Source organism: Antechinus flavipes, chromosome 1 (genome assembly GCF_016432865.1).
Source record: "Antechinus flavipes isolate AdamAnt ecotype Samford, QLD, Australia chromosome 1, AdamAnt_v2, whole genome shotgun sequence".
NCBI lineage: Eukaryota > Metazoa > Chordata > Mammalia > Dasyuromorphia > Dasyuridae > Antechinus > Antechinus flavipes.
The window spans coordinates 631,459,418-631,603,596 of NC_067398.1; the positions used below are offsets into that span (position 1 = coordinate 631,459,418).

At 34.8% G+C, this 144,179-nt stretch overlaps 1 long non-coding RNA gene across 3 annotated transcripts; it reads right to left on the reverse strand.

Annotated features, from left to right (window-relative positions):
• Positions 1-4,619: 4,619 nt before the first annotated feature.
• LOC127544476 (uncharacterized) lies at positions 4,620-97,510 on the reverse strand. 3 transcript variants are annotated; one of them, XR_007949453.1, is made up of 5 exons: positions 96,843-97,510; positions 73,277-73,390; positions 51,213-51,287; positions 48,871-48,953; positions 4,620-5,135 (listed from the first exon to the last, which is right to left on the reverse strand). It is a non-coding gene; the product is annotated as an uncharacterized LOC127544476 (long non-coding RNA). The 3 variants fall into 3 exon arrangements; XR_007949451.1 differs by lacking the exon at positions 48,871-48,953 and having other exon boundaries at positions 96,843-97,507; XR_007949452.1 differs by lacking the exons at positions 48,871-48,953; positions 51,213-51,287 and having other exon boundaries at positions 96,843-97,355.
• Between the last annotated feature and the right edge of the window lie 46,669 nt (positions 97,511-144,179).

Genomic DNA, 144,179 nt, shown 5'->3' on the forward strand with positions numbered 1-144,179 from the left:
AGCCATTGCCATCCCAGGGACTAATGCCAGGACACGAATGAGAAGCTAAGAAGTCCAGAAGGGATGGGAAGAACTGAGGCTAATGCCCACAGTGAGGCATTCTCCTTCCCACAATAGTTCTCCTCAGGGCTTTTGATGAAATGTTCATTCCTAAATTGGATTCTTTCCAGTATTAGATCTGATAATATTTTATAGATGAGCACTGGAAGGTGATCAAATTTCTTCAGCCAATCTGATCACACCTTCTGTGCAACTCCAGTTGGGCAAGATTTTTTTCTACATTTGCTCTAAATAGTCAGATTGTTTGATTAAGACATGTTCTTACCTTGTTAAGGTATCATTTACTTTTTAAAAAGTGGAGATGATTTGGAATTCTTACATGAGGAACTTTCCTTTTTAAAAAAGGTAATTAAATATAGTAAATTTAACCAGTTTGAATTATGTTACTATCCCTATGAGTTGTGAAAAAAGATGTATTTCTGGAAAAGCTATGACCATGCAAAAGAATAGAGACACTAGGGATGTATAACCTGAGTATTACATTCATATCTAAAAATCACAGAATTTCAGAATTAACTTCAGAAGCCATATGTTTCAATCTGTATCTGAACTACTATCCCTTCTAAAGTATCTGTGACAACTGGATATTCAGTCTTTACCTGAAAATCTCCAATAATGGGAAACCTATTGCTTCCTGAGGCATTCTATTCCACTTCTAGATAACTCTTAATTATTAGGAAATTTTTTCTAATGCTGATCAAAAGTCTGTTTTAAATCTGTTATAACCACGCACTGCTGCTAGTTTTCCTGCATGGAACAGAAGAAATTCCAAAAGGCCAAAGAAAGGACTCCAATGTGCTGAGTAGATCCTTGAGGGAACTTTTTTTTTTTTGCAAAGACAGGAAGAATCACATAGACTGAGAGGATATAAGGGATTGTGTCCTGCCTGAAGGCAGGCAATTCTTACATACCAGAACCCATGAAATTGTTAAAAGTATGAATACAAATATTTTCAGAAATAATTATATATATATATATAAAACCAATCCCTCTCCCCATGTTGAAAAGTTCAGATCATTTACTTTTGGAACTCTAACCTACAAAATTACAAAGCTAAAACTTAGAGGTTAGCTAGTCCTACCCCTCATCTATAAAGTGATGAGGTTGGGCTAGATGATCTCTAATATTCTGCAAAGTTAATTGGCTTACTGAGTCACACAGGTAATAAGGATTAATCAGGTTTTGAACTCAGGCTCAAAGTCTCTTTTTCACCATTCCCACAATGGTGGAATTCATTATTTTGGTTTGAATTTTTTTGCTTTGCAAATTGCATTGCTTTGCTTTGCACATATTTTGGCAAGTCTGTTCTCACCAAATACAAAAAACAAAACAAAACAAAACCAACTAATAAGAAAATTACTGCTACAAGCTCTTTGTGATAGCCCTCCAATTCCTCTCTTTTCCAAAGGAGACCGCCCCTATTTCCCTTAAAGGATAATGATCATTTATTGGTTTCATATGTGCTTTCACACACCCATTTTTGGAAATCACTTAAGAAACAATTATAATATCAACACATCATATTTTATAGCAGGATATAGAAATGCCTCTTGACCTAATGAATTTCATTCCATAGAAAAAAATCCTGAAGATAAGAAAAATAAGTAAACTTATGCATTAGAAGATGTTACCTTGTCCATCTCCATATTAATTCTGGCTCTGGAAGACTGTAAGTTCCTTGAGGATAGGGTCTAGGAATACTTTTTTTTAATAACTGGAACCTTAGTAGACAGAAGATATTTATAAATGCTTGTTGATTATATGAATAAAAACAAAGTTTCTGAAAATAAAATGTCATTGGAATACATCTTTAACATCAAAAGAGAATGAATGTATTACAAAATTACCCACATTCCTATAACAAACATCTTAAGGTTTATAAAGCACCTTTCTCACAACCCTCCTGGGGCATGGTCGCTCCAAATATTCATAATAGCTGAGGAGAATGAGACTCCTAAACACAAAATATCTGAGCGAGGTCTAATTTCACACAGCTAATATCAACACTAAGATTCAAACCTAGGTTTTCTGATTCTAAACCTCATTTTCTTTCTACTATCTACTATGCTGTTCCTTGAATGTCAATAAATCCACCAAATCTTTGATGTAGGGGGAAAAGTACTGAATTGGGAGCCAGGAGCCTTTCTTTCAACTCCTAACTCTAAAACTAACAATCTGTGTGGCCTTAGGCTTTTTCTATCATTTCAAGGAACCTCAGATTCCCCATTGGCACAACAGGGAAGATAATTTTGTAATACCTCCCTCACAAGGAAAAGGCTTTGTATATGCTAAAGGCCAATACAAATGTGAACTATTTTCTATAATTTTATTATTACTGTCACTACTACTTTTGCTCACATCACTATTCAAAATGATGATAGCTTTCCCTTTTAGGTTTATAGTTACATTTTTCTTCTTTTTTTTTAAACAAATTATAACTGGCTTTCCTTTTTCTACTAGCTCTCAAATCATTCCATTTAACCTCTGAAGGGTAATCCATGGCTCCAAGTCTGCTGGCTGCAATTTCAGCTTAAATGTTTCCATAACTTCCTAGTGAGTTGTCATTTTCAAGCCTTTCTTTATTAATTATTTAAACAATTTCCATTAGCTTATGGCTCTGCCTTAGTTCAGCCATTTTTCTTTCCCTGTTTAACAAGTGAAAAACCGCCACCATAAGCTATAAATATGAGGCACTAGGAGGAGCAAATTGAAGCAGACAAATAGAAGCATGACTCATATTTCACCCATCTCTGGAGCAAATCCAGTGACTACCACGTTCTGGGAAGTGGTCTTAAATTGGCTCTACTTCCATATGTGAATTCAGAAACTTGAGGCGAGATTCAGAGAATCTTTTTTCTTCTTTTGTTGCTTTTTATCATTCAGCTCATTTGTGTAGGCCTTCATTGAGTGCAAATTAAGAGCTACAAATGATGCACACAAGTTTAAGACAACTTCTGCCCTCAAGGAGCTTATGATCCTATTAGAAAAGCAAGATAAATATCACTTCTTTCTCAGTATGTCTGGGACTGCCAATAGCACTACAGAGAATGGACTCTGCATTGGAGCAAACCACAGAGGCCCTCTAGGTCAACTACCACCTGAAGTATGAATCCCTTCTACAGCTTTCCACAAATGATTGCCCAGTTTCTGCTTGAATATATCCAATCATGGAGATTTCATTGGCTCAACCTATTTTGGGAAAGCTTTATGATAGAAAAGCTTTTCTTCATTTTGAATAGAAATAACCTCCCTGGGATTTCTATTAATAATTCTGTTCTCTGGCCACGTAGAATAAATTTGTTTCCTTTTAAAAATATTTAAAAGAACGAAATGTCCATTTCTCTCCTTTCACAACTTCTCTTCTCCAAGATAATTTATTTACATTTTCTCCAAGAGAGAATCACTGAAGAATTTGGGGATTTATTTTCCTAAGTCATCCTTGCACCCACCATTATCTCTCACATTTAAGCAACTGCTAAGATCTATTGTTACTATCTTTGTACTAATTCTTGGATTATTTTTTTTTCTCCCCCACTGTTACCACATTAGTCCAGGTCCTCATCAGTTACACTTGAGATTATATGCCATAGTCTTCTACTTTATTTTCCTAATTAGTCTCTCCAAATTTGAATCCACTCTGCAAACTACCACTAGATTGTTTCCCAAGTACCATTCTCTAATCAAGCTATTTCTTTGCTCAATAAATTTTGTGTAGCTCTTGTTATCTATCAAAACAAAACCAAAATCCTTGGCTGGGCTTCCAGAGACCTGGCCTACAATAATAGATGCTTAAAAAATTCTTGTTATTTGGTTGACTACCTATCCAATCTTGTCTCTTATCATGAGAGCTAGTTTACTTAAGCTTAGATATGCTTAAGCATCCAGAAAGTTGTTTACCACATGATAGTCTTTTAGCCAAAGTAACTTATGAAACTAAGGCAACCAGAATCATACCTATTTTGAAGTAATGCCTGGGATATTTAGAAAGGCTTATTGTGAAGATTGAATGAAACAATGTATGGGAAGACTGTTTTGAAAGCTGTATAACAGATTTGCATTCATAATCACAAATTTAAACACATTTTTATTATTCCCTCCTTCTTTAAGGTCTTATTCTTACTCTCCAATTAGCTAAATTTCATCAGTTCTTGACCAAAAAGAATGGAATGCAAAACCCACTTTTAGGAAGCCTTTCATGATTATTTCAGTTCATACTTAGCTCTCTGTCCCTGACTGCCTATTGCACTTAGACTCAAGATCATATAAGTGAATCTTTTGGTAGGTGCAAATGTATACTATTAACTATAGTTAACTGCTTCACCTGCATTAATATTATCTCTAATTAAACTATGCCCCTTAAAGGAGAAAAGCAATTCTATACTCTTGAATTCCCAACAGAACCTAAATCAGGTCCAGATACACATAAAGTGTTTATCATTTATTATGCCTCTATTTATATCTTTCCTAATGATTGTAAAAGTAAGTGTCCAAAATATTATTAACTGTATCAGACAACATAGTATAGGGGAAGGAGAAATCAATCAATTAATCAACAAACATTTATTAAGCACTTACTATTTATTGACTGGGAATATAAATAAAAAAGAGAAAAAAAGCCTCTAGTTCACATTTTAATGGAGGAAGACAAAATACATATAAATCAGTACACACAAGATACTTACAAATTAGAAGCAAGGAAACCTTAGAAGGGAAGAGAATAGCTACTGAGGAGAAAGAGGAAAAAGGCTTATTGCAGAAGGTGGAATCTGAATTAAGTCTTGAGGTAATTTAGGGAAATAAGGAGGTAGAGATGAGGAAGAAAAATATGAAGAGTAGATCCAAAGGCACAAATAGGTGAAATATTGTATGAAGAATAGCCAGTAGCCAACTATCACTGGACATCTGCCCTGCTCTTCCACTTTACAATTCTTTCCCTGGGCCATCATTTTAGGAAAGACATTTGCCATGCTTCTCACTCATTCCTGGATTCTTCTTCCTTCTCCATGACATTCTGGAGAAATGTTTGTCCTTGGGTCCTGCTATTCTTTCAATTCTCCCTTCCCATAGAGGTAGCCCTGCAACAGAAAGGAAGGAGAGGAGTCTGCTAGAGAAAGGGTTCACAAAATCATTTCTTTGGGCATTACTTAGGAAAGGAAAGCCTCTTTCCATGAAGGCACACGGTAGTTTTCCCCTGTGGCTCCTTAGCAGTCAAAAGTCCCAGTTGCAAGAAATAACAGTCAACTTTATTCCTATGTTGATAAATCCTGGAAAAACAAGGAAAATTCCCAACTACCATGACTCATATGGTATAAACAAACATCCCAATACTACATCTAAATAAATATCACCTTTATTTTAATCTGAGTTGAGCTTCAATGTGGGCTGGGAACAAAGGTGCCATGAAATCAGCTGATCTCTCTCTGCACTTAGCTTGCAATCAGGAGACAAAATTTATTTTAAATTTTTTCTTCCCAAATATTTAATACTATGTTCTATAATATTCCTGTATTTTGATAATTGATTCCAATGAAAACTCTAGAATATTTTCAATAATTCCAACTTTTATAACACAATAAAGATGTTTTTTGATGTAATAATCTTAAAAGGCATGTAATATGTATGCTACTGGGAAAAATACTCACACACTATAAAATAGATAAGTTAAGCAAACTAGTGCTTCATTTCCATTTTAATACAAGGAAATATGGACTAGTATGAAATTATATCCCAGCTATAGAGGCTTTTCATATGGATAGTTATAAAAATTAGATAATGACTTTCATCTGTACCTCCTTTTTAAAGAAAGTCTTTCATCACCTCTTCATCTACTGGGACTCCCTTCTTTCTTCCCCCATCTCTTTGAGAAACATTCAATCCTTCTTTAGCATTAGGCCCCAGTTTTAACTAACCCAAGTAAAAGGAGAATATAAAAAAATTAATAATCTTTTGTACAGAGCTGGCAATTCAAATGTTAGGATTCAGCCTGGTTCATGTGATTGAATGTCTGTGATTGTACAAAGCCCCTTTACAGTCTCTTCATATAAATCAGCATAGTAAAGAGTCAAGAAACCAATGATTGAGCTCAATCACCTGATTTGAATATAGAAAATGAAAAAGTTAGATTAGATCCAGAAAAATTCTATAGACCTGTCCCCTCGTGCTTCCCTACTTCACAAAAACAGAATCCTGCTATTTTGCACTACTTGTACTCCAACTTTCACATCCATTTCTTGTATACATAATCTATTGCATTTTTAAAATGTCCCAGCCCTTACCTTCTTTTTCCCTTTTACTGTGACTTATAGGAGCTCTGTGGGTCATCCCCTGTATTTTATCCTAAAACTACTTCTTTTATTTAATCAATTCAAATTTGTGTCCTTCCTTACCTCCAAAAAAAAAAAAAAAAAAAAAAAAAAAAAGAGAAAAAGAGAAAAGTAAAATATTTTTTACAAAAATGTAGCTAAGTAAAACAAGTTTTTATACTGGCTATATAAAAAAAGTCTTAATTTCCCATCTAGTTTTTCCACCTCTTTATGAGAAGAGATGGACAGCATGTTTCATCATGAGCCCTAAGGAATCATATTTGATTATTGTGTTGATCAGAGTTCCTAAGTCTTTGAAAGTTATCTTTACAATGTTGTTGTCACTGTACAAATTGTTCCCCTTGTTCTGCTTAAATCACTCTGCATTAGTTCATATAAATCTTCCCAGATTTTTCTGAAACCATCCCTTTTTTCATTTCTTACAGCACAATAGTATTCCATAGCATGGACATACAATAACTAGTTCAGTCATTCCTCAATTGATGAGTACCTTCTCAGTTTCTAGGTCTTTGCCATCATAAAAAGAACTGTTATATTTTTGTATACCATTAGAGCTCATTTTTGCTTCAGACAAATTCCTCCTGTAATTTACCATCTCTTTTATTCCTCTATTCCTTCTCCCCTTTTTCAACTTATCTTCTGAATGAAATCCATTTTTAAATTCAGTTGTGGGTATTCTTCTTGTGACCAATTCAAATGTGAATGAGATTCAATGTCACCTATTTCTTCTTATTATCCCTTTTCTCTTTATTAATACAGACTTTTACTTACACAAACCAATTAATTATGTGAGAGAATTTTCTAAATCCTTAGTCTCTCCTTTTCCATTCTAATATATTCCTTTCCAACTTCCTTTTCATTCTGCTAAAATTAACAAAATACAACAGAGCCACTCCAAGATCCTCTATTTAAATTCCCTCTATGATCACTAATGATAGGGTCAATGGGAACACATGTTTCATTTCCTTTTATTAGAATATAAACAGTTCATCCTTCAGTCCTTCATGTTTCTCTTGATTGTTGTGTTCCCATGACAAAATTTCTATGTGGCTTTGATCTTTTTATCAGGAAGACATGGAGTCCTCTATTTCATTAAAGGTTTAATTTTCCTCTTCAAGGACTATATTCAGCTTTTAAAGAGTAAGTTATTCTTAGTTGTAAACTTTTATCTTTTGCCTTCTGGAATATCATATTTTAAGCTCTCCACTACTTTATGGTGGTGGCTGCTAAATCATGTGTGAACCCAACTGTGGCTCCATGGTAATTTAATTTTTTCTTTTTGCAGGTTTAGCCCTAGAAACTTTAGATTTTGATTATGATGTTGCTGGGAGTTTTCATTTTGGGACATCTTTTAGGAGGTAAACAGTGGCTTCTTTCTACTTTGATTTTTCAGCACTTTGATGGGATTCTTTTTTTCTTTCTTTCCTTTGCTCATTCTTTCAGCCTACTTCCTGACTTTATATTTGGACTTTACTTTAGGAATAAGCTCTGCATCTTCTGGGAAGAATGTCCAAGCTGTCTTTGTGTCTTCTAGTTCCTGCTATTTTTTCTTGGGACATGAAATATTGCATTATTCTAGGTTCTCAAGAACAGCTTGGGCTAGGAACCTATAAAGTTTCAAAGCGGTCTGATGCAAGGAAAAGGTGATTTCTATCTTCCTGGTCTGAACTCGACAAATTCCTAGTGTGAATTTGCATCTGAACAACATATCTCTAGGCTTGTCCTTGCTTAGAGTGCTAATTTAGTGCTGATGAACTGTTATTATCAATCAGTTGGAAAGCTCTGCTGTTTCACAGTGACAGAACTTCAGGCTCCCCTTTGGTCTGAGATTCCTGTCATATTCTTCACACTGGACAGGAAGCTGGAACTGAGATCCTCCCATTCTGCTTTGCAGTCACAGCCACAAGGCTTTAGAACTTCAGGACTTGGAACTGTTCCTCAGCCAGGAACAAGTCCCTTTCTCAGTCAGCCCTTGATGTGTAACCTGGAACTTTGTAGGAGCAATAAAACTGCCAATCAGCATCTATGACCAGTCCCATCTGCACAGGTTTAGGCCCCTCTGTGCTGCATTTGGGAATTCTGTATGCCTGTGCATAGCCTTTCCCAGAACTAAGTACCTGCACAACTGGTTCTGTATAGAAATTGTAGCCACTTTATAAACCTGTCTCTATCTGTGCTCACCTGGGCTAGAAAAAGGACATGCTATTTTCTTGTGCTTTATATTGATAAACTTCTCAAGGAAGTGGTTTTTATATTTTCAACATCCACTTTTTAATTAATTGTGACTTAGATATGACTTTTTGTTGTCTTTCTTTTCTTGAAGAGGACCAGGACATTAGGGAGGTGATGTCATGACCTACAAGTGACTGGAATTTCGGTGAGGAGGGCTAGGCAAGGTCCCCCACCTCACCCTCCCCTGCAGAGCCACCTGGGTCCAGTGGCCAGATGTAGATCAGGATGATGGAGATGCAGGGGGAGATCTTGGATTGTAAGCTAAGGTCACCAACAGGTCTTAGTTTGACTGAGGCCAAACCTATTCAGTAATTAAGATGAGGTAGCAACTGAGGCAAGGAATTGCTTTCTTCTTCTAGTCTTTCTTCTAGTAAAAAAAAAATAATCTAAATTATTAAATAAATAAATCCGGAATACGAAACTAGGATAGACTCATTGATTGGCTAACAATAGGCCCCAGGCCAAGCCCCAAAGAGAGACAGATAACACATTAAATGATAAGAGTCAGAATTAAGTAACATATTGATAGACTAGGACAGCAGGATGAATCTAATGAAAGGGATGGCTTCAAAAATCATCTTCACAACAGACAAAATTAATGCACTGAGGGTAAGCGAAGTGGTTGAATGGGAAAACAAATCTTTGTATCAAATGTCCTTGATAAGAGAGTGTAGTCCAAGATTCATAAACTATCTACTTATACATATATGTATGTGTGTGACTAAATAACTATTCCCAGTAAATATTTGTTCAAAGGATATGAATAAACAGTTCTCAAAATTATTGTATTCACAAACACATAAAAGAATGCACCAAATCAATAATAATAAGTTTCAACTCACACCTTGTTAATCGAAAAAGATTACAAAATAGCAATGGTTAACTTTGGAAGGGTTGTGGAATGAAAGATAGGCATCCTAATATCTTGCTTGAAAAATTGTAAATGGGTTAATAGCCTAAGAAAGTTATCTATATGAAGAAAGACCTGTATACATCAAGATGTTTATATTGGCACTTTTTGTGATAACAAAGAACTAGAAACAAAGTAGATGCCAGTCAATTGGGCAATGGTTAAACAAACCATGGCATATGAATATAATGGAATATTATTGTGTTGTAAGAAATAGTGTAATGAATAAAGAGAAGTATAGAAAGATCTGCATGAATTGAATCATGGTTTCATCTTCATGAATTTAAGTCAGTAGAGCTAAGAAAACAGTAATTACAACAATTTAAATGGAAAGAATAACCAAACGCTTAAAAAAAAAAAAAAAAAAAAAAAAGGAAAGACAACAAAATTATAAAGATAAAGCCTGACTCAAAAAAAAAAAAAAAACCAAAACAAAAAGACATGAGAAAATACTTTCAACCCTCCTTTTCATGGAAGTAGTAAGTCCACAGGCATTACACATTGCACATATTTTTGGAATTTTTCAATATATTTGATCAATTGTGTTGAATTTTTTCCCCTCTTTAATAAAATATTATTTGTTATGTGGGATGGTTCTCTGGGATAGGGAAAGGGAAGGATACTGGGGATAAGATGTCAATAAAAACTTATTGTAAAAAATCATCTTCATAAGCACAAGATGGGGGACATATAGAAAGAAATTTTTCTAGAAAATGATGTGGGGATTGACATTGCTGTCAAGAAAGTCAATACAGTTTTAGTCTGCATAGGGAGGCATCATATTCAGGACTATGGATGTGATATATTTGTTGTCTTCTGCTCTAGTCAGACTGTAACTAGATTATTATGTTTAGTTTTAGATACCACATTTTAAAAGGAACACTGATAATGTAGAGGCTTCCTGAAGAGTTTCAAATTTATTTCCTCTTTGCAAGAGTGGGGATGCACAATATGTATAATAATTTATAATAACTTTCTTTAGTATCTGAGACACTGACTTATAGAAAAGAGAATATACTTGTTCTTTTCGGTTTGGAAGGAAAAAATGGAAACAGTAGAAGTTGGAGAAAAAAGTAAATTTAGTAGTGAGACAAAGAAAAACTTCTTAATAATTAGAACTATCTAAAAGTAAAATAGATTTCTAGGAGAAAGTGAGAAATAGTTATTTTTAAAAAACCACAACAACTAGGAACAAAGAAGTACCTGCTTGCGTTCCCCACAAGAAATATTGCACATTCCATTAATTAAAAACAAAGCTAACAGTATAGAATCACAGAATTTTAGAACTAGAAATATTTTTAGGGATCACAAAATTACACATTAACTAGTCAGAACTAGTTATGCCATTAACTAGGTGAAGAAATGTGAAAGGAAATAAAATATCTTATCCAATATCATGAAACTCATCAATTATAAAAGCAGAATTAGGACTCACAACTTCTTGCAGTCCAGAGTTCCTTCTGTTTTATTTTGCTGCCTGATCTATTATTGGAGGAAGGATAGGGAGGAATGTTACGTTTCTGAAGAAGCCAAACTCTTTATACATGTTTGTTAGAAAAATGGAATTAGAATCCTTTTCGTCTTTATATATAGAGAGAGTCATTTCATTGTCTTTATTTCTATCTATTTTTCGAAGATCAACTGTGGGGTATTTTGCCTTTTCACAAGTTTTTTTTTGTTTGTTTTTTTTTTTTTCCCCATTTAATCACCTAAAAAGGAAGATCCATTTCAACATTAAGTCACTGCCATAAGAGTTTTCCCAACTTACTTAGTTTTAATTAGGGAGCTATATTAATATAGTATTATAGTATATTAATACTAGTAGTATAGTATATTATATGTAGTATATAGTATAGTAGTATAGTATATTAATATAGTATATTATAAACTACTGTCCATTCTATCTTGCCTGAATCAATCATTCAATATATATTCATTAAACAATTGCTATAGGCCAGGAATGGTGATGCTTACAAGGAACACAGCCAAAAGTGAAACAATCCCTGACCTTGAGAAGTTTAAAATTTAACAAAGGGATTTGACACTTACTTACAATTTTCCCCCTGAGGCAGTTGGGGTTAAGTGACTTGTCCAGGGTCACACAGCCAGGAAATATTAAGTGTCTGAGGTCAGATTTGAACACAGGTCTTCCTGACTTCAGGTCTGGTGCTCTATCCACTGATTTTTTTTTTAATAAGATAATTTTGGGAAGAAGATATGAGGGCAAAAGTAGGGGGGAAATTGCTTTATATAAAAGGTTGTACTTAAGTTGAACTTTGAAGAAAACTAGTAGAAATATGGTAGCTTAGGATTTAGAGGTTTCATCATTCACATCTCATCAGTTCTCTCTGTTGCCTCTGTATCTCTGATTAAAGGGCTAGAGAAAGGAGCAAAGAACTCCACCCAAAGCCTCCCTTTAAAGAATGTTAGTCAATTTTTCAATGCCTATCAAGTTCACTGCTTGGTTTTGACTCTACCATCAAGTCCCCTTGGTAAGTACCTTTGCTTCCTCCCCACTCTACTTCCCAGCTCCCTTTTGTGTGCTGTTTTCTCTTATTGGATCACAAGCTTCTTGAGGAAAAGGGCAAAATTTTCCCCAAAATTTGGATCTAGTGCTTAGGACAGTACTTGACTTATAATAGGCATTTAATAAAAATGTTTATTGTATAGTTTTTATAGAATTGGGAGATCTGGGTAGTGAAGAAATATTTATACTGTAGATGTTGAGAAGTTGAAGTTAAAGGAAAGGAAAGGGATGATTGTGGGGACAGTTTGCTAAAGAAAATGAGAAGGATTGAGATTAAGAGTGCATGTAAAGGGATTAGTGTGGAGATAATTTCATGGCTTTCAAAACTTCTATAGGAGTCCAGAAGGTAACACCTTCTGGACCAATGGTCTGTGATCAAATGAAGATAACCATAGTAGGTTCTGTTGCTATAGTTCAGTCACTTCCATCATGTCCAAGTCTTTGTGATAATGTAAGGTTTTCTTGGGAAATATACTAAAGTGGTACTGAAAAGATATTGAAGACCTTTCCTTCTCCAGTTCATTTTCCAGATGAAGAAACAGACAAACAAGATTAAGTGAGTTGTGAAGGGAATATTTCCCTGACACAGCTAGTGTTTGAGGTTGCATTTGAACTTGGGTCTTCTTGGGTCTATTTCTAGCACTCTATCCTGTTGGAATCCTAGTGTTAACTCAACTTGAAACAAGATGATAACTCAAGGGAGATGTTAGAATCCTGTAATGGGCTGAGGCTTGAGTTGATGCACTGAGGTCCCAAGCACGTGAGGCTAAATAGTAATTGGACCATACTCTATATAAGCTTGGAGAAAGAATGGCCCCTGCCTACTCTTTGTGCAAGTCCTGATGTGTTGTATAGGAAATAACGTTTTTGGTGGGTGGAGGCAAGGGAGTGGAGAGGGAAGCAGAAGGAGAGGCTGCTGGCTGGCATCTTGACACAGCTGCTCATATTGCTATCACAACCACCCTTCACCTCCAATCCCCTCTGCTAGCTGGCTTCCTGTCTGCCCATATTGCTATCGCAATCCCCCCTCACCTCTACTGAGATTAAAGATTGAAGATTTTTCCCTTAACCTGAATTCCTGACTCCGGCTGATTTTAAATACATGGTCATCACATTTGGTGCCCAAGAGTGGGAACCAAGGACCCTACTTTCACTGAAGAAGTCTCCAGTGACCAGGAACTTAGGTGAGTATAAGACAAACAGGGAACTTATTTTCTTAAAGACTAAACCAGTAACCTTTTTTGACTGAAATGGGATTCTAGCTAAAGATTCTCCATCCTCCACCCCAACCCCCCCATCCCCAGCCCCACCCAGGAGTGGTGCTATAGAAAGCCTGCTTAAGCTGATAGAAGATCAAGGGCTACTTATAACTTGGGAACAGACAGCTAGACATTTGGGTACATTAAAACGCACCTCCTCTTGGTTCTTAGAGGAAGAGCAAATCTCTCCAGATAATTGGACATTAATTGGGGAACAGCTCTCCGCATATTACAACGAAAACGGTCCTCATTCAATTTCCATCGAGGCATTCTATTTATACAATATAATACAGTTGGCCTTAAGATACTGTATAAGTTCTAGAAGAAAAGGAAAAAACTCTAGGAATAGCCAAATGGGGAAGCCTGAGATAAAGGAGGAAGACAAAGAACAGATTAATGGCCATATCCCCACAGGGCATGGAGACTTAAGTGAGGATCAAGGGCGGGTGAATCTGAGGCAGCTTCAGCCCCACCTGAGGAGCAGGTAATTGACTCTCCTCCATCAACTCCACCCTCCAGGATGGAGGGAGGAGGGGTTGGGGGGGGGGGGAGGCATTTTTCCGGTAATTCAACAGTTTAATTCTTCAGGTCAAGAAAGTAAAAGATACTCTCCTTTTGATATAGAAATCCTCAAAGACCTGAAAAAAGCTTGCACTCTTTATGGGGCTACATCAGCTTATGTTAAGATGCTATTACAGAATTTGGCTTTTGAAATCTTGACCCCAATGACCGAAAATCTATAGCAAGGATATGCCTAGAACCTGGACAAAACTACTTGTGGCTTTCTAAATATAGTGAGCTCTGTAGGATACAAGCGCAACAAAATAGTCAAAGTGGAGTTCATGTTGCAATCACCTGTGACCTACTAACAGGTGTAGGTTCCTATGCAGACGTCGCAGTACAAATTAATTATTCCATAGCAGCATATGAGCAAATTTCTGCTAATGCTATCAAAGCGTGGGCTTCTCTCCACAATAAAGACGACAAGGATGGGCCTTCACAGAAATAACATAAAGGCCAAATGAACCCTTTGCTGACTTTGTGGGACATTTGCACACCGCTATCACAAGAACAAATGGAGAAAATCCAATAACAGACATTTTGATAAGGCAACTTGCTAAGGAAAATGCTAATGAGGTTTGCAGAAGAATTATACTAGGACTGCGCAAGGATGCTCCTTTAGAGGAGCTCATAAGACGCTGTGCCACAGTGGGCACAGATGCCTTTTATACCCAGTCTATGATGCAGACTTCCCAAAATCCAAACATGGGAAGACAGAGTTCCTCCTGGGAAGCAACTTCCAGAGAAACTCGTAGATGCTTTCAGTGTGGAAAAGTAGGGCATCTGAAAGCTCAATGTTGGTATAGAGATAGAATGGGAAAACAAGGTGGGAGAACAAGACCCAACACCCCATGTCCAAAATGCAACAGAGGCTTCCATTGGGCCTCAGAATGCAGACAGATTCAGGGAAACAGGATGAGGGGCCCAGCCCCAGGGCCCAAGGCAAAAAACACTTGGGGCATGATGGCAGCCAATGGTGCACCCAGAGAGTGCCTAGAAGTCCAGTACCCAGACATGACCAATCAGCCAGAAAGCCATATGATGGGAGAAGGGGATTACACAATCAACCAGCCAGGAAGCAACCTGGTGGGAGAAAGGAATTACAATTGGGGAGAATAGAGCTTTATGCAGCTGGAACAACTGAGATACCCCCTGGAGAGGTGAAATCTGTTCCTCTCCAGCCTATGGATCCCTTGCCTCCAGGCACAGTAAGCTTGACCATTTCACCTCCTTTTTGTACGTACAAAACAGTGTCCATCCACAAAACTGATGTGGGAAACTGGGGAATGTGTAGATAATATCCCAGTCACTAATACAGATAGACAATGTGTGACTTATCACCCAGGAAACGTAGTAGCATCAGGTTTACTCATACAGAATCCTAATAAGCAACCTGGTGATAGTCACCCAGGTTCTGACTCCAGACCACAAAAGCCAGGAATATACTGGACAGCAGCTGTAACAGTTGACCCACCTATGCTCACGATCTATATAAATGGCCTACCATTGGAAGGATTGGTAGGCACAGGTGCAGATCGTACAGTCATTAGAGATGCCAATTGGCCCAGTCACTGGCCAAAGATTGAAGCAGACACCTACATGTCTGGAATAGGAGGATGAATAGCGGCTGAAGTTAGTGCTGTCCCTATGAGATGAACTTTTGAAGGCAAAACAGAAGTTTTTACTCCTTTTATAGCTGAAAAAATACCCATCAATCTGTGGGGAAGAGATGTTTTACAGCAATTAGGGTTAAAAATGAGTACTTAGGTTTTTTAAGCAGGGCTGCTATTGAAGGCCTGCCAACACTCTCACCTGTTCCTATTCAATGGAAAACTGATACATCAGTATGGATAGAACAGTGACCCTTAGGTAGCAATAAAATTCAGGCCTTATTAGATATAGTACAGGAGCAGCTTGAACAAGGAAGGGCACTTACAACCTTCTCTAAGTCCTTGGAATTCCCCAGTATTCATTGTAAAAAAGAAATCTGGAAAACGGAGGATGCTCACTGATTTAAGAAAAGTGAATGAACAGATGGAAACTATGGGAACTCTTCAGCCTGGACTTCCATCTCCTACTTAGTTGCCTAGAGAATGGTCTCTTTGGGTCATAGATATTAAGGATTGTTTCTATTCTATCCCTCTGGATAAGGAGGATATGAAAAGATTTGCCTTTTTAGTGCCTAGCATTAACTTAGCTGAGCCTTATAAAAGATATGAATGTACAGTTTTGCCACAGAGAATGAAAAACAGCTCCACTATGTGTCAAATGTATGTTGCTGCTGCTCTTGCTCCAGTAAGAAAAACATTTCCAAAAGTTATGCTATTACATTATATGGATGGTATATTAGGATGTGCACTTGAGGAACAAATGCTAGAAGCATGTCTACAAAAGACCATAGAAACACTAAGATACTACAAATTGTACATAGCTGAAGAAAAAATTCAAAGACATGCTCCTTTTCAATATTTAGGATATGTATACCCTAAGGTGCTTACAGTACAAAAACTGTCCTTAAGAACAGAGAAGCTAAACACTTTAAATGATTTTCAGAAATTGATAGGAGATATCCAATGGATGCGACCAGTGTTAGGCTTGACTACCTATCAGTTACAAACATTATATGACATTTTAAGGGGAGACAGATTTTAAGGCATTCACCATGCCAGCTTACAAAAGACGCTCAAGAGGCTTTGAGAAAAGTTGAACTGGCTTTATCCAATGTGGTTGAAAGAGTCACTCAAAAACCCTTGGAAATATCAATTTTTGCCACACAAGAAGCACCCACAGCAGGCCTTCATCAAGGAGACAGTGTGATAGAGTGGGTGAACCTCCCGGCACAACCAGAACAAAGCCTTATTCCTTACCCAGTGCTTGTGGCTAGAATTTTATTAAAGGCCATTAAGCGAGCAGTACAATTATCTGGGACAAGACCTGACAAGATATACACCTTTTACACCAATACACAAATTAATGTGTGTTGTGAGACCATCCCAGAGTGGCAAATTTTATTAGCCATGGCTCCAAATTTTACACATGGGTCTCCATTAAAGATAACCAGACTTTTACATAATTGGCAATGGATTCTTGAAGAAAAAGTTTCCAAAGTTCCTCTTAAAGGACCAACTATCTTTATAGATACATCCAAACACAATATTTCTGCTGTATATTCTCATGACTTAATGATAGAGTAGTCAGAACTCCTTTTCAGTCCACTCAGCAGAACGAATTATATGCGATCATGCTAGCTCTCACTTATTACGCAGGAGACATAAATGTAATATCTGATTCAGCCTATTCAGTAGGTGTGGTACAAAGAATTGCCATAGCCCAAATAAAATTTGCAGCTTCTAATATATATCAGCTCTTTAAGGAACTTCAGGAGCAAGTGAGAAAGCATTAGGAAAGATTTATATCTTGCATGTTCACTCACATAGTGGACTTCCAGGTCCTATTTTTGATGGAAATTCAAAGGCAGATAGCCTTTTAACTATGTCAGCCAGTACACCTTTATTTCAGGAGGCCCAGGAATCCCATTCTAAATACCATCAGGCTGCTCGAGCTTTGCGTTTACAATTTGGGATAACAAAAGAGGAAGCTAGGAGCATAGTGAAAAGCTATACAGCTTGCCTTCCTTTCCACCCTCCTACGCTCCCTCCAGGGAAGAACCCTCATGGTTTGAGACCCAATGAAATCTGGCAAATGGATGTGACCTATTATAAATCTTTTGGTTGTCTGTCTTTTATCCACATTGTGGGTAAACACCTTTTCAGGATTCACTTTTGCAATATCAGCAGCAAAAGAGACAGCCCGAGTGGTCACTGAATTCCTCATTCAAGCATTCACAATTATGGGTGTGCCACAAGAAATAAAAACAGATAATGGTCCTGCATATACCTCCAAACATTTTGAACACTTTTGTGCACAGTATAAGATTTTACACACCACTGGCATACCCTTTAATCCTCAAGATTAGGCAATCATAGAAAGGAGAAACAGGGACATTAAGATACTGCTCCAAAAACCAAAGAAAGGGGGAGCCACAGGTAACCCTAGAGAATACTAAATCTAGCACTTTATACTATTAATTTCTTGATTTTTGACAAAGATGCACTGGCTCTGGCAGACAGGTTTTATAACCCACCGGAAGGGCAGTGTCCAGTGCGAGCAGCTACACTATCTTTAGATAATCGCCAGGTGATGTGGAGAGACCCAGAAAGTGGTGAATGGAAGGGACCAGATAGGCTAACTGCTTGGGGGAGAGGGTTTGCTTGTATCTCTACAGGTGGAGAAGGAATCAGATGGGTGCCAATGAACGGTATTCTCCTTGTCCATCATAGAGAGATGGAGCAGACCCTTGAAACGAAGGAGAAGACCCAAGAAATATTGGGTGGTTCTGTTGCTGATTGTGCTCACCATTGAAAGAGTGGGGCAGTTATGGCGTTTGACTTATGAACATAGAAAATTGTAGGACTTGAAAGCCCTCAGGAATCACTGGATTTTCTGAGAAATGATAAAACTCTTACAGGACTTCAAAATGTGCTGGAATCATTGGATTCCCTAACACATAAAAAGACTTTTGCAGGACTTCAAAAACTTGGGGGCGGGGGGTGGAATCATTGGATTCCCTGAACAATAGACTGGTTTTGGACTATCTCTTGGCTGCTGAAGAAGGCATATGTGTGATTGTTGTTTACATACTCTCCTTCTAGGACTTCTGGCAATCTTTTACAATACCATATTGATTTATATTGTTTGTTATACCGTTACTTGGGTGTACAATTCATGTTTGTTACACCACATCAAGCCTGCACTGACTGTGGGGAGAGTCATCACTAATAGCCTCTGGGTTATTGCTGTGTGCTTGTGTAATATCTCCCATGCTGATGGGTTTGTGCATAATAAGACCCTTCAGCCCAGAAACCCGCTAGCAACCCCCACTTCCCTTTGGTGCTTTTCATCTCCCTTCCTGAGATGTCAGGGAGGGTGTGATTATCTCCTTTTTAGTGCTTTCACCTCCCTTCCTGAGAAGTCAGGGGGGTCATGATCACCTCCTTTCCAGTGCTTTCACCTCCTTTCCTGAGAAGTCAGGGAGGGTGTGATCACCTCCCCTTGGGGACTCTGGCCTCCCTGAGGAGTCAGGGATGGCATGACCACCTGTGTTCTAAAACAAAAGAAAGCGGGAGATGTAATGGGCTGAGGCTTGAGTTGATGCACTGAGGTCCCAAGCACATGAGACTAAATAGTAATTGGACCATACTCTATTAATATATATACTTGGAGAAAGAATGGTCCCCTCCCACTCTTTGTGCAAGTACTGATGTGTTGTACAGGAAATGACGATTTTGATGGGTAGAGGCAGGAGAGTGGAGAGGAAGCGGAAAGAGAGACTGCTGGCTGGTGTCTTGACACACCTGCTCACATTGCTATCACGACTGCCCTTCACCTCCAATCCCCCTCTGCTAGCTGGCTTCCTGTCTGCCCATATTGCTATTGCAATCCTTCTTCACCTCTTCACTTCAATAAAGATTGAAGATTTTTCCCTTAACCTGAATTCCTGATTCTGGCTGATTTTAAATATGCGGTCATCACAGAATCCTAGTGTTAACTCAACTTGAAACAAGGTGATAACTCAAGGGAGATGTTAGAATCCTAGTGTGTGTTCAACTAGGATTCCAACACTATCCATTGTTCTACTCAACTATTGTAGGTTTATGGTTAAGTTATTAACATAATGGCCTGAGTCTACACAATCATCACTCCATAGTATATGGGTAAAGATGATAAGAAACTTAGGAGTAAAGGAAGTGACCATTTAAACCTAGAATTTGGAAAAAAAAAAGGGGGGGGGAAGGAATCATTTGGGTATAATGCAATAGGCAAAGTAAATTCTAATTAAGTCAATTGTTTTTATATGAATTTGCTAAGATATGCATTCAATCTGTCTTGCATATAACAGAACTATTTCCAGCTGGTCAATGCACGCTCTGCTCTGCATTGTCTATCGCATGTATTGCTGGTGTGTATTTGCTCTAAATGGCAGTCTAAGGTAATTTGTCATCAGTCCATAAAAGAGGAAGAGAGGGAGGGAAAGAGGAAGAGAGGGAGGAGGAAAGGGAGCAAGGGAGGGAGAAAGAAAGAAAGAACGAACGAAAGAAAGAAAGAAAGAGAGAGAGAGGGAGGGAAGGAGGGAGGGAGGGAGGAAAGGAAGGAGGGAGGGAGGAAGGAAGGAAAGAAGGAAGAAAGGAAGGAAGGAAGGAAGGAAGGAAGGAAGGAAGGAAGGAAGAAGGAAGGAAGAAAAAAAGAAAGAAAGAAAGAAAGAAAGAAAGAAAGAAAGAAAGAAAGAAAGAAAGAAAGAAAGAAAGAAAGAAAGAAAGAAAGAAAGAAAGAAAGAAAGAAAGAAAGAAAGAAAGAGAAAAGAATTTTAAACAGAAAAAACTAATATGGTAAAAAGGAAGACCAAAACACCAATTAAGAAGAACACAAAATGCTCACATGGGAAATCTTAAAATGTGATATAAATTGGTCACAAGCCAAAGAGGCTTCTTGGAAGTGCTCATGAAAGATTTTAAAAGGCAGATAAGAAGAATAAAAGAAAAAATTGGGAAAAGAAAGAAGAGGTATGCAAGATAAGAGTCAACAACTTGGAAAACAAAGGACAAAAATTGTTTTAAGGAAAACAATTCCTTAAAAAATACAATTGGCCAAATGCCAAAAAAAAAAAAAAAAAAAAAAAACCTTAAAAAAACACTTTGAAAAATAGAATTAAATGGAAAAGGAGCTACAAAAGCTAACTGATAAAAAGTTATACATTAAAAACTAAAAAACAGCAAATGGAAGCTAATGACACTATATGACACTAAGAATCAGTCAAACACACTCAAAAGAAAGACTGAAAAAAACTGAAGAAATTACTCATTGGAAAAACAGTTGACCTAGAAAAGAGATCCAGAAGAGACAATTTAACAATTTTTGATCTGAAGGTTATGATCAAAAAAAGAGTCTAGATAGTAATCTTTAAAACATCAAGGAAAACTGCCCTGATATATTAGAACCAGAAGGCAAAAGAACCCATCAATCACTTCTGGAAAGAGATCCTACAAGAAAAACAGAAGAAACACTGTTACAAAACTCCAGAACCATAATCTCATGGAAAAAATACTGCAAAATGCCAGAAAAATAATTCAAATATTAAGGAGCCACAGTTAGGATTACTCAGATCTGGCACCTTCTTTAATAAAGAATCAGAGGGCAAAAGACCTGGGATTACAATGAGGAATCAACTACCCATCAAGACAGCATCATCTTTCAGGAGAGGAAATGGATCTTTAAGGAAGTAAGGAACTTTCAATGATTCCTATTGAAAAGACCAGAATTAAACAGAAAATCTGATCTTCAAACACAGGACTCAAGAGAAGGATAGGAAGGTAAACAAGAAAGGAAAAACAAACAAAAACATTATTTAAAAGGTTAAACTATTTATATCCCTAAATGGGGAAAATGATACTTGTAACTCTTGAGAACTGTATCTTTTATTAGGGCAGTTAGAAAAGACAGACATAGAGGGTGTGGGTATAATGTGATAATATTAAAGAAGACATTAAGGGGTGGAAAGAGGATTGTACTAGGAGAAAAGGGAAGGTAATATAGGATAAATTAGGTCACATGAAGAGTCACAAAAGATTTATTGCAATAGAGTGGGGAAAAGGAAAGGAGATGAACATCGAATCTTAATCTTATCAGTTTTGGCTCAAAGAAGAAACTTTCAGGTGGGTATAGAAATTTATCTTACCCTATAAGGAAGTGGGAGGAGAAAAGGGAAAGAAAAGGGAGGGCAGAAACACTAGGAAAAAGGAGCAAGAAAGGAGACGGGGAGTTAGAAAGGAGGGCAGGTTCAAGGTGGGGTGGGTCAGAAACAAAACATCACTAAGGAGAGACAGAGTAGAAAGAGAACAAAAGTGTACATAAAAGGGAGAAAATAGGAGAGAAGAAATACACAGCTAATAATTATACACAAGCTGAATATGAATTGGATGAACTCTCCCATAAAATGGAATTGGAGAGCTAAGTGGACTAAATAATAGAATCTGACAATATTTTGTTTACAAGAACACATTTGAACCAGATACATATAGAATAAGGATAAAAGGCTGGAGCAAAATTTATTATGCTTCAGTCAAAGCAAAAAAAAAAAAAAAAAAAAAAGCAGGGGTAGCAATTCTGATCTTAGACAAAGCAAAAGCACAAATAGATCTAATTAAAAGAGATAAGGAAGAAAACTATATCTTGTTAAAGGGTACCATAGATAATGAAATAGTATTGATACTAAATGTATATGCACCAAATGGTATAGCATCCAAATTCTTAGAGAAATTAAGCCAGTTGCAGGAAGAAATAGATGACAAAATATATAATAAGAGGACCTCAACTTCCCTCTCTCAAAATTAGATAAATTTAATCACAAAATAAAGAAACTAGGGAGGTCAATAAAGAAACTAAGGCGGTCAAATAAAGAAATTAGGGAGGTCTCCTAAAAAAACTTAGGAGAAAAATTAAATAGGGATAGAAAGGAATATACTTTTTTTCTCAGCAGTACAATGGCACCAACACAAAAAACTGCCCATAGTATTTATGTGAGGCATAAAAACCTCACAATACAATGCAGAAAGGCAGAAGTAGCAAATGCTTCCTTTTGAGATCGTGATGCAATAAAAATTACATTCAACAAAGGATCGGGGAAAGATAGACTAAAAACCAATTAGAAATTAAATAATGGAGTCAAACCACAGAAATCATTATAATATATATAATATATTATTATAATATATATATAATTTATTGTTAGGGACTTTCCTTCTGAGAATTGTCATGTATGCCATGTAGCTGGTAGGCGGAACCCAAGAGGTAAAAAGGAGCTTGGTCTCTGAGACAGGAGGTTGTGTCTTGCAGGTGTTTCTTGAGAAGGTGAGGGGTATGTCCTCTTGCTAGATCTTTTTTTAGGATGCAGCACTAACTCCAGGTATCTTTGTTCTGTGGATCCACCTACACAGTGCTGAGCGGGCTGGGCACAGGATAGTCCCAGAGGAGAGTAAATATAAATAACGAGTCCATAGGCGAGAAAGATGCGAAGAGAAGAAGAGAGATTTTGAGATGCAGAAAGAGATGCAGAGACATGGATACACTTGCTCATGCTTCCTGCTAACCCCTACTGAGATTACCAATAAAGAAAGGCTGTTTGGCACCTTAATATGCTCTCCTATCGTGTACCCAGGGAAGACTGGTATATATGGCCCTGGCAATCAGTAGCCTTGATGGGAGGTTATATTTTATATTATATGTATAATGTTTAACATGATTATATATGTATAACATGTCATAATGCCTTCCATCTTGGGAAGGGAAACCAGGGCAGGAGAAAAATTTGGAGCTCAAAATCTTTAAAAACCATAAATGTTGAAAACTATCTTTACTTGTAATTGATTTTTAAAAATTGCTAGTAAGAAAACAAAAAACAAACCCATTATTGCCAATTTATGATAGTTTGAAATCTAGCATGGTTATTCAACCTTCCTTTACATTTTTTTTTCTCATTGATTTCTTTCATAACCTTGACCTTTTCTTCTTCCAGATGAATTATCACTTTTTTTTTTTTTTTGGCTCTATAACTTTTTTGATAGTTTGGTATGGCACTGAATAGATAAGCTTATGTAGAATTGACATTTTCATTATATTGGCTCAGCCTAACCATGAGCAAATTAATATTTTCCCCACTGTATAGATCTCACTTGTGTGAAGTGTTTTGTGAATATGTAAATATAGTTCCTGAGTTTTGCCTTGGGAGGTAGACTCAGAAGTATTTTATATTGTCCCCAGTTATTTTAAATGGAATTTCTCTTTCTGTGTCTTGGTGCTGGATTTTATTGCTAATTTATAAAAATGCTAATGATTTATGTGGCTTTATTTTATATCTTGCAACACTACCAAAATTATTAATGATTTCAAATAAATTTTTAGTTCATTCTCTAGGATTCTATAATGTATTATCAGCAAAGAATGATGTTTCCTCAGTGCCCATTTTAATTCCTTCAGTTCCTTTTCCTTCTCTTATTGCTATACATAACATCAGCTGTACAATGTTGAATAATAGGTGATAATGGGCATCTTTGCTTCACCCCTAATTGTACTGGGATGGCTTCCAGCTTATCTCCATTACAGATAATGCTTCCTGATCATTTTAGATAAACAATACTTATCATTGTAAGATAAGCTTAATTTATTCTTATGTTCTCTAGTGTCAATAGGAATAGGTGTTGTATTTTAACAAAGGCTTTTTCAACATCTATTGAGATAATATGGTTTTTGTCGGCTTTGTTATTATATGACCAATTATGCTGACCGTTTTTCTTAACCATCCCTGTATTCCTAGCATAAATCCCACCAGTTCATAGTGCATGATCCTTGCTATAATCTCCTTGCTAGTATTTTATTAAAAACTTTTTCACCTTCATATATAATTTTGTCTATAATTTTGTTTTAGTTCTTCCTGTATTAGGTATCAGTACCATATTTGTGTCATAAGAGGAATTAGGTAGGACTCCTTCTTTGCCTATTTTACCAATTGGTTTATATACTTTTGGGATTAACAGTTCTTTAAGTATTCAGAAGAATTTGCTTATAAATCCATCTGGTCCTGGGAATTTTTTTCTTGGGAAGTTTGATGGCTTTTAAAATTTTTCTAAGATTGAATTATTTTATTTCTTCATTTGTTAATCTGGTAATTTATATTTTTGTAGATATTCATCCATTTTAAATTTAGGTTTGTCAAATTATTTGGTATATAATTGGGCAAAATAGATCCTAATAGTTTTAGTTTCCTCTTCATTGGTAATGAATTCACTCCTTTTCATTTTCTATATTAGTAATTTGGTTTTCCCCTTTTCTTTAAAAAAATCTAATTAGCTAATGGTTTATCTATTTTTTTTTTAATATATAAGACCAACTTTGTTTTATTAGTCCAGTGGTTTTCTTATTTTCAATTTTATTAATCTTTTTGCTTTTCAGGATTTCCAATTTGGTGGTCAGTTGAAGATTTTTAATTTGTTCTTTTTCTAGGGTTATTTTTTAGTCGCATGCCCAATTCATTGATCTGTTCTTTCTCTATTTTTTTGATGTAAGCAATTAGAGATATAAAATTTCTCCTAAGTATCGCTTTGGCTGCATCCCATAAATTTTGATATATTGTGTCACTGTTGTCATTTTCTTTATTGAAATTAATAATTGTTCCTATTTGTTCTTGACTTCCACCCCACCATCCTTTTAAGGATTCAATTAGTTTCCAATTAATTTTTAATCTTAACATTTTCCATTACTAAATGTAATTTTTACTTGGTTAGGATTCTGAAAAGGATGCATTTTTCTGCATTTTATTGTGAGGTTTTTATGTCCTAATACATGGTCAACTTTTGCATAGGTGCTACTGTGTTTCCCCGGTAATAAGACCTATCCCGAAAATAAGCCCTCCCCTTACTGTGTAAGATTCCTCTAAGATAAGCCCTCCCCCAAAAATAAGCCCTGTTGAGATTGCTGCTGTAGTGAAGGTGATCCCCTGCGCTACACACTACATTACAGTATTCTCTGTATGCACTGTCCCCTCCCCCGCTCCGGGTGAAACGCACGCCGCGCTCTGAGCTGCATCCAATCAGAGCTGCAGCAGTGAGCGCGTCATCCTGTGCTTCCCCAGTGATATGCTTGCTGGCACCATTGAGAGCAGTGTCGTGGAGGAGAGCTGAGGCAGGACAACATAAAAACCCAGTATGTAAGCGGGAGTGAGGGGGCATGATGGAGGATAAAAGGGGCATGATGGAGGATAAAATAAGAACTCAAGGGGCATGATGGAGGATAAAAGGGGCATGATGGAGGATAAAAGAAGAACTCAGCCAGCACTCACCGCGCTAAAGAAATGAAGAATTTCCTTGCAGAGAGAAGAATAGATCAAGTAATGATTCCTGCAGGAATGACCGCCTATCTCCAGACCCTTTATACTGCAATAAACAAGCCATTCAAGGACCATTTGCGCATGGAAGTCGATGACTACAATGAAAATAGAATGGAAAGAACTCAGCGTGGAAACTTTGTGAAGCCCTGTCTGCAAGAAGTCGTGACTTGGGTGAAGAAGTCATGGGATAAAATTACTGACAGCTGTGTCGCCAAGGCACTACGAGCAGGTTACCTGGACAAGATATGTTCATTTAAAGAGAGCTATATTGCTGGACATGACAGATTGGGTCCACTTCTTCTGAAGGAAATAGAGGGGCAAGACATCCAGGACGGAATTCAGGGTATGGACACTTATGACGATGTTGTTGAAGAAGATGACATGATCATTATTGAATAAAGGTACTTTTTTTTTTGTTCACATTTACCTGTTTATTAAAATTGCTGTCAATGTTCATTAAAATAAGCCCTCCCCTGAAAATAAGCCCTCTGGGGTTTTTATGTCCAAAAAAATAATAAGACAGTGTCTTATTATCGGGGAAACACGGTATGTACTGCTGGGGGGAAATTTTTTTCTTCATATATTTATATCTTAACTTTCTTGTTTATATTTTGGTTAGATTTACATAGTTCTAAGGGGGAAAAGTTGAAGTCTTCCACTAATATAATTTTATTGTCTATTTCTTTCTGTAAGTCATTGAACTTCTCCTTCAAACATTTAGATGCTATGCCATTTGGTACATATATGTTTAGTTTTAATATTACTTCATTATCTATGGTAGATGTGGGGAATTGGCTGCATAAGGCATGAGAAATCATTTGTTAAACAATCACATGTGATGATGAGCTGAAAACTAGGTGGAACCACCTCCCACTACTTGAGTTCTATAAATTGACCATTTTGTATAGTCCACAAATGATGTTATATCCAAGTGACCCTTCACAGAAAAAAGGGTCCCCACCTCTGATCTGTGGCATCTTTCAGCAAAATATAATTCCTTCATCTCTTTTAATTATATTTTTGCTTTGTCTGAAATCATGATTTCTACCTCTCCTTCCTTTGTTTTAGCTGAAGCATAATAGATTATGTTCAAGCCCTTTACCTTTACTCTGTGTTTTTGTGCTTCAAATGTATCTCTTGTAAACAACATGTTGTACAATTCTGGATTTTAATCCATTCTGCTATCTGCTTTTATCAGTGAGTTCATCCCATTCACATTTATAATTATGACAACTGTGTAATTCCCTCTATATCATTTTCTCTTTGTTTATCCCTATTTCTTATACACACCATGTCACTCCCAATTTGCCTTCCCAAATTAAAGAACTTTCAAACATTCCTAACTAAAAGACCAGAGCTGAATAAAAAATTTTACTTCCAAATACAAGACTCAAAGGAAACAAAAAATAAAGAGAAAACATAAGAGATTCAATAAGGTTAAACTATATTTGCATATGGCAATATAATGTTTATAACTCTCAACAACTTTATAACTATAAGGACATCTAGGAGACAGGAGGTGTGCATAAGAAGTACTTTGACAGGATGATCGCCTTTTCCTGTCCCCAACCCAAGAAAAAGGTGAGAAAAAAAGATTACACTGGAAGAATGCTAAATTATTTCATTTAAGAGTTGTGAAAAAGCTATTTTAATGGAGAGGAAGATGAGGGTGGCAATGGTGGGCAAAGCTTAACCTTTATTCTCATCATAATTGGCTTAATGAGGGAAATAAAAAGAGATGGTGATAAGTGTGGAGAATTGATAGAAAGGATAACTTTATTAAGTCCCTTATGTTTTCACTTTCCTGTTTACCTTTTTATGTTTTTCTTGAGTTATATGTTTGCAAGTCAAATTTTCTATTCATATCTTATAATCAAAAATGCTTGAAAGTTCTCTATTTCATTGAATGTCCATTTTTCCTCCCAAAAAGGATTGTATTCAGTTTTGCTGGGTGGGTGATTCTTGGTTGTAATCTTAATCCCTTCGCCTTTTAACTTGCCATTTTCCAATCCCTCTTTAACGTAGAAGTTACCAAATCATGTGTAATCCTAATTATAGCTCCATGATATTTGAACTTGTCTTTTTGACTGCTTGTAGTACCGTTCTTGATCTGTGAGCTCTGAATTTGGCTATAATGTTCCTGGGAGTTTTCATTTTGGAATATCTTTCAGGGGGTGATCAGTGAATTCTTTCAATTTCATTTTCCCCTCTTTCTCTTCCTCTTCTGCTTCCATTTTGTAAATCAGGGCAGTTTTTCTTTTTTTATTCAAGTTTTTTATTTTTCAAAAGATATGCATTGATCATTTTTCAACATGAACCTTGCAAAACTCTGTGTTCCAATTTCCCTCCCCTCTCCACCATTCCTACCCCTTAGTAGCAAGTAACCCAATATATGTTAAACATGGTAAAATATAAAGTCCAATCTATGGATACATCTTTATACAATTATCTTGCTGCACAAGGAAAATCAAATCAAAAAGGAAAAAAATGAGTAAGAAAACAAAATGCAAGCAAACAACAAAAAGAGAATGCCATGTTATGATCCACACTCAGTTCCCACAGTCCTCCTCCTGGGTGCAGATGGCTCTCTTCATCACAATGTCATTGGAACTGATCTGGATCATCTCATTGTTAGAAAGAATCATATCCATCAGGATTGATCATCCTATAATATTATTGTTGCCATGTACAATTATCTCATGATTCTGCTCATTTCACTTGCATCAGTTCATGTAAGTTTCTCCAGGCCTCTCTAAAATCATCCTGCTGGTTACTTCTTACAGAACAATAGTATTCCATAGTATTCATATACCATAACTTATTCAGCCATGCTTCAATTGATGGGCATCCACTCAGTTTCCAGTTCCTTGCCACTACAAAAAGGACTGCCACAAACATTTTTGCACACGTGGACCTCTTTCCTTTTTATGATCTCTTTGGGATATAGGACCAGTAAAGACACTGCTGGATCAAAGGATATGCACAGTTTGATAGCTCTTTGGGCATAGTTCCAAATTGCTCTCCAGAATGATTGGATCAGTTTACAACTCCACCAACAATGTATGTGTCCCAGTTTTTCCACATCCCCTCTAACATTCATCATTGTCCTTTCCTGTCATCTTAGCCATTCTGAGAGGTATGTAGTAGTATTTCAGAGTTGTCTTAATTTGCATTTCTTTGATCAATTATGATTTAGAAGGGTAGTTTTTCTTGAGAATTTTGTGAAGGATATTGTCCAAGATTTTTTTTTTAATCATGGCTTTGAAGTAGTCCAATAATTCTTAAATTATCTCTCCTAGATCTATTTTTTTTCCTGTCAGTTATTTTTCCAATGAGAAATTTCACATTTTCTTTTATTTTGTTTGATCATAACTTGATGTCTCATGAAATCATTAGCTTCCCCTTGCTCAATTCTCATTTTTCAAAAAAAGGCTATTTACTTAAAAATTAATTACAAAATAAAAAGGAAAGAAAAAAGAAAATAGAAAAAGTTTAAAAATGTACAGCAGACATAGAAGATTCAAAATAATAAAATTTCAAGATAATATACACACATAAAATAGACATGTGTACATACATACACTGCATGTATATATACATATCCATAATTATACTCAAATGAAAACATATGTTCATATACACCTATGTAAGGCTGTTTGTCCTCCATTTCAAAGTCGTTTACTTGGTCATCCCAGTACATTGCTTTATACTTTGTGTACAGTATATTTTACTTTGTTCACTTTCCAGGTGTTTCTTTTTTTCTGAGAGTATCCTGTTCATCACTTCCCAAAGAACAATAATATTCCATCAGAGACACTTGCTTTGAAAATCTTTTTACAATTACTTTTGCTAATTGTATTTTCCCTCATTAATTCTCTTCTTTCACCCTCAAAAACCTTCCAAACTCAAAAGTGTTTTACTAAAAAAAAAAAAAAGTTTTGCTACTGACCTTCCCTCCCTCAATATTCCCTTCTTTTATTACACTCTCCCCACTTCCTATATTCCATTTTCCTCCTATTTTCTTGCAGTTTGGCCCCATTCAAAAACTCTAATCAATCACTACCTTCTCAAAACTCTCCACAATCCAACTGCCTTCCATTTTTCAAGAATTCTTATACTTTACTCACCTCCTTCCACTTTGCAATCCAATGACATTGGCTTCCTTTCAATTACTTGTTCAAAACAATACATCTCCACCTCTTAGGCACCTTTACTAGATATTCCCCAGGTCTAGAATTCCCTTCTTTCTTTTACCTCAGCTACAACCCCATCTACTACAAGAACACTTCCAATCACCACTAATACAGCCTTCCTTCTCTCTGTTGATTATTTCTAATTTATCCTGTGTTTTTTGCAAATAGTTTTATATTGTTTTCTCTATCGCAATCACACTACCCTATGAATTTCTTAAGAGAAGGGACTGATTTTTGTCTTTCTGTCTGTACATCCAGCACGTGATCCAGTGCCTGGCACATGTAAGGCACTTAATAAATGCTGCTTAACTGCTCAAGGCACTGGGCCAAGTGTACAGACACAAAACAGTACCTGCCCTCAAGGAGCTCACAATCCAGTGAGACAAATTTCACTTCTGGCATGGTTACTAAGTTTGCAGATGAGGGGAATGCTACATATGTAGTTATACTACGTCTTACTAAAGTTTTTCATAAAGTACCTTATTCTTGTAATGATAATGGAGAAATATGAATTGGAAAATAATGAAATGGTCAGCCTCCAAAATAATTTTTAATAGTTTGATGTCAACCTGAGGGAAGTCTCTAATATTCTCTAACTCCACCCCAGGAATACATGATTAGCCCTTTGCTACTTAACATTTTTATGAATGCTTAGGATAAAACCATAGAAAGCATACTTACCAAATTGGCATGTGACAAAGACAGCTAATCCTGTGAGTGACAGCATACAATAAAATGAAATCCAACAGGGGTTATTATAAAGTTTTGCATTTGGGCATAAAAAATCAACTTCAAAAGAATAAGGTAGGTGAGATGGCTAAACAAAAGCTGTATTGTGTGGACTGAAAGCCCAACGCATCAGCAATGTGATAGAAAATTAAACTAAGTCTTGAGCTTCGAGAGGAAGGAGGTGAGAGTTCTATGCTCAGCCCTTATCAGAATTCATGAGTAAAATGTTTAATTCTGGGAACCACAATTTAAGAAAGACACTGCTGAGCTAGAAAATGTCCAAAGGAGGATATTGAAGAGAATTGATTGAAGGAACAGGACATGTTTAGCATGAAAAAGGGAAGACTCAAGGGGAATATGATAGATATCTTCAAGTATCTGAAGAGATGACAAGCAGAGAAAGATTGAACTTGTTCTCTTATGCCAAGAGGACATAACTGAATAATGAATAGAAGATGGAAAGAATCTAAATTAGGATTGATGTGTATGGGGTGGGATGGGAGGACTTTCTAACCATGTGTTTGTCTTGAGAGGTAATTGGTTCTAAGCAGCCCCCTCACACCCTCAACCCCCCTTGGCGACTTCAAGGCACAAGTCAAGACAATCATTTCTAAGTTCTTTTATAGGGGGGGATTTCTTTCATCTAAGAATTGGTCTAGTTGGCTACAGATGAATCTTCTAGCTCTCAGATTTATGAATATCTGAAAAAGTTTTCTCTACAACAGAGGTTTTTGACCTAGAGCTCTTGAAATACTTTTTGAAAAAGGTTTTGATAACTTCCTTACAATTATTGGTTTCTCTTGTAATATTTCGAATTTTGTTCTTTGCATCAAAAAAAAAAAAACCTTTTATTATGAGAAGGGATCTATAGGCATCACTGGAATACTAAAGGGGTGCAAGACAAAAATAAAGGTCTTAGCCAGCAGAAAAGACATAAGGAATATGATATCTATATTTATAACAATTACATGTAAGAAGGAATAAATTTATGATTGGCTCACTGGGTGGAATTAGGTGCAATGAGTGAAACTTGCAGAGCTACAAACTTACAGAGTAACAACTTTTAGTTTGCCTGAAAACACTTTTCATTAGCTATCCAAAAATATAAATGACTCCTTAGGAGGAAATGTTTCCCTCTCCTAGGTATCTTTTCAAATGAAAATCACTCAAGTATCAATTAATAAAGACTTCTTGAGACAGAAATCCATCTAAGATGGCTTCTGAGATGGCCATCTTGTTCTTCCTAATTTTTTCTTCTTCTTTAATAATCATTGAAAACATCAAAATTTCAGTGACTAACTTTTTGGGCACAGCAACTTTCTAAGATTGCTGTATGGAAAGAATTGGTATGAGAGAGGTCAGTCTCATCAGTGAAATCTGAAAGAAATTCTGAGATTTAACTAGATTGTGTAAGAGTTTGATGTTTTTCTTTTTCTGAATTTCCCCCTACCATCATTGAATTAAGTTACTGGGTGCAAAAATATGTTCAGCAATCACTGGCTTCTTTCTCAAGTCTCTAGAGCTAGGTAGTCCTTTATTCTTCCTCTGATGCTTGACTGTCAGACACTGGAAATTCAGAAACCATGCTCAGTAGATCACTATTCTTGGGCTTGATTAGTCTCTCTTTACTCCCCACCCAGTTATTTCCCATGCTTCTCCTTATCAGGTAGAAAGTCATAACTCTATGACTCAGAATTTGTTGCAATCTATTTTGGAATCATCAGTCTGACCATAGGTCAGGTACAAATAGTCCAGTGAATATTTGGGATGGATTCTTCAAATGTGCACATATTGAATTTCTTTAGAACTACATCAATTCTGCTTTGTTCGTAGAACACAACACCACCTTTGATGCAGGTATGCCATGCTAGGCAATCCTATGCCAGTCTCCCATGACACACAATCAATTTCAAAACTCTTCAGAGAAACCTCGAGAGTATTATCATGTCTATTGATCATCATGTGAGAGCTTGCATTCTGAGTTCTCCAAGTGTCTTTTGTGCAAGTATATAATTGTCATACAAACTTGGCCAGCCCACCAGTGCTGTGCTTTTGCAGTAAGAGTTGGAATGCTTGGTAGTTTATTTCAAGAAAGGGCCTCAGTCTGTAACCCTGTCCTACTAGGTGATCTTCAGAATTTTCCTAAGATAACTCAAATAGAAACACATCAGTTTCCTAGCCTAGAGCTGGTATGCAGTCCAGGCTCTGTAGCTCCTTAGTTCAGTAGGCAGTCTAATATATCCTCTCTCACTTTCCTTTGGAATCTCTCAACACTTAGCTATTCTGGCAATGGGTGTCAACTTCATTGCCAAGGTAAGTGAACTCATCCACAATATTGAAAACTTAATTTGCTATAACCAGTGGTTCCATGAATGGATGCATGGTGTGGTGCTGGCAAGTGGAGTATCTGTGTTTTTTTACTGTTAGGTGAAAATTATAAGTAGCAGAGAATGGATTCCTACTTTGTTGCACCTCAACTTTAGAGGTTGCACTGAGAGCACAATCATCTGTGAATAAAAAAGTCATGCTCCGAACTTCCATTTTAGTCTTGGTTTGCAGTCCTTTCAAGGTAAATAACAGTGCGGCAACTGACCCTGGATGCAGTATTCATCCTCATCGAAAGTGTTTCGACAACACTGCTAAAAGCCATCATGCTAAAAAGGATGGAGAAGAATGGGTTCAGGAAGAACACCTCTGGTGTGAGGGCAGCAAGTCCTTTTCAGGGCTGCTTTACCCCTTTGGCATTTACTTAACCCATCCCCCTCTCACCTGTGGCTCCCAGAAGTTGCAGCATGCACAGTGGCTATACCTTGGTAAGCCCATTTTGGCAGAGGGCTAAACCAATGTGAGGGTAACAGAGGGGTCTCAATCCTTCAGTGAGTTAGGGAGTGTTTATCCCAAGCATGCAAAAACTTCCTTTGATGGAATGGGTGGATGAGAACAATTTGTTCCAATGGCCATGAAGGTGACTGAAGCAGGCACTACAGAACATTTAGAGCTTGCTTAGACATCAACATTTATGTTAAACTAATTTTATTCAGTTTATTTGTGATCTTGTGGCTTGGACAATATGATTATTCACAACTTAGCAATAACCAGGATAAAGATGACATGGTGAGGTACACAATTTCTAAACTATGTGTACTGGTGTCTCTGGGAATGCATATGTCAAAGCAATACAGATGTGTATGTATACTGTGTGTAAGGATGTAAGGATGTCCATCTTGTCCTGCTCTTCCTGCTTCTACAGATAAGAGGTCATTACCTCTCAGACACCAGTGTACTACTTTAATGTTTTGGTTTGAGATACGATTTTTTCCCCTTTGTTGGATGTGATTAGGAATCTTGGTTTAAATAACATTCTACTGGGTCACAGAATACATGACAGATTAGCACCAGCATTAACAAATGACTGATATCCTAATCTATTTAAATATTAATATTTGCTGTTAAACTAGATAGAATATGCAAAATTACAAGGAAGGAATAGGGAATAAGTTAGGCCAAGAGAAATTACTTACCTAGTAAGAATTTGTACTATAGATGAATTAACCTTTATTGCCTCTTTTCACTAAGATTGTATGATTAACACAAACCTGAAAACAAGATTTACCATCTTGCCTATAGTGTGAATAACTGATGATACTGTGAAAAGGGCTAGGCTACCAAGAGGGCAAGTGTGTAATTTCCCAGTGGTCTGAGGAATAACCTATATTTCACGAACTTTTAAAGAAGAAACAGTCACTTATGTTTCTGTAAAATTATGCCTGGCATTCCAGTAGCCCAAGAATTTTCTCAACCTACATACTAAACTTTTTAAAGTTCCAAACCATTTGAGAGTAGGATAAACAGTACTTAAAATAGCTTAATATACAGGTGTTTGACTATTCAAAACAGTGGGGGGAAAAAGTCATAGCTTCTAAACCAGTTTTAGCTGCATAACCTTGAGAAGTCCTAAGATAGAAAAGTTGCTGAACTGGTTCAACTACTAAAACCTTGACTCATGGAACAATTTTACTTGCTGCACATAATAAATCACATTATGAAAACAGCCCCGAGGATAGTACATTTCTCTAATGCTAACAACCCTAGTAAAAGAAAGTGAAATTTACTTCACATATTTCTATTTCTTTCAAAATAAGTTTTGATTTCAAGAGCAAAATTAACTCTTAAGCAAATTTATAATCATATTTTCTCAGCATTTCAAGCAAATGGCTTAAAACTGAGGATCTAAAAACAGAAGTTGTGGCCACCTAAACAAATTATTAATCAACAAGGCATTATTAAGGACCTACTATATGTCAGGCAGCCCAGTTTCTGGGCTTTCTTTTTTTCTGAAAAAAAAAAAATATTTAAAGAGAAAGTATATAAAGAACAAGAGGTCATAAGTTCTAAATTTGTTTTAAGCCTCATTCTAGATTCATAGAAAACCATTTTAAGATACTGAACATAAAGCAACATATTCTTCTAAATGCAAAGGTTCTCAGTAGCTGCCTAGTTCAAAACTCAAACATGAAAGAGGCAACCTTTATCCCATCCCCTGACAAAGCCCTACTTTTCCTATGAAGCCCTCTCTTAAAATGTTATGACATTTGTATGATGCCCATGACTTGCAGCATATCTCAGAAATGAGGTCCTATCTGTTCTTGTATCCTGATAAGACCCAGCACAGGCCTCTTATCATGCATTTTGAGTTACTGATGTAATTTTGAGAATGTGGAGTGAACTTCCCTTGAATCTGATAAAATGCTAATATTATATAAGTCTCCACTTTAAAATAAGGATGATTTGACTTGGTCAATATCTATACGATAAAGTTTTAGAATTAGAAATACAGAAGCTATATAGACATATACGTGCACAAGCACTTATGTATGCACTTAGGTCTATATAGACATAGATATGAATTGATGCCTAATGTCTTCTAACCATTCTCCAATTTATATGCATCCCCTCAGAGTTCTATTGTCAAAAGCTCTATGTCCTCCCAGTTTGTTTTGCTTAGGTCTGATGCCTCCTTATTTTCCTCTTCTCTTCCCCTTCCCATTCTATATTCCTATCAAGTAATAAGTACTTATGTACCTATATCTGTATGTGTATGCCTTCTCTTAACCAGTTCAGATAAGGCTATTCAAGTGTCTACCACTATCCATCATCTTCTTCTTGCCTGTATAGATCTCCACTTGTATAGCAATTATGTAATATATTTTTCTCTAATCTTTTCTTCCCACATTTCAGTGTACTCTTCTTCCCTCAATCCTCTTTCCCTCCTTAAAAATCAACACATTAACAGAACTTGACTCCTAGGTTTTTGTGACTGGATCCTATGAAGCATGATCATGATTGAGGTCAGAGTCAAAACGAGGATCCTATCCCCATATTTATATGTCAGCATTTTATTCTAAGCTCTTTATCACTATTCATTCATGTTCACTTTTTTGTTTCTCTTCTGTGCTGTTACCAAGTTTCTATACAGTTCTAGTCTTTTCATGATAAAAGCATGGAAGTCCTCTATCTCATTAAAAATTCTTTTTTTTCCCTCTTGTACTTTTATATTGGACAGGTCATTCTTAATTGTAAGCCCATACCCTTTCCCTTCTAGAATATTATATTCTAAGTTCTCTACTTCTTAATAGTGGTGACTGCTACATCTTTTGTGATCTTGATTCCTTGGTATTTGAATTCTCTTCCTGGATGCTCACAGTATTTTTTTTTTTTTTCTTTGACTTGGGAGCTTTAGATTCTAGCTATGATGCTCCTAAGAATTTTCAATTTGGGGCTTCTTTCAAAAGATGACTGAGTAATTCTATTTCTGTTTTGTCTCAGGGTCTGTGAGATTTGGCAATTTTCTTTTAATCTCTCTTAATGGAGTTGAGATTTTACTGATTCTTTTTTTCTTCATCTGTCTTCCAAGTCAATTTATTTTGCTATCATAAGACATTTTACATTTTCTTCCATTTTCCCCCCTAGCTTCTTGATTTTAGTATTTCTCGTGGCTCAGGAAATCACCAATTTGTTTGGTCCATTCTAATTTTCAGGGCCATTGTAGCTTGTACAAAATTTTGCACCTCTTGAATCAAGCTGTTGTTATTCCTTTTCCAATTTCTTCTTTCATATCTCTCATTTCTTTTCTATTTATTTTCCTCAAGAACTCTCACTTTATTTAAAAAAAAAATCTTCTCTTTAAATAAAAACTCTTACTTTATCTGTTCTAGGAATTCTGAGTTTGTGCCCAAGCTGTTCTCTCTGCAATGTTACTTGTATATATCTTGTTCTCTTTTCTTTTGCACTTTTGTCTTAAGCATCCCAGCTGTACAATAGCTCATAATGTATTTCTTTTTTTAAATTTGCCAATTCTCTCCATCTACTTCCAAATTTTGGACTTGCTGTGGATGAGATACTTCTTGAGGGAAGGTCTGAATTGTTCCTGCTGCTTTCTTGGGATATCGAATGTTGCTATTCAGGATCTCAGTGCCAGGACAGGAACCTGCACCAAAGAGGTCTAACTCAGGGCAAGTTTTTATTACTATCCCCCTGGTTTGAATATGTGCAAGAGGGAACGCTGAACATAGCTCCTACAAGCAAGGTAGGAAGCTCTGTTGGTTCAGAAGTGACAGAATTTTGGGTTCCCCTCTGTTACTCAAGATTTCTGTTTATTCTTGTGCAGACTGGGCTAGATTTTAGATTGTTCTGTGCCCAGAGCCTGCTGTTGCTGGTGGCTTCTGCACTTCTTTCTCTACATATAATGCAAGATTTCCCAATCTAGGAACCCTTGCACAGGTTCCTTCTCAGTTTGCCCTGGATTTGTGACCTGAAACTAGTACTGGTCAACGGAGCTGCCACTTGCATCTATCTTCACTGCAGTGTCTGGTATAGGTTTGGGACCTCCTTCTGAGCTAGCCCAGTTTCTCTCTGGGGCTGTAGACCTGGCACATGAGGCCCAATCTCATCCCAATTGTCCACAGACCTCCCTGTCTGTCTGAGCTATGCAGCGCTGAGCTGGTTAAAGGGGACACTGAGTTTTTCCAGACTTCCCTATTAGAGTTCAATCTAGTATAATTTTCTAGACCTATTTGGAGGAGTTTTTAGAGGGGAGCTCATTGCATATTTCTTACCATTCTTAATCATTTTAATCAGCATGTCTAGGTAGCAAAACTAATTAAGAAGGAAATTCCACATCTTTTAAATGAAGTAGAATTTAACCTGCTTAAGAACAAAAATTGCTACATTTTTGTCTTAATAGGGTCCAAAAGTGCTTGGCACTCTACATTTATTTAATAAATATTGAATTGAACTGGCAAAAAAGTAAAACAGTATATTTTGAATTTTTATGTCAATTTAAAATAGAAAGTAACTGAAGAAATAGCACTTCATTTTGTATTTTCTATCAATAAAGGGAAGACATAAAAAACATACATAGAATATATGGAGTTGTTTGGTGAAAATGAGGGGACATTTCAACATTTATTGCTGGCATAAGAACACATTTTTAATTGCATAATTGATGAAAAAACATGTCTTTAGATAATTTAACTTTATATATCAGTTTGTTAGACTTTAAAAAAATAATGTTTGTTTCACTAGAAAGGAAAAAAGCATCATTTTAATTTTTTAAAAAACTTTTATTGTGTAGTATAGCTATATAAACATTTCTTATTTGCAACAAAAGTTCTATGCAACTGAATTAAGACGCAACAATAGTCAATAAAACACATCATTTTCAGATTTAAAAAGTCTGAAAAAATATTAAAATATAAAGAATATTAGTTAGGAATTTAACCTATGTGTAAGCACTTCAGGAATTGTTTTTTTTCCCCAGTTTGAAAATGTGAAGAAAAGTGTTCATCTCCTTTTAGTATTTTTTAAATGGAAAAGAAAAAAAAAAAAAAAGAAACTTTTAATGAGTTACTTTTAGATTATGTAGTACTTCCCAAAATGCGCTGAAAAATTTTTCTTGAATTGCAATAAATTGCAAAAAGATTTTTTTTAATTGGTTAAGTTTCTTCTCCCCTCCCCCCATGGCAATTGGGATTAAGTGACTTGCCCAGGATCACACAGCTAGGAAGTGTTAAGTGCCTGAGATCAAATTTGAATTCAGGTCCTCTTGACTTCAGGGCTCGTGCTTTATCCACTGCACCACCTAGCTGCCCCCAAAACTGGTTATGTTTCAAGTGAACTTGGGTAAATCAAGTACTGAAATCATAATAGTGATATATAACTAATGCTTCTCAATATGTGGAACTGTCTCAAGCCACTATTCCCATGGCTAAGGAATCTGATGACACTGTCAAGTCACTAATTTAGCAAAGGAGATTAAGAACTGGCCTTAAAAGTCAGGGAGACCTGGGCTATAGTCTTGCTTTTGATACCAACCGTACGTGACCCTGGATACTACACTTAACTCTAGGTTGTTCTAGGGCAACTCTTTAAGATTATGCATTGCAGAAAAAATCTACATCTTCATTGGCAAAGAAATATTCCTCATCTGAGAGTTCCCTAGCTCTGGAATCCCAAATTAAGTCTTTAGAACTTTCTTACTGAATAGAACTTACGGAAGGAAACCCTTCAGAATTTCAGTAATTATCCTTCAATCCGACAGGTTCTTATATAAATCTTACTTAATTTTTTCCTTTAAGACCATTGGGATTAAGTGACTTGCCCAGGATCACACTGCTAGGAAATGTTAAGTGTCTGAGGCCATATTTGAACTCAGGTTCAGAAGAGTTTGTGTTTGCTAGTTCATACAAGCCTGCAGATGTTTCACTAATACCAAACAGCATTTATTTCATAAAACTGATGGGAAAAATTATGGAAGTATATTTTAAATAGTTTATAAGAATGTTTAATAAGATGTTAAATATCTAAATATAATTATGCACAAATGTTAGTTTATCTTTAAATCATTCAGAAAAAAACTTATAATCTGAAAATGTTATTGGTAGTTATGGTAATGTTAAAAAACATCAATTTCTTGTGCTCATTCCCCTAGCGCTAAAAAATTAACATTACCCTGACTACCATAATAGCAAGTTTTAAAACTACTTTAAATCTGACAAAGATATAATAACCAAATATGACACAATAGCAAAAATGTCTACCAGCGCTTTTTGTCCCCCAAAGATCACACAGTTGCCTATAATAGTATGAAAAAGATTGTGATAGGTCAAATTTTTTATATGACTTTAAAAATTCTATGCCCAAAATATTGTTGTCAGATTCCATTTTAGAATGTTAAAAGGCTGTTATTCCAAGTCAGCTGAAGTAAACATCCACCTCCCAGCCAATCCATGTGTTACAGCTGAGTGTAGGATGTTTACATGAACTGGAACTCAGTTTAATGGCCAGCTTATGAAACTTTATTTTATTTAAGTATCTTACCTATAAGAGTTAAGTTCATCTTGAAGTCTCATTAAAATGTCAACTTAATAAAACAAAAATTTTAAAACAGCACAGTAACCAATGAAAATGACAAAAAAAAAAAATTCAGAACTGTACTTCAAATTTTAAGAATCTGAGCTTCTGTTTGTTAAGAGAATTATACATATATACATACATATAAGGCTATACATACTCATACTCTATCTTACACTATGTATAGAAATAGCTAGCCACACACACTGTATCCCTTCCTATTCCCCAAATTATTCTACTCTGTACCTTCTGTACCTTTGGATTTGCATACACTTTGTTCTGTTCCAAACTATCTTAGATTTTCATACATAGTGTTGTTCTAATTTAATGATTCCTTTATATTCTTTTTTCTTTCCACATAATCCCCATATATATTTTTCACCTCTTTTTCTATTTACTATTCAGTCTTGTTGCTTCAACTTTAGGCAATCTTTTATTGGAAAAAAACACTAGATTAGCAGAAAGAAAACCTTGGATGAATTCAATACCTTAGATGAATTAATTTATTTTGAGACATTTCAGCTTTCTTCATCTGAAAAGGATATACTGGTTTATCTTTAAGATTCTTTCTATTCTAAATCCTATGATCTTTCTCATAGTAGATTTATGATACTTTTTTTTTTCTCCTCTCTTCTCAATTTTCCTGAGTTAGCTTAGGAAAAAAAAAATCCCTCTTCATTCCATTTGAGTAAAATATGATCCTATTATTAAGAAAAAGGGCAAGAATTAAGTTTGATGTGAAATTACTTATAGATTAAGAGTCAATAATCTCTTATCCTTTAGAAGTAACCAAAAATTCCTTGATACCTTACATTATTTTTAAAAGAAATTTTTTAATCCAACTTTCAGTACTCAAAATTTTTAAAAATATCTATTTCAATTGTTTAATTACCAACTTTACCAAAGTATTAGATATCTTAAAGAAACAGCTACATAATAAAACTAACTTTCAATTACCAACACCACAAGAAAGAAATGGTAATGATGTATTCTGTAAATAGCAAACAAAATGTTGGTCATTTTACCTTACCTTGACAATTTTTGTTTTGTTAAGGATAAGATTTAATTGGATTTAATTTAGCTAATTAAAATTAGTTTATCTTCCCTGTGCACATGTAAATTTATTGGATTTTGAGATATAATTCCAAATTGCTTTTCAGAATGGCTGGATTAATCCACAATTCCACCAACGGCCATTCAGTGTGCCTGCTTTTCCACAACTCCTTCAACAACTGTCATCCTTTTGTTTCTTGTTCGCCAACTTAATGGATGTGAAACAGAACCTTAGAAAATAATTAAATTTGCTCTTTTCTTACTTATTAGTAAATTGGAACATTTCTCCCCAATTCCTGCCCTCCCTGATTTTTGATAGCTTGAATATTTTGCTTTAAAAAAAAATCTGTTCAAAATTGCCTAAACAATTATCTATTAGAGAAGTTTGTTTTTAATATGTCTTAGATATGAGACTTTTATCAGAAAAATTTGCTGCAAAGGTTTTTTCCTCCAGTTAATCATTTTTCTAAAAGAACATTTTGGTTTCCTGTAATTAAAACTGTCCTTTTAATCTTCTGTGATCCTTTTTCTTGTCTAATGGTAAATTCTTCACTTTATCAACAATTGAGAAAATATTTCCTCCCTTGCTCTTCAAATCTATTTATGAAATGACTTTCTATAAGTAAGTCATATATTCATTTAGAACTTATCTTGCTATGTAGTATGAGATGTTGGTCTAAATCTAATTTCTGCTAGACTGCTTTCTATTTTTCCCAGAAGTTTTTTTTTTTTTTTTTATCAAAGTGAGTCTTTCCAGTAAATGAATTCTTTAAATTTGTTGAACATTATTTGTTTCTCTGTTATATTTTTCTAAAGGATTCTGAAACTGTTTTTTCCTATAATATAATCCCTTGATATTTTTGATATTTCATTATTTTTCTTTAGCTCTACAAAGTAATCTTTTGAAAATCTGACAACTATGGCAAATACTTAGTATATTCAAGACATTCTGCTAAACATTCTGTTTTATAATCTGGAGATGTATGTTCAAGTATGAGTTCTACTATTTCCTAATTATATGGCTTACTGACTCCCTTCAGTCTAGCTTTCCTCACATACTAAAAATGAAAATAAAATTTAATATCATCTGCCTTACAATGCTCAGACTGCTGGCATGAGATTTGAACGAGAGAATGTATTTAAATTGTTTTCTAACACTTAAATGTTATGTAAGTTGTTGTAAATAAATTGAAAAATAAAGTAGAAACAATATGCTCTTATTTATTAAACTTATGCTTTTTTTGTGGGCTATTGGAAAGTACTTTCAACTAACAAAGACTATTTTTTTAAATAAAATTTTTCCTAATTAAAAATGAACATTTGATTATTGATTTTAGAAAATTATTTCCAAATCATCTTAAAACATATTTTTAGCTTGAGAGCATTTAAAATTAAGAGATTTCATTTAAAGACAAAACTAGATTTTTAAAAAGTAATCTTAAATGATAAAGCTTCTCATATTTTTTATCTAAACTTAACATTTTCTATTTCCCCCAAAGTAACAATTAACAAAAGGTTAAGAAATACCTTAATGGTTTATTACAAACAACTGAATAGTATATGACAAACAATAAAAAGAATCTAACTTTTCTAAGACATGTAGATGTGAATGGTAAATAAACTTGATACTTAAAGTAAGACTTGCCACCTTTAAATATGAAAACTTCAATTCACAAAATACTTGAGGTCATAGTTAGAGATACCTAAGCAAAGGCAGCTAGAATTATAGTTGACAAATAATTTATTTCATCTCATTAGATCTAAATAATATAAAACTGGTATTATATAACACAAACCATACTATTTATTCATCCTGCAATGTATAGAGGTAATAGAACCATTCAAGCACAGCATACCAGCTTTAATGAAAAAATTCAACCTATTTTGCTTAGAAAAACATTTATCTTATGCACAAATCAATAAAGAATGGAGTTGGTAATACATATGGATATATGAAAAAAAATAAGCTTTTCACAAATGAAAAACTTTTTGATAAAACAATATTTTAGTACAGAATCTTACATGTATGCATATACAAAATTCAGGCTATTAAATTATTAATATTATTATCATCCCAATATCACTGGGACATATACTTAATATTCTACTACAAGAAAAAAAATTAAGTGACTATCAATAAGTGAATCTGATGGATTTTTACATAGGACTTTCAATTATTTATATTTGAAGTAAACAAAGTAAAACAAAGTAAACAAAGGAAAGACTTAGACACTATCCCTCTCAAACAAAAGAAAGAGAACATTATTAGAATATTATACCATCATAGTTCAGAGATCTTAGAAAACATGTGATTCAAGCCATATCTGAAAGAGAAGTCTATTTGACAAAATACTTTCAAACAAACCATACACTGGAAAATTTGAAAGACGGCTGTAACTTGGTTCTTTGGAAATTTAGGATTTCAATATTGTGGGTTCCCCCACTACCGCTACGATCAATGGAAATGAAAAGCCTCTGTGTGCTTTCTCATCCTGACTCATTCATATTTTTCTGAAAAATCTTCCATGAGAAAGACTGCTAAAATAAACATCAAATCAAATATATTTTAAGCCTTTACTAACAAAGCACCTCAAAAAGTACATATTCTCTGTGAGTGAAAGAATGCTTAAATTTACTTTATTATTATGATTTTAAAAATCAATTGTCAAAATTTTAAGTGTAAAGATAATAGAGAAATAGTGTTGTATAGTGGAAAGAAACCTGGCTTTAAAACCAGAAGATCTGAATTCAAGTTTTCCCTTTTATAAATATTGTCTGGCTGACCTGGATTGAGTCACATAACCTCTCAGTGCTTTAGAACAAAGGTGTCAAATATAGGACACATTCACATGTCACCTACAATACATCCAAGCTACTTGAATCAGATTAAAAAGTATTTTGGAAATATTTAACAAAATAAATAAAAATACAATAAAACATCTGGGTTTCCAGGTTAATATGTGCCTATGGGGATTCTTATGTCCAGTTTAGAGTCCTCTGAGTCTGACACCATTGCTGTAGGGCAGATGTATCTTATAGAAAAAGCATCAAAATGAATTTGATGATTTCCTGGGAGTTTCCTATGTCCATGAAATCATAGATCAAGTCCACAATCTGATGTATAAAAGTAGGAACCTTGTTTTCAAGTCAATTAAGCGTGATGTATTTCCATGTACAAAAAATGCCTACCAATTGATAAGACTAGTGTTTTATTATAGAGATTTTTAAATACATCAAGAAATCATTACTACTAAAGGGTGAAAAAGAGAAAATAAGATATTAAAAAATGTTTCAATACAGTATATCATTAGTCAATAATAATAGATACTGAATTATCACTACATACTTTGTGTAAAGACATAATTTTGGTGAATTTTAAACCTCAAGTACAGTGGAGGACAAAAGAATCAGGGCCATATACATGAAAAAAAATGATACTGATAAAATAACGAATTAAATCTATGATATTATGGATATTTTTAGCATTGAAAGAGATCTTAAAAAAAATTTGGTATAAATCTTTCTTTAGATAAATGTCTTGAGGTCCAGACATGTGAAGTTTCTTTCTTGTAGATCATGTAGATAATAGAAAACCCAGCATTTGAAAACTAGTCCTCTAACTTGAACTCTCAGCTCTGAACAAGGACATGAAGAGATGTCAGTGTGTTTGAAGTAACGTGTTTTAAGACTTAGAAAGACTTTACAAACAAACAACATTTCTATCACACAAATAGTTAGAAGGACAATTTGGCTGAAAGATGTGGGCATCTCTGCCAGGGAAGGTGTGGTACTTTTCAAAGGTAAAGAGCAAATGTGTAGAGACAAGCTAGAAAATGATAACTGATAAGAGTTTTGAAGTACACACTCTTGACTAATTAGTTCATTACCAGCTGTGGAATTACGTTGCACAGCTGGAATCTGATCAACAATTCCATATCTTTATAATTTTTTATAATTTTAAATTCCTGACACTGAGAAAAGTTCATTATTGCAAGCTGCAGGAAAACAACAAAAACCCACAAACCTAAGCAAAGAACTAAATTCATTCCTTGGTAATACAAGAAAATGTATGAAAGATCTGTACAAAGATAAACTCTGGCATAAATGGAAACATAAGAAATAAAAGAAAAACTTATATAATCAGACATAATAATAATGACATAATAAGTTATCCAAATTGAAAATATGACTCTTAAATGACTAAGTAGGAGTCACAAAGCAGAAAAAGCAACTAAAGTCTTAACAGCTCTGATTAAACTAAATATTTCAAGTTACAAAATTTTATTGACCTAATTTACAATCAATGCAAACAAAAATACAAATAAAACATATGGGAGAAAACAACAAAACAACAATGTAGTACTTCTAAATTTTTCCACAGTCTCTCCATCACTGCCCCTTATGCACAGGAGAGATCTTGATGATGTAGTATAATTATAACATGATGATGTTTGTGATTAGCCGGTAGCAGCAAACATCTGACTGAAAGCTTGGCTGTGTCTTACAGCTTCCAGTCGGGGATGTTTACAACAACAGACTTTCATTGACAATTATCAACTCGAAGTACTGTTATAAACAACTACTTCCAAGTTCCTCTTTTACTTATAAAAAAAAGTTTTTTATATGTTAAATACCACTCATGTAAAAACCAGGATAGAAAAGGTACAATTAAATGCTGTTCACATAACAAGAAAAAAATCTAACAACTTTACTTTTCACAAAGAAACTAACAAGAAACTTGATTTAAATGTATGGCTTGGCAAGTATTAAATATACTTATTTTTCATTATGGATGTCATCTAATGATTTTACATAACAATGAAGACGCAACTCTACTCTGATTGCTTGCTGAGTAAAAAATTTGAGATACTATGCTTTTCTCTACAAACTGAAGAAATGCAAAATGTTTGGTGGACAAGACTGAACTAGATGATCTCCATACCCTCTTCTAATTCTCTAATTTGATTAAATAACAAATATTTTTTTATCCAAGTTAACACTTCTGACCTTCCCCTAATAGAATATGCCCTTTAATTTGAATTTTTATGATAGTGGTGATTATCTATAATAAGCTTTTATCTACTTTCCCATTGTTATTTCCCAATAACATTAAGAGGTCATTACCAATTAGCTTTATCTATTCTCCTCTCCTCCCCCTCCCAACAGGACTATGAGGCATTGATCAGGTACTCCAGCATACTGGAAGTGGGGCAAGGAATGCCTAGGGAGGCATTGTAGCTTAGCTCTAAGTGCAATTAACCAAGAGACAAAAGGTAGACGTAGAGCTAGACTTGACGTGAAAGACTTGAGTTCCAATAGCTACCAGCTATTTGTAAAATGGGGATGATGATAGCAACTGCTTTAAGTTGGTTATAAAGATAAAATGAGATAACATTTCTAGTTTTTTTCCTTCTTCTTCTTTTTTTTTTTTTTGCTGAGGCAATTGGGGTTAAGTGACTTGCCCAAGGTCACACAGCCAGGCAGTGTTAAATGTTTGAAGGCAGATTTGAACTCAGGTCTGCCTGATTTCAGGGCTGGTACTCTATCAAATGCACAACCTAGCTGCCTGGAGATAACTTTTTAAAGTATTAAGTAAATCTTCAAGCACAAAATAAGCTCTAGATCTCCTAGTAGTTGAGGCAAATCTGTAGTTAGTCCAAATGCCTACTACTGAGTAAGAACTTTTAACCCCCTTTTTCCTTTTCATTTTTTTTTTTACACAAAATAAGCAGTGACAGCTACATTGTTATCTAGAGTACAGGCATCATTATGTTATCTTTTTCCTTCAATTTCTCTCTCAGATTTCCCTATATTACTTTTCCAACGGCATCAGCATCCTTCCACTCACTCATGTTTTCAGAACCTTTAACATCTCTGACTCCCCCCCCCATAATAAGTTACTAAATCTTGTCAGTTTTTCTTCCATGTCAGTCACTTCTGTCCGTTTTCTATTTATATGACTAACATCCTATCAGCAGACTCTCATTGTCTTTCAGAAACTACTATAATAACCTTCTAATTGGTCTACATCATGATTCTCCTCTCTCTAAATCATTCTTCACATTGATGACAAAGCAACCTTCCTTAAACAAAGGTATGACCATGTCACTTCCCTATTCAATAAATTCTAAAAATAGCTCACTATTGATTGTATGATCAAACATTATTTCATCCTTTTTCATTTGTATTTTTATGTACATTTTATAATGTACAGAATTACTAGCACAACAATAACATGTATATAATTTCTAAACAGACACATATTGAGGGTGTATTTTCAAAACCTTTTGCACTGATATGACTATTATATCAAAAAAGTTTGAAGATCACTGTTGAAATATCCCAGGGGAATGGAGTATATACAATAACTTAAATATCAGGAAGACATTTCACAAAATCTTTGCAGATAACATGTAGAAATATAAACTGAATAATAGTAATGAAGTAGATTTACCGTGATTTAATGGATTAAAATGAATTTGGAGAGAGATCTATAATAAAGTATCCAAGTAATTTGTGCTTTGACCTATGCTACTTAACAATTTAATTTGTGACTTGGACTTATACTTACAAAAAACATGTGACAGAATTGGAATTTCAAAAAAAGATCCCAATGTCTAGAATAAAGGACTTGATCTTGGGTTCAACAACCAACTGCAATTATATAATGTAGCTGGAGAATAATAAGAGCTAGCATTTATGGAGCTTTTGCTTTATAAATATTATTTGATGACAAATTCCTGTGAAAACCTGTGTTTTAGGTAACTGCAGAGTCAATTTGAGTCCACACTATGACATATGGAAGCCAAAAAAGGCCAAATGGATCTTAGATTACATTCAGGAGAACACACTGTTTCCAAAAAAGGAGGTGATTATATTCTGCCCTAATCAGATCACATCTGAAACACTGGTTCACTTTTTAGTTTTCTATCTTTAGAGTCTAGCCTAGTGTTCAAGAAATACTTGTGAAACTGAATCCATAAATAAGGAAGGATACTGACAAGTCAGAAAGCATCCAAAGGAGGATAAAGATGATGTTAAGAATACTTGACACAAAGGCATAAGAAGTCAAGCTGAAGGAATCAGATATGCTTAACCCAGAGGAATTAAGATAGATAACTATTTTCAAATACATGAAAGGTTGTCAGTTGGGAGAAGGAAAAGATTTGTGTTTTGCTCAATACCAGAAGGCAGAATGAATGACAAAAAGTATAAGTTGCAGAGGCTGTAAGTAAAACTTAATATGAGAAAAAAATTTTCGAGAAGTGAGAGTGGTCCAAAATTGGGGGAAGCTGCTTCTGGACATGGTGAGTTTTTTATGCAGAGGTAGGGTGCCTAATCATCTGTCAGGAATACTACAGATGGGATATTCATTCAGTTACCAGGCTGGACAATAAGAATCTGAGATCTCTTTCTTGGGTTCCAAACTTAATGTTATGTGCAAGACAGTCTACCAGGTCAAGGATACAAACTGAGGAAACAAAATGAACTATATTATCTTACCCTAACTACCTAAAATTATCACATTACCTGAACTATTTTCCTAATGGGAATAATGTGGCATGGGCTCTGCAGAAGTGTTTGCCAATGCAGTTATCGGGAGTTGGGTCATATTACTTGTTTTAATTCCAGCTGCCATTTGTTAGCCATGTGATCTTGAATAAACCGCTTGACTCCTTTGAATCTCAGTTTCTTCATCTCTAAAATGGAGATAGTAGTATTTGTATTATCTATTAGGTTATTGTAGGAAAAAAAAAAAGTTCCTTTAAATTTCCTTAATCATATAACCACTCTTTGTTGAGTACCTGATTACCTCTGTTTTGGTGACTATCTGACTAGACTTCCTAATAGTTCTCCTAGTTTCTTGTTTCTTTTCCAAGTGATCTTCCAAACAGCTACCTAATTAATATCTCGAGGCATTTAATATATGTTTGTTGAATTAAAGTAACCATGTCTCTTTCTTCCTAAAGAGTTTTGAGTGGTTCCCTCTTGCTACTAGAATAAAAGATAACCTTTTCAGCCTAACACTTAATGTATTACATAATTTGGCTCTAAATAGGCATTTCCAAATCTTACTTCCAATTACTGCATATCCATTTGAGTCCAAAATCATGCCTTGCACATAGAAGGCACTCAAATAAATGTTTGCGGATTGATACCTTCCAGCTAAAGTGGACTGTTAGAGATGTTTTTTCAAACTTGAACTAAACATTCCATTTCCTGCTGCCATGTGAGAGATTGAAGCTGGCCCCATATGACTGAAAACTCAAACTCCCCTATCTGTGCCTCTTGGAATTTTTATCTTCCTAAGAGGCTTGGCTCAAATGAAATCTCTTATAAAAAACCTTCTCCTTCTCCCTCAGTTTTTAGTGCTCTCTTTCTCTCCTCAAATTAATTTGTTTTTTACATATTTGCATGTTTCCTATTTTGAAGGAAGGGGTTATTTCTTTTTTGGCAATCTATTCACAGCACCTTATTATTAAAGGCTTAATAAATGCTTATTGAATTGAAAGTACTTTGTAATATGTAAAACATTATAAATGAGCAATTAGTATTCTGAAAAGTACAAGAGATGAAATCCAAATAAAAAGTGAAATATTTGAATCCCAATACCAGCCAAAAAGTGTTCTTTATACTTAATGAATTTTTTGGTCCAGATTTGTAATTTGATTTCATTCCTACAGGCAATTCTAATTAAATAAATCCTTCCACTAAAGGAGATCAACAATTATACCTTTAGTATCAAATTTGCCTAGAGTCTTGAAAGGATAAATGGCTTAGTTATACAGCTAATATGCTTGAGTTAAGGATGTCAGATATTAGCTGATTTGAACCCAGGATTTTCTGATTCTGAAGCTTGTCTTAGTCCACTACACTGAGCTGGATTCATATAATTTCATGCATGTAAATATACAAAGAAAACTTTTAAAAATAAATACAAGTTATCTAAAAACAAAATTAGACCTATCTTAGGTTAAATTATGGGGGAAATTTCTAAATCCTATTTTATTTTACCATAGAAAGGTATAAAATGCACACTCAAAAGTAGCATGCAAGGTATAACATAAATCTACTAAAGTAAAAACTATCTAGTATCCTGAGGCTAAGACAAGAACGACTGCCTTGTAAGCTACTCTTTTTTTGCTTCCTTCAAGAAACCAGAGAAGTTATCATTCTAGATATTGACAACCACATTTTAATATTAAAAGGTTTTCAATTATAAAAAAAAATTGTTCATATGATATAAATAATTCTGGCCATTACAGAAGTCATGGTCAAATTAATGAAAAAAAAACTACATGCAGTCTGTATGGCTACTAATTTGACCTACATTGTTTTTGAGGACAAATACTTAAAAATTTGGCAGCCATTTACAATAGTCACCTTTGTCTTCTCCACAATTGAAAAATTTCATGTTTAAATTGCGAAAAAATAGTTGTTTCATGCAGAGGTATGCACATGGTATTTGACTAATTAAGCTGCTAAGCATTAAGTTGCAACGAACCATTTATTATAGCAATCTCTTTTAAAACATTTTTTTCTTTAAAAATCAGTGAAGGTTAACACAATATATGCTACTTAAGCAGAGAGAAAAAAATAGAATTTTCACTTTTTTTTCATAGTTAAAAAAAAAAAAAAGGATTTCTGTACCACAGTCATTATACTTAATATAAGAGAAAATAGAAAGTTTTTCTTGATCATGGAATCACAGAATCATATCATATTAAATTTTGCAATTTTGTAAAATCCTATTATTAAAGTGCCTCACCATACTAATGTTTTTTATACTGTGGACCAAATTATATTCTTTTAGCATATAGTTATATGCAAAGAAAATCATGGAGTCTAAAGATTTAAAGAGTCACTAGAGTTCTAAGCAAATCCCTATCTGCAGCATGAATAACTTTATAAAGCGCCCTCTACAGTTTCCATCTGAACTAGGGAAATAGTTAACTTACCACTTCAAACTGTGAGACAGTATCTCCTTTAAAACTCTGCTTTTAACTTCCACACATTGGTCCAAGTTCTGCCCTCTGCAAAATATGTTTTAGATTTTAATGAATACTGCATTAAAATAATATTTTTACTGTAATTAGCTGATAATACTTTTTATCCGACACCCTTTTCTACCTACAAGTCCCAAAGCCACCATCAACTTCAGTAAAAGACCACCTCTGGTACATTCTGAAACACCAGAACTTTGTATTGCATTTAAAACTTTGGTGTGGGCTAATTCTATCAGTTCCCCTACCACCTTATATGTTAAATAGGTAAATTTCCCCCAGCACTAAATTCAAGCTTTCTTCTGTGACACTATTCTTGCCACTCTGGATATAACTGCTAATATAAATTCCTCAGAGTTCTCCTGATTCAAACTAGTAGTCCTAGCCCTTCAAAGGGTAATCCCAACCTGATTGTATTTCAGGATATCCCACTCAAATCTTTTTAAAAAGACTTGTTTATTTCAAAAACAAATTTATTCTTTCATTTTTTTAATCACTTTCAATTCTGAATATATATCTTCCCAATGCCCCATTTAGATCAAAATAAAATCTTACCTATCAACAAGAAAGTTGTATTCTTTGAGGGAAAATATGTAAATATATAGATATATACAGAATAGATGCAAGATGGGCGAGGGAAGGAAATATTATTAGTAACTGGAGGGTCTCAGGAAAGACTTCCTATAGGAAACTAGACAGTCTAAGAAGAAGTGCCAAAGAAATATATATCCTAGGCATGGTAGTAAAGCATTGCAAAGGCAGAGATAGGAAATGGAATGTTGGTAAAAGGAAGAGTACAAAGGTCAGATCTGCTCAACAGTAAAGGGGGATTACACAAAAAGTGACGATAGAAAACAAAAAAGATAAACATACTAACAAGAGCAAGAAAATAAAACTTCAACTTATGTAGCACACAAGTAGATAAAGATTCTAAAATCAAAAGAATGAGTAAAACCTTAGAAGATGCTAGTTGTTGTAACAAAAATAATATGAGGGAAAGTAAATTAACAGTATCTAATGAAATATAAAAACCTGGACTCCCCAGAAAACACTGAACAAGATAATACAGAACGTTTTGTAGATAATAAAATACACATAAGAAACAACTAAAAATAAATACTGGTCGGAAATTTGTATTCTCAGAGCAGAATTTAAAAAACAATTAGCAGATTAAAAAAAACAAAAAACAAAAACGAATCCATGATATCTAATCACTAGATTTGAAACTCCCAAAGACGGAAGTGAAAGAAAACTGGTAAAAGTGAAGCAAAAGTCAACCATGTTAAAAAAGAAACACACACACACACACACACACACACACGAAGTCCAAATAAGCCAAAGCACCTGATGTTGACAAAATTATAATTAATTATATATATATATATATATATTTAAAGGTCTTCCAGAAAAACATGATTAAAAATATATATAATCACAATGCAGGAAATACAACATTCTGCATACATACAACAAAACATAATCTGAAAGACTAAAAATTATGACTGAAAGAAAAATTTGAACAACCTTATTTTTCAGAATTTAAGACACTTAATGACTAAATTGAACAATTTCACTGATAAAACAAAATTTTGCAAATGAACATGACAAAAACTTTCAAGTATAAAGGTAATAAAATCCAATAATAATAATAACAATAATTTTTTATTATCACAGTACATAATGGAATAAGAAACTCGAGTCTGACAAGCAAAGATGTTCAAGCCGCAACCCGAAATGACATAAACTGCAAATCTGAGATTAATCATCCAAAAAAAGAGAGAGAGAGAGAGAGAGAGAGAGAGAGAGAGAGAAAGAAATGGATGTTCAAAGAAAAAGTGGCACTTAAAACATTTCTAGAGGAAAAACAAAAAAACAGAAGAATTTTTGATTTATAAAAACATTTCAAGCAACAGGAACAACAAAATACATAAAAGTAGAAGATAAATAAGAATAAAAGTCAAGAAAAGAATAAATAATAAAACCAATTATTTCACATTAAGAGATGATTTTAAAGAAGAGAAAAGCTGATTGATGAGATAAAAAGGAGGCACTGGCCAAAAAAGAATTAAGTAGAACTTAAAAGAATGGAAAGATATAAAAGCTGAAAAGTTATGAACACAATATAATTTATAGGATTTCTGTCTTTGACTTTAATGGATATGTTATTTTTTTTTAAACTCTCTTATATACTTGAACTTTTCCTCCCAAATTCTTTTCCCTTCAAGCTTTAACTAAAACATGTTTTTTGTCCTGTCTCCCCCACCCCCAGGACAAATAGCTCAAGACTCTCTCAACTGAGAATCATCTTTCTACCCTCAGACATCTCACAGGTCTAGTAGTAGAAACAGTGTAATTCTTCCTTCCTCTCCACTCTTGCTATTTCTGTACTATTTATCAGTAGCTTTGCCTCTATCACCATTCCCCAGTAGTTTCCCCCTTTGAACTTTATATCATTCATTTAAACATCTCATTTACCATCCTTATTATTACCTACTTATTTCCATATTACTTATTCTCCCAAAGATTTTAATTCAGTCTTCTTTTCCATATCATCCTTTGTCATCACCTCTGATGTAACCATCACACTCAAAATCTCTCTTCCAGATAAACTTTTCACTTCCCTTCAGCTAAATGTTGCCATGGTCAAAGCTCAAATTTTACCATCTCACAGATTTATATCTGAGGCACGAATTTTAAAATCCTATTCTCATATTTCCCACTTTTCCCACAACTCCTTAATTCACATCAACCTTTACTTTCATTACCATTATTATTACAATTAAGCAATTACCATTCAAGACTTCAGTTTCCTATGTTTCCTCCCAGCCCATCTCTTTCCATTCTAGCTTCATTTACTTCCAAACCCAGCAATGGTTCCATCACTTCTTTCAATGAAGCACTGGCAGTGCCAGAAGTCCTTTCACACATCCACTCCCTTTCACTATACCATCCACAATTCACAATCTGCTTGTTTTCAACCATGGGTTACCTTCCATCATCCAGTTTCTCAGCTTTTCTCTTCTGGAGATTCTTAAAACATCCACTTTCCTTCAAAGGCTCACTTGAGTTTCTACTTTAAGACTTACTGAAATGATAAGCTCCCTTTCCTTCAAAATTATTCTGTCTCTATATATAGCTATCCATGAACATGTCTCCCTTTATTACATTAATTATAAACTTGAATGCAGGGACTATTTGACTTTAAGCTTTGTTTTCCAGATTCTATTAAGACTGACTGGTTCATGGCAAGTACTTAACAGATGCCTGTGACTGACTAGACTATAATATATACCTAGACACTAATAAAATTGAATTGACTCACTTAATCCTGTTTGCCTCACTAAAAAAAAAAAAAAAAAAAGACATGGAGTTAGTCAACCATCCTGTAAAGAAAATTGGGCCCCTCTTCAGAAATACCTTGACCTAGAGATAAAATTACTAGGCATAAAAGCCAAAGAGGTTGATTTTTTTCAAAGTTCTATACATGCCAAAAATATTTATAGTAGCATTTTTGGTAGCTGGAACTGGAAACAAAACAGATGCCCCTGATTATAAAATAGTTAAATAAACTGTGGTACATGACCATAATAGAATATTATGTGATAATGAAAAATGAAAACTGGAGAGGAATAGAAAACATAAACTGATACAAAATGAAATAAAAAGAAATAAGAAAACAGAAGAGGCAATGACAACAATATGAATAGAAAGAACAGTAGAAAATATAAGTGAGGAATCTACATATAATGCCAGACCCAACTAGTGTTTTGAAATGTTAAAAATTTTAAATTAAAAAAAGAAGTGAAGATTAAAATTAATTTTCAAGACGTATGCATGAGTAATTTTTCAATATTAACCCTCACAAAACCTTATGTTCCAATTTTCCCCACCTTACCCCAACCTACTCCTTTAGATGGCAAGTAATCCAATACATGTTAAATATGGTAAAAATATGTTAAACCCAATATATGCATACATATTTATATGATTATCTTGCTGCACAAGAAAAATCAAAAAGAAAAAAATGAGAAAAAAAAACAATGCAAGCAAACAACAAAAAGAGTGAAAAAGAGATCTACACTCAGTTCCCAGTTCTCTCTCTGGGTGTAAATGGCTCTCTTCATCCTAAGATCATCAGAACTAGCCTGAATCATCTCATTGTTGGAAAGATCCATGTCCAACAGAATTGTCACCATATAATCTTCTTGTTGCCATGTATGTACAATGATGTCCTGGTTCTGGTCATTTCACTTAGCATCAGTTCATGTAAGTTTCTCCAGGCCTCTCTGAAATCATCTTGTTGGTTGTTTTTTACAGAACAATAATTTTCCATAACATTCATAGGCTATAACTTATTCTGCCATTCTCCAGCTGATGGGAATCCATTTAGTTTCCAGTTTCTTGCTACTACAAAAAGGCTGCCACAAATATTTTTGCATCTGTGGGTCCCTTTCCCTCCTTTAAGATCTCTTTGGGGAAAAAAACCAGTAGATCCACAGCTGGATTCAAGAATATGCACAGTTTGATAGCCCTTTGGGCATAGTTTCAAATTGCTGTCCAGAACAGCTGAATCCATTCACAGTTCCACCAACAATGCATTAGTGCCCCAGTTTTCCCACATCCCATCTAACATTCATTATTATCTTTTTTTCTCATCTTAGCTAATCTGAAAGATGTGTAGTGGTACCTGAGAGTTATCTTAACTTGCATTTCTCTGATCAATAGTGATTTAGAACACTTTTTCATATTTCTAGAAATGGTTTTAATTTCTTCATCTGAAAATTGTTTGTATACTTTGACCATTCATCAATTTGATCAATGATCAATTATCAATCATTTATCAAGAATGGCTTGAATTCTTATAAATGAGCCAATTCTCTATATATTTTAGAAATGAGGCTTTTATCAGAACCTTTGAATGTAAAAATGTTTTCTCTACTGCTTCTCTTCTAATCTTGTATTAGTTTTGTTGGTACAAAAACTTTTTAAAATAATCAAAATTTTTCTTCAATAATGAACTCATTTACTTTGGCCACAAATTCCTTTTCCACAGATCTGAGAGGTAAACTATCCTTTATTCTTTTCATTTGCTTATAATATCATTTTTTATGTCTAAATCATGAATCTATTTTGACCTCATCTTGGTATACAGTGTTAAGTATGAGTCAACGCCTAGTTTCTGCCATACTAATTTCCAATTTTTCCAGAAGCTTCTGTCAAACAGATAGTTCTTATCCCAAAAGCTGGGGTCTTTAGGTTTGTCAAACACTAGATTACTGAGGTTATTATTTTGTCCTTTGAACCTAACATATTCTACTGATCAACTACTGTTTGTTTTAGCCAGTACCAAATGGTTTTGATGGCTGTTGCTTTATAATATACTTTTAGGTTTGGCATAGCTAGATCACTTCATTTGGATTTTTTTCATTAATTGCCTTGAAATTCTTGACCTTTTGTTCTTCCAGATAAATTTTGTTATTATTTTTTCTAGATCTGCAAAATAATTTCTTGGGAGTTTGATTGGTATAGCACTGAATAAATAGATTAATTTAGGTGGTATTGTCATTTTTATTATATTTGCTCAGCCTACCATTTGATTATATTTTTTTCCAATTGATTATATCTGACTTTATTTGTGTGGAAAGAGTTTTATAGTTGTGTTCATATAATTCCTGACTCTGCTTTGACAGGTAGACTCCCAAATATTTTATATTATTGACAGTTATTTTAAATAGAATTTCTCTTTATATCTCTTGCTGTTAAACTTTGTTGGTAATATATAAAAATGCTGATGATTTATTGGTTTTATTTTGTATCATGCAACTTTGTTAAAGTTGTGGATTATTTCTAGTTATTGTTTAGTTGATTCTCTAGGGTTCTCTAAGTATACCATTATATCCTCTGCAGAGTAATAACTTGGTTTCCTCATGACCTACTCTAATTCCTTTAATCTCTTTTTCTTCTTTTATTGCCAAGCCTAATACTTCTAATATAATACTGAATAGTAATGATGATAGTGCTAAATGCTTTTTTCCTACTCCCCTTCACAGGCTAATAGAACATTGTTTGGAGAGGAAAGGGATTTTAGAGACATCTAGTCCATACCTATCATTTTAAAGATGAGCAAAGAGGTACAAGATAAAACCACTTGTTTAACATCACATAGGTAGTAACACAAAGGAGCTAGGACCCAAATCCTTTGATTTAGAATCCACTGTGAGAATTCCTTTTTGTGGTGGATAAAAATTGGAAATGGAGATGCCCATCAAATGGGCAAATCTACCCACAAGCTCGGGTAGATGATTGTGACGAAATTTCATTGTTCAGGATGAGTTAAAAAAATCTGGACTAAATGAACAAATACAAAGTAAAGTGAACAGAACCAGAAGAATGCTGTATAGACAATAAGTATTCTTTATCAATTTAGCTCTTCTTTGTAGATAAGCTAATATTACAAAGTGACTATTAATAGTCAACTCGGATGTCTACAAATACCATTTGGGAGGCTCTGGAATGTCCCAGACTATATTATAGCCAGTCTATCATTCAAATATATGAGCATTTGGAAGAAGGATGTTATTATTCACAATAAATCATGCTATGAATTGTCTGAACTAGAATTCTTTTTGCTAAGAGTGGTGAACATCTTTGTAAAGATGTCTTTCAAGTAATCTTAAATAATTTTAAAATATGTGTAAGAATTACATTTTGTAGGAAAGATTTAAGCATTTTGCTTTGCCAAATCATTGTTTCCTTATATACCAATATAAATTAACAATATAATAATACATAACAATATATTAACAATATATAACAACATATAGCATAGGTGGTGAATTTCCAGGCCACAGGTTATATAAAAGGCTTGTGAAATCACTGCAGGCAAGGATGAGCTGAAAGCCAGATATAACAACCTTCTAATATTTGAATTCTGTAAGTTGATAATTTTCTAGGCCCTGAGAATGATTTTGTAAATATCCAAATGACCCTTGGCAGGAAAAAAGATTTCATACCCCTGATGTATAGGAAATGCAAAATAGATACAGTTATACCGAGTAATTTCAGGATTTCAGGAGGAAGAAAACACTAACAATTTTGGTAATGGAGGGGAGAATAAGGAGAAGCTTAATATGAGGTGCCATCTGAACTATGCTTTAGAAAACAATAAAGACACAATAAAAATCCCTGAGAACCACTGTTGCTTTGATATGTATAAGTGATCTTTCCATTGACACAGATTATTACAACTCTCTGCCATTGTGTTCATGAAGTGCTAATGTCCAAAACAACAAATTATCCTGAGGGCTAAGTTTCTGTGAGTCTCAAAGAATTAAAATGTGTCAGTTGTAAGGGATCTAAAAGTCAACCTTAACCAATGTGAACTGTATATACTCTTCAGATTTAGAGTTAAAAGTAACCTTAGAAGCCACTAGGTCCAAATCCCTCATTTACAGATGGTGAAAATGAAACACAGAGAAGTCAAGTGACTCGCCCTGGGTTACACTGCTAGTAAGAATGTGAGGTGAGATTTGATTCAGTTTTCTAACTCCAAAACCCAATATAATATCACACTACCTGAATTAAAATTCTCTATAACATATCTGAGAAATAATTACCAAACTTTTGCTTGAAGATCTGTTGTTTGCAATAATAAGGAACTTTTCCAATCTCTTTCTATGATATAAAAATGGTACAAATTCCTAAAGATAGGATCATTACTTACTTAGAAAACCCTACTGTCAATAAAAAGTTATAATAAAAAAAAAGAAAGAAAGAAAAGAAAAGAAAACCCTAGAGTTGGGAAGGAGAGGAAGAAAAAGTTAATCTGAATTCAGCAAAGTTGATGGATATAAAATAAATCCACAAGTCATCAACATTCACATCTTGGTCAAAAGGAAGAGCTAGAAAGCAAAACTGCATTCAAAACAACTACAAAAGTTATAAAATATTTGGGAGTATGCCTCTCAAGGTAAACGCTAAACTGCATGAATTTCAACTATAAAATACTATTTTAACACATTAAAATGTAATCATAAATAGAGATACATTTACTGCTCCTGGGTTAGTTCAAGCAACATAAAATATTTGTTATTCAGTTCTACATAAATCAAATTATATATAAAAAAAAATTTATAGTTAGGAAAAATGCTAATGAAATTCACAAAGAGGAACAAAAAGTCCAGAATCTCAAGAGTAATAATGAAAAACTGGAAGAGCCTACCCTTGATTATAGACCACAATGTCCAAAGGAGGCCATTTGGGATGCTGAAAGGCCTTCAGATCATATTGTATTTGGACTGATAAAAGGAAATGGGTGCATTTAGCATACCTCCTTCCTCTCAAAGATGTGTGTGTGTGTGTGTGTGTGTGTGTGTGTGTGTGTGTACATATAAAAATACTAGAATATAACCTGCATACTTTTTCAAGTGTTAAGTGTTATTATAATATTCCGTAGTTTTGCTTAACTGTTTTTCTTTATTATAATAATGGGACAAAAAAGGGTACTTAGAGAAATGAATGGTTTACAAAAATAAAATGTCACTGAACTTTATAATTTTAAATAAACCTTAAAAGGGGAAAGGGACACATTTATCCTGGTTAAAAGAACATTCATATGATGGAGATGGTGCCAGCTTTATTCAAGTATTGGAAGGGCTATAACATGCTACAACAGTAATTGAAATAGAAGCTAAAAACTGATTGAAGCTTGCTCGAAAAACTGGTCCTATACTGGCAAGTCAACCCCCTACTTATATAACTGTAACAATTAAGACACAATATTAAGACCCTATTCTAGACACTGTAAAGTTGCCTCTTGTACCTATTTCCTGAGTCTCAAATTCCATTTCCTGCTATAGAGAGAAGACATTTTATTTTTAAATTTTATTCTAGATTTAATAAAAGCATTTCCATAACTTGAGAATAAAAAAAAAGATTGTATATGAAACTGCAAATCTATTGTGTACAATTTGATACTCCTTTATATATAAAATAATGTTATCACATAACTTTTTTTTTTCCTTTTTTCTTCCCTCCCTCCATGCCCTAGTGTAAAGTCTGGACTAGCTCCCTGGAAATTTTCAGAATCAGCCAGAGTAAGGATAAGCAAAAGTCCTTGGTCTTTAGGGGGAGAAGTGAAGAAGACAGACAAAACTGCCAGGACTTTTGCCAAGGATCCTTTCTTGATTCTAGAGTCCAGAATCTCCACACTTTTCTCTTCCTGGTCCTGAGGGCAAGTGAAGTTCTCTGGCCTCTCTCACTCCATCCCCTAATCCTTACCTACAGTTGTCTTAACCCCAAGCATTGAACCAGCATTAACTGAGAGAAGAGAAATTCCAAACATATGCTAATAGTTATTGTCCAATAGGTAATTAGTCTTAAGTGCTCAGTTGTCTGATTCAAGCACACCTTTTAAGAGTTTCAGCCCTTTACACCTATAGCTACCATTAGACATAAATGTGTGTTGTGCATATTTTTATACATAGTTTATCAGTTCTCTGGATGTTATCTTCCTTCATAGATACTTTGTAGTTAATTTCGATATTTACATATGATATAGCCATTCAAAGTTGTCTTTAAAACAATATTGCTGTTACTATACTTCTCTTGGTTCTTATTTTGTTCATTATTTAGGGCAAGTCTATCCATGATCATTAATTTTTTTTTTACTCCATAGTATTTCATTTTCCCAATAATATGTAAAGATAGTTTTCAATATTCATTTTTATTATGATTTTGTGTTCCAAATTTTTTCTGCCTGCCTCTCTTACCTCCCCCTCTCCCCCAAACACCAAGCAATCTAATATAGATTATATTCAAACAATCATTTTAAACACATTTCCATATTTGTCATGTTGTGAAAGAAGAATCAGAAAAGGGAAAAACCATGAGAAAGAAAAAACAACAAAAAAAGGTGAAAATAGTATGCTTCAATTCACATTCAGTCTCCATACTTCTCTCTCTGGATGCATATGGCATTTTTCCATCCCAAGTCTTTTGGAACTGGAAGATGTCATTTTAAAATTTAAATGAAGCTTGCTCAGATTTCTTATTTACTCTACTTTCATGTTTCAAACAATCCTTAAAACATCCTTGTAAGAGATATATAAGGAAGTATCATACCATTTTTTTTTTCGACTTGAAGTCAAATTTTATCTTTGTCATTTACTCCTTTATGTGACCTTGGATAGTTCACTTCTCAAGTTCATTTTCTTCACTGGTAAAATGAGGGTTTGAACTAATGACCTCTTAAGGTTTCCTTCTAGCTCTATAATACTATGATCCTAAGTAACTTAATCAAGATGGTAGAAAGAGGTAGACCTGTATTTGAATTCACTTCCTAATTTTTGATTTAGTACACAAGTCTGGTGGATAAAATTGTTGATTATTTGTCGAGTCATTGTTCTATCTTCATAATTACATTAAATTTCTTTTGAGAACAGAGATATCATCTTATCCTTTTTTTTTTTTTTTTTTTAATCTCCCTGTAAGTGCTTGGTGTTCCAGACATGGAACAGTCAATAAATATTGAAATTGGCTGGGAGGGACAAGAGAGAGTCATATTTTGATTTTTAAAAATCCTTCTTGAAAGCAGAAACAGAATCAGAGGAATGATCACAAATTTACTTCCTTCATTTTAAGAAAAAGTCATTAATAAATTCAAGTATTCTAGTTAAAAACTTTAATTTTTTTCTGAAATATTAAACCAAAGGTGTCATATTTTGCTTATCCTTTCTTTAAACTATTTATCTTTTAACTATTCTTTAAAGTTCTACTCACAAATATTTTAAAAGTTTCTAGCTTCTTATAGCTATGGTTTATTAAGTGACATACACATGTATAAATAGGATGTTTATTGTTGAGTCACTTCAACCATGCCTGACTCTTCGTGACTCCATTTGGGGTTGTCTTAGCAAAGATACTGGAGTATTTTGCCATTTCCTTTTTCAGCTCATTTTCCAGTTGAGGAAACAGACAAATAAGGTTTAATGTCTTGTCTGAGGCCACACTTGAACTCAGGTTCTTCTGACTCAAGGGCTGTGCCACCCAATTGCCCCATATATATTATACATAGTTTTGGTTTATGAAGGGACAAATATAGACCACAGTACATTATACAGTGTGTGTATAGATGTATTATTATATATGTACATATATATGTATGTATACATATACATACATACACAGAACCTCTCAAAAACCCTGGACTACAGCTAGAAAAGATATTATAATACCCATTTAATAGAGGAGGAAACTGTTGAGTCGTAGGTAGTTAAGTGATGAAGCCAACACTTTTAACACAGAACTTCCTATTCCAAATTCAATACTCTTTTCACTACTTCCCGGCAAGCTGGATCTGGTAAGATACTTCTTCAACATTCCAATTCCAAATAGCAGTGTTTACTCTCAGAACAATAGCATACTACAAAGTTTGTTGTAATCAAAGAGCACTGGACTAGAAGTCAGGAGATCTGTGGTTTAGTCCCAGCTATACTACAAGTTAGTTGAACGACCTTTAAAAATTCAATTATATTAAAGAAACATCCACTAATATTTCTGCTCAGTGTAAACACATTGGCTATAAAGAAATTACCCTGATGGGAAAAGTATTATATACATTTTTTCAACAAACCACATTTAAAGGAAATCAGGCTGTTTGGACAAAAGGAATTCTAAGTTCAGGCATAAAGGTCAAAAGATAGAAATGGCTGGGTGGTTCAGTGGAGAGTGCTGGACTTGAAGTCAGAGAGACTGGACAAAGAAAGAGTGCCTCAGATACTTAACTGGCTGATGATCCTGGGCAAGTCCCTTAACTTATTTGCCCTAGTTCTCTCAATGGTGAAATGAGGATATTCAGCACATGTCTAAGATGATCACAAGTAAAGCTTAGCACAATGACTGGCACAAAGATAAATGTTTATTCTCCTTCCTTTTTCCTACTCTCCATGTTATAGATGAGTTAATTGAGGCAATTTATCTAAAGATCAGAGAGTTAAGACTGACCAAAAGAACAATGTCAAGAAAACCAAGAAAAAAAAGAGTAAATGGGGGGGAGGAGGGGAGAGAGAGGGAGAAGGAAGAGGACCTAACAGCATTAAATGGCGCAAAAAGGTCAAGAATAAAGACAGAAAAAACTAACAGACTTGGCCAATAGAGAGTTCACTGATAACGTAAATTACTCTCTTCAAAATTAAGTGAGGAATTAAGGAAAAATGAAGAGATTCAGAAACTGGAACCTCAGAAGGACCATGGTATCCTCCATAGCAACAAAGTAAGAAAGAAGGCTGGGTTTGAAACACATGATAAGTCATTCTGCAGCCTGCTCAATGTTTGCTTCTCACTCTTTCCTATTAAACCATTTAAAATAAGGAGGCATAGAGAAAAGAATTGGGGTAAAAGAATAGAGAACAAAGTGGCTGCTAACTTGGCCTACAGAACCACTGATGTATTATCCAAGAAGGTGGACACAGGGTGCCAGGACTGGCTCTGGTTATATAATGCTTTAAGGTTTATAAAGCATTTTACAAATATTATTTCATTTGATCACCACAACCATCCTGGAAGTTTGGTGACGTTATTATACCCTTTTTACAGATTAGGAAACTTTAGAAAATAGCTAAGTGACTTGATCAGGGTCATACAATTCTATCTACTTACCTGACTCAGTAGAGCAAAAAGCTCAGGATGGCTGGGCCACAGAATGCTAGGAAGAGACTAGGCAGGTAGACCCTAAAAGTGTGGTGAAGAATTTTAAATGCCAAAGAAAAGAATTTATGGTTGATCCTAGTAGAGGAGGAGAATGATATGGCAAGAAAGAATTTTGGAAGCTTTGTTGAAAAAGGAATTCTAGTAGCAAGAGATCTGAGTTAAGAAGAAAAACAGGATTCTACTGCACTACCCTAAATGAACAGAGGAAGAGTTTTCTATTAAAGATGACATACAAGTAGAAATAACAAAATCTGGCTACTGATTGTCTAGGTGGAATGAATGAGACTACAGATTATAAACCATTTTATGGGCATGAATCCCTTGCCTTTCTGTCCTATTATCTCTTGTGTCTTATTGTTTATTTGGTCCTGTTTGATTCTTCATGACTATTTTTTTAAATGAGATTTTCTTGACAAAGACACTGGATTGGTTTGCCACTTTGTTCTCCAGGGGATTAAGGCAAACAGAGGTTTACTGACTTGCCTAGTCAAAATTATGTTTGAAGCCACAACTGAACTCAAGACTTTGTTGACTCCAATCCAACACTTTACCACCAAATATCTAGCTGCCCCAAATCTTATACTTCGTCAAACCTCAATTCCAGAGCAAATCTAACATTTATGCCTTCTCTATTTTATATGGTACTGCAAAGTGCTGGAAGACTTAAAGCCACATTTCCTCTTCCCTATCAGACCTGTCCTTCATTGACCTTGCTCCAAATCTTTTGTCTCCTTCAGACTCTCTCCTACCCCTCTTCCCTGTAATTCCATACCAGAAAACCCACTCATCTTTGACTAACAAGAGGTCATTTGCTATTAACTCCTTATTTTTTATCTCAAAACTTGAGACCCACACTACTTTATCATTCTGCTTCAGTGTCTGAAGAAACGTTGGCCCCTCTATTTTTCTTATTTTTTTTTTTTTAAAGCATTGGGGTCAGAACTGTATCTTTGAACCCATTTCCTCTGAAAGGCTGTCCCTTCTCTCATAACTGCTCCTCTTTCCCTAATTTTTAATCTCCCCTAATCCACTGGTCCCTTCCCTGCTGCCTCTAAATTTACTCAGATGTCCCTAGGATTAAAAAGCCTTCAATAACCCTACTATCTATCCCATCAAGCTTCTGACCCCCATCTCTCTCCTTTCACAAGCTCTTTAAAAAGCTAACCTCATTTGTCTTTTTCTGTTCATCTTGACTTTCACTAACTTCTCAAATTTGTAATCTCGTTTCTGATCCCCAATTAAGCTGCCAAATCTTATGGTCCTTACTCAGTACTCCTGTTTTTGACCTTTTGACATTGAACACTTCTCCTCTCTCCCTTCTAGGTTGTCAGAGCACTGCTCTCAGGGTTCTTCTCCTAACAATGTAGCAGATATTTAGCAATCTCTGCTAAATTCATGAACAATGTCTCATCCAGCTAAATGTGGGTATGCCCAAGACTCTAGTTAGGGTCCTCTTCTCTCAGTATCTTTTCCCTAATACTAATGCCTTATCTCTGAGACTACCCCTGTATAATTTTGAACATATATAGCTGTTTATATATGTTGTGTCCCTTCTTAGAATGTGAGTTCCTTCAGAGTTCCCTTTGAGTTCACCCCTAATTTTCCTTATGCATATATCCTGTTTGTACATAATTATTTCTCTCTTTAGAATGTGAGCTCTAGAGCAGAGACTGTCTTTTGCTTTTGTTTATATCCTTAATACTTAGCATAGTGTCTGGCACATAATGTGTTTTCACTGCCTTAGTTAAATACAGTAAGCAGAATTTTTTTCTTTAGAGGATGGATTATTTATTTAAAAATATGAAGAGTTTATGTACAGATCCTAAAGATGACACTTAGGTCCTACCTTCATGGAATTCAGTAGGGACATTAATATATACACAAATAAAAGTCTAAAATAATGCAAAGAGAAGTACAAAAAAGATACTATGAAGTATGATATGAAGAGGAAAAGATTATTGTGGGGGCAAGAAAGGAGGACTTCACAGGATGTGGAATTTAGGCTGGATGTTAAAGGATAGGTAAGGTTTTATTTTATTTTATTTTTTAAAATCATCTCTCCTGGATCTATTTTCCAGGTCAGTTGTTTTTCCAATGAGATATTTTACATGTTCTTCTATTTTTTTCATTTTTTTAGTTTTGTTTGGTTAATTCTTGATGTCTCATTGAGGCACTCATATTTGTTCAATTCTAATTTTTAGTGAATTATTTTCCTCTGTTAACTTGTTTATCTCTTTTTGCATTTGGCCAATTGAACTTTTAAATGAGTTGTTTTGTTCATGGGATTGTTTTTTCCATTTCTCAAACTCTGTTTTTCAAGGTATTGTTTTCTTTTTCCATCTCATCAAATCTATTTTGCAAGGAGCTATATGCTTTTTCCATTTCACAAAGTAATTTTAAAGGAGTTTTCTTCAGATCTGCATTTCCTTTTCCAAACTCTCCTGCCAAGTTCTCATTTCCTTTCCCTATTTTTCTTCTAACTCTCTTTTAAGATCCTTTTTGAATTCTTCCAAGAGAGCTTTGCGAGATGGGGATCAACTCATTTCCTTTTGAGGTTTCATCTGGAGACGATTTGTCTTTAGTGTCCTCAAGGGTCGATGTCTGATCTTCCCTGTCTCCATTACAGCTATCTGTGGTCAGAGTTCTTTTTGCTTTTTTGAATATTTTTAAAGGTTATAGTCTACTCTTAGGGGAAAAGGGAAACTGTCCTAAGCTTTCTCTACAGGCAATAGGGCACAGGGGCTATGCTACTGGCTTCCTCATGCTGTTGGGCATGGCCAAGTTTCCCATTATCCTGGGGCTCGGGGGCTCACAATTTGCCTTCTGTAGTTGTACTGGAGGTCTTACAGCTAGTATGCTGACCCACTGGCTTCTGAATTAGGACAGAGGAGCCAACACTGCTTCTATTATGGCCAAGAGCATCTTGGCAGATTCCCCAGTGTGCGAAGACCACACTGCCCTGGGACCCTGCACCGAGCCTGTGATCAGCCACCTCCCCCATGTTCAACTGAAACAAATCTTTTCTGAAGTTTTTTCAAAATATCTTCTGTTGAAGACTTGTTACACACCAAATATTTGTGGATTCTATCACTCCAAAACCAGTTTAGAGGCTTGATCTGGTGCTGATCTGAAGGAAGCCAGAAGAGCTCAAAGACCTTCCTATTCTCTGCCATCTTAGCTCTGTAGTCCTCCTCTCTCCCTACCCCCTTACAGAATGTAGTAATATTTTCCCTATATTCTGGCTAACTTAGGGAATTGCAAAAATGTAAATTTTGGTTTAATGACCAATACTTAGAATTACACCAAAATGAAACTGATTAACTTTAAAAGTGGTTCTCTCAGACTTACACGAACTGATGCTGAGTGAAATGAGCCGGACCAGGAGATCATTATATACTTCAACAATACTATATGATGATTAATTCTGATGGACCTGGCCATTTTCAACAATGAGAGGAACCAAATCAGTTCTATTGGAGCAGTAATGAACTGAACCAGCTACACCCAATGAAAGGACTCTAGGAGATGACTAAGAACTATTACATCGAATTCCCAAACCCTATATTTTTTCCCGCCTGCATTTTTGATTTCCTTCACAGGCTAACTGTACACTATTTTGGAGTCCAATTATTTTTGTACAGCAAAATAATGGTTTGGACATGTATACTTATTTGTATTTAATTTAGACTCTAATATATTTAACATGTATTAGTCATCCTGCCATCTAGGAGAGGGTGTGGGGGGAAGGAGAGGAAAAATCGGAACAAAAAGTTTGGCAATTGTCAATGCTGTAAAATTACCCATGCATATAACTTGTAAATAAAAAGCTATTAAAATAAAAAAAAAAAAAGTGGTTCTCTCAGAGACAGACCAATTTGGAGTTAAGTTGTAGAGCACATTCTTTTTCAAGATCAAGTAGCCAATGCTTTTATTTTAATTCTAGAATTCTGTGATTCTGAACTAGAAAACCTCTAAGGACTTTTCCAGTTAAAAATACATTAGCCTCTGAGTAGTAAAAAATGTACAACAGAGAAGCAACAAATTGTTGAAATCCTTGAATGCCAGACTATTGCATGAATCTTAAAATGGAATGAAGTGGCTAAACCTTTAATCATGGACTGTATCATCATTTCAACACTTTATCATGCCATTATTTAGTTAGCAAAGATACTCTTTCTATTAATATTATAACCCCCGCTCCAGCCCGAATCCCAGGCAGGACCTCTGATCTGCAGCAGTATTGGAGGCTTCTGGACCTCTCAGCCCAGGGAGGACTCAGCAGATCAGTGGAGAGAGTCTGTGACAATGAGGTGGGAGTCTGTGTGCAGTCCCAGAGCAGCCCCGGTCAGTGGAGCCTCAGCCCTGGCCAGCACATGAGATCTCACAGTCACAGGGACCCTCCTCACAGCTCCAGGAGAGAAGAAAGGGGGTTTGTGGTCAGGTTCCCAGAGGGATCTCTGAAAACAGCTGCACCAAACCCTGAAGCTGGAAACAAGGAACTACTTTAACAAAGAGTTAAAAAGCAAGTAACAGGCTAGGAAAATGAGCAGACAACAGAAAAAGTTTCTGACCATTGAAAGTTTTTATGATGACAAGTAAGATCAAAACACACACTTAGAAAATGATAACAAAGTCAAAGTTCCTACATCCAAAGCTTCCAAGACAAATAAGAATTGGGCTCAGATCATGGAAGAGTTCAAAAGGGACTTTGAAAACTAAGCAAGGGTGAGGGCAGCTAGCTGGCACAGTGGATAGAGTACCAGCTCCGAAGTCAGAAGGATCTGACTTCAAATCTGGTCTCAGACACATAACACTTCCTAGTTGTGTGATCCTGGGCAAGACACTTAACCCCAATTGCCTTAGCCAAAAAAAAAAAAGAAAAGAAAAGAAAAGAAAAGAAAAGAAAAGAAAAGAAAAGAAAAGAAAAAAAAGAAAAGAAAAGAAAAGAAAAGAAAAGAAAAGAAAAGAAAAGAAAAGAAAAGAAAAGAAAAGAAAAGAAAAGAAAAGAAAAGAAAAGAAAAGAAAAGAAAAGAAAAGAAAAGAAAAAAAGAAAAGAAAAAAAAGAAAAGAAAAGAAAAGAAAAGAAAAGAAAAGAAAAAAAAGAAAAGAAAAGAAAAGAAAAGAAAAGAAAAAAAAGAAAAGAAAAGAAAAGAAAAGAAAAGAAAAGAAAAGAAAAGAAAAGAAAAGAAAAGAAAAGAAAAGAAAAGAAAAGAAAAGAAAAGAAAAGAAAAGAAAAGAAAAGAAAAGAAAAGAAAAGAAAAGAAAAGAAAAGAAAAGAAAAGAAAAAAAAGAAAAGAAAAGAAAAGAAAAGAAAAGAAAAGAAAAGAAAAGAAAAGAAAAGAAAAGAAAAGAAAAGAAAAGAAAAGAAAAGAAAAGAAAAGAAAAGAAAAGAAAAGAAAAGAAAAGAAAAGAAAAGAAAAGAAAAAGAAAAGAAAAGAAAAGAAAAGAAAAAGAAAAAAAAAAAAGAAAAGAAAAGAAAAGTTCATTGAGGAAAGTAATTCCTTAAAAAAAAAGAACTGAGCAAATGGAAGCTAATTACTATGAGAAATCAAGATACAATAAAGCAAAACCAAAAAATGGAAAAACAGAAAAAAAAAAAAAAACTGACCTGGAAAATAGATCCAAGAGACATAATTTAAAAATTATTGGTCTACCTGAAAGTCATGATAAAAAAAAGATCTTGGACATCATCTTTTAAGAAATTATGAAGGAAAATGATCCTAATATTCAGAGGGTAAAATAGAAACTGAAAAGAATCCATAGATCACTTTCTAAAAGAGATCCCAAATTAAAACTCTCAGGAATATCACAGCCAAATTCTGGAAATCCCACATTGAGGAGAAAATATTGCAAGCTTCCAGAAAAAAAACAATTTAAATATAGTGGAGCCATAGTCAGGAAAACACAAGATTTATCAGCTTCTACATTCAAGTACTGAAGGGCTTAGAATACGATATTCAGGAGAGCAATGGAACTAGGATTACAACCAAGAATCATCTACCTAGCAAAACAGTATAATTTTTCAGTGCAATAGGAGATCATTCCATGAAACAGAGAATTTTCAAACATTCATGACAAAAAGACCAGACTGAATGGAAAATTTGATTTTCAAATATAGGACTCAGGAGAAGTATAAGGAGGTAATCGGGAAGGTGATATCATAAGGGACTTATTAATAAGGTTTATCTTTTTACATTCCTATATGGGAGGGTGATACTTGTAACTCATTAGGTCATTCTCATTATTATGGCAGTTAAAAGTAAATCTTACTCTATCAGATTTATCACAAAGAGGAAATAACATACATACTCAATAGAGATATAAAAATCTATCTTATCCTGCAGGAAAACAGGAAGGGAATGGGATATGAGAAAAGGAGGGGAGAGTGAAAAAAGAGAGGGCATACTGGAAGAGGCAATACTTGTTGGAATCCTTACAAAGTGTTAACTCATTAGAGTTGATAGAGACAATAATTATTTAATTTAGCATGGTTCAATATGATTGATCTGATCTTACAAGGAGATGTTATGGGCTTGAAGAAACAAGGTACTAAGTGGAGCTGATAGAAACAATGCTTGTGTTCACACCTTTAGAGAGCTCATATAAGCAAGAAGCTCTTGGGGCCAGGAGCACTCTGGGAGATACAGAAGCCCACAAGCCCTCTCTCAGAGGCAAGACAGATTCATTCCAACTTTCACCTTGGTGCTGGCTAGAGATATTTGGAATGGTGGCTGGCCTCCTGCACTTCCCCCACTGAGACCAAGGCTGGTCTGAATGGTTCTCCAGAAAGCTGCCCAGCCCCAGGCAAGGAGACACAAGGAGACAAGAGGTTCATTCCATCTTTCACTTTTGTGTTGGCTGGAGGCTGAAGAAAGCAGATGCAGAAGCAAAGGACAAAGCTGCAAGAGCTCTTAGAACCAAGCAGAGAGATAGGCCTCTAAGAAAACTAACCGGGCTATAGTGGAGACAATAAAAGATCTGAACTTTTAACAGCTGGCTGCATTTGGGTGATTATTACTTTTAATTGAAACTAAGGCTGCATCCAGAAAACCTCCTCAAGAAACTTGCTCCCAGAGAACCATTATATTATATTAAATAAATTTTAAAATTCACATAAAGAGGCATAGTAAGTACACATAAAAAATAAATAATAAAGTTGATATATACTTAAGGGTTAAATGATAAAAGGTAAATACCATCAAAGTTCTGAGGGGAGGGAGATCAATGAAAGATAAAGGAATCAGAGACTTTCCTGGGTCTTTCTGAATGTCATATGAATGAGCTAAAACTTTAAAAGTGTAGGTCCAATTCAGAAAGAAAGAAGGGGAGATAAGGTAGGGACCACAGCAACAGGGAAAAAAAGGTCTGGATAAGAATGTCTTGAGAGAAGATAAAGTTTACTTTTGGGGAATAATGAGAAAACTAGATCAAGCAAGGCTAGATTATGGGAGACCATATATAGAACAGAAAGAAGTATAGGCTTGATGACAGGAAAAAACAAAAACCACTAATGATTTGACAAAATAAGATATTATGAAAACAGAAATTAGGTAAAAGAGAAATCTGAGAATGATATACAGAATAAAGTGTAAATAGAATCTAGCTTTAACTTTTTTTTTTTTTTTTTTTTTTACATTAGTCTAGGTAAAAGGTGAGGAAGGTTTGAGCTAGGATAGTGAAAAAAGAAGTAGAGATATTTTGACAGATAATATGAGCAAGACTTGATAATTGCTAGAATGTAGTGGATAAATGTGAAGTCAAGATCAAAGATAACACAGGAGATTGGCTTAAATTTGTACTAATTATTGAAAGCAAACTGATTAAATATCAGTTTTTAACAACTTGCTTTTAATAATTTGCTTCTCATTTAAAAGTGGTACACTGAAAAAAAATTCTAGTAAAGGTTTCTAGTAAACTGGATTTAAACTAATCAAGATCTTAATGTAATTTTATAAGAAGATCCTCTTAAAGTGCTTCTGCCTACTTGTTATGTGGGGAAAGAAAGCTCATATTAAAAGCAAGCAAATTGACAACACAAACGAAAAATGGCTTACAGTTCAATAATGAGAGGAAAGGAAACACTACTAGGGCAAAGAAGAAAAAAAATTAGAATAATCTAATATGGAAGAGTTTAATCCTAAAGGAAACAAAAATACAACAAAGATAGAAGTCTGAGTCACTGAGAAAACATAAATGAAAGAAATTAAAATTTATGCTAATGGTATTTAATGTAAAATTTCTAAATATTAAAGAATAAATATATAGACTGAGAAGTAGGAGAGTAGGAAATTTTTGATGTGAGCAACTGAAAGAATGACTTTGACAAAATCCAGGTCATTCCTACTATAAGAATAATCACTGAAAAATTCAAGTTGTTAACTATGTCACTAATGGGAAGAAATGGTATCATTTTAAATGAGAAAAAATAATAAGCTCAATAAGCAACAGCATTTCAGAAAATCCAGTAATTTCAAAGTGAAATCAGAACTTTTAGGGGACAGGGGAAGAAAAAACCCTCACTAGTCAACAAGAAATACTAGCAAATATACATTCTTTTTAGTACAGAATTATTGTAACTTGGGAGTTAGAAAATCTGACTTTAGATTTCAGCTTTGCTGAACTAAGTTACCTTGTAAAGGTTATCTTGACAAGTAAAGTTTCAAGTTAAGTTATCTTGAATCAGTTACTTTATCCCTCTTTAAATTTCAAATGGGGCTAAACCAACCTGTACTATGGTCCTGGTTTTTAACCTGAATCTTGCAGAGAACCAGGTAAATGAGCTGTTGTTATTACCACTTACAGAACTGAAAGATTCTATAATTCATATAATCTTAGGAATTACATTTAAGCATAACAAGATATGGGTAGTTTTTCACCACAAAATTGACTATACTTATTAAATACATATGCAAGATATGGATAGTTTTTTCACTATACAAGGTAATAAAATGTGTGTTAGAAATCCACTTAACATTTTCAAAAGTATATACATACACCCAGCTACAATCATGCTGGATTTAATCCTTAACTATTTTACTTCTTGGACCTTCAAGTAACTGCTCAAACTGTTCTCAACTACAATGATGCCTTTTCAAGTTGGCTCAGAACCTTTTTGGTGTCCAATTATCACTCAACATGCTCAATGGCCACACCCTTTGTAAAGCTGTCTTGGCAGATGGGGAGGTTGAGGATAAATGACAGACCTCAAATCTGTTGAGAAATTAGGGAGGGTATCTACCCCAAGCATATGAAGATTACTTCTAGTGGAAGGGGTGGATGAGAATAATTTATTCCAAGAGCCATGAAGTCACCTGAAGCAGGAGCTGGAGAGCATTCAGAGCTTGGTCAGATAGCAAAGGCCATCCATTGCAGCCCAGGACATAGCCAGTCATCCTCACTTGTCTTGCCACTGGACTCTGATGACCCTGGAAGAGACGGTGATGCTGATGACTCCATGCAACTATGCCTTACTGAAATCCAATTTATGCACAAATCAAGCAGCACCTCACTCCCCATATCATCAGAACTCTCCAAAATAAAGGCTGAACAACAAGACATTGGTCATCTTAAGCCTGGACTACCTAAAAGATCTAACTGGTCTATAAGCTTCATAAAACAAAAAAAGCAGTGACTGTAGTTAAGAGAAATGAAATTCAAATCCTCCACAGCTTACTTCATCTACATGATCTTGGCAAGTCACTCAACATCTTTTGGCCCCAAGAAGAGCCTCTGAGGTCCCCTTTAGGCCTAAATCTGTGATCTGAGAATCTCCCAGTTGTCAAAGTAATTTTTCATAAGCACAATTCTGACCATATCAACTCCCTAACTCAATAAATGTTAGTGGCTTCCTATATAGTTTCTAGGATAAAATCCAAATTCCTTTGTTTGGCATGATGCCTAGCACAAAGTAAAAGTTGAATAAATGCTTTTATCTGTTTAGCTTTTAATACCCTTTGTAACTTGGCCCCAACCTATCTTTCTTGACTCCTTATTGCTAGCCTCCCCCCATCACACATTCCAATTTCCTTTTGTGTTTGCACTAGCTCTCTTTCAAACTTGGAATGAGTGGTACTCACCTCAAAGAATCCCTGCTCTAGCACCACCTTTTCCACAAAGCCTTTCCTGTTTCTCCTCCCCTTTTATTTATTCCCTACCAATGAAATAGCCCTATGGTGTCTTTCCTAATTGAATAAACTTTCTGAGAAGAGATTTTCTTTTTCTGTCTATGTAGATCTAACATTTAGTACAGCGCCTAAAGTAAAATTTCAAAAATTCCTATTTAATTGCCATTAAATGACAGATACAATGTTTCTGTCTTCAAGGAGAATCTCCTGTGTAAATCCAATAGTTTTTGCTTTTTTTTTTTTTTAAATCTATGAATATAGGTTTTCTCCCTTTGAGTCTGATGGGATTCTTCACATCTTTTCTTCCCATTCTTTTCTGGAATCATTGTACAGCAGAATATTCAAGGGCTCTAGCCTGGGCCTTTTACTCTCTCAGCAATTTTATGAGTTCAACTACATAATAAAATGAGATAAGCCTGATAATAGAAACTACATAAATGCTCATTTCTTTCCCTTCCCCTCTTACATAAGTAACGCTACTATCTACATATCCAGCCCCAGTCTCACCTCTGAATTTTAGTCCTATATCATTACCTGCCTATCATCAAACATCTTCAATTAAGGATAGGGCATTTGAAATAAGATAAGAGACAACTTATATTTTCCTTCAACATCTCACCTCTGATTAACATTCCTATTTTTACTGAGGGCACCAACTTCCTTAAAATCACTCAAATTTGCCACCTTTAAGTGACTCCTCAGTTTTTCTTTCACACCCAATGTTGTCAAATCTTGCTGATTTTACTAAGAGAAGATGTCTTGAATCTGTCCATTTCTCTTTACCCTACATAGTTAACATCTTAATTTATCATTATCTCTCATCTGAATTGAATGAATTATCCTAATACCCTTCTTCTAACTAATCTTGCTACCTAAAATCTCTCTCCTCCCTAATAATCTATCCTCCACATAGCTGCCAAAATGATATTCCTAAACAAATTTGGCTAGTTTTTTCTTTAAGGACCTCTAAAGAGTAGCTTCCTTTTACCTGACAGATAAGATACAAACCCCTTTTTGTTTTACAAGGCCTTCACAATCTTGTAGCAGTCTAATTTGCAAGTGTTTTTACTCATACCTCTTCTTAATGCACTCTACAATGCAGCTAAAATCATCTATAGTTCCCCATACTATCTTTTTTTCTATGTCTGGAATGAGCTCACCTCACTTACATCTACTGGAATTTCTTCTCATTATCACTGTTCAGTTGTGACCAACTCTTCATGAGTCTCATGCTGTCCATGGGATTTGTCTGACACTCAGTTTACCATTTTTTCTTTTAGAGTGAATTAAGGTAAACACAGATTAAGCGATTAACCCAAGGTGCACAGCTAAAGCCAGATTTGGATTCAGCTCTTGACTACAGACAGGCCCAGCCCTCCCTCCACTGAGCCACCCAGCTGACTCTCCTGGAATTCCTAGCAATCTTCAGTTGATATAGAAGTCTATCCTAATCCCATCAATTACCAGGACTCTCCCCATTCTTGGAATTACTTTGCACAGATTTTGTATTTAATTTTCTATATATTATTACTTTGTCCTCTTCTTCCTCCCCAGTCTTTTCTTCAATAAAATTAAGCTTCTCAATGACAGAAACCATTTTATTTTTATCTTATCATGCTTGGAGTTTTAGAACATTGCCTGTTGTATAGTAGGAACTTTAAAAATGCTTACAAATGTTGCTCAAAAAGATAATGTGGTTATTTTCTTGTTTTCACCACCATGTACTAGAGAGGTGCTATTCTGTTATTTAAATAATATAAGTAGGGCTCTCCTAATTGAAATACATTCTGCATTCTGAATTTCTTGAAAAAATAGTGGGCTCTCGAATGTTAATAAATCCCCAAACTGGATGCTATAATGATTAATCGATCCCCAGTTTTAATTTTATAATTATACAAATTAGAAAAAAACAAAAACTATCATCAATGACAAAATTATAACACAGAAAAGTACAGAAAGAGGGTAGTATTACATTTGTTAATGATGGGGTGCAATCACTTTGGCACTCAACTCTGGATTATGTCTTTCACGATGAGTAGTTCAAGACATCCTCTCTTTTTGTGAAAAGTTCCCCTCTCCTCATAATCCTATACCACAATCTATACAAAATAGAAAGCTCACTTTTTTTTTTAAACTAATGTCTCCATTCAAATTCTGAACACCTAGCTGCCATCAACAGTCTCAGATGTGACTCAGGGGATGGATAATATATCAAACCATCAAAACTGGACCTGTGCTAACAAAACCTTCACATAATGAAGCCTTCAAGAATTTATCCCCTAATTTTCCTTGCATTACATGTCATAGTCAAAAATTTCAATTTTATTTCTCTCTAAATATATTTTTCTTTGAACCACATTAAAGACATACTTTAGAAGATAAAGAAACTTTGCAATTATGGTAAGATTAAGAATTTAGAATCAAATAAATTTTATTTAGAAAACACAAACATAGTATCTGAGTATTTTTTGTATGAGAAAAGTAAATTTAATATTCTTTCTGTACCCTCAGTTGTCAGTAAGCCAATAGCCTCTAAATAAAATTTTAAGCAAACTTCATTAACACAAAATTACTTTTGGGTAGAAAGAATAAAACATACTTACTCTATGGGTAATTTTTATATTTTGTAGAAAATTATAAACTGCTGAAAGAGGAACTCTTAGAAATAAAATACTGATTTCTATCTAATTATAGCACTGTTATCTGACCTGCCTCTCCTTAGAATGCAATTGGGGGGGCTTATTTTAAGATGTGGAACATGTTCATTAGAATCTACAATGAAAATGTCTACTTTCTTCAGGAATAATGATTCCCAAAAGATTGAAAAATATTGAAAAAGTCGGTAAGATATGCTGTTTTCTTAAAACATTTTTTCTAGAATTACGAAATTTGCAACATTGTTTAAGAGAGGGGAGGTAAAATTTACCTATTCTTAAACTGAATTAAAATAACAGATTTAACAATACTACCTTGCATATCAAGTTAAAACTAGATATACTATTATCCTAATATCAAATAAGTCAGAAGCTTACTCTGCCACCTGTAAGAGTTGTTAACCACACCCAAGGTCCTACACAAAGGAATAATACTCTAAGGACAGGTTTTGCTAGCCAAATATAAACTCAGTCTGTTTTGATAGCTTCCAGGGCCTTCAGGCCTGGAATCTGTTACTAGGTCATAAATTGTTACATTAATGTTACAAAAGATGGGAAATGTCATTAGTTTTGTTTCTACATATTACAAACAATTCAATGATTTCATGAAATAGTATGTCTCTCAAAAATTCACCATTTAATTACCATTCTTCTGACAAAGCCCCACTATGAACTTTACCAGACTGGTCCATTTCTAACCTTAGCCTTCAGTTGACAGACATTACAATCCATTATCAGGCCCATATAAGATCTTCTATTTTGCAATCTGCAAAAACCCATGATTTGTTGACATGAAATTGGGGAACTCAATGTTACCTCCATGCCAAGCTGAGATATCAAAGTAGAACTTATATGGAGATCCTGAGCCAATAATAATTAAAAACAACACTCACCAAGACAGGTAAAATATATTTATCCATGGACCCTGTCTGGTTATGTATCAAGACCCCTTAATCAAGGCAACATTTATCCATGTACACGCTAATGAACACGCTAACCTCACTTTAATTGTTAAAATTCTCATTTTGTTAATTCTCTATAAACAGCTCCAATGCTGACAGTTTTCAGAATTCAAAGTTTAAAGTTAATTTAAAAATATATTAAAAGACAAAAAGCCTTGAATCTATAGCTAAGAAGCTGAAGCTTGTGTCGTCCTGATGCTCCAAAAGATGCATGCTTATTTTTAACTCTTAGTTCAATTAATTTCTCTCTCTCATCTCTTGAGTTAAGGCAAAGAAATAATTGCCACTCACTATTTAGGTAAGATACTTAACTTCTGTGAGTTGCAGTTGCCTAATTCATATCTACTTGAAGTGAGAAAGCTAGAATTGGATAACCTTGAGATTTCTTCTCAACTCTAAATTCTACAACTTTTACACTTAATTTCTTTGTGTCCTCTCTTAATTGTAATATAGAGGCAGCTAAATGATATGAACTAGACCTGAAGTTAGTAAAATTAGAATTCTAAGTTGGCCTTGGATACTAGCTTTGTGATTAGACAAGCCACTTAACCTCTGTCCGACTTAATTTCCTTTTCTGTAAAATGAGAATAAATAGTACCTAACACACAGGATTGTTTACAAAGAAAAATTGAATTGACATTTATAAAATACTTTGCAAACCACAAAGGATAATAATGTAAGAGCTTATTCTTCTTAGCACATGGCATAACCCCCACACATTTGAAGCTGTCTTGATAGCAGAGCAGCAGAAACTCAGAGAAGACAACCCAGCTAGTGCTTAAAAACCAGTTAGTAAACCCAACACATATAGACATACAGACACATACAGGTTGCACTAAATTTTCATGTTAAACTGATTTCTACACTTCAAGTGAATTTGTAATTTCATTAATGTCATTATTCTCTCCAACAATAAAAGTGATAGCCTATCTATAATCTCTTATTCCATGTGGTTGGATGCTCATCCATTTTGTTGTTCATTTGTTTAGTTGTGTCTGACACTTTATAATCCCATGTACCATATCACTCTATATCTGTCCATGGGGTTTTCTTGGCAAAGATAATGAAGTGGTTTGCCCTTTCTTTCTCGAGCAGATTTAGGCAAACAGACATTAAGTAATTTATTCAGGGACACACTAGTGTCTCAAGTGTCTAGTGTCTAAAGCATTCTGAACCTTTCTTCCTGACTCCAGATCCAGTGTTCTCTCCATTGAGCCACCTAATTGTCTCTTCTTTATTATGTTCTCCTATAAATTTCAGTATCCTTATAAGGTTCTTAGTATTGAAGCTTTCAATGAAGCACTCAACTTATACAGCAGTTATCACTCTCTGACAATCTGAATCTTTTGCCAATTAATATATCTCTCTGATAATATCCTTTACAGAACTTTTTCCTGTTCAGTTCATCATTAGTTATATGTTGTAGTCTATTCATGCACAGCATGCTTTTTTACTGCCCTTTAAGTGACCCACAATTTTATTTTTTCAATGAGCATGGTATTCCATGACTCGCAGTCTTTCAGCATCATAGAAAGACTATCATTGTTTAAAAGATGGGCCTTTGTTTCATAGAGAAGAGTGGGGTTATTAAAAGCACTGTATAATTTCCCAAATGTAATCCAGCCCGCTTTCCTCCTACTCAATTCCTAGCCTAATAGCATGGAGTATTAAAAACAAACAAACAAACAAAAAGTTGGCAGCCTACAAACTACTTTTCTTCATCACCCTCTTCTCTTAAAGCTGTCACGAAGCAAACTCAAAAATTCCCTTTTACTGCCTTAAGGATTTAAAATATTTAAAGTTTTAAGTCAAATCTTACCGGTACTTAAGCACAACTTCTTTGGGGTACAAAAAAAAATTTTTTTTTTTAAATTCCGTTGTAGAAATATACACATCTCTCTGTACTGAGGAGAACGTAAGCTATTAGTAAAAATAAAACAACCAATTTATGATTAAAGTTCAAAAAAATCCTTTTGCTATATTTTTGTGAATTACAAATGGTATTTGAATCAGTAGAAACAATAGCAGCTTTAATATACTTGAATGTACAATAGTGAAGTAAATTCAGTATAAATGCACCATTAATGAAATAAACACCAAATGCAGAAATGAAGTTATATATATAATGGACATAAGATGGATCAACTCTTGAAAAAAATTAAATAGACTCAAAGGAATCACTTCCCACAAAGCTTGGTGTTAAGAGATGATTTAAAGATAGCAATGTTATCTCAGTCAACAACATGAGGTCAGAAAATAGACTCAAACGATTCAAAGCTTCTCAAGACTGGTTTCACCTTCACTGGTATAAGCAAGTTGAACATGAATGACATAGTGTAGCCTACAATGATCTACAATAAACTCTGGGAGCATAAGCTTATTCATGTTCACTCTGCAATCAATGAAAAAAACAATACTTAAAAACCTCTCTATTAGATTTCAGGTAAAGAGCAATGGAGAAGGTCAGAGGTGACAAATATAGATGGCAGCCTATCAGCAAAAAGAATCTAGACAAAGCATGTAAAGACAATGGGCAATTGACACAGAAACTTATATAATGTCAGAACTGAAAGGGACCAGAAACATTCCTTAGTCCTACAGTTCCCAAAATGTATACTAAGGTGCCACCAAGAACTTAAAAACAGAGGTGTTAAATTTTCAAGAGAAACAAAGAAACAATGAACATCTAGTGAACATTGCATGAACTACTTTTCCAATGAGAAACAAGAGGTCCAGAAGATAGGGTGGAGAGAGAGGATAAGGTGGAAATTCTTAGAGGTTAATAGAAAGGAAGGCAAGGTAGTGAGTAGAAGTAAAGGTATAAAGCATGGAAGAATTTACCTGCCAAAATAGATAACAAGAGTTATATAGATATAAATATAAAACATTTTTTATACAAATAAAATTACATCTAAATAATTGAAGTAATATTTATTGTTCATGGGTAGGTAAAGTCAATAGTTTTTTTAAATGACAATTTTACCTAAATAATCTATTTGTGTAATGCAACCCCAATTAAATTATTTTTAAAAAATTATTTTATTGCGTTAGAAAAAATAGCAGAATTTAATGAGAAGAACAAAAGGTCAGCAACCTCAAAGAAACCAGGGGAAAAAGATGTAAAGGAAGTAGATTTAGTTGTTCAAAAATAGTTCAGGCTTTAAATCATTTTATAAGGTAAGAGCATTGTGGAAGTGCAAAATTTTAAATTAAAATTTTCTTGTCTAAATAAAACCTACGCAGTTAAGAATAGAAGGAATGCAGGAAAATGGGGAAGGAGGAGGCTTACAAACATCTCTCAGATAGAATGTGATTAGGTTGGAATACTGCTGTGGTCTAGGAAAAGAAATTAGCTAGTTGATTTAGCAAAGCATGTAAAGAATTGAATTATAAAAGATGCCACCTACCTCCAGAGAAAAAGATATCAAATTAAAGTAAGCACAACAGTCTTAGACATATGTGTATAAATATATATGTAGATATATGTATATATGTATGTGCATAATCCACACCTAACTTTTTGCAAAGGGGAGGGATATGGAAGGGAAAACTAAAAAGTGCACAGCAGAAAACAAAAGAACCTACAAGAAAGCAATGAAAAGCTAGATAGCTTTGAAAACAGTATATATTTATTATCTAAGTTTTGCTGAAATGGAAATTTATTGCTTTATATTGAATCCTCTCATGTTCTACAGTATACATGGCAATGTTTTTTTTCCCCCTTTTCTTATTTTGTACTTAAGTTTAAAATAAATTTAAAAACTTAAAAAAAAAAAAAGAAAAAGAAAAAGAAAATCAATGATGGTATCCAAAATTGATTCTAGTAAGTGGTGCAGTGCCCAAAGAAATCCATAATTCCATTATTAATTGTGAATGAAATAAAACATTAACAGTGATATATAATTTTCTTTCAAATTATGTTAGTTTTCCAAACAGTTACTAAGTTCTTAGGACAAAAATATTCATTTAGTTGTTTGGATTTAATAAATGGAATTATTAAGTATTTATTTTGGTCAAGAAGCTGCATGAAAAAACTGAGATATGATGAACATGTAAACCAAAAAAAAATTTGGTAACCCCTAACTTAATTCAGTTCTCAAACTTTACAGATGAGGAAACTGAGGTTCATTTGACCAGAACTGGAATTTATACTCAGGTCTTAGATTCTGAACAAATCTAAACTACCCAGACAATAGGTATCCTACTCAAATAACAGGAAATATTCACTGACCTTAAACAAGGGATGTTGGGATGGAACAGGCCAGCACTCCCAACTACTTGGAAAAAACTGGTAGCACAGGATCACCAATTTTGATATTCAGTAGAACTACGCTCATGTTGCAGCAAACAACAAAGGATTTAAACATAATACTTTTTACATAACAAATTCCTTCTGCACTCACATAAAATCATCTTTCTTACTTTAAAATGGTAAAAAAGATTAGAGAAATAAAGTACTGCACTTACTTATAATTTAGTTAGCACTAATTTTATATTTAAATTTGAACTATTTTAATACATGAGCAACTCTTCTTTAAGGCATTTGAAAAATGGAGAAATAAAAGAATGGCTCACCAAGTAGAGGAGTGGGAAGTATATATTTGGAAATAAAGGTAATATAAAAACACAAGACAGGAATTATAAAGTTTTTAAATACTTCAGTATTTTAATTCTTTTTCATGACAAAACTAAGCAAAGACACTCTGGCTTTATGAATCTGTAAAAATGATATAGGAAGACATTTTGCTAAAGAAAAATGAAAACTTCAGGTTAATCATAATACAAAACATTCATAACTTCTTGTATCGTTGTAAAGGAAATAGACTTGGTCTAAACTTTACTAATAATCCTAAAAGTTATTTTTTTCTTCTGTGGCTTAATTCCCAGAATCCTTACAAGAAGAGGTTAAGGGAAGACCCCACCATGATGGACTATCATACATAGAAATTCTTGCTTACAGCATTTGGGAAAATATAGCTTATGCTAAGAATCAAAGAACCAATTAAAAGAACATATTGCTGTATGATCAACTTACGTGAACATTTCTATTCACTTCACATTCTTTAATGTAACTTAGAATGCTTGTCATAAAACATACTTTCTGTTTACATTATGATTGCTGCGATAGCAAACTGTTAGGGCATTCTCCAGATACATTTTATTGTAAAAAGAAATCAATCTTTTAAAAATACATAACTTAAAATAACAAAAACATTTATTAAGTCCCCACTCTATATAAAACAGGATAGCTAGGTGGCTCTTGGAGAAAGGCCAGCTCTGGAGTCAGAAGGAAGCCTCTTCTCCCAGAGTTCCAATTTGGTCTGACACTGACTAGCTGTGTGACCCTGGAAAAGTCACTTAATCTGTTTGTCTCAGTACTTCATCTCTAAAATGAACTGGAGAAGGAAATGGCAAACCCAGTATCTTTGTCAAGAAAATCTTAAACAAGTCATGAAGAATGGGACACAATACTTGTTCATGGGGTTTGGGAATTAGGAGGAAGAGATACTAGATTTATAATTAAGACAGAACCTGGCTCAAGTAAAATCTTAGAAGACAAAAATTAATGTGTTACCAAAGATTCTAACTTTTGGGATCAGATTTCATTATTTGATAAAAACTGCTGGGATAACTGGAAATTAGTATGGCAGAAATTAGGCAAGGACCCACACTTAACACCATATACCAAGATAAGATCAAAATGGGTCCATGATCTAGGCATAAAGAACGAGATTATAAATAAATTAGAGGAACATAGGATAGTTTATCTCTCAGACTTGTGGAGGAGAAAGAAATTTGTGACCAAAGATGAACTAGAGACCATTACTGATCACAAAATAGAAAATTTTGATTATATCAAATCAAAAAGCCTTTGTACAAACAAAACGAATGCAAACAAGATTAGTAGGGAAGCAACAAACTAGGAAAACATCTTTACAATTAAAGGTTCTGATAAAGGCCTCATTTCCAAAATATATAGAGAACTGACTCAAATTTATAAAAAATTAAGCCATTCTCCAATTGATAAATGGTCAAAGGATATGAACAGACAATTTTCAGATGATGAAATTGAAACTATTACTACTCACATGAAAGAGTGTTCCAAATCACTATTGATCAGAGAAATGCAATTTAAGACAACTCTGAGATATCACTACACACCTGTCAGATTGGCTAAGATGACAGGAAAAAATAATGATGAATGTTGGAGGGGATGCGGGAAAGCGGGGACACTGATGCATTGTTGGTGGAGTTGTGAACGAATCCAACCATTCTGGAGAGCAATCTGGAATTATGCCCAAAAAGTTATCAAAATGTGCATATCCTTTGATCCAGCAGTGTTTCTATTGGGCTTATACCCCAAAGAGATACTAAAAAAGGGAAAGGGACCTGTATGTGCCAAAATGTTTGTAGCAGCCCTGTTTGTAGTGGCTAGAAACTGGAAAATGAATGGATGCCCATCAATTGGAGAATGGCTGGGTAAATTGTGGTATATGAATGTTATGGAATATTATTGCTCTGTAAGGAATGACCAGCAGGATGAATACAGAGAGGCTTGGAGAGACCTACATGGACTGATGCTAAGTGAGATGAGCAGAACCAGGAGATCATTATACACTTTGACAACGATATTGTATGAGGATGTATTCTGATGGAAGTTGATTTCTATGACAAAGAGACCTAACTGAGTTTCAATGGATAAATGATGGACAGAAACAGCTACACCCAAAGAAGGAACACTGGGAAACGAATGTGAACTATTTGCATTTTTGATTTTCTTCCCGAGTTATTTTTTTACCTTCTGAATCCAATTCTCCCTGTGCAACAGGAGAACTGTTCGGTTCTGCAAATATGTATTGTATCTAGGATATACTGCAACATATTTAACATATATAGGACTGCTTGCCATCTTGGGGGGGGCGGGGTGGAGGGAGGGAGGGGAAAAATCGAAACATAAGCGAGTGCAAGGGATAATGTTGTAAAAAATTACCCTGGCATGGATTCTGTCAATACAAAGTTATTATTAAATAAAATAAAATTTAAATTTAAAAAAAAATTAATGTGTTACATTTTTGACAGTTCCCCCTTCCCAGCATATTTTATATAGAATGTTGGTCTGTTTATAAAAAACTTATGAAAGAAGTTTCAGGGGCAGCTAGATGAGAAATACAGAGTACCAGCCCTAGAGTGAAGAGAACCTAAGTTTAAATGTGGCATTCAAGAACACTTAATAGTGCCTAGCTGTGTGGCCCTGGGCAAGTCCCTTAAATTCAAGAGCCTTGGGGAGGAGGAGAGGGGGAAAGGAGAGGGAGGGAAGGGAAGGTTTCACAGAAGTGTTGGGTTCATGACATATTTCTTCAACAGAAATGAAATCAACTTTATCAATAATAATAATCTCACATTTATGTAATGTTTTAAGGTTTGTCTAGAGACAAAATGCAAAACCAGGTCTTCTGGTCACCCTTACAAAACCAAATTTTTTCTCCCTTTCTTTCTCTCACCTCACCCCTAGACAGAAGCCACCTAATATGTTAAGTTCATATATAAAAACCAACAGGTCTTTCTTTGGGACATAGGCAAAGAGAATAGATTGATTCAGAGTATAGATAAATCTGAAGTTAAAAAGGAAAGCAAAATGCCAAACCCTGTTGGTTCTAATTAATGTACAATACTGAAGTTTTCAATATTGTTGGGTTTCCATAAATTATGTAAAAGCCATGTGTACTTGTTTCTCATACTCATCAGAGTTTTTTTACCTAAGGTTTATGAGTACCAGCTAGAGCAGTACAGGTGGCAAAAATACCATACTCAGCTCTAAAAGTCAGGAGAATGTAGTTTCTACTTTCTTCCCAACTCATTCTGATTGAAGTGGTCTATTATTTCACAAGAAAGTATGTGAATTGAATACACTAATCTGCCTGTTAAAGAAATGGTAAGACTTCAAAAATAGAAAAAAAATTTTTTAATGCAATGACTTGTTTATACTACAGGAGATATAGCAACCAAAAAAAGTCAGAAAAGAATGCCAATTTTAGAACTGAAAGAGATCTCAGGGACTACCTAATCCAATTTATATATAAAAGAATCCAACTCAAAAAGATAACAATAAATATTGGAGGGGATATGAGAAAACTGGGACACTAATGCATGTTGGTGGAGTTGTGAACAGATCCAATCATTCTGTACAGCATTTTGGAATTACGACCAAAGGGTTATCAAACTGTGCATACCCTTTGATCCAGCAGTGTTTCTACTGGGCTTATATCCCAACGAGATCATAAGGAAGGGAAAGGGACACACAAGCGCAAAAATGTTTGTGGCAGCCCTTTTTGTAGTGGCAAGGAACTGGAAACTGAATGGATGTCGATCAGTTGGAGAATGGCTGAATAAGTTATGGTATATGATTGCTATGGAATATTATTGTACTGCAAGAAACGATCAGGAGGATGATTTCAGAGAGGCCTAGAGAGACTTACACGAACTGATGCTAAGTGAAATGAGCAGAACGAGGAGATCACTGTACACAGCAACATCAATATTATACAACGATCAATTCTGATGGACATGGCTCTTTTCAATAGCAAGATGATTCAGGCCAGTTCCAAAGGACTTATGATTAAAGAGAGCCATCTGCACCCAGAGAAATGACTATGGGACCAAATGGGGATCACAACATGGTATTTTTATCTTTTTTGTTGTTTGCTTACTTTTTGTTTTCTTATTTTTCACCTTCATGATCTGATTTTTCTTGTATAGCATGATAATTGTGGAAATAAGTATGGAAGAACTGCACATGTTTAACATATATTAGAAGGTTTCTGTCTAGGGGAGAGGTGAGAAGAAGAGAGGGAGAAAAAATCTGGAACACATAGTTTTGCAAGAGTGAATGCTGAAAACTATTCAAATGTTTTGAAAATAAAAAGCTAAAAAAAAAAAATCCATCTCAAAAACATACCCAAGTGGTCATGTAGATTGCTTGAAGACAACTTGAAGCGGAACCCACTGCCTTCTAATACTGCCTGTTCCACTGCTGGTTTGCTCCTAATAATGAAAAAGTTTTTCCATTTACCATGTCTAATTTTATTTCTTTGTAACCTTTACCACTAATGGTACTTTTCTTCCCCCTGGAATCAAGCAGGAATTCTCTTATTCCAAATACTTTTCAAGTATTTGAAATTGTCATACCCTCCAATTCTTTTGTTTCTCACTCAATATTCCATCAAAATGAGCCTATTTGCTAATCCTACTATGAAGAAATCTAATTATCCTTTCTGTGCTTTTGTATAAGCTGTCCCTCATGGCAAGATTATACTATCTTCACCTCCAACTTTTAAAAATACCTCATTTCCTGATCCACTTCCGCTGCTTAGATCCTCTAGAATTATTTTTACTTCGGATTTATTTTGTATTCCTTTCTATGTACACATTATTTGCCCTAATAGAACATAACTTCTGGAGGTTAGGTAATATTTTGTTTTTATCTTCATACCCTCAATAGTTGGCACACACACCTGGCACAGACTGCATATATTTTCCAGCTCACATATCAATCACAAACTGACCTATATGAACTTAAAGTCCACTGAAATCACTGAATATTTTTTCAGAAAATGTGCTGTCTAGTTATAACTGCCATCTTGTACTTTTTAAGATTAATTCTGAATCCTAATGTAAAACTTGACATTTCACCTTATTAGATAAGATCCAACATTCTAGATTCTCAAAATCTTCTGGATTAAACTCTTTTTTTAATACAATATTTTAGTTATCCTTCCCATCTCTGTTTTACCTGTAAGTCTGACAGAATGCTATTATATAAATCACTGATAAATATGATGAAATGGTTAGAAAAGGAAGAAAAGTACTGTACTACTTTAACTTATCTTAGTGAGGATATTTTATACCATAAAAAAGTGCTGCTACTGAAACTAGTATATTAACCAAAATCGTTAGAAGCCTCATAATATTATTATATATAAAAGGGATTTCTTAACTTTCATAAATATAAGAAATTAATCCCAATCATCAGTTTATTTGAATATTCTCCCTGATTAAACTAATTTTTGTATTTCTAAGTCTCCTCAGACCACCATGCAGATTAATTAGCCAGAACCATGAAGTCAAGGGCCTTGGAAACAAGAGTGCCCTCAAAACCACCAATCATGCATGCAGCCTGGGCTCCACAGCCATCATCAAGGGGGGGTTCGATTTCTATGGAGAATTGGCCCACTTTCCTTGCCACAAACACCAACTTCTACTATCAGTCAGATAAACCCAAGAGCCCCAAGAATGGCAGCACCTCTCAGACTTCTGGTCCAGCTCTGGCAAGAATCAATTCTGGCAGGAAGCACTATGGAGATGCTGGCTAACTGCTTCTATGCGTTCTGTAGTCCTTGCTTCCTTCCTAAGCATTATACCTAACTAATAACAATCCTCACCCCCAGAGACCTTGGCACTCTCAAGGCAACTAGGTGACACAGTGCATGAAGCACTGGGGCTGGAACCAAGAAAACCTGAGTTCAAATTTGACTTCAGACACAGTGGACAAAGCTTTGGGTCTGGACCTAAAAAGACCCGAGTTCAAATTTGACCTCAGACACAGTGGATAAAGCACTGGATCTCGAACTAATATGTAAGTTCAAGTTTGATCTCAGACTCCTACTAGCTGAGTTTACTATCTCAGACTCTTATTAGCTTAGTAAATTTACTTATCACTTAAACTTGTTCTGACTCAGTTTCCTCAACTGTAAAATGTCAATAATAACTTACCTCACAGTGTTGTTGTAAGAATCAAATGAACATCTTGTCTTCCCTTAAATGATTCGACATAAGAAATAAATAAGATTTTGTGGTGGAAATGACATTAAAGATGTATTACCATCTGATTTGTTAATGTACCCTAAGGACCATTGGACTTTTCTATAACTTTGGACCTTCCAGATTTGTTAAAATTGTCCATGTGTGCTGTCTTTTAGACAATTAGACTGTGAGTTCTTTGAGAGAATGGATTATCTTCCTTTTCTATTTATATCCCTAGTCATTAGTACTGTGCTTGGCATATAGTAAGCACTGAATAAATGTCCTCCCCCATTCCTTTTTGTCTTATAACATATAGAATCTCAGAGTTGATGATGGCCTTAGAGGCCGTTCAATTCAACTTGCAAAAGGATATCATTTTTCTGTTTTCTACCCTTACTCCCTGATAAAACACCAGCACTATGTCTTTAATATGCCATTTGCTCATTAAATAGTGGTTATCAATATTAAATATTGACCAATTCAGGAAATATTACATGTCCATAATCTGTAAAGCATAATATATACTAGAAATCGAGGGAGATAAATGATATATGGTCCTTGTTCTTAAGTGCCTTACTACTTTTTGATCTGAAAAGTTCAAAAGGCAGCTATGTGGCAGAGTGCAGAGAGTACTGGACTTGAGTCAGAAGGATTCGAGTTCAACTTAATCTCTGCCTCAGTTTTCCCATCTATAACATGAGGAATAGCACCTACCTCCTGAAGCTTGTTGTAAGAGTAAAATGAGATTCATTATCGTAAAAGCCTTTTGCAAATCTTAAAGGGATATATAAGTATTTAAGGATTATTTGTTGAAAACATAACGCTATAACAAAATAAATGTAGAATCATGAAATTAAAGTAGGAAGAGGTTAAGTAGTTTTAAGGTTAAATAATTTAACCTCAACCTATAGATAAGAAAACTGAAGCCTAGATAGGTTAAGTGAATTGCTAAAAGTCATACAAGTAGTAAGTGGAAAAGCCTTGACTTTAAAATAATTTAGCTACTTCCCATTCAAAAGTAATGAATCAACATAATCATTTTTCTACATAGTATAAGGGAAAGATCGCTTTACTAGTATTCAAGGGAGTCTGTGGCTTCAGAACTCAGAAGAGAACTAGCTCTATGATCTCAGATTCTTCACTTCAACCCCTTGGGAGTTCGTCATCAATGAAATAAAGGTATCTTATTCCACTTGACAGTAAGTCCTTGGATCAACAAATCCAAGATGCCAGATCACACAATTTTATCACGACACCATGCTTGTTCTAGGCAATCTCTATCAGAACTACAGAGACATTTTTTCCCCAAATTATTATCACAATACTCTCTAATGGCAGGAGGTTCTAACTTCTCACATCCCTGCATCAGCTCCACCTTTCCTGTTTGTGCTTGAGGGGAGGGAAGAAGACTGAAGGGAAGGCCCCATGCTAAGTTTTTCTCAATTCCTTCCACAGAAATCCTCAAGGTCCTAGGGCCCTTGGAAACCCAATTTGGAGTCTTGTGATTGGTTAGACCTAAGGCAATACACAGTTTTTCTTTACTTTTTTCCCCTCTAGACACATATCCTAACACTTAAATAATTAATAAATGTTATAGTATAAGAAGTTATGATATCTCTTTCACCATTCCCCCTCAGCTTGCAAATAAACAATTATAAGCATGCTTGGCAAACCAATGACCCTGGATTTCCAAGGCTGATTTGTATATATAAGTACTTCCCCTGAATGCTTGTTACCCTTTCTTCTTTTCTCCCATCTTATAAAATTCAGTACTTTTAAAATTTAATTATGATCATCCAGAATAATAATCAGTGAGAAAATTGTTTCAAATCTCTCTGGTCTTTTAAAAGTATAGTAGTAGTTAAAACAAACTTTTTAAGGACTGGGTTAGTCTTATTTTAATAACTTTCAAATCGTATGACTATAGTGAATCACTGACCACTGAACAACAGACCTGCATAAACAAATAAAGTAAAATTGTAATCTTGGGAAAACAATAAGAATAAATTCAATAGACTTTTACTTGTCACCTAATTCACTTTCTACAAAACTCCTTTTTTCATTTTAATTCTTACATTTTAACATTTTAACAAACTTACAAATTCTGATGAATTGTTTTCAAATACAATCTCCTTTATCTAGATACTATAGATTAAAAACAAACATTCAAAATAATTGTTCAACACTCAACCTAAAAAGTTATAGGAAACTTTTGGTCAGTGCTCAGTGTTATCTTACATAGTTCTCATTTCTTTTCTCTTTCAGATAAGAAACTGAAAAAACACAGTCCACTATGAATATCATACAGTAATATTTCTGATGTTGTTTGGCTAAAAGCCAATTTTAAAGAAGGGGTATGAGGAGGCAAACCATAAATTCATCAGTTAACTAAAACATATTCTGTACTTATATTATCCACATGCCAAAGATTATCATAAAACAGAAACTAAATTAAAACTTAATATCATTTCCGTGTGACACTCTCAAGTTAATCCAGCAATTCATAATTAAAATGTTATTTTTGGATACATTTCAAGTTTCTTAAACTGACAAATACAAGTTATTATTCCATTATAGTTATTTGTTTTTATGTGTCTTTATATCATAATATAAATTAAGAGTATGCTCATATAAACTAATGCAGCTTAGAACTGCTATATAATCATTAAAAAAAAAAAAACCAACAGTATTTTCAAAAAAGCATTTGTTTATAAATCAGAAAAATGTGATAATTTTTAAAAATGTATTTTGTTTTATATATATTTTAAACATATGGAGGGGCATATGTTCTGGGTGACAGAAGACTTCTTTTTTTGCAAGCCTTCTCAATTTGTTATAAGTCATTTTCCTTTTCAGAGCCTCAGCTCCCTCATATGTAAAACAAGGAGGTAAGATAAGCTTGATCTCCAGGTCAGGTGGAGGATCCGTAGATAGATGGCTAGACCTGAATTTCAAATCCTACTAGCTGTGTGACTCTAGATAAATCACTTAACCTCTCTGCAAGGTGAGTTTGGTAGTAATACTTACCACACAAAGCTGTTGTAAAGACCAGAATCAAAGGAGATAATACATGTAAAGGGGTTTTTATGAAGTGCTACATAAATGTTAATTATTCTCATTCCAGGTTTAATAATGAGAAAATGCTGATTTCTAGATTTAAAAAAATTCTCAGGATTACAAGTTAGATAATAGATAATTCCAATATGGAGAACATTTGAAAAACACTTAAATGACATGAAAATTTTTTCTTTTTTTTTAAATATGTCGTTATCATTGTTCATACTAATTAAAATTAGCTTAAAATTAGATCTAAAATTATCATTAAATTAAAATGTTTAACAAAAAAAGTGCTGTGTTTAGTTCTTTACTCTTTAAAGAAAATGCAAAAGCTTTCTATTAAACTTGATTAAAGTGCCCTTGGTAACTACAATGAAAACAATGTTTAACTTAAAATACAAATGGAACAGTTGGGAGAAAACATGAAGAACGTTATTAAAAAACAAACTTTCTATTGTTATTATAGCTAAGATGCCCAGCATTTAACATCATTAGAGCTGTAAATGTAAATGTAATGTAAAAAAAAAAAATCTCCTAAGTAGGGACATGAGGGAAGAAATTTAATTTTAGGAGCTTAAACTATAAGCTAAAATCCATTTTTAAAATTACCTCCATAACTTTATTCTAGTTCCAAATATTAAACATATAAGGGAGTTTTAAAAAACATAACAATTTAACAAACATCATGCTAAAAATAAGATGAGCTTGTGACAGCATTTTCAACTCTCTCCAAAACTTTTACTGTTATTTTATACAAATCAGTCCTAGTTTTACAAAGTATTTTTTTGATTCCATTTGTAGACAAGAAAAATAAGTGAACTATTTAAAGAACTATGACTAATTCTATTTAAGATTATTATGCATCTTTCTAATCATTGTTCCATTCATTGAATTATATGGACATACTGTGTAGTACACACACACACATACATTTAGTTCATAGGTTTTTGTTTTTGTTTTTTAAACTTAAAACATGCATTTTAAAATTTGGAATTAGATCCAAATAGCTACATGGAGTAAATTTTCTCCAATCTTCTCTCTTCCACCCCTCCCCAGACATAGGCAACTGTTTTAATATTTTCAAATGAAAAACTGAAAATATTCATTTTGGAATCAGTGGTATCATTCAGATTTTAACTTTTGTAATTCCCTTTAGCCAAACATGAAGAAAACTGTTAAGTATGCCAAATATAGCCTCTCTAGACCATATTAAAATGATGATAATTTTGTACATTAAGGGCAATATCGTTACTTTTTAAATGAATATTGTTTTTTTTTAAGTCTTGAAATATGTATTCATTTTATTCAGCATGAAGGTTTCACTATAAACGATCTTCCTCCTGATAATCATAAGATTACTCTAAAAAAGCTGGAAAAATACTCACCTCTATTATATCTTTGGTCTAAACCAGGGTAAAAAGGAATTCCTCTTCTTTTTAGGTCTATGGTTTTATTCACTCTCTTTTCCTCTCCCTCCACCTACATAAAGTTTGCTATAGGAAGCTTTAGTTACATTTTTACATATTCCTTCTTTTAGGTCACTCAAAGTGGTTTAAAAATTAAATTCTGAAAGCAATCCATTCAACTTCCTTTAGCCATTTCAAATAAACACAAGTCCCTAACAAAAGAGGAAAAATTTCTGAAATTACAAAGAAAATATAAATAAGCATTTGCAAAAATTCAAAGAGCCATGATTAATATAGTATGTCCTATGTATACAATGAAGATTAACCATCTATGGGTCTAAGTAAAATTAGATTAGTACAACATAAAGCTTTAATTCTGAAGAATATCTTGCAGATATTTTCAATATAATTGGATTTTATTTTAAAGGTGTATTTCAGATAAAAACTATTTACATCACACAGGAGTTTCAATTTAACATTTCCTAAGGGTACTATGGGACCACCTTATGGGAGGGAGTATCTTATGACAAGATGCTTTTGATACTTGAGTAACTAAACCTCTTTGGATAGGATCCGAGACAGACCTGCCTCAGACAAACTTTGCTCTAAACCAAATAGTGTTATAGTAGGAGTTCAGGCTACTACTAAATAAAAGTAACAGCATAAATCAAATGACAATTATACAACACCCAAATTGAATAGCCAACGGGAACACTATTTGGAATCACAAAATACAAAACTACTAACCTGAACACCTATGAAAGAGAAAATTAAAAAAAAAAAAAAAAAAAAAAAAACAACAACATAAAATGAAGGAGTTGAACCACATTATCTCTAAGGTTTCTCCTAGCTGTAAGTCTCTTTTCTGAGTGAGTCCCTGTTCCTGTCTCTCTCTAAACACACGTATTCCTTGGCTATATGCCACAAAAATGTTCATAAAACATTGTGAAACCGAATTACTGCCAACCAAATCACATTTAAAGTGTACTACACTAAGAAATCTCATTCTTTCAAAAAACCCTAGTTTTGAATCCCTTTGTAAAACAAAGGAACCTTTTGTATTATGAATAACCATCTAAGTTATGTTTGTAAATTTGCATATGGGTGTTCTTAAATCAGGATAAAGTTATTTCAAAAGGCAGATTCACAACCAACTTTGCTTTCTTCTTTCTCAGTATATATTCACATAAATTTATTTTTTAAAAAGGAGTGGAGTGGGAATACAAGTTACTTTGGAAAATAATTTATAAATTTTATTTTTTTAGAAAAAAAAAGTGAGGAAAAAGATATGTATTATAACAGAGGATCAGGTACCAATGTTTGTTTTTTTGCTGTGGTTTCAGTAAAGAAAAAAATATGAAAAAGATTATATTATTATACTGAGGTTTAAAACTATTCCAAAAAATTGTTTCTGTATTAAACCATGACCTCTGAAATGTCATCAAGGTCAATAAGACCTATAGTGAGATGAATTGCTGAGTAAGTGCTGCTTACAGGAACAATGATGCCCAAAGGCAGGTATAAATTTACAGTTGCTTAACTTTTCAGCTTTTCTGAAAATCCTGGACTTATGAATTAAATGAAACAGTTCTTCACACTGCACAATCCCATTAAAAAACCAATAGGCAGTGTCAACAAAGTATAAAAGGGTTCACAACACAGTATGAAGCACAAAACAAACTTCCACCATATAGTATATATTAAAAGTTATAAAACCTTTCTTACTTTGTATACTAAAGACCTTTGAACTTATATTTTGGCTAAGTACCACAGAGCCCACATTTCAAAGCAGGGGGCCCTCTACAGAGATAACTTTGTGTAAAAATAACATTGAGAAGCTGAAAAAGCATTTCAATTAATTATAAATCTTCTAGTGACTAAAAAGTTAGTTTGGATATTTTGAGCCTGCTAGTCACTATCACCTTCACTTTCCATCGGCATTAACCCTTTGATCACTATTTTCATTATACAGCTTTCACAAAACAATTTTTCCAAAGTAGCTTTAAATGTTAAAAATTAATATTATTCAATTTAGTAGTATCTAACCTGTTTAGATTATACATTTTTTACAAAAGCAATTGTTTTTAAATTATTCGTATTCTTCAGAAAATAAATTAGCCAAAAAAGGAATTCAAGAATTAAACAAATTAAAGTTAAAATGCCTACAGAAATTCATATGGAAATGCATTTTAGTCAGAGAATTCTTTCCAACACTGTTGTATTCAACATAGCCACAAATACACATTTAATATTACAACAATTAAAGAGGTTAAAGTGATGTAATGCTTCCAAACTAATACTGAAGAACCAGACATTCTTTATAATGAAGTGTTTTGCTGTTACTATCCCTCTGAATTTCTCAGTAAAGCTTCAGTTGGAAAGTGGCACTAGGTCAATGTGACTATTAAACCCTAGCAGTTACAACTAAAGTGCACTCTGATGGCTTCTAAAGCTTATGATTACAAAGATGACTGCTTATACATTCTCTTACAAATTTTCTTTCAGGAAACACTGAGCTACTTCAAACTCATTTGACAAATATTACCTCTTTTCAAGGTTTTAGGGAAATTTGTGCTTATTATTTTTAATGTTAAAGAAAACAAAAAGATTATCCTATTTTCCATGTAAGTACAAAAGAAATATACAATAAAAGCATTTACATACCTACCAACTTTATACACCAGAATGAATACTACCGAAAACTACTAATTCACATTCACAAAACACTGAAATGTCAACAGTCACAGTACCAAGATGTACTTATTCACAAATTATTTACTCCTAATCCAAACATGACCCTCTGGTCTTATCTTACTTCCACGCCTTAGGTCCAGTACTATGTTAAGGATTTTCTCCAAACTAAGCATGTTTGCCATCCCAAGTGCAAGAGATGGGCCCATTTCGGAATCTCCATTCAGCCCAAATGCCCAGTCTAAAGTTACCAGTCCCAGCAACTTCTAATCCTACTGCTCACCTTGCAGATCCTGTTAACTTTGAAGGGTCCTGGGAGAATTCCTAGTCTACTCTCTCATCTGAGACTCACTAGGACGAAGTTTCTTGGCCAAGGTCACAAAGCTTTGTGTGGCAGAACTACAACTAGAACACGCTGGGTCCCCAATCCTGAGCCCCGCTCCAGCGCTCTCCGCGCCTCTCCACGAACCCAAGCTATTTTCGCCTTCCCCTTCCCCGTTACCTGTCCTCCCCCAGACTCTACTCTCGAGCCATCCCAGGGGTCCCTGGGCATTTCCTTCTCTATTTCACTCTGGTCAATGTCGATTCCTACCCCTCCGCTCCCTCCCCCCACCCCTTTACTCGACCTTACTTCCAAAAGCCGGGAGGCGGTGAGCGATACCAGGGTTACTGTCTTTTGCCGACTCTTGCTTTTCTACCTGGCAACAACCCATTCCCAGACCTTAAGAGGAAGGGCTCACCTCACCCACAAAAAGCCGCCCTGGCTTAAGACTTTATTACGGTATAAAGTTGTCTCCAACTCCCTCCACTTCACCCACACACATCATTTCCAGAGTCACGGGGCACTTGGTTCCCAACTTCACTCTGACCGCCTTCTGCCAACTTCTGCACCGGTCTCCCCAGCCTGCCCAGCCCACCCAACTCCAGGGCTCCAAGAAAAAGGGAGGAGGGGGGGTTTCCTTAAGTCCTGCCCTTTTTTAGCTCCCTCTAGCCCAAGCAGCCCTACTCTCAACAACTGAAGATATGGGACCCCCTCCCACAAAAGCTTCTCTAGCCTTTCCCCCGCCCCCAGCATATCCCCTACATCTTCCAGGAGCGTCTCTCAAATTAGAAAGAAGTGGGGGTGGGGGTACAAGGTGTCCTTATCTTCCACTGACAAGTACCCCCCCTTTAGAGCACTCACCTGATCAGTCCTCTCGGGTCTCTCCAGTATAGGGAGGTGCAACCACAGCTGCAGCCACAGCGCCCCCCAACCTGGAACCCCTTCCCATTCCCCCGCCCCCCTTCTTGCACGCGCCCGTGCGCGCGTTCCCGAAATAACGCTCCCGCGGGAGGGGGGAGTGGTGGAGGGGGGCGTGGACACGCTCGCGCTAGGAAGGGGGGTGCTTCCGAGGGCGGGAGGGGGGGTTGGTAAAGTCAAAGGGGGTCGGAAGCGTCCGGACGAAGGAAGTGGATTAGGTCGCGTCCGTCATGGCGCGCGCTAGCAGCAACGGCGACTGCTCCCTTCCGTCTCCTCCTCGCCTTTAGTTTGACCTTTTCCTCTTGTGTGTGCGTGTGCATATCTCCGTGTGTATGTGTATGTGTGTGTGTATGTGTGTCGGGTTCGCTCCCCGACGCCGCCTGACGTAACTACCATGGCAACGACAGCCCCGCCCTCCTATTTCCTCATCTTCGGCTCCCCCCTCCCTAGCCCTCCCTCCAGCTCCGCGCCTCTCTTCCACGTTCTCCGGCAGTCTCGTGCTCGATCGCACGCGCGCGTGCGCGTATGCTTCCCGAGCAAAGAGCGAAGCGGGATAAAAGTGGAGAAACTGCGAGGTCTCTTTTTCTTTCCCTCTCCCAACCCCTCCTCCATCTACCCCACCCCACGCCTTCCCAGCTCTACTCGACCAATCCGGGGGGGGAGATCCTGTGGGCGGGGTGGGTTTAGGCAGCGTGAAAAAGGTCCCAGGCTGATGAAAGCCAGCGATGTTACTGAGCGTGCGCAGTGCGGGTCTTGTAAATGTGAGTTTGTAGATGGGGGAGGAGTAAACTAACGAAACTAGAAGGTGGCTTCTTGGGCTTTTACTATTAGCCAAGGAGGAGGAGAGCGCGCTTTTGCACTTGGCTCCCATGGAGTATGTGCTCAGGTTAAATAAGAAAGGACAGGAAGGAAACTTCCATCGAAACATCTAAAGGGCTTAATTCAGGAATCCTCGAGGCCCTTCGAGGACTGGGGAAACCTTTGGACAGCCCCCGAAATCCCACGCGTGACACCAGGGTTGGACCGGGACCATTTATAAGCCCAATCCTACAATAAATTCCCGACTTCAAGGACTTCACTTCAAGGACTGGTGTTGAGCAAACTTAGAGTCAGGAGAATGGCTTGATCTGCCAGTCACTTTTCTCCCTCCAGCTTCAGGTTCCTCGTCTGTGAAATGGGAATTGTAATGCTTAGACCGCCTTCCGTGGTGGGTTATATAATAATTATAGGTGCCTCCTAGTGGTGACCGTGGTTTTAGAAAGCTGTGCCAGTCGAGGACCAACTAACAGAGGGTACACAGACGTTTAGAAAGGAAAGCAATGTGCACAAGGCACCAGCTTGGTGCACTGCCAAATAAACCTTGTTTTCTATTTGAACAGTCCCGACAGTGGCAAATCGAGAAAGTGCCATACTTACACACACACACACACACATACACATACGCAGAGTTTGCCTAGATTTTTATAAAACAATCAAAGCCTTGCGTGCTTTTGTAGCAAAGATGAATAAGAAAGGGTTCAAACGTGTAATTAGGGGAAATAACTTGAAATTCAACATCTAGACTCAAAGAGCAGTCTGTTGTATATGTCACCTTGAAAAGACGTTTCCTGTATAATGTTTGGCTCTGCTGTTTATCATGCTTTATGGCAAAGTTTGGGGCATAGACTTATCAAAATTGCAAGTGACAAATCAAGACTAGTAGAATCCAGAAGTCAGGAAAATCTTGCTAAACAAGAATATTGTGACAGATAAAACAATGAAATTAAATAGGGACAAATGTTTTACATTTGTGAAATTTATGACAAAGTACAAAAATGTGGCGAAACAGCAATTAGGGGGAAATGGGTATTTTTTAAAATAACTTTTTATTGACAGAACCCATGCCAGGGTAATTTTTTACATTATCCCTTGCACTCACTTCCGTTCCGATTTTTCCCCTCCCTCTCTCCACCCCCTCCCCCAGATGGCAGGCGGTTAAAAATGGGTATTTATAACTAAACATAAGTAAAGTAAAGAAAACAAGCTTATCTAGCGATTTTATAAATCATCCCATAGACTGGAGCACTCTTATTCACTGTCTTCTTGCTACCAGACTTATCTGCCCTAACACAGTGTCTGACATATAGTATGGGTTAAATAAATGTTTGCTGTGTGATTGAAATGATGTGGAAGAAGTTCAGTATTGAGGGAGCTAGGACACCTTTTCTTATACTCTTTGATGTTTTCCATTCATGCTTCCACCTTAGAACTCTGAGGAAAATTATTCAAAATAGATTTTGGTTCATGTCTATGGTCTCCCCAAATTGGAGAGCATAAAAGTATTCAAAATGTAGTATGAATCAGATATTTATTTCCTACACACAAAAGAAATATAAACAAAAACATTGACAGAAAGACTCAAAATGCCAGTAACTGAATTGCTTTCTCTAAGGAGGCTGAAACTTTAATATCATCAGAATATAGAATAGTTGTCAGGCTTTGACTATAATCATGTAAATTTTTCTGTTAGCTCTGCAATGTCTCAAACTTCATCAACTGTACAGTTTGGGCTACTTTTCTTTGTGGTCATCTCTGATACAGAAATTTTCCCTACTAACGATCATCTCCATCCAGTGGACCTTGGACCTTTGGAGTGCTTATTATTGAGTTCATATTCAAACCTCATCCCTCTAAAAATGTCAATATGCAGTTACCCATATTCAGGAAAGACACTCATCAGAAAAGGCAACTAGAATTGTGCCATGATATCCAGTTTCAGGTTTGATTTGGCAAAAAATGGACTTTAGCTTCTATGAGCTTATTGCCACATGGTGGTCTGGCTGGGTCAAAGAATAAACTGAACTTCCTAAACCCCTCACAGAACGTCTGATGAAAGAAGGGGAAAAGCTGGAGTGGAATCACTTCCCTTTTAAAGGTCCATGAAGTCATTGCCTCTCCCTTTTCAGTATCTAATAAAGAAGATGGTTTTTTTTTCAAATTTATTTTACTTGAAGAAACAGAATAAACAAAAAGAAAAACAGAAAAGCGATACAAAACAAAATGAAACAAAACAAAAGAAAACACTATTACATGCCCAGCAAAAAATCAGGGAGTATTCAAATTATATGACAACAAATATCAATTTAAGAAAGTATAGATATTAGTAGAAGAAATTGTAGTCATGAGTGTCTTTTTTTCTTTCCTTCCTTTAAATTGTTCTTTTGTTCTCTATTCTTTGCTGCACTTTATTTATTTTATTCTTTTTTTTCCTTTTTCATCCCCTCCACCACTCCTAAGCAGGCTATAGTTAAGAAAGGTTATATTTATATATACATATGTAGATATATACATACACATACACACACACATTTCCCTTTTATTCCCTCCCCTCTCCATCCTAAGGAGATGATTTAATAACCTCCAAAGCACACAAGCACTAAGCTAGCACATGTGGTCAACTGAGAACAGGCAGGAAATATCTATGCACCATCTGTGCGACCCATGTTTCATTGGGATTACATTAAGAGGTATGTCGTCCAGGCCTCAAGATGTGGTAACTTCATTGTATATTCTTTGGTACATTCAAGCTACATCTGAAATTTGTTTTAATTTACATTTAAGGAAGAGCACTGATAAACTGAGAATTCAGAGGAAAATCATTCTCCCATGTCATTATTATCAGTTTTCTCATGCTTGAAATTAGGATTTGAGATTTGTAATGATCAATTGTTTTTTACAGTCTTCGGACCAGAATCAGTGAAGAAATATTATTTTCCTTTAAAAGTTAGAGACTGAAGTAGGTTTTTTTTCAGATAAACTCATAACTTTCCTCAAAGTAGGTAGGTATAGCCCAATTAGCCTTGAGAATTCAAGGTCAGTGATAAGCTAGAAACCACTGACATCTTTTTTTTATTATTATTATTTTTGAAAAATATGAGTGTGAATGTATGTATCTTTCTATAGCACCTATAGTTATATATTTTTGCAGTTCCTGGCCTAATACAAATGGCTTTCTGATCCACACATTAAAATCACACAAATATAAAGTGGATAAAATAAATAAGGGATATAAAAGAAATTCATTATTAATGTATTTACTTATATTAACTGCTAATGATATATGGCAGTAAACAAGAAGAACTTGTTGTTTTGATTTTCTTGTGATTTTGGATTAAACTGGTACACCAGAAAAACAAAGAAGAAATTTCTTTAACAAAAGACAAAGAAGACAGAATTTTTAGGTTCTCGATAGTAAAGAATGAGGCAAAATAGGCTTGCTCTTGCATTGTTTAATAGGTGTGTGTTGGGGGTTCAGGGAACTCAACCCTTAACTAAAGTAAAATGTTTTCTATTTTCCCTGTTTGAGTTTCTGTCTCTCTAAGACAAATATAACACAGCATAAAGTTAATGGATAACTAAGCTATTACAAAAATTTGGGTTCAAGTCCTACCTTTGACACATGCTAGCTAAATAGGCTGACAGTTTCAAGTGCTCTGTAACCAACTCCTTATATCTTCCCTCCCTTACCTCCTTGATTATTAATTGAAGTTTTCAATCTATATTGGTAGAAGAAATTTGATGAAATCACTGGGGGGAAAATTTGTGTGTATGTAACATGTGTCGTATATATATATTTATGCATATATGCTTACGTGTTTATATATACAAATTTTGTTTTTGTTAATATATACACTATTATTTGTTGATAAAAGGATAATTAGGTATATATAATTTTACTTTTTAATATCTATTTGGATCTTTGGATCTACTTCATGGCTGTAAGACACTGTGATATATATTAGGCACTAAAATGGATATACTACATACAATATATCTATATCTATAATAAGTCAAAGTCCCAAGTGTAAAACAACTTCTTTCACAAGGTCTTCAAACATAAACTAGCTGATCACCATCCTGTAGGCTATAGAAGAGATTCTTGTTCAAACAAGTATTGTCCTTGATGACTTTTGAGGTTCTGATTGCCAAGATTTTGTGATCCTGTGATACTATGATCATGCAACATTGCTGACAACATTTCAAGCAGAATCTGCCCATAAACTATGTCTGCTATTTAAGGAATAGCCTAGTTAACTTTTGAGAAGCTAATGAGCCAAAGGTCAGCCATTCTATGATCAAAGTTTTTATCTGCATCAACTCATGAGGACCATTTTCTTCCAGGGATATCAAATTTGTAATTTGTATCAGTGTAGGAATTCCTGTTGCTTACAATTTAATTCAACATTTATTTCTTCTAGATCTTTTATTCTCAGATCAGCTAATACGTCTAACACATGGCCTTTCCTGATTTTTCTCAATTGTTTGGTGTTCTTTGTATCTTAATATTATTTTGTATAGCTTTTTACCTACTTTGTATTTACTATACAAGATCCCACTGTACTTACTCTTTATTGTTTTCTTCAAAGTATTCATTAAAATAAAAATGTCACTTTAAAGACTTCCAATAATGTCTTCCATTCACACATTAAAATTAGTAAAGATTTTTTGAAAGAGATAACAAAGATACCTTTGCCTTATGATCATGAATATGAAGGGGTAGCATAAAAATGCAAACAAGCTTAGTAAAGGTCTTTGTCATTGTCAGAAAGGGGATAGAGTGTGGAGTCCAAGTTGAAAAAGAAATTCCTACTTGGCTAGTTATGTACATGATTCTTTCTGGAGATGACTTTGTATTGGAGACCTCAAGTTCTGGAACAGCGTAGAAGCACTTACACCTGTAACAGTTCAAATGACTACTTAAACCATGCAAGCAGAAAAACAACCAAAAACCAAATAACGACACACCCAAGTGATACCTGCTGTCCAGAATGCACCATGCCCCTAGATGGACCATTCATTCTAGGGAGTGAGCAGTTCAAGTCAATCATCTCCAAGAGAGGAGAGGACAGGAAGCCAAAGGCTTTCCATATCGTGATTGTTTCTCTGTGTGAATAAATGTTTATAGCCTCTGTTGCTAATTGAGACCTAGCCCATGACCAAAACCTTACATACCTCATTCACACTCTCCCAATTCTTGAGTCTGACTTCAAGGACTGAGTCTCAGACAGGATCTTCCCCTCTAGGGTCAGAATCCATTTATCAAGCCTCTTCTCTCTAGCACCAGAATCATTAATACTAGCCCCTTGATTCAAGGATGTAGCTCAGGAACAAAGGCTCAAATTCCAGACAATTTCATCTACATGAATGAGTCTAACACTCTTCTATTTGGCTTTTAAAATCTGGTTTTAGCCTAACTTTCCCAGAATATTGCATATTGCTCTCTTTTATGGACTTTCTTTTCCAGCCAATGACTTCCTTGATGATCTCCCACTGCCGTTCTTTTCCGTAGACTCTTTTCCCTTGCTTGTCTCTCCACTTTACCTTTTGGAGCTTCTAGCTTCTTTCATATATTCAAGTGCCTGCTCCTAGATGAGGCCTCTCCTGATCTCCTGAAATGACTTAATATCTACTTTGTATATAGTTTGTTTTTACTTACCAGTGTACAGGTTGGTTTTTTTTTCTTGGTAGATTGTAAGGTCTCTGGGGATCTCACCCCCAGAGATGAGGTATATTTCTTTTTCTGTTTTTGTACCCTCCCCACATGAAGACCTAATAGATTACTAATAATGATAACTAATAATAATAATTAACATGTATATAACACTTTAAAGTTTGCAAAGCACATTATAAATATCTCATTTTATCTTCATCACCTCTCTGGGAAGTAGGTGCCATTTTAGAGATGAGGAAATTGAGGCAAACAGAGGTAAAGTGATTTGCCCAAGACTACACAGCTAGTAAGTTTCTGAGACAGGATTTGTATTCATGTCTTCCTGACATCGGGTTCAATGCTCTCTCCACTGTGCCACCCAGCAGCTTACTGATTGATTACTGATTCATTTATAGTTTATTTACCAATATATAGGATATCCCAAAAATCCTAGGGCAGTTTTAAACTAGCAAATCTATTAAAGCTCATAATTACACTAAGATTTTTAGGATACCCTGTATCTGTATATTTATGCTATCTATCTTACACATAGAGAGATTTATATCTTGAATAGTTCAAATATGTGTGTATATGTGCATATATATAAATATAAATTATGTATTTTGTATATATAAATATCTTTGAATATATACTGTAAATGTATAATGAATTTACTCTGGAATTATTCAATGGAAGAAGAACAAGCCAAAATTTCTTTTTTTTTTTTCATATATACTTTGTATTTATTTACTTTTGTACATGTTAGAGGCTATTCTTTATCCTCTATTGCCCTAGACTAGAAACTTCTAGAAGGAAGAATCCATTTTTAAAAAATCCCTACATCCTAATACAGAGCCTATAACATAGTAGGCACTTGATAAATATATGTTGAACTATAATAGTATTTCATATACACATGCTAATTAATTAATACAATGCTTAATACATGCAATAATACATCTTGATTATTGATTGAATTAAAGAGGGATAAAGAGAAATCAAATTAATAGCCAAATCAGAGACCTGGAGGGAAACCCAAACTTAACTTCTTGCTAGAATCTCTGAAAATCCTAGGAAAATCTGACCCTAGGAAAGAAAGGAAAATACATGGACTATAAAATTTACCCTAAGAGAGAAACAATGGACTAATTCCAGAAGGTGAGTCTCATACTAATAACAATAATGGCTCATTTCATTAGAAAGCTCTTAGATTTTCTCTCTTAGATCATTGACCCTCCTGGATATTATCTGTTTCCAGAAACTGTCCACATTCTTACTCTTTAATCTTGTTGTTGGTTAGTCATTTTCAGGCATGCCCTACTCTTTGTAATGCCATATATGGTTTTCCTGGCAAAGTTACTAGAGTGTTTTGTCAATTCCTTCTCCACTCATTTTATGGAAACGGAGACAAACTGGATTAAGTGCCCAGGGTCATATAGCTAATAAGTGTGTGAGACCAGATTTGAATTTCGGTCTTCCTGACTCTAGTTCTCTGTATCACCGACCTCTTTTTTTTTTTTTTTTAATATTTTATTTTATGCCAGGGTAATTTTTTTTAACAACATTATCCCTTGCACTTGTTTCTGTTCCGATTTTTCCCCTCCCTCCCTCCACTCCTCCCCTAGATAAGCCAAAATTTCTTTAGGAAATTGAAAAATTCCTTTACTGAGACTGAACTTCTTTCTCCCCACTACCAGTATTTTATTGGTATTGTGATATGACTATGAGTCTTGGAACACTTTCTTTTTTCTTTAAAGAATTAAAAATGGATGTCACCCAAAAAGCAATGTGTATGTATATGAAAAGCCTCCTATCCATAACAAATAAGGAACTACAAAAAGAATTGAAATACAGGTGGCTATCAAAGATATGTATAATTGACAAAGAAAATGGACTGGTAATGTGGTGTGTGCAGAGGGTATAACCAATGGTAGTAAATATATTCCACAGGTATCTCTAGAAACTAAGTTCCTTAAGGGTGAGAACTGTTTTGGTTTTTAAAACCTAGTGCTTAGCACAATGCCTTGTACATAGTAGATCCCTTAATAAATATTTATTAAATTGAAGTTCCTGTGCTAAGCACTGGAGATAAAAAAATGAAAAATAATCCCTGACATTTAAATAATTCTTCAAGGTTTGCAAAAGTCCTTCATATGGATTATGTTGCAGCAGATAGATAATACAGGTATTACTCTTCCATTTTATAGAAGAGAAAACTGGTTTAAAAACCTTAATGATTTGCTCTTGAACATATAACAAGTAAGAATTGGAGATGGAAGCTAAACTCAAGTTTTTCTTATTCCAAATGTAGCACTCATAGAGAACACACTACTCTTCTGTTCCCTCCGTGAGCTTAAAATACACCATGAGGATATAGCATAAAGACAAAAATAAAGCAAGCAAGAATATGACAGTTGTGTAAGAGAGAATTGCCCATAATGTCCTAAGAAAATGTATTACGAACCTTTTGAATTATTGAAGTGTAAGCTTGGCTTTTGTGAAGTCGTACTAATTATTTCAATGTATTTTTTCCATGATTATTCTCACAGCAAACTTGCAATCCCTAATCCACTTATTTTTGACACAGAGTAGCATAAATGATTACTTTTAATTATTTATATATTTTCTTAACACTCCTTTTTTAAATTCCAGAACTTTTTTGGTCAGTCTTTGGCTGTAAACCCATAAAGAAGAAAGAATGAGTCTGTCTAAATTACATTATATGTCATCTAGCATGTTTATAATAGATATTTAATTACAAAATCTCCCAAGTAGTGAGCAGTGTTATTTGATGCTGGTCAACCAAATATAGAACCTCAAATATCCCCAGCCAGAGGACACTTGGGAGAGTGAACCTTCATTGTGTCCTTCAGGTCATCCTAATGGACTTAAACAGAATAAAATATAATTGGGAAAATTTAACAAAATAAATACAAAAAAAAAAAACATAGATCAATTTAATTTGTGATTTTATAGGTCAATATGCAGTTTGCGGGAATCTGTTTTTTTGTGAGTTTAACACATTTTAGGGAAGCATGGAGGGCTACATGCTCAAATCAGTGGAGTACAGTATTTCAGTACTTAAAAGATCCATGATTTCCTTAGTGTGGGTATTCTTTCACTGATGAAGATTACAACCTCTTCATGATTTAGCAGGTTGTGTTAAAGAGTTGCTCTAGTTATAAAATGTTGGCCATTAAAAAATTATGGCCTTTTTGGCCATTATGGCCAACATAATAATGAACTAGCTAGGCTGATTCTTGGATGAAAGACATATAGTCCATTACCAGGTCTGTACTTTAAGGCTTCCCAGGTTGGTAGACCTATAAAAGCTCACACTCAACTGGAACAGTCTTAAAACTGAGTTACTTCCATGTCACAGTGACACATCAGAAGATTTTTATTAAGGCTCAAAGTAATGTAAAAAGAAAATTGCTTTCATCAGAACACCAAACAGAGATATAGTGACAGAAACAAAAATTTCAGAAGGGACAAAATTTCAAGAAACTAAGCAGATTATTCTAGATATTGTAGGAAAAATAGAAATCAAAGGATAGATTCAGGAAATTTCAAAAGAAGATATATGATAGAACATAGTAATAGCCAAACTATCTTCTTTCTTCTGATGTGAATCATATAGTAATATTATCCTGAGAAATCCAGAAAACCTCTGTGTGGAAGAGAAGGATTAAGGAGAGAAAATGAATAGTTTCCTCTTCAATATGTTTAGTTAATTTAATCTGAACTAGCACTTCTAGTCTATGTTTAATAGATTATAGCCTTGAATCATTTCTCTTTTTGAACATAGTAAGCATTTAGCAAATATTTGTCAAATCTGAATTTGAGTTTGTTGCCTTGTAATGCTGAACTTTTCATGTATTTGCATTTTTTTCTCCAATTAGATTATAAATTCACTGAAGTAAGGTATATTTTAAACTTGTGTTCCCTTTAAGTGCCTAGTGATCTGCATACTATAGTATCATAGCATATCCATACTATATAATGATTTAGTTAGTTGTAAGATCTTGGAGTTAGAAGACTTGAGTTCCAATTTTAACTTACTAGCAACTTTGTAACCTTGAGAAAGTCATTTTATCTTTACCTTACCAATCACAGTTTCCTCATTTGTAAAATGACAGATTTGTTGTGGAAAAAAAAAAAAAATTTTGTGTTTGTTGTTCACTACCCTACCACTTTTCAGTTATTACTTCTAGCACATTTTTTTTTTACCATACCATTTTTCATTTGATATCCCTCATATTTTTTCTTTTAAAAAATAATATTTTACTTACTATTATTTTTACATTTTAACCCTCCACTTTTCACATTAAATTCTTCCTTGTTACCAAGTAAGAATGAAGAAAAACATTTAATAAAATGACTAAATCTGAAAATATATCAATGTTTTGTTCAAGTAGTACTCCACCTTTTTGCCCCATTGTATCTTTTCTAATGATCAGTGACTGCCATTTTATACCATTAAACTCATGTTCTTCTATAGCCAAGTGACTTAGTTCAGGTTACCCAGCATCCAAATAAAGAAAGCTTTGATTGCATTAAATAGGAAGAATGCACATAAATCAAGATAAAAGCATTCTTTTTTGTTTGCTGATTTATTTTTCCATTCCTGAAGCAAAATTTCTTGGTCTCTGGGGGTGGTGGTGGTGGTGAGAAAATCAGTATAAAATGTTTAAAATTAGCCTTTGAAATAGAAATTGCATTACTCAAAAGGAGTCCCAATTCTGCATACTTTGCAAGCCCTAAATTTACCTTTTTCTTTATATTTCTGAAATTGATTAATAAGGAGCTGAACTACCTTATTTTTAAAAACGGAATAAGCATTTATATGGTACTTAGCATGTGCCAGGCACTGGGCTAAATAATCTCATTAGATCCTCACAATCCTGTGAAGCAGGTACTATTATTTCCATTTTACAGTTAGGGAAACTGAGGTAAATAACAATTAAATGATTTGCACAGGTCTTTCTGCCTTTAGATCTCATATTCTATTCACTGTGACACCTATCCCAAAAGAAAAACTCTTTTCAACTCAGATTATTTAAGCAAATTTTTGTTTGCTCATTGTGCTTGGTTTGGTTTGGTTGGCACTTACTTATAAAAGAGAAGCCAGGTTTTAGTGAAAATCACATTAGCTAGAAAGTATGAAAAAGTATAAGTCATGGTATAAGCTGTTACATGAGTTTTATATGTTACATTGGTTAAGGTATTTAGTTCTTGAGTATATATATATATATTTATGTGCAAATGGAAGAGCTTGAATTTTCCATTCTCGAGACCCCTTCTAGTTCAAATATCTTATTAACTAGTCTCTCCTAGTTATTGTGTTCTTTATGATAGAATTTCAGCATTAGAATGGACAAATGAAAGCCACATGTAAATAAGAATTTTCTTTACAATATTCTAAGTGGTCATCCAGTCTTTCCTTGAGTAGTTCCATTGAACTGAAATCTACTACTTCAATTTTTTTTTAATTTTTAAGTTTTTATTTCTAACACACATTGCTTTATAAATCATGTTGGGAAAGAAAATTCAGAACAAAAATGAAAAAATGTGGGAAAGATAAAAGAAGTGAACATAGCAGGTGCTAATTTATATTTAGTCTCCTTAGTTCTTTTTCTGTATGCAGATAGCATTTTCTGTCTAAAGTCTATTGGAATTGTTTTAAATCAGTGAACCACTGAGAAGAACCAAATCTTTCATAATTGATCATCGCACATTCTTGTTGTTATTGGGTACAATGTATTCCTGGTTCTGCTTGTTTCACTCAGCATCAATTCATGTAAATCTTTCCAGGTCTTTCTAAAATCAGTTTGTTCATCATTTTTTATAGAACAATGATATTCCAAGATCTTCATACACCACAACTTGTTCAGCAATTCCCCAATTGACGGGCATTGACTCATTTTCCAATTTTTGCTATTGCAAAAAATGCTATTACAAACATTTTGGCACATGCGGTCCTTTTCCCTCCTTTATGATTTCCTTGGGATATGGCACTTCTGGGTCAAAGGGTATGCACAGTTTGACACAGTTATAGTTCTAAATTGCTCTCCAGAATGGTTGGACTATTTCACACCACCACCAATAATGCATTAGTGTCCCAGTTTTCCCATATCCCTGCAATATTTATCATTATCTTTTCCTGTCATCTTAGTCAATCTGGGAGATGTGAGGTGGTACCCCAGAGTTGTTTTAATTTGCATTTCTCTAATCAGTAGTGATTTAGAGCATTTTTTCACATATCTATAGATGACTTTAATTTTGTTATCTGAAAATTGTTCATATCCTTTGGCCATTTATCAATTGGGGAATGACTTGTATTCTTATAAATTTGACACAGTTCTTTATATATTTTAAAAATGATTTCTTTATCAGAAACATTGGTTATAAAGTTTTTCCGTTTTAATCTTATTTCTGTTGGTTTTGTTTATGAAAAACCTTTTTAATTTAATATAATCAAAGTTGTGCCTTTTATCTTTCATAATGTTCTCTAGTTCTTCTTTGGTCATAAATTCCTCCCTTCTCCAAAGATCTGATAGGTAAATTATTCCTTGTTTTCCTAATTTGTTTATGGTTTCATCCTTTTTGCCCAAATCATGTATCAATTTTGATTTTATTTTGGTATGGGGCATGAAATGTAGGTCTATGCCAACTTTCTGACATATTATTTTCCAGTTTTCCCAGCAATTTTTGTCAAATACTGAGTTCTTAATCCAGAAATTGAAGTTTGGAGGTTTATTAAGTACTAGATTGCTTTAGGTTTAATTATTGTGTCAAGCGTATCTCATCTATTCCACTAATCTGCCACTCTATTTCTTAGGCAGTACTAAATGATTTTGATTACTGCTGCTTTATAATATAGTTTTAGGTTTGCTACTGTTAAATCAACCTCCTTTGTATTTTATTTTTCATTAATTCCCTTGATATTGTTGGCCTTTTGTTCTTCCAAAGGGATTTTGTTATTATTTTTCCTAATTCTATAAAATAATGTTTTGGCTGCTTGATTGGTATGGCACTGAACAAGCAGACCAATAGGCAGAATTGTCATTTTTATTATATTAGCTTGGCCAAGCCATGAACAATTGCTTAAGTCTGACTTTATTTGTGTGAGAAGTGTTTTGTAATTGTGTTCATATAGTTCTTAGGTTTGTTTTGGCAGGTAGATCCCCAAGTATTTTATTTTGTCTACAGTAATTTTAAGTGGAATTTCTCTTTCTATCTCTTGTTGATGATCTTTGTCATTCATATATAGATTTGTGTGTTGAAACCCACTATTTCTAGAAATGTCTAATTCCAGTTATGAAAAGCACTAATAATGGGGCAGCTAGATGATGCAGTGGATAGAGCAATGGCCCTGGAGTCAGGAGAATCTGAGGTCAAATCTAGTCTCAGATACTTAATACTTACTAGCTGTGTGACCCAGGCCAAATCACACTCCAATTGTCTTACATGAAAAAGATAGGAAGTTTTGCCTTAATTGAAGAGCCCGAGTTTACATCTTTACAATATCTATCTTTTTTTTGGTCTTTATCTGGGGCCCAGAAGAACAAATTTGATCTGTTTTCCATATAATAGATTTCTAAATACTTCAAGACCATTATTGTCCTCCCATTTATTAATGTTCTTCCTAAAATATACTACACAGCATTGAAGAAATCTGTCTAATGATGTCTGTGACCTGTCTCTACACCCCAAAGATCTTATTACAGAGAGCTTTCCAATTTTTCTCTATTACTTATATGTTTCAGGTTTTTTTGTTTTTTTTTTTTTGGTTGTTCCACAACACATAAATGCCACGGCTGGCAGAATGGTTATGTATGTCTCCAGACACTGATAATTAGTGGAATAACTATCCTGCAGAATTCATCACATGGTTGAGCTATAGAAAGAAAAAATTGGTTAGGAAAGAAATCCAGACAACTTCTGCCCCCATCGTTATCGTCATCATCATCATCACCATACTCATAATCATTATCATGGAGTCAGGGGATTAAAAGACCTGGAGAAGACATCTTTTCTTATTCTTCAGAACCAGGAAAGCCTGTAACTAGTAAGATTCATCAGTAATTATGATAATTTTTTGTAATCTTGATTTAGAAACCTGACATTATTTGAATCCTATCAGAATTACTGAGTAGTCATAAGATATAGAATTCTTCCCTTAGTGCTTTAAGTTAAAATGACAGTGGAATGACTTATTGAATTAACCATTGTCTGTCCCTCAGGTTCAGTGAGTTCAAATTCCACTTCTTGGAGGGGCAACTTTAATCCTTTAATCATTATTCATTCTTTTTGAGTAAAGATATTTGGAAAGGATTTGTAAAAGTTCTTTGGAAGAAGAAGAGGAAGAGTTCGAAAAATATAATAATGTTGTTTCTTTCTGGGAAAGCCCTTCACTATTTTTTACCTTAACAGTAAGACCTTGAAGCCTTTTTCAGAGTAACTCCAAACCACATCATTCATTTAACAAACATTTATTACATTTCTACCACAGGTTTGCTAGACTCTATAGAAAAAATTAATTTCACTTTGTCTCTCCTTATGGAGCTCATAGTCTAGTTGGAGAGATAAGACACATAAACTGACAAATTCAATGTATATTAGGAGATTTTAAGTGTACACAAGGAATATAAGATATTATAAAAGTGATGTTCAAGTTTTTTTTTAATGTGAACAAAGATCACATTTTGTGTAACATGCATTTTTAATAATCACTATTATTACTTGATGCAAATCTGTTGTCTGACTGCATTCAGTTGCACGACAGTAGCAACTGGCAAATAGTTAGGTCCTATTTGCTAAAAAGGGAAATAATTTCCTTGAAATCTCAAACAGTTTATGCTCTAAAATCAGGCTTCTCCCATGTGACCCATGGCCAGAACATTGCATTCCTAAAGAACATTAGATGGAATGAAGGAGAAATCATTTTCACTTGTGGAGAATAGGGAAGAACTGATAATTGGGCTAATTCTTGGTGGAAGGATAGAATATCAACAAACAGAGGTAAGTAGGAGAGGGCTTTTCAAGTACAGGGAACAGTGTGACTAAAAGTATAGAAATGAAAATGCTTAACTAAAACCAATCTAGTTTAGCTGTCCCTGAAGCAGAGAAATACTAAGACATAAAGCCACCAAACAGTTTGGAATCAGATTGTTCGAAGCCTTAAATAGATTGAGGGTCTTAGTTTAGAATTAGATTGTGCAAGACCTTAAATAGATGGAGGGTCTCTGTTTGGAATCAGATTGTACAAGGCCTTAAGTAGATTGAGGGTCCCCGTTTGCAATAAGATTGTGCAAGGTCTTAAGTGAATTGAGGGTTCCAGTTTGGAATCAGATTGTACAAGATAGAGAGCCCCTCTTCATTTCCACCTCTTAGAATCCCTAAAGTTTCCTTCAAAGTTCAGCTCATTTAAGTGTTTAAAGGATATAAACAGACAGTTTTCAGAAGAAGAAATAAAGAAATCATGAAAAAATACTGAAAATCATTATTGATTAGAGAAATACAAATTAAAACAGCTTTGAGGTCTTACCGTATGCCTATCTAATGTGACAGAAAAGGAAAATGACAGATATTAGAGGACATATGGGGGAAAATGGGGAAACTAATGCACTATTGCTGGAGTTGTGAACTGATCCAATCTTTCTGGAGAATAATTTGGATCTATGCCCAAAGGGTTATACAACTGTGCATACTCCTGGACCTGGAAATATATCTACTATACCCTAATTCTCACTTGTGACTCTAAGAAAATGTAGCATATCCAGCAGACACAGGTCATCCCTTCCATCCTAGGCCACAGCCGGCCAACTTGACTTTGTCTTGCCGCTGAACTTTGGTGACTGGACGAGAGAATGAGGCAGATGATTTTGTGCTCTCAATTAGATCAAATCCAAGTGTGAGTCAAGACATTACCTGTCACTTGTAATGTTCTGGTTGGTTTTCTGGAGGTCTTTGGACCAGCCTTCATTTCAGCAGAATAATCACCATGAGAATAGCCAGGGATAAAGTCCAAATTCTTAATTATCTCCTTCAAAGTCTGTCTCCTTCACTTGGGGCCTGGCTAGCTTTCTGGAGGTCCTTTAGATGGGACTTGATTTCAGTGAAGAATTGAAGGAGAGCCACCAGGAGCCTGATCAAAGATGGAATGTCTCTCTGAGTCCGAGGCTTTATGCTCCAACCTTCAGCCACCACAAAAGTGGGAGATGGGATGAATCTCTGGCTGAGTTTGTCCTAGCTTATATATTCTATTATAATCAAATCATCGTAAGTGTGAATCTTGTAGAATAGGTGTCAATCTTATAGAACTATATTAAGTACTAAGTACATGTACTGAACTAGAGAACTATTAATCATCAAGCTAAACTAGATAACCATTGTCTTACCAATTCCACTGACTTAACACCTTGTAAAAATCCTTGTTTCAGAGTTCTGGACCATTACATCTCCTGCTTTCTTTTGTTTTAGAATATAGGTGGTCATGCCCTCCCTGACTTCTCAGGGAGATGAGAACTCCCACAAGGAGGTGATCATACCTTCCTTGACGTCTCAGAAAAGGAGGTAAAAACACTAAAAAAAGAAGGTGATCACACCCTCCTTGACATCTCAGGAAGGGAGAGGAAAACTCCAAAGGGAAATGGGGAGTCAAACCAGATTAGTGGGTTTCTGAAGGATCTCACTTCAAACAAGTATACATAAATCCATCAACATGGAAAGTATTTAACAGGCACATACTAACACAGGCTAGTAGTGATGTAACAAACAACATGAATTAACATGAGGAATTATACTGCCAATAAATCTTAGAAATAGTCCAAAACCAATCTATTGTCCATTACTTCATATGTCAGGGAATCCAATGATTCCTGCAGATTTTGAAGTCCTGCAACAGTCTCAATATTAGCCATGCTCTTTCAGTATCAGTTGTTTCTTAGGTCTTCTCCTTTGTTTTGAGGTTTTTTTCTCTTTTTCTTTCTCTCTCTGATGGACAAGGCAAATATGGCTTGTGGGTACCCATCTGATTCCTTCTCCATCTGTAGAGATGCAATCAAACCCTCTCCCCCAAGCAGTTAACCTATCTGGTCCCTTCCATTCACCACTTTCTGGATCCCTTCACATCACCTGGTGATTATATTGGACCTGCTTGCACTCGACACTGTCCTTCTGTTGGGTGAAAAAGCCTGTATTCTCTCCAATTGTAATTCCTTTTTCCTATCTGATTGCTTTTTGGCTGATTGATCATATCAGGATATTGAAGTTCTAAGATTCTTTGGGTATAACCTCCACTGCCATCATGCCCCACCTGTTTTTTGCTTGAGGTCTTGGAGCTGGGCCTCACCTCTCATTTCCCTGGGTCAATCTACATTCTGAGGCCCAATGGAAGCCCTTGTTGCATTTTGGACATGGGGTTTGGGGTTTTATTATCTCACCTTGGCCTCTCACCCTATCTCTGTGACAACATTGAGCTTTCAGATGCCCTACTTTACCAAAATGAAAGCACCTACAAGTCTCTCTGGAAGTCCCTTGCCAAGATAGACCCTGTCTTCCCATGTTCTGCATCATAGCCTTAGTATAAAAGGCATTTGAGCCCACTGTGGCACAGCATCTTATGATCTTCTCTAAAGGAGAATCTTTGTGTAGTCCCCATATAATTCTTCTACAAACTCATTAGCATTTTCTCTAGCGAGTTGTCTTATCATAATTTCTGTTGCTGCATTTTCACCAATAATTCATATGACAGCTGTCTGCAAATGTCCTACAAAATCAGCAAAAGGTTCATTTGGCTCTTGCTCTATTTTCATGAAGTCTTCCCTTCTATATTGCCTTCCTGGGAGAGTACCCCATGCTTTGATAGCAGCAGCAGCAGCAGCAATTTGCTCATATGCTGTCAAAGAGTAACTAATCTGTGCTAAAGCATCTGCATACTGACCTTTACCTGCTAGTTGGTCAAAGGTGATTTGCATATTAACTCCAGATTGCTTATTTTGTTAGGTTTGTATCCGTCCATATAGTTCACTATACTCCAAAAGCCACATCAAAATTTTGTCTGGGTTCTAAACATGTCCTTGCAATAGATTTCCAATCACTAGGGGTTAAAATTTCATAAACAATTCTCTAATACCATCTTAACATAAGATGATGTAGCCCCATAAAGAGTGCACTCCTTTTTCAAATTTTTGATAATTTCCAGATCAAAAAGAGTGTATCTTCTCCTTTGTTGACCTGAAGAGTCAAATTCTAGAATAACAGGGTATATTTTTATTTTTAAATCAGATATATCCTGTCCTTTTAACTAGTGCCTTTTGTAATCTTGTCATAAGGGATGGACAAAGCTCCTGCATGGATGGTGCTGAAGGTGTTACTGTCCCTCTCCCCCTCCTCCTTCTCCTTCCACCCATGAAGAATTAATTGAGGGGGGTAGGTCAGGGGAATGGGGAATGCCCTAATGGCTCCTGCTGTGAAGTACCACATTCCTTAATTTCACCAGCATTATACTTAACTCCTTTCTTGTCAAATTCTTCATGCTTTTCACGTAGTTTGTCGTATCCCCCTTCTGCTCTTTCTCCTTTTTCTTAATTCTAAAACTTATGTTATTCCTTAAAGCCAATTGTATTGTTATATGTATAGAATGTTTCTTTAGGAATTGAATTAGAATCATTGTCATTGTAATATTCAATTATTTGCTTTCCTACTAATTTCCACTTGTCTGGCTCTAATTCTTCTTCCTTAGAGAATGATGTGTATTTTAATGTTTCTAAAATTCCAATGATCTGCTCCCATGTTACAATCAAACCTTAGTTTTTTATTAGTCTAACTATGCTTTCTACACACTTTCTTTGTGGTGGAGAAGGCTGTTTTCTAAACATTTGTCCCATTTTTTAGTTTAACCCTTTATAAAGTTTCCTTCTTGTTTATTTTTGTACTTACCCTAATTTCTGGGTCACAGAGACTTTTCCATTCAGGATCAAAGACTTTTTCACTGAACTTAGAATCATGTCAGTCTGGACTGCTGAGTGTAAATCCTTAGGCCCATGTTGGGTGCCAATATATAATGTTCTGGTTGGTTTTCTGGAGATCTTTAGACCAGTCTTCATATCAGCAGAGTAATTACTAACGATAATAGCCAGGGATAAAGTCCAAATTCTTTATTATCTCCTTTCTGTCTCCTTCACTTGGGACCTGGCTAGCTTCCTGGAGGTCCTTCAAATGGGACTTGGTTTCAGTGGAGAAATGAAGGAGAGCCACCAGGAGCCTGATCAAAGATGGAATGTCTCTCTGAGTCCAAGTCTTTCTGCTCCAGCCTCAAGCCACCACAAAGGTGGGAAATGGAATGAATGTCTGGCTGAGTTTGTCCTAGCTTATATATTCTATTATAATTACATAATCGTAGGTGTGAATCTTGTAGAATAGGTGTCAATCTTATAGAACTATATTAAGTACTAAGTACATGTACTGAACTAGAGAACTATTCATCACCATGCTAAACTAGATAACCATTGTATTATCAATTCCACTGACTTAATACCTTGTAAGAATCCTTGTTTCAGAGTTCTGGCCCATTAAAGTCACCTACTATTTTAGTCTAACATCATGACATGGCTCCTCTAAAAACAAAGGATGAACAACTATGATTAGGTCTGTATCCCAAAGAGATAAAGAAAAAAAGAAAGAAAGAAAGAAAGAAAAGAAAGAAAGAAAGAAAGAAAGAAAGAAAGAAAGAAAGAAAGAAAGAAAAAGAAAGAAAGACATTAAAAGAAAGAAAGAAAGAAAGAAAGAAAGAAAGAAAGAAAGAAAGACATTAAAAGAAAGAAAAAAGAAAGAAAGAAAGAAAAGGACCTATATGTACAAAAATATTTATAGCAGATTTTTTTTTTTTTTTGGTGATGGCAAAGAATTAGAAATTGAGGGTACAACTATCAATTGGGGAATGGCTAAACAGTTGTGGTCTATGACTGTGGTGAAATGCTATTCTGCCATATGAAATGATGAGCTGAAGTACCTTTATATTTGTAAATAGTCCATGCAAATAGATAATTTGTGAAAAACCCACATATAACTAAGTTTCAAATTCATATTTGAACACAAAATAACAAAAATGTGAATTTAAAACATTAATTGTAGTTTGAATTTATTTAACACTTTGAGGTTTGGAAAGTGCTGTACATGTTATTTCATTTGATAAGGAAAAAGATTTAAATTATCAGCTATGTTACCCTAATTAAAAGAGGACAAAAAGCTTAATAAGACTGCTTCTTCTGGAAATAAAAGAAAACAAAACAAATCGCCACCATGGGAATGACCTTTATTTATGAGGACAAAGTATATTTTGCTTTCAGTTTCTACCACTTTATATCCTGCTTTTTATGTGATTGATGGCTTTTTCACTTAGAACTAGTGAACCAATATAAGAACACCAAGTATTGTAGACAATTTATTTCTGTTTGGAGTTGCATCTTTTCCTCACCATGTGCACTGGAAAATTCTTCTTCTATGCCTTAGTCATCCTATCTGAACTGTGCAAAATTTTCCTCATTTGTCTTTTCATCAAGAACAGTATTATTAACCATGACTCTGTTCCTCGTTACAACTTTATTTTGGCCTCCCTTCTATTTTGAATGTACAAATACCCATTAGATAGTCATTTTCTCAATGTATTTCTATAGTTTGCTTGCAAGGATTTCATTTTAAAAATTTAGATTAACATTCATACGATGCTAGATAGTCTTTTTTTTTTAATAGCTTTTTATTTGGTAGTTATATGCATTGGTAATTTTATAGCATTGACAACTGCCAAACCTTTTGTTCCAATTTTTCCCCTCCTTCCCCCCACCCCCTTCCCCAGATGGCAGGTTGACCAATACATGTTAAATATGTTAAAGTATAAATTAAATACAAAATAAGTATACATGTCCAAACAGTTATTTTGCTGTACAAAAAGAATCAGACTCTGAAGTAGTGTACAATTAGCCTGTGAAGGAAATCAAAAATGTAGGTGGACAAAAATAGAGGCATTGGGAATTCTGTGTAATGGTTCTTAGTCATATCCCAGAATTCTTTCTCTGGGTGTAGCTAGTTCAATTCATTCCTGCTCCATTGGAACTGATTTAGTTCATCTCATTGCTGAAGACGGCCATATCCATCAGAATTGATCATCATATAGCATTGTTGTTGAAGTATATAATGATCTCCTGGTCCTGCTCATTTCACTCAGCATCAGTTCATGTAAGTCTGTCCAGGCCTTTCTGAAATCATTCTGTTGGTCATTTCTTACCAAATAATAATATTCCATAATATTCATATACCACAATTTATTTAGCCATTCTCCAATTGATGAGCATCCACTCAGTTTCCAGTTTCTGGCCACTATAAAGAGGGCTGCCACAAACGTTCTTGCACATACAGGTCACTTTCCCTTCTTTAGTATCTCTTTGGGATATAAGCCCAGTAGAAACACTGCTGGATCAAAGGGTATGCACAGTTTGATAACTTTTTGAGCATAGTTCCAAATGGTTCTCCAGAATGGCTGGATGTATTCACAATTCCACCAACAATGTATTAGTGTCCCTGTTTTCCCACATCCTCTTCAACATTCTGCATTATTTTTCCCCTGTCATTCTAGCCAATCTGACATATGTGGAGTGATATCTCAGAGTTGTCTTAATTTGATGCTAGATAGTCTTAATGACTCTTTTGAAACAGCAAAATCAATCATAATGATTTGGAAAATATTTTACCAAAAATTCATGAAATAGAAGGACCATTACCCTAAGTAAAAGGTATGATTGTTAAGAAGGAAGAATATCTATAAACATTCTTAGGGAACATGATAAAAATGGTCCAAAATTTTCAGACATTTTTGTGACAAGTAGACATTGCATCAATGAATAGTTGTAAAGGTTGATTGCAGATATGCACTATTGGATTTGTCAAATGTAATCATAAGTAGTTTATTTCCAGATAGAACCTATGAAACCTATGATGCTAAGTGTCAGTTTGGGGGCTCCTTAGTGGAAAATATTTCTGAGATTCTGGATAGAACCTCAATAAAAGAAGTGTGATACTCCCAGAGATGTGATCATTTTTTACTAGCACTTTTGAAATAAGTATTGATATTTATTTATCTAAGAGTACTAATTAGACTATTGAAATGTTTGTTTAATTTTCTTTGTAAATTATTTATTATAAGACTTTTCTTATCTTCATTCTACCATACTGTAATATCTAGTTTCAGTTAAAAGGCTTGTTAGTATGATTTATTATGTCAGTAAATTAAATTTTTATATTGTGGGTTTCCTTTAATTCAGGGTGGGGAAGCTACTACATTTTGCCCATCATTTGATGTCATCTGGAAAGTATAGATATTTGAGTTATGGTCCAAAAAAATATTCTCATCACATTATGATTATGCCAATAAGAATAAAGCCTTTGGAGGTTTGATAAAGCAGTTGTAGACCTGTGAACAGTTGTTAAGCCATTTATTCCTGAAGGGTTTTTTCATTGGATGGTTTCTGGTTTGTATTACTTATATATTATTCCCATTAGAATCTAAGTTTGCCAAAAAGCATTGTTTTGGTTAGAAATAAATGTTGGTTTCAATATAATACAAATAATAATAAATGAAATTTATATAACATTAAAGTTTGCAAAACACTTATAATTCATTACCTTATCATTTCTTAGTTTTCAAGCAGTACAAATCTCATACCAGTGTCAATTAGACAAGTTCTGAATGAAAAAAAAAATTCACTATAAAGATATAGGATAGTAGATCAAAATCAGATGAGAAAAGTATAAAGTAAATTTCATCTCTATTTTCTTATCTGCTCCTGGATGCCATCTTTAATTAATTAATTAAATATTTAATTAATAGAATATATATTTAATATATTAATTTAATATAGAATATATAATTAATAATTAAAAGGCTGTCAAAAATTGAATTTATATTCCAATACTTTTATTCAACCATAAAAAATAATTATTTTATCCATCTTCAAGTCATCCATAAGTCATTAAATATTAAAGAATAATTACAGGAGAATGGCTTGTACCAGGACCATTTCTGTCTGAATCCCATTGAAAAAAGATGAAAAAAGTAAGATGATAGTAATGTGTTGAAATTTCATCTCTCCCTTTCACTTACATTCCCTAAATCTGTTCTTTCTCCTCATAGTGATCACCAGTCCCTCTGATCTTCAGTTCTTCTCCATGTCATTATCTTTCCATTAATTACACTCTCCTCACTGCCATCTTGACTGCTTGATGAATCAGTTCAACTCTACTCTGTCTTTTCTTAAGACCCTTACTCCCTTATGGTAACACTAACCTTGCCCTACCAAACTTCAGTCTTTTGTTTCTTCTGCTGTCCTTTGTGATCATTCCAATTCATGTGATGCTTAATGAAGCTAGAGAAAATCATGAAACTGCCAAATTTATATTACATAATATCAACTGGGCCCCCACAGCAGCAAGGTAATTCTTTATTCTTCCCTAATGGGTTTACTATTCTACTCACCACAGCAACTTTTCCCAATCTTTTCATCCTTCCTCAAATATCCTATGTCTCTCCCTTCTCCCACCCCCTCAACTGGGAATCTTGGCTCATATTTCAATGAAAAAAATTGAGGTCATTTACTGAGCGTTCCCTTTTCTCCTTCTCCTTGTCTCATATCACTCTAATGCTTTCTGCAACTATAACCTTCATGAAAAAAGGTAGCCCTTATTTTTGTTAAGGCAAATACCTGTGATCCCATTCTATTTTGTCTTCTCCAGCAGGTTGACCTTTCTAATATTTCTTTCTCTCTCATTCTACAGTCTCTCACTGTTGACTGGCTGTTTCCCTACTACTTATAAACATGCCCACGTTTCCTCCATCCTCAAAAAAAACACTCACATGATTTGTTCATCTTCGCTACCTCTTATTCAGCATTTTTTAAATTAAACTTTTTATTTTCAAAATATATACATGGATAATTTTCAACATTCATCCTTATAAAACCTTGTTCTAATTTTTCCCTCTTTTTCCCCCTCCCCTGCCCTAATATACGTTAAAAATGTGCAATTCTTCTATCCAGATTTCCACAAATATCATGCTACACAAGAAAAATCAGATCAAAAAGGGGAAAAAATGAGAAAGAAAACAAAATGCAAGCAAACAACAAAAAGCTTACTCAATATTTTTTTCTCTATTTCATGGTTAACCTTCTTGAGAATGCTGTCTATAATAGGTACCTCTACTTTATTTTTCTGAACTTACTACAGTTTGGTTTTCAACCATATAATTTAACTGAAACTGGTCTTATTTTTTTCTCTTCACATCTTCCTTGACTCTTCTACAGACTTTGACATTGTTGATCACTCTCTTCTTGATTCTCTCTTCTCTCCAGGTTTTTTTGATCCAGTTCACTCCTCGTTTTTTTCCTATTTGACAATTCCATTTCAGTCTTTGCTATGTTTTCATCTACATCACACTGCTAAGTAGATCTTCTCTTATTCTCTACTCTTTTCACCTGGTGTTTTTCTTAGTTTCCACAGATTCAGTCATACTTTTTAATGCAGATTACTCTCTTGCCCAGCCTTAATTTTTCTTTTCACCCTAACTTGAGTCTTCAACTGGCTTTTAGGTGTCTTGAATTAGGTGTGTTGTAGATATCTTATACTTAGCATGTACACTGCTTAACTCATAATCTTTCCCTATAAATCCTTGCTTCTTTCTAACTTTCTTATTATTATTGAGGGTATTGTTATCATCCCAGTTACAAGTCTCATAAACTAGGTGTCAGCCTGGATTCCTCTGTCTCCGTCACTGTCTGTCTGTCTGTCTGTCTGTCTCTTTTTCTGTTTGTGTATGTCTTTTTGTCTCTTTCTCTGTGTCTACCTGTCTCTGTCTGTATCTCTTTCTCTCTCTCCATCCCTTTCCTTATTTCTACTTTCTGTCTTTAAGCCTCAGCTAAATTCTACAATAAACATTTAACAATTTCCTTAATGTTACTTCTTTTCTTCTGAGATTATTTCTAATGAATCCTGTCTATATATTGTTTGTTTTTAGTTCTTTGCATGTTGTTTCCTCCATTAGACTTTAATTTCCTTAAAAACAAGGACTATTTTTTCCCTTTCTTTGTAGCTTCATTTTTTAAGCATTGTGCCTTGCCCATAGTAGATACTAAATAAATGCTTGGTGAATTGACTTTAATAATATTTCAACTACAAAAAAAAAAGTTAATTTAAAGTGCCAATGTTACTAAATAATTACCAGCATAGAAGTGACTTTGGGTTCTAGAAAGCTGTATCAGCAGAACTCCTGGGCCATCAGGTTTTCTCTCAGATGGAAAGGCTTTGCTTATGGGATTGCTGATAAGAGTATGTTTCTGTGGTCTGAAGACATACTATCTCTGGAGAAGCTCATGCTCTCTCCTGTCTCTCTTGGTTCTCTTCCTCAGCCCTTTCTGTGTCTTTGTGTCTTGATCTGACTTTATTTCTTGTTCTTTTCATTCTCTTCTCTCTTTTAGCTGCCACTTTTTCTGTCCAATACAACAATCTTCTTTATACCATTTCCAACAGGGGATCATCTAGTCAAAAGACTAGATTTGTTCTTTGGGCTTTACTATTTTTAATTGAGAAGGAGACTTACTCCATTGGAAGGAGAATACTCCATTTTGCTGCTCTGCTCTGATTGATAGTAAGTTTAGTAATTGTTTTGAAATGGAAACTGTCTTCCAAAAAGCCACTCATTCATTAGTCCTTGCTTTGCTCTCTGGGCCCAAACAGAATAAATCTAATGCTTCTTCCACTTGACAGTTATTGTTTAATGCTCATATAAATATGCTGGGGAGAGAGGAATGCTTTTTCCCCAGTTTTTTTCCCCTCAGCCTATGTCCCTCACCACCAGGGAGAATTCTGCTGCTAGGGTCTTATCCCATCCTGCTTCAATTCTTCTCTTTTCCCTTAAGGTAACAGTGACCTCTGTGCCCTTCTCCAAATAAAACTAGTAAACCTCACAGAACAAATCAGAAAAACTAAAAAAAAAAAAAAAAAAAAAAAGAAGAAGAAGAAGTAACAGGAAAATTATTAGTTGGGGCAATTTTTATACCTTTCAAGAATGTAGAAAATGAATTAAAAACGAAAAGTAAGTCTCAATGAAAGAAATTCTATTTTTGAACTTTGGAAATACATTGTATGTTAAGTTGAATTTTAATTTTTGAGAGTTATGTTTTTTCCTTGCCACACTAAAAACTCTGTGAGAATATTGACCTTGACCTTGTTTTATCTTAATTTTGAATTTTCTTTAACATCTTAAACAATGAATTGAACATAAAAAGCACTACTAATTTAACTGAACTAAATTTGAATTGATAGTTACATTTGAGGTATACCTTGATGCACAAAGAGGTCTTTACATACTTTATTTCCATATCTTTCCCTATATTGGGGAAGTTAGATAGCCAAAGATTAGTTAGGAATGTGGGTGAAATATCCAACACCTTGCCTTGGACAATGAAGCTTCTGTTTGTCTGAGTGTGAGCCTGAGGTAAAAGCTGATTGAGTGGGTTCCAAACTGATTGAAACTAAGCCTAGATTGTAGAATAGGTGAATAACCTAGGATTGAAGACACCATTCTAGGGTAAGTAAATAAAACCCAGACCAAGATCATGAAAGTTAAACTGTTTGTCATGGGGAACGTTAATTAAAAATTAGGCATCACTCAAATTGATACAAGATAGTATTCTTTCAATATTCAAATACATAAATGATCTGTATTTTCTTTAGTATAGGAAACTCCCATTATGGGAACTTCATCCACCAATGCTAGTCTCATTTTATTGACATTAAAAAAGTCTTAGTTTCTTGAGACTTATAAAGGTTAAATGACTTGTCCATAGTCACTCAGCTAGTATGTATTAGAGGTATGATTACACTACAATATCATAAGCATTTATTGTGCACCTACTATGTCCAAAACACTTTGCATCTTTGCACTCAAGAACTGAAGTAAGCTAGGAATTCTAAGTGACAGAGATGAGGAAAAAAAATACTTTCTAGGCATGGAATAGCTTTGCAAAGGCACAAAGATTCCGGGAGATGGATTGTTGAATTGAGTAGACCACTTATCTAGAAAAAGACATTGGAGCAAGATTATAAAGAGCTTTAATTGCCAAGGCGTGGATTTTATATTTCATCCAAAAGGCAAAAGACACTTAGTGAAGTTTTTTGAGTGGGAGAATGACATGGTCAAAATTGTGTTTTAGGAATATATTTTAAGTAAATATGTAGATGGTAATTAATGAAAAGAAAGAATGAAATCCAGGACTCCTATTATGAGGCTGTAATAGAGCTGAAAAGAGCCTAAACCAGTTTGTAAATAAAGAGGATTTGGATATGAAAAGATGTTTTGAAGATAGAATTAATAAGACTTCGTGACACCAAGTCCAATATTCTATCTATTGTGTCATGCTACATCTCTAATACATCTTTTACTTTTTACTTTTGAGGTGAAAGTTATGTGATTTTTCCTCATCTTCCTTGGTTGTCAGGGAGCTAAGAATTCAATAATCAGTGATCAGTTATTTGCTTATGATATAATATTTCTGAATGTGTTTATCCTTTTTCCTTGTAAGGTCCTTTAAGACTGAAGTGTAGTAGAGAAAAGAAAAAATTGGGCACTGTTATAGAGATTCAGTATAACAGATTTCTGAACTTCGGAAGCCAATATTGCCCAAGATCTAAGAAAGTCAAGGACAATTCATTGTATTGATCCAGTATTAAAGATCATCAAGAGTGAAAGGGAAAGCAAAGTTACCTCACTGCTTATCCATTCCTTCTCCCCTTATACCTCCCCACCTTGGATAATGAAGGTTACAAGTAGAAGACACTAGGAATATGTATGTGCTTGCTAAGGTGAGCTTCAATCCCTGGTGACTTTCTTCTTCTGCTGTATTGAGTGCCAAAGAACACTGATCATTTGGATGTGGCTGTTTCTTTTCTTTTCTTTTTTAAATTTAATAGCTTTTTATTTATAAGATATATGTGTGGGTAGTTTTTACAGTATTGACAACTGCCAACCTTTTGTTCCAAATTTTCCCCTCCTTTCCTCCCACCCCCTCCCTTAGATGGCAGGATGACCAATACATGTTAAATATATTAAAGTATAAATTAAATACAAAATAAGTATACATGTCCAATCCGTTGTTTTGCTGTACAAAAAGAATTGAACTCTGAAGTAGTGTACAATTAGCCTGTGAAGGAAATCAAAAATGCAGGTGGACAAAAATAGAGGGATTGGGAATTCAATGTAATGGTTCTTACTCATCTCCCAGAGTTCTTTCGCTGGGTGTAACTGGTTCAGTTCATTACTGCGCTATTAGAACTGGTTTGGTTCATCTCATTGCTGAAGATGGCCAGGTCCATCAGAATTGATCATCATATAGTATTGTTGTTGAAATATATAATGTTGTCCTGGCCCTGCTCATTTCACTCAGCTTCAGTTCGTGTAAGTCTGTCCAGGCCTTTCTGAAATCCTCCTGTTGGTCATTTCTTACCAATAATAATATTCCATAATATTCATATACCACAATTTATTCAGCCATTCTCCAATTCATGGGCATCTACTCAATTTCCAGTTTCTGGCCACTACAAAGAGGGCTGGGATGTGGCTCTTTTCAACAATGAGGTGATTCAGGCCATTTCCAATAGATCTGTGGAGGAGAGAGCCATCTATACCCAGAGAGAGAACTGTGGAAACTTAGGGTGGATCACAATATAGTATTTCCACTCTTTTTTGTTATGGTTTGCTTGAATTTTATTTTTTCTTAATTTTTTTTTTTTTTTTACTTTTTGAGCTGATTTTTCTTATGCAGTAAGATAATTGTAATAAATATATAATTGTATAAATATATTGGATTTTACATATATTTAAATTTTCAGAAATTAGTTAATTTTTTATTTAAGCTTTTTATTTTTGAAAACATATCATGGATAATTCTTCAACATTAACCCTTGCAAAACCTTGTGTTCCAATTTCCCCCACCCCTTCCTTCACTCCTCCCCTAGATGGCAAGTAGTCCAATTTATTTACATATATTTTTACCATGTTTAGCATATATTGGATTATATGCCATCTAGGAGAGGGGTGGGGGAAAGGGGGAGAAAATGGGAACACAAGATTTTTAAAGGGTCAATGCTGAAAAATTATCCTTGCATATGTTTTGAAAATTAAAAAAAAACCTTCAATTAAAAAAAAAAAAAACTAATCATTAATCATAAGAAATGGAAGTTTCCAAGCTTGGCAGTAACTTTTGGGTTGTAGGTCAAGAGTTCCAAAATTCTGGAGTCAGATGCCAGCCAATCAGAAAGAAAAGCTTTCTTGGAGAAGATTCTTTGCTGGATTGGTTTGTAAACTGATTGACTAAAGAAAACCTAAGTCTGGGACAGCTAGGTGGTGCAATGGATAGAGCACTAGCCCTGAATTGAAGAGGACCTGAGTTCAAATCTTAGCTCAGACAGTCAACAGTTCCTAGCCCAAGTGACTTTGGGCAAGTCACTTAATCCCAAATGCCTCAGCAAAAAAGAAGGAAAGAAAAAAAAAAAGCAAGACCACGACTTGTCCTTGTTGGCCAGGAGAACTGGATCTCATAAGTTCAGATAGAACAGGTCAGAGTTGAAAGTGAAGTATCTGACCACCAGTATCACAAAGAGCTTTTATCTTTTTAAGAAGTATAAATAGGCTATTTAAGATATTTTATTTTTTTCTTTATTCATTTTTATACATCTTAGTATTCTTTTGTGTCTCAGGCATTTTCTAAGGAAAATTAAAACCACTATCTCATATTTGGGAAAAAAAAGTTAGTGAAGGTTAAAAATGTTTAAAGAAAAAAACCCTGAGATCAAGAATAAAGATACCCTGGCTTGGTTCTAAGTAATATTTGTTATCTTCTGAAAGCTGACAAATCTCAAACACACCCAAGTCTTAGGCCTGGATCCTGGTTTATTGGGAGAGCTCAAGTCCACCACCAGAACTGTCACCATGCTCACCTTTATTCTAACATTCCTGTCACACATGCAGCCAAACTTGGCCATTAGAGTGGCAGTGAAGGACATTGAACTTAAAGTCAGAAGATCTGGATTCTAGTCCTGATTCTGATATCAACTTTCTGAGTGAACTGGGGCTAGTTACTTTAGTTTATGTATCACTGATATGAAGTGAGTCTGTGAGGCAAACCAAGTTCAAATTTTAGCTTCAACATTTACTAGCTTTGTAACTGGTGGCAAATTTCTTAATTTCTATGGACCTCAGTTTCTTCATCTTTAACATGATAATAATAATACTTAACTACGTACTTAGTAGTGTTGTTGTGAGAATGAAACGTAAATATTTTTTAAAGACTTTGAAGCCATAAAGTGTTATACACTTAGGAAGAACTGCAATTTTAGTGACTTGTAGGAAGTAGACCAAAGGTTGCTAGCTTCACCAGCCCCACAGGACCCTTTTTTAGCTTTTCTTTAATGTTGATTTAAAATGACAAACAGGAACTTATGGGGAGTGAAAGGAATTTTTGTTTTTCAACCACCACTCCATTTGATGATTTTGCAATTTTGCCAAGTGGAGTCCTTGGGATGATATGTAAGAATGTACCCTTTTAACCTCAGGGTTTGATTGGAGTTAAAAGGAATTTTTGTTTAACTCAGATAAGAGTTTAGAGTGAGAGATCCTGAGAAAAGGAGTTCAGAAAGACAGACTTTAAAATATTTAAAAGCTTTTCTAGATAGCTGCCTGGATACAACTGACTAGAGTCTACATCATAAAAGAATGAAAGACAACATTATAGCTATAGCTAATGGCTGGCCAACCACATCGCCAACATAGAAAAGGATATAATGTAACCAGAAATCTTTGTATAATAGCAGAGGGCAGAAATTCAGCTGAGTAGTCTTATTACAAATTACAATCCCAGAAAAATCTTAGCATTACTTCAGCAGATACCTTGTAGAGATCAGTATGATGGCAATATTTGAGAATATTGGTTACTGTGTAATATCATAAGTGTGCGATTTTCTAACTATTCATATATCAGATAATTCTTGCTGGTGTTTTCATTTTTGTCAGGGAAAGGAGTGCCTATGTGAAATTATGGATGTTTTCTGTAAGAAGTGCAAGTTATTCTTCTGAGAATATGTTGTTGCAAAATGGCAATAATCTGGCCCCCTGGGCATAGGGAACAGCATGTATTAGAGAAAAATCTGGTTCATTAAGTACCCATAGTATGTCCTATTCCTTCCAGAAACTTGCATGACAATAATGCTATAATTATAATAACTTGGTTCTACTGAAAATTTCACATTCCACAATGTATTGTCTTATTGTAAATTAATAAACTTAAATGCATTATAAAATCAAAGTATAGATTAAGGAAATGGAGCACATCTACTGTAAATTTATATAAGGTATAGATTCAGAATCTGAATGAAATTAGGCATGGGAAGATTAAGCTGAAAGAATACAAGATTTAGCATAAAAATAAAGAATAATATTAATAATATGCTTCATTGAGCTATTGGACCCTCTCTCGTGTGAGATAAATAATTACCAGAATTACCAGAACAGACCTGTGACTTGCTTGGAGGATAACCAACATAAGGTCAAGGGAGTGATTTCAACTCTTGAACTTGTCATCAGTAACTCAGACAAAGCCTTAACTCTGGCTGATCATGGCAAAAGTGTATGCCATTGGTCAAAAGATGATTATTAGGCTATAAACTGTAAAGGAATCAGTGAAAATCTTTACTGTACTAGTCACAAGTGTCAAAGTGGAGCAGCATGGAAGAGCTGAAAGGGACTTAGAGTTAAAACACCTGCGTCTGAATCCTAGTTCTTTTTTTTTTTTTTAATTCATCTCTTGAATCTCAGTTCTCTCCTCTGAAAAAAATTATTTCTGGGATTATTCATCTTTTTTTTTTTTGTATGTGAAATGGGCCCAATCTATGAACTCTTCAGAATAATTTATATATATATATATATATATATATATATATATATATATATATATATATAATATATATATATATATAATATTAAAGCTTTTTATTCACAAAACATATGCATGGGTAATTTTTCCAACACTGACCCCTGTATAACCCCCTGCTGCAAATTTTCCCCTTCTTCCCTCCTCCCCTCTCCCCCACCCAGCAGGCAGTCCAATACATGCCAAATGTGCTGAAATATATGCTAGAGCCAATATGTGTATACATATTGCACAAGATCCACTCAGATCAAGAAGGAAGAAAAAGAAAAATTGGGAAAAAAGAAACAAAATGCAAGCAAATAACAGATAGAATGAGAATGCTATGTTGTGGTCTACCATGGTTCCCATGGTTTTCTCTCTGGGTGTAGATGACTTTCTTCAACACTGCACAAGTGGAACTGGTCCAAATCATCTCATTGTTGAAGAGAGCCACATCCTTCAGAATTGATCATCATATGATCTTGCTGTTTCGATGTATGATGATTTCCTGGTTCTGCTCATTTCATTTTACATCAGTTCATGTAAGTCTCTTCAAGCCTCTCTGAAATCATCCTGCTGGTCATTTCTTATAGAATAATAATATTCCATACCATTCATATACCATAATTTATTCAGCCATTCCCCAACTAATGGGCATCCACTCAGTTTCCAGTTTCTTGCCACTATGAAAAGGGCTTCCACAAACATTTCTGCACATGTGGGTCCCTTTCTCTCTTTTAAGATCTCTTTGGGATATAATCCCAATAGAAACATTGTTGGATCAAAGGGTATGCACAGTTTGATTACTTTTCGAGCATAGTTCCAAACTGCTCTCCAGAATGGTTGGATTTGTTCACAGTTCCACTAACAGTGTATCAGTGTTCCAGTTTTCCCACATCCCTTCCACAGAATAATTCTTTTAAAAAATCATAATTGAAAAAAATACAAAATTTCACAGGTTAGTAAAATTAAAGATGTATTTTTTTTTCTTGTTCAAATTCATGGATCTCTTTAAATATGCACATACCCTTTTTGAATGGATCCTAGGTTGAGAACCTTGATTTTAGATGAGCTCTGAGGTCTTTTCACATTTCTGTTGAATATACATTTTTGCTTCTTTTTGACATTTTAAAATAATAGTTAAAACTATTCTGGTCAACATGTTTCAGATATTTCATAAAAAAATGAATGGTCTGGGAGAGCTAGGTGGATATCCCTGAAGTTAGGAGGACCTGTGTTCAAATGTGACCTCAGACACTTTATGCTTCCTAGTTGTGTGGCCTGGGCAAGTCACTTAATCCCAATTGCCTTAGCAAAGCAAAACAAAACAAACAAAGAAACAAAAAAACCCAAATGATTTGATTAACTTCATAATGCTCAGCAGTACTTTGGTAGAGACTCTTTTCAGAGAAATAAGAATAGAACTATCAGGCCAAGCGAATATAATAAAGATGACAATACTCCCTAAATTAATCTATTTATTTAGTGCTATACCAATCAGATTTCCAAGAAAATATTTTAATGATCTAGAAAAAATAACAACAAAATTCATATGGAATAATAAAAAGTCGAGACTCTCAAGGGAAATAATGAAAAAAAAAATCAAATGAAGGTGGCCTAGCTGTACCTGATCTAAAATTATATTATAAAGCAGCAGTCACCAAAACCATTTGGTATTGGCTAAGAAATAGATTAGTTGATCAGTGGAAGAGGTTAGGTCCACAAGACAGAATAGTTAACTATAGCAATCTAGTGTTTGACAAACCCAAAGATCCTAACTTTTGGGATAAGAATTCATTATTTGATAAAAACTGCTGGGATAACTGGAAATTAGTATGGCAGAAATTAGGCATGGACCCACATTTAACACCATATACCAAGATAAGATCAAAATGGGTCCATGATTTAGGCATAAAGAACAAGATTATAAATAAATTAGAGGAACATAGGATAGTTTATCTCTCAGACTTATGGAGGAGCAAGAAATTTGTGACCAAAGATGAACTAGAGACCATTACTGCTCACAAAATAGAAAATTTTGATTATATCAAATTAAAAAGCCTTTGTACAAACAAAACTAATGCAAACAAAATTAGAAGGGAAGCAACAAACTGGGAAAACATCTTCACAGTTCTGATAAAGACCTCATTTCCAAAATATATAGAGAATTGACTCTAATTTATAAGAAATCAAGCCATTATCCAAATGATAAATAGTCAAAGGATATGAAAAGACAATTTTCAGAGGATGAAATTGAAACTATTACCACTCATATGAAAGAATGTTCCAGAGAAATGCAAATTAAGACAACTCTGAGATACCACTACACACCTGTCAGATTGGCTAAGATGATAGGAAAACATAATGATGAATGTTGGAGGGGATGCGGGAAAACTGGGACACTGACGCATTGTTGGTGGAGTTGTGAACGAATCCAATCATTCTGGATAGCAATCTGGAATTATGCCCAAAAAGTTATCAAACTGTGCATACAATACTTATCGCCCAAAGAAATACTAAAGAAGGGAAAGGGACCTGTATGTGCCAAAATGTTTGTGGCAGCCCTCTTTGTAGTGGCTAGAAACTGGAAATTGAATAGATGCCCATCAATTGGAGAATGGTTGGGTAAATTGTGGTATATGAATGTTATGGAATATTATTGTTCTGTAAGAAATGACCAGCAGGATGAATTCCAACTAGAGGGTTGGAAAGACTTACATGAACTGATGCTAAGTGAAATGAGCAGAACCAGGAGATCATTATACACTTCAACAACGATACTGTATGAAGATATATTCTGATGGAAGTAGATTTCTTTAACAAAGAGACCTAACTTAGTTTCAATTGATCAATGATGGACAGAAGCAGCTACACCCAAAGAAAGAACACTGGGAAATGAATGTAAACTATTTGCATTTTTGTTTTTCTTCCTGGGTTATTTTTACCTTCTGAATCCAAATCTCCCTGTGCAACAAGAGAACTGTTCGGTTCTATATATATATATATATATATATATATATATATATATATATATATATATATATATATATATATATATATAGTATCTAGGATATTGCAACATATTTAACATATATAGGATTGCTTGCCATCTAGGGGAGGGGGTGGAGGGAGGGAGGGGAAAAATCAGAACAGAAGTGAGTGCAAGGAATAATGTTGTAAAAAATTACCCTGGCATGGGTTCTGTCAATAAAAAGTTATTATATATATAAAAAAAAGAATAGAACTATCAGGTTTTGGAAAAACACAGTTAATGCACTAAGGAAATAAGGATTATCAGGAACTGACTAGAATCTAGCACTCTGATCCTTATTGTGGATCATTTTTTTTTTTGCATTAAAATAGAATTTTGAATAGGAGGTTGAATAGATTCTTTAAATCTTTGATCTGAAAAGACTCAAAATTGTCTCATTCAAACCACACTTGGAGACGTTGATGTATATACCTATATCCATATCTAGGATGGTACTGTTTTCTTTAAGTAGAATATCTTTTTTTTTTTTTACTTTTACTATATGAATCTTAGCCATTCTTCAAAGATCACACGATTCTCCATTTCTTTCTGAAGTTTTCTACAATTATTTTAGTTCATACTGACCTTTTTATTACCTGACCTTTTAAACTTCACATTACCTATACTTGAAAGAGTGACATTTTCTTACATTCTGTCACATTGTTCTTTTTTTTTTTTTAATGTATGTATTAGCTACTCAGCTAGACTGTAAGTAGTGACTATTAAGTCACATTATTTAGAACAGTATGGGGACCAGGATGGGCATTTTCCTAGATTTGAATTGTATTCAATTAGATTGGGTAACATGAGTTTAAATTTCAGTTCATTTCATTTCAATTAATGCACAGAGTGCTTACTATGCATAAGGATTAATATTGGGTGTTGATAGAGATATGAAGAACATTATGATTTGATCCTTGCCCTCCTAGAATTTGCAATCTGGTTTCAGGGGAGACAAAATATTGAGTCATTTTTTTCTTTCAATATTCATTTCAACACCATCTTTCTGGGTCCTCAGGCTTACAAACCTAGATGCCATTCTCCATTCCCCTATCTATGGACCCCCCTATCCAATCTATTGCCAAGTTCTGAAGATTTCACCTTTGAACATCTCTCAAATATGCCTTCCTCCCTCTTCTGACAATTTTACCATTCTGGTTTAGGCCCTCATCATCTCTCACTTGCATTATCATCATAACTTTTTGGTGAGTCAATCTGCCTCTTATCTCTCTCCAATCCAATCCATACTCTCTATTCAGGTACCTTAATTTAATAAACTCCAATGGCCTCCCTTCAGCTCCAGGATGAAATAAAGAACTCTTTGTTTGGCATTTGAAGCTCTTCAAAACCTAAACCCTTGGCATCCCCTTCCAGATGACATGATGGATAAAGAGCTGAGCTCTAAATTCAAATCCAACTTCAGATATTTACTAGCTTGGTGAAGCTTGGAAAGTCACTTAATCTTGGTTTGTTTCAGTTTCCTCAATGGTAAAGTAGGGATCTATCTTTGTTGTGAAGTCAAATGAGTCAATATTTGTGAAATGTTTAGCACAATACCTGGTACAGAGCGGTTTCAATATAAATGGTTATTTCCTCCTCCCTTCCCTTCTAGTCTCCTGATACCTTACTTCATTCCCCTTAGCCTAGTGACTTGGCTTCCTTGCTGTTTTTCACACAAGACAGTCTATCTTTCTAGGCATTTTCTCTGTTTGTCCTTCATTCCTGTAATGCTCATTGTCTTCATTCCTACTTCCAGGCCTCCTTTAAGTCTCAGAAGAAATCCCACTGTCTTTTAATTCTAGTACCTTCCATCTTGTAATAATTTCCCATTTATCCCATATACACCTTATTTGTACATATTGATTTCTTGGTTGTCTCCCTAATTAGATTACGATCTTCTTGAGCAGTGCTTAGACATGGTAGGTGGGCTCTTAAGAAATGTTATTGACTGACTGACTAAAATGTCACCTTTGACTCTGTAAAAGTTTTTTTTTTCTCTCTCTCATACACATACACTCCTAGTACTTTCACCTGATAATTATCTTGAATTTATTCTGTAAATATTTTGTCTGTATTTATACACATGCATATTATGTTCTTAATAGAATACAAATTCCTCAAGGGGAAGGACCAGCAGTGTCCCTTCCATAGGAGGTGATTAATACATGCTTGCTGACTGATTAATTGTAAATTAGGGAGGGCTCGCTTCTCACTAGATATATTAGGAAGGATGACAATTTCGTTATAGACAGCATAGGATTTATATCTGCTTAAAAAGCATTAATCCTGTCATATCATTTGACAGACTAGGAAACCAGCATCCATTGAGGTCATCACTTGCCCAAATTCCGATAAGGAAGGAAATAGCAGACTCAGGAACCAAACTCATATCTTTTGATTTCAGATGTCTTGCTTTTCCCAACACACTAGTGCTGGTTCAATCATCCAGTCCATGTTTCTGGGTGCTGGAGTACTCTAAATTATCAAACAACATTTACAGAGAACTATTGCGTATTATGCACTAGGGATACTAAGTTTTTTGATAGCCTTTAAGGAGTTCGCTGTTTATTTTGAGAGAGGGGCACTTTGGCAAAATGTCTCCCTAAATATGTAACTGTTCATGTGATAAATTTCTTCATCAATACAAAGCAACCCAACTCTAGGTGAGTAGGGGGTGCTTTGAAGATATTTGAGGAAAAACTTGGACTGAGATAGGTTGAGAAGAGGGGGATGGAATTCCAGGCAGAGGATGGGAGGAGAGAAATGGGGACATTTTAAACAAAAACACAAGTGTCAATGGTCTCATTATCTGGCATGAAGTATGGCTGAATTTGACGAATCTCTCTGCGTGCTACTTTGGTTTTATGTGCCTGCTGTCAGCCTCCCCCTTCCCAGAACATGATCCAAACCATAAAATTGACCTTTAGTGTTATAAGCCATTCACTGAACATCCTGCTCAGTTTTTCCATAAAAATCTTACTAAATCTGAGGACATCTTTGTTATCTTCTTCAGCATCTAGTATAGTATCTTTGTTAAATGGCATTGATTGATGGTATCATCATTTGATTCTTATAGAGAAGTAGTACTTCTCATAGAGCATTCTCTTAGTATTCTCATAGAAAAACAATACACAATTAGTTAACTGGAGGATTTAAAGAGAAGAAAAGACTACTATGTGACTGGTAAAATGTTAGACTAGTTACTATCCTAGTGCTTTTGGGTGCAAATATGAAGCGATGTTCAGACTCAGATAAGCCTCTGGGGCTTCTTTTTTGTGACATAATTCTGAAGGTTTTCTCTAATGCTCTAACTTGTAGCAGCTGGGGAAGCAGTTTTCTATACCTGTTTTTCTTCCCCTTAAACCTCTTATTCTCTGGCTATGTGTAGTATTTCTCTTACTTCTACCCAGTGAGAAAGGTTGGGTTTTTCCTATATGATTAAATCTATGATGATAATTCAAATACAACACAGGTTGCATTTCTAATATGACAATTGTTCTGAAATTTCACCATTCTACTCTAAGGCTGTGTCTGAGAACTTCAAAAAAGATGCTTGGGAAAGATCTTTTGATTGTTGTTGATTGAACACCAGAGTTTGATCTCCCAGCTTTGTAAGTTTGGAACAATGGTAGTCATCTTAGATTTGGTTGAACAGGCCCAAGAAAAAACTGACAACATTCAAACTGAGATAATCTGACCTTCTGTCCTCAAAAATATCTCTGACCAATTGCAGAATAGAAAAATAAGTTCTGCCTTTCTCTGGATCCTAGCATATAATTGCCAAGCCTCATCTGCCCACAACCTGGCAGACTCTAAATTTATGTCAGAGAGCTGCAAATCTCCTGACCACCATGTGTACCTAGTTATACCACTAGTGTTGACTTGTTTTCTAGCATAATATGGGAAGGGAGTTAGGGTATTGTAAGGCTCAGATGAGATAATAGATGTAAAAGTACTTTACAAACATTTAAGTGCTATGTAAGTGCCAAATATTAATTATTATTATTAGGCCTCATTCACCAGTCTTCCAGTCTGGTGATTTCATTCTCTGAGCCTTCTATTGCACTCCTGCTGAGCTCAAGCAAGGTTTATGGAGCGATTTATAGAGCAGGGTAAATGTATTGGTAAATGTTTAACAGCTAAGGTCTCTAGAAAAAATATAGATACTTTCAAGTTTAATCTGCATTATTAGCACTCTCAAGTTTAGAAATCAACAAAACAATAAAGCCCTGATTTATAACAATTACCAATTTCTGAGGTATAAATATTGCTAGAAAAATTTTTTTAAATTGTGTTTATTTTATTCTCAAATTATAAAATAAAACAAGTATTTCTATAACAGAATAAAAAAGGTAATTTTACATAAAATTGCAAATCTATTATGTACAACTTGCTATTCCTTTAAAATATATAATAAACTTATCATGTTACTTTCTTTTTCCTCCTCTTTTTCTTTCCCTTACCCTTGCAGTAAAGGGACAATGTGTGTGTATGTAAAATCATTCTATATGTACTTCTATTTATCAGTTTCTTTCTCTAGATGCAGATAATCTTTCTTCATATGTCCTTTGTAGTTAATTTAGATATTAATAATAATCTTAGTGACTTATTCACTCAAAGTTGTTCTTAAAACAATATTGTTGTTACTGTATACAATGTTCCCTTAGTTCTGCTGCTTTTATTCTTCAGTATTTTGTGTAAGTTTATCCATGTTTTTCTTTTTCCTTTTTAACAAGTTTTTTAATTTTAAAAATACATGCAAAGATAGTTTTCAACCTTGTGCTTAAAATTTTTTTTCTTCTCTCCCTCCACCACTCCCCTAGATAACAAGTAATCCAACATATATTAAACATGAACAATTCTTCTATACATATTTCCACATTTATCATGCTGCACAAGAAAAAATCAGATCAAAAAGAAAAAAAATGAGAAAGAAAAAAAAGCAAGAAACAACAACAAAAAAGATAAAAATACTATTTGTGATCCACATTCAATCCCTATAGTCCTCTTTCTGTTATACGTTTGTCAAATTTCATCGAGCTTATCATTTCTTATTGCACAGTAGCATTCTATCACAATCACATACCACAACTTGTTCAACCATTCCCCAGTCAACAGATACCCCCATCATTTCAGTTCTTTGCTACCACAAAGAGAGCTGTTATAAATATTGTAGAACATATAGGTTCTTTTCTTTTTTTTTTTTTCTAATCATATTGGGAAACAAAACTAATAGTAGTATTGCTGAGTCAAAGGGTAAAGGCCATTTAATAACTCCTTAAGCATAATTTCATATTGTTCTTCAAAGTAGTTGGATCAATTTGCAGTTCCATCAAGAGTGAATTAGTGTCCCAATTTTTCCACATCCCTTCAACTTTTTTTGCTTTCCTCTGCAATCACTTTAGCCAAACTGAATAAGTGTAAAATGATATTGCAAGGTTGTTTTAATTTGCATTTCTCTAATCAATAATGCTAAGGCACAAACATATCATTATAAATTGTTTTGATTTCTTCATTGGAAAATTTCGTTTATATCCTTTAAGCATTTGATTGGTGGTCTTGTTGGTTGTCTTTTGTTCCTGAAGAGGACCAAAATGACATCAATATGTTAGAGTTGATTAATAGTATGTCTATCAGACCAATATGAGCTCAGAATGCTCAGCCAGGTCAGACACAAATAGTCCCTATGAATATTTAGAGTGGCTTTTCTGATTTTGTGCATCTCCCATTTCTTCTGAGCTACTTTAATTTTTTTTTTTGCTCATGGAGTCCAATACCTTCTCTGATGAGGGCATGCCATGCTGAGGACTCTTGTGCCAGAGCCTCCCATTTCATATAATCAATTCTAAAGTTCTTAAGTTCTTAAAAGTTCTTAAAAGAAACCTTGTGTTTCTTTTTCTGACCAAATTGTGAGCATTTGCCCCATGTAAATTCTCCATAAAATAATCTTTTTGGCAAGTATACATTTGACATTTGAATAATGTGGCCAGAGCAATGGAGTTATGCTCTCTGCCAAAACTGGAATTTTTAGCATTTTATTTCTAGAGAGGACCTCAATGTCTAGTGTCTTATCCTGCTAATTAATCTTCAGAATCTTCCCAAGACAATTCAAATGGAAGCAATTAAGTTTTCTGGCATGGAGTTAGTATATTGTCCAGGTGTCACAAACATACAACAATGAGGTCAGCACAATGGCTCTGTAGACCTTCAGTCTGGTAGTCAGTGTAGTAGCTTTCCTCTCCCAGACTTTCCTTCAGAACCTCCCAAACATTGATTAGCTCTGGCAATGTGTGTGTCAATCTCATTTTCAATGTGGACATCCCTGGAAAGCATACTGCCAAAGTAAGAGAACTTATCCACAGCATTCAAAAATCACCATTTACTATAACTGTTGGTTTCACATATGGATGATGTGGTACTGGCTGATGGAGGACCTGTGTTTTCTTGGTGTTAATTTTTAGGTCCAAATTAGCACAAGCTGCAAAGAATCCATCCGTACTTTGTTGTATCAATTTTGGAGGCTGCATTGAGTGCACAATCATCTGCCAACAAAAGTTCATGCACCAATACTCCCTCCACTCTGATTTTGGCTTGTAGCCTTTTCAAGTTGAAAAATTTTACCATCATTGCAGTAGCTGACTTTGATTCCATGTTTGTCCTTATGGCTGAAAACATCATGCTATAAAGCATGGGAGCAAGCACACAGATTTGTTTCACTCCATTGGTGACTGGGAAAGCTTGAGAGCATTGCCTATTGTTCAGAACCTGGGCAAGCATGTCATCATGAAATTGAGGTCCTGTATTGAAGAACTTCTCTGGGCAACTGAATTTTGATGTAATTTTCCATAAGCCCTCATAACTTACAGTATCACAGACCTTTGTCAGATCTACAAATGCTATGTACAGACTTCTGGTCTGCTCCTAGCATTTTTCCTGAAGTTGTTGGGCAGTAAACACCATATCAACTGTTCCTCAGCCCCTTCAGAAGTTGCACTGCTCTAATGCAGATAAACTTTTTTTAGGTGTAGAGTCAACCTATTAAAGAAGATGCTGGCAAGAATCATGTCAGCAATAACTAAGAGAGAGACCTCTCTATGATTGTCACAAGATAATCTATTCCCTTTATCTTTATAAAGATGGATACAGAGACATCCTTGAACTTCTAGGGCATAACTTTCTCTTGCCATTAATCTGTAAAACTTCAATCAGCTTTTGTATGCTAATTGGATCCTCTCACCTTGTAAATATCAGCTAGAATAAAATCAGCACCCAGTGCTTTAACACACAAAAGTAGCCTAATGGCATCCAAAATCTCTTCTTTAGTTGAAACTTCAGTTAGTTTGATTTTGACTTGAGGTAAATAGTAACTTTAGCACTGATCAGTGATGGTCTCTTGAGGACAATAAGCATTCAATCCATCTCTTTAGGATTATGTTCTTATGTCTAATTAGTGTGGTACCATCAACACTGAGTAGTTGAGAGGCACCATAGATTTTTGGCCTATAAACAGCCTTCAGTGCATCATAAAAACTTTATGGATAGTCATTATCAGCATAAAACTGAATTTCATCTGCCTTCTTACTGAGCCAAGAATCCTGCATCTCTCTAAGTTTCCATTGTACTTTACTTTTGAGGGAATTAATGCTAACTTCTTAGAGATGGAGGAACTATCCTGCTGATACACCCTGTGGAGTTCTTATTATTCATTTGGCAGTTTCTGAATTTCCCCATCATTTTCATGAAACCAGTTTTGATGTTTGTGAGTGTTCTGACCAAGATGAGTAAATACAATGCTATACACCAAATCTCTGAAAGCTGCCCACTTATTTTCTGCTCCACTGTTGCCAACTATGTGCTGGCTCAACTTACCCTCCAAGTTAGCAAAACTATTCCTCTCAGTGAAGCTCTGTTATCTGTTGATTTTAATTCTTTTAGTAATTTTTTTGCCTTGGGGTTGCCATTTTGGTGAATGTGAGCATTCAGCTCGGAGAGGCTAAGTCTATGATCAGTCCAGCACTCTGTATACACATGGATGTGTATATCACTCTCATGTCCTGTCTGTCTCTTCTCCTTAATAAAGTGCTAGTTATGAGGTCATGAGATGCACAAGTCTTCAGTAGTAAGTGACCATTGTTGTTGCGTTTTTTAACTCCATTCCTCCCAAGGACTCCTTCACATGTCTGGTAACTTGAGCTTACCCAGAATTATAAGTTTGTCCTCTTTTGGCACATTGATAATAAGGATTTTTCTTTGACCTCATCAGGGTTCATCATGGTGGGAGCATAGGCATTGATGATGGTGGTATGATGTTTTTCACCAAGTGGCAATGACAGAGCCTGTCATTCATTCAGTCCTTTTGGAAGACATGTGAATTTTTTACTAGATTAGTTTTGATTGTAAAACCTATACCAGCATGGCACTCCTTTTCACTGTGGCCACTCCACAAAAACATGTATTCAGCTCCCACTTCAATAAGGAAGCTTTCATTTGTTAACCTTGTTTCACTCAGGGTTGCTATTTGAATGCAATACCTGTTGAGTTCTCTTGCAACAAGAACTGTTCTTTCAGGTTTACTGAATTTTGTGTTGTTTATAAGTGCATGCAGATTCCATGTACTGATGGTAAGTGGAATCAACTTTTAAGAAGTTTTTGTACATTTTTTAGTGTCTCAACCAGAAAGTGGAATCCTAACCTACTGTGGTAAACAGACTGTGGTAAATCAGACTGGAACAGACACTTTTTAGGGCACCTTTTCTAGCTCCTTCCTAATATCTGAAGTGAGATCTTTAACAGGCTGCTCAGGCACCCAGGGGCTACTGAATCCCACAGCTGCTTCTAGTGAGAAGATGACCCTATGTCCTGGACCACCTGTGTGCAGGGTTGTGACCACAGTGCCCAGTGTATCCACACCTGCCACTCTCTCACTTGCCCATCCCCATAAGACTTTGAGGGAAGAAATGGTAAAATTGTATATTTTTTTTATTCATGTATAAATTAGATTTAAGTGAGTCAGTATTGTACAAAGTGATCAGCCTCATTCTCTTTTCTAAAGCCAGAACTGTCCAGTGGCAGGAGTGTCAAGATGGTGGTGATTTGAGATGTAGTGGATGACCTTGGTGTCTTTGATGTCTAACCAAGCTCTACAACACCTGCTTCATGGCCATTGGAACAAACTGTTCTCATCCATCCATTCTACCAGGGGAAGTCTTTAAATGTTTGGGGTACCCCCCAACACTTATACATTACTAATTTCAATTTAAATTTTTAGGATTTCCTATTTAGTATTTAATTGGGGGTTTTTCATTTTTTAACTAGTTATTTAAATTGCATATTCAATTCATTGGCCTTTTTTTCTCTCTTTTACTGATATAATTATACACACACACACACATATGTATATGTATATATATATATTTCTCTGATTATTTATTCTTTTTCTAGCTTTTTTAGTTGCAATCCCAATTCATTTATCTTCTCTTTCTCTATTGTATGTAAGCATCTAGTGATATAAAACTTTCCCTAAGAACTGCTTTGGCTGCATCACATAAATTTAGAATGTTGTCTTATTATTGTCATTCTCTTAGATGAAATTATTGATTGTGTCTATGATTTGTGGTTTCACCCACTCATTCTTTAGGATTAGATTATTTAGTTTCCAGTTAATATTTGGTCTATTTTTTCTGGTCCTTTATTACAGATAATTTTTATGGCATCATGATCTGAAAAAGATGCATTTACTATTTCTGCCTTTCTTCATTTGATTTTGAGGTTTTTTTTTATCCCCTAATACATGGTCAATCCTTGTGTGAGTTCCATGTATCATCAAGAAAAAAGTGCATATTTCTGTCTCCATTTAATTTTTTTCCAAAGATCTATCATACTTGAATTTTCTAAAATTCTATTTACTTCCTTAATTTCTTTTTTCTTTATTTTGTGGTTTGATTTATCTAGTTCTGTTAGAGCAAGGTTGAGATCTCCCATTAGTACAGTTTTGCTATCTATTTCTTCTTGAAGATCTCTTAACTTCTCTAGGGATTTGGATGCTATACCACTTGGTGCATATATATTTAGTATAAAAATAATGATATTGTATCATTATCCATGGTATTCTTTAGCAAAATGTAATGTCCTTCCTTATCTCTTTTAATTAGTTATATTTTCTGCTTTTGCTTGATCTGAGATCAAGAATCACTATCCCTGCTTTTTTTAACTTCAGCTAAAGCATAATAGATTCTGCTCCAGCCTTTTACCTTTACACTGAATGTAACATTCTGCTTTTAATGTGTTTCTTGTAAAAAACATAATATAGGATTTTGGCTTTTAATCCAGTCTGTTATCTGCTTTCATTTTATGGGAGAGTTCATTCCATTCACATTCACAGTTAAAATTATTAACTCTGTATTTCCCTCCATCTTATTTTCCCCAAGTTATACTTTTCTCTTTCCTTTCACCCTTTTCCTTCTCCACAGTATTTTGCTTCTGACCACTACCTCCCTCAAACAACCCTCTCCTATTACAACCCCTCCCCCTTTCTTATTTTTTTCTCCTTCTATTTATGTTCTCCCTTCTATTATCTTCCTCTTTCCTTTTTCCTTTCTGTTCCTATTTCCTGATAGGATGAGACAAGTTTCTACATTAAGTTAATTATGTCTGATATTCTCTCTTTGAGCAAAATATGATGAGATTAATGTTCCCACAATGCTCCCCCCACCTTCTTTTCCTCAACAATAATAGGTTTTTTTTTGCCTCTTCATGTGATATAATTTATCCCATTTACCTCCCCTTCCCTCTTTTCCCAGTACAATTCCTTTCCCATTGTAGCTTCTTTTTTTTTGTATCATCAGAGTAAAATAAATTATACGTATACCCTCTAAGTATGTCCCTAACAAATATACAGTTCTCAATAGTTAAATATATCATCTTCCCATATAGTCATGTAAACATTTTAACCTTTAAAAACATAGTTTTTTTTCTTCATTTTTACACTTTTATGCTTCTCGAGTTCTGTATTTGAAGATCAAATTTTCTGTTCAGTTCTGATCTTTTCATCAAAAATGAATGAAGACTCCCCATTTCATTGAATGCCCATCTTTTCCCCTGAAAAATGATGCTTAATTTTGCTAGATAGTTGATTCTTGGCTTCAGTACAAGCTCTTCTGCCCTCTAGGATATCATATTCTAGACCTTTCAATCCTTTAAAGTGGAAGCTGCTAAGTCTTGTGGCTGATTGTGTATCCTGATTGTGGCTTGGTGATATTTGAATTATTTCTTTCTGGCTGCTTGCAGTATTTTCTCCTTGATCTGATAATACTATAATTTAGCTACAATATTCCTTGGAATTTTCATTTTGGGGTCTCCTTCAGAAGGTAATTAGTGAATATTTTCAATGTTTATTTTACACTCTGGTCATAGGACATCGGGGCAGTTTCCCTTGATTTCTCAAAGTATGTTGTCTAGCCTCTTTTTTTTTTTTATCATGTTTTTTTCTTGTTGCTTAGTCCTCATTTCTTTATAAGTTTAGAAAACTTTTTATACCTTTTTAGGCAGATGTTGTTTTTATTTTAACCCAGAACTGACAAGAATAAGTTTCTAACTCTACCAGTCCTTCACCCCATCTGCTTCCTCTATATCATTTCTTCCTTTTGCAGCTCATTTTATGATACAATTGTTCCTTTTTACCCAATTTTGTTTCTTAGAATTAACCCATCATATGCAAATTAGTCCCAACCCCCTCTTTTTTTTTTCAAACAATCCAAGTAATGTTGATG